Genomic DNA, 144179 nt, shown 5'->3' with positions numbered 1-144179 from the left:
AAAATGGTTCTCCAGAGTTATATCTAAGATTTGTGAAAGTTTGAAGGTCTGGCGGTGCCTTGCTCTGAGGGTGAAATATATACTACGGAATAAAGAAAGGATTACATCATCCACAAGAATACATATCCTTGAGGATCCCTTTATCCTGTGAGTAGTGGAGGATCCCTTTATCGTATGAGCAGTGGAGCATCCATTTATCATGTGAGCAGGGGAGGATCCCTTTATCATTTGACTGGGGGAGGATCCCTTTATCCTGTGAGCAGGGGAGGATACCTTTAATTTTTTTTAGCAGGGGAGGATCCCTTTACCGTGTGAGCAGGGGAGGATCCCTTTATTTTTTGAGCAGGGGAGGATCTCTTTATCCTGTTAGCAGTGGAGTATCCCTTTACTGTGTTAGCAGTGGAGGATTTCTTTATCCTGTTAGCAGGGGGGTTCCTTTTTTGTGTGAGCAGGGGAGGATCCCTTTTCTGTGTGAGCATGGGAGGATCCCTTTATCATGTGATCAGGGGAGGATCCCTTTTCTGTGTGAGCAGGGGAGGATTTCTTTATCCTGTTAGCAGGGGGGTTCCTTTTTTGTGTGAGCAGGGGAGGATCCCTTTTCTGTGTGAGCATAGGAGGATCCCTTTATCATGTAATCAGGGGAGGATCCCTTTTCTGTGTGAGCAGGGGATGATTTTTTTTATCCTGTTAGCAGGGGAGGGTTCCTTTTTCATGTGAACATGGGAGGACCCCTTTATCCTGTGAGCAGGGGAGGATCCCTTTAACTGGTTAGCGGGAGAGGATCCCTTTATCATGTAAAATGGGGAGGATCATTTTATCCTGTATGCAGGGGAGAACCCCTTTATCCTGTGAGCAGGGGAAGACCCATTTATTGTGTGAGACCTTTACCATATTACTAGGAGAGAATTTCTATATCCTGTTAGCAGGGGAGGATCCTTTTATAATGGGAGGGTCCTTTCATCGTGTGAGCAGAGGAGGACCCCTTTATCCTTTGAGCAGGGGAGGATCCCTTTATCATGTGATCAGGGGAGGATACCTTTACCATGTTACCAGGAGAGGATTTCTATATCCTGTTAGCAGGGGAGGACCCCTTTATCGTGGGAGGGTCCTTTCATCGTGTGAGCAGAGGAGGAGGATCACTTTATTTTGTGAGCAGCGGAGGACCACTATATCCATTGATCGGGGGAGGATCCCTTTATCGTGTAAGCAGAGAGGATCCCTTTATCATGTGATATGGGGAGGATCCATTTATCCTGTGAGCAGGGGAGGGCCCCTTTATCATGTGAGCAGGAGAGGATCTGTTTATCGTGTGATATGGGAAGTAACCCTTTATCCTGTGTGCAGGGGAGGACCCCTTTATCATGTTAGCAGGGAAAGACCCCTTTATTGTGTGAGATGGGGAGGATCCCTTTATCTTGTGAGCAGTGGAGGATCCCTTTATTGTATGAGCAGTGGAGCATCCACTTATCCTGTGAGCAGGGGAGGATCCCTTTATCATGTGATCAGGGGAGGATCCCTTCATCCTGTGTGCAGGGGAGGACACCTTTATCATGTGAGATGGGGAGCATCCTTTTACCCTGTGAGTAGGGGAGGACCCCTTTATCGTGTGAGCAGGGGAGGATGCCTTTTTAAAGTGAGATGGGGAGGATCCCTTTATCATGTAAGCAGGGGAGGATCCCTTTATCCTGTGAGCAGGGGAGGACCCCATTTATCCTGTGAGCATGGGAGGAACCTTTTTTTAATTTGAGATGGGGAGGATCCCTTTCTCCTGTGAGCAGGGGGAGACCCCTTTATCTTGTGAGCAGGGGATGATCCTTGGGTCCAGTCTGCAAGGGAGGTTCCTTGTAAGTCTAGGTGGTTCCCTGTTTTCTAGGCAGGGATGGTACCACACGCATTGAGAACAGGTAAGTTTCCCTTGAAATCTCATTTCTTCTGCACAGACAGTTGGTTCATTTATGTTGTTGGTTCTTATGAGAAGCAAATTCAAGATGGCTGAGGTGAGGCTGAGGTGAAAGTGCATGGTCTTAATATCCAGATCTTGTAACGTGGCCTGAACGTTCTGACTTTCTAACATCAGTGTCTGTTCCCAAACAGCAGAGCTGAAAGCAGAGCAGGACCTCACACCCTGTAGTAGGACAAAGACGCCTGGTGCACCAGGATAGAGGCTCAGCCACCTCCCGACAGGGAACAACTCAACACAATCCAATGGCACCAGGACTACAGGAATTCTTCCACATTTTTATTTCAAAGCGAAATGCAAATGCAACATTTCAGGGAATAAAATCCCCTTTGTCAAGAATCATTTTATTCCCCGAAACGTTGCATTTGCTTTCCGCTTTGAAATAAAAATTTGGAAGAATTCCTGTAGTCCTGTCTGCCATCAGATTGTGTTGAGTTGTAACCAAACAGCAGAGACCTTCTTACACCTGCACCCGGGCACCACTTAGTCACTTCTAGCAGTGTTCATTTCTGCACCAGATCTTCTCTCTAGTTCCCCATTCAGGAGTCAGAACTAGCAGTGCAGAGAAGAGAACTAGAGAATGAGGAATGAATGGATATTGGGAAGTTGTATCAGGAGTCAGAGGCAGCAGTGCAGAGAAAAGGACAGACACAATGACAGTTACACAGAACTATAAACCCAGTGAGAATGAGGAATGAATGGATATTGGGAAGTTGTATCAGGAGTCAGAAGCAGCAGTGCAGAGAAAGGGACAGACACAATGACAGTTACACAGAACTATAAACCCAGTGAGAATGAGGAATGAATGGATATTGGGAAGTTGTATCAGGAGTCAGAAGCAGCAGTGCAGAGAAAGGGACAGACACAATGACAGTTACGTAGAACTATAAACCCAGTGAGAATGAGGAATGAATGGATATTGGGAAGTTGTATCAGGAGTCAGAAGCAGCAGTGCAGAGAAGAAGAGAATGGGGAATGAATGGATATTGGGAAGTTGTATCAGGAGTCAGAAGCAGCAGTGCAGAGAAAGGGACAGACACAATGACAGTTACACAGAACTATAAACCCAGTGAGAATGAGGAATGAATGGATATTGGGAAGTTGTATCAGGAGTCAGAAGCAGCAGTGCAGAGAAGAAGAGAATGGGGAATGAATGGATATTGGGAAGTTGTATCAGGAGTCAGAGGCAGCAGTGCAGAGAAGAGAAAGGGACAGACACAATGACAGTTACACAGAACTATAAACCCAGTGAGAATGAGGAATGAATGGATATTGGGAAGTTGTATCAGGAGTCAGAAGCAGCAGTGCAGAGAAGAGAAAGGGACAGACACAATGACAGTTACACAGAACTATAAACCCAGTGAGAATGAGGAATGAATGGATATTGGGAAGTTGTATCAGGAGTCAGAAGCAGCAGTGCAGAGAAAGGGACAGACACAATGACAGTTACACAGAACTATAAACCCAGTGAGAATGAGGAATGAATGGATATTGGGAAGTTGTATCAGGAGTCAGAAGCAGCAGTGCAGAGAAAGGGACAGACACAATGACAGTTACACAGAACTATAAACCCAGTGAGAATGAGGAATGAATGGATATTGGGAAGTTGTATCAGGAGTCAGAAGCAGCAGTGCAGAGAAGAGAAAGGGACAGACACAATGACAGTTACACAGAACTATAAACCCAGTGAGAATGAGGAATGAATGGATATTGGGAAGTTGTATCAGGAGTCAGAAGCAGCAGTGCAGAGAAGAGAAAGGGACAGACACAATGACAGTTACACAGAACTATAAACCCAGTGAGAATGGGGAATGAATGGATATTGGGAAGTTGTATCAGGAGTCAGAAGCAGCAGTGCAGAGAAGAAGAGAATGGGGAATGAATGGATATTGGGAAGTTGCAGAGAATGAAGGGGAAATTCATAATAAATGAATAAATGTTGTGACAGTTTCCCATCATGCAATGAGAGGCTAAGAATCAATTTAACCCTTGCTGTGCTGGAGTATAATGTGAGTGAGGCATTGTGGGCACTTTCCAGCTTTAACCCCTGAATGGATGTGGGAGTGTGTGACTGTACAATTATACACAGACAGACAGACAATGATACAACGTGACTGGCAGGAGGGAGACGCCCACTGGCACATGGGGAGAAATATTTCCAGTTTGGGGGGGCCGGGGGGTGAGTTCCCATTAGACTTATAAGGAAATCTCTGGATCCTTTGGAAAACCAGACGGACTGAGCCAAATATCTGCCAGACATTCCCTCTCCCCACCCCCATGCAGAGATTGTGCCTCTCCCGCTAGAGTGTCAGCTTCGGGGTACAAACACTTCTCATAGGCTGCTGCTCTGTACTGCTGGTGCCCTGATAGGGGTGGGGTGTAGGGATTCTACCCCATAGTTTCACCCCAATATACACCACCCCCCAGCATCAAGGGCCAATAAATACCAGGGTAATGCCTCTTATTTATACCCCAGTGCCTCTTATTTTTACCCCAGTGCCTCTTTTTTATACCCCAGTGCCTCTTATTTCTGCCCCAGTGCCTCTTATTTATACCCCAGTGCCTCTTATTTATACCCCAGTGCCTCTTATTTATACCCCAGTGCCTCTTATTTATACCCCAGTGCCTCTTATTTCTGCCCCAGTGCCTCTTATTTCTGCCCCAGTGCCTCTTATTTATACCCCAGTGCCTCTTATTTCTGCCCCAGTGCCTCTTATTTCTGCCCCAGAGCCTCTTATTTATACCCCAGTGCCTCTTATTTCTGCCCCAGTGCCTCTTATTTCTGCCCCAGTGCCTCTTATTTCTGCCCCAGAGCCTCTTATTTATACCCCAGTGCCTCTTATTTCTGCCCCAGTGCCTCTTATTTCTGCCCCAGTGCCTCTTATTTATACCCCAGTGCCTCTTATTTCTGCCCCAGTGCCTCTTATTTCTGCCCCAGTGCCTCTTATTTCTGCCCCAGTGCCTCCAGTCTGTGCCCCACCCTATCCCAGTGAATGTCCCATACAGGGGTGGCTCCTTACAAGGACTGGGGAAGATTTCGCACATTCCAGACATTGTGAAAGTTGAGCCCCCCCCCCATTAACCCAGAGGGAGGGGCTAACGCTGAGTGTGTGAAAGTGTGTGACTACAACTCCCAGCATCCCATGTTACAAACAGTAGGACACGGAATGCGCTGAAACTACTGGTAAATCCCAATAATAAAGGAGGAGAACGTTTATTCCTCTTTGTGCTTCTCCTTCATTTATTATTGTGATTTAGGGACTCAGGGAAGTTGTTGGCTCCGAGTAATTGAACTGGAAACAGAACATTTGTCTCCAGCTGCACAAACACCAACAAGCCTTCACTTTACTCAAACGACTGGACCCCTTCCGCTCTATTACTGGACTACACTTCCCAGCATTCCCTGCCCTACTGATCTCATGGAGGAACACTCACAATAGAACTATGCGTGTCTAATGCCAGGCCTAGATTGTCAGCTCCCAGGGCAAACTGCAGGAAACTCTATGTACTGTCTGGTTCTATAGAGTGAGTCTGATAAATGTGGGAGGAGGGCTGTTAGGGGGGTAGATGGGAGGAGGGTTGTTAGGGGTAGGGGGGGTAGATGGGAGGAGTTCTGTTAGGGGGGTAGATGGGAGGAGGGTTGTTAGGGGTAGGGGGTAGATGGGAGGAGGGCTGTTAGGGGGGTAGATGGGAGGAGGGCTGTTAGGGGTAGGGGGGTAGATGGGAGGAGGGCTGTTAGGGGGGTAGATGGGAGGAGGGTTGTTAGGGGGGTAGATGGGAGGAGGGTTGTTAGGGGTAGGGGGGTAGATGGGAGGAGGGTTGTTAGGGGTAGGGGGGTAGATGGGAGGAGGGTTGTTAGGGGGGTAGATGGGAGGAGGGTTGTTAGGGGGGTAGATGGGAGGAGGGTTGTTAGGGGTAGGGGGGTAGATGGGAGGAGGGTTGTTAGGGGGGTAGATGGGAGGAGGGCTGTTAGGGGGGTAGATGGGAGGAGGGTTGTTAGGGGTAGGGGGGTAGATGGGAGGAGAGCTGCTAGGGGTAGATGGGAGGAGTTCTGTTAGGGGTAGGGGGGTAGATGGGAGGAGAGCTGTTAGGGGTAGGGGGCAGATGGGAGGAGTTCTGTTAGGGGTAGGGGGGTAGATGGGAGGAGGGCTGTTAGGGGGTAGATGGGAGGAGGGTTGTTAGGGGTAGGGGGTAGATGGGAGGAGGGCTGTTAGGGGTAGGAAGAATCTCAAGTTGGTTCCCAACTACAATGGTCTCAGACAAAAACCACAGGACTTACATGGACTTACATGGAGAGACTGGGAATGTAATATTTATATTTGGGGGGAGGGGTGAGCTCATGGGCAGAATGATTGGGATATATTGTAGCAAGGGGGGGGGGGTCTGTACTTCCCCCACAACGTCTGCCTCCAGCACTTACACTAAGGGGTTAACGTGGGGGGTATATATAAATATATTCACATACTGCTGGGACCTCATAGGAAAAAAGTCAATGATCTCAGCTACAAAGTCACGTCAGTAATTCAATAAACCCCCAGCCCCCCTCCCACATGACTTAAAGGGAAACTTCATTCAAAGCTGCTCTTTACATTTATAGTAATGTCTGTGTCCAACCCTTCCTCTGCTTTGTCTCACTGCTCATAGCTTAACCCAGGAATAAATCATGTAAATAAACTCTATATAAAGACTTATATGGGCAGAGACTTTCTCTTTGGCTGGAGAATTTACAGAAGGGAGGGGGGATATGATGAAATATTCAGCTAAATAATAGACTTTATGGTTCAGGAGCAGGAATATTACACGGCCGCAGCATTAGGCTGGAGACAAGTAAAGGCTTCTTTAGGGAAAGATACAAGGAACTGCCTCCCAGCAGGGGTGGTGAGACTAATACAGTACAGCAGTGATGTCCAACTGGCACCCCCCTTGTGTGGCCCTACATTACAATCTGTCACTGTACATTATACTGTATATATTAGAGAGGTCCTGATAGGTTCCCTGACTCCTACCCTGCTCTACCTGTAGCTATTCTACCCTACCTGTGTGTGTCCTACTCTGCCTGTGTGTCCTACTCTGCCTGTGAGTGTCCTACTCTGCCCGTGAGTGTCCTACTCTGCCTGTGTGTCCTACTCTGCCCGTGAGTGTCCTACTCTGCCCGTGAGTGTCCTACTCTGCCTGTGTGTCCTACTCTGCCTGTGTGTGTCCTACTCTGCCCGTGAGTGTCCTACTCTGCCTGTGTGTCCTACTCTGCCTGTGTGTCCTACTCTGCCTTTGAGTGTCCTACTCTACCTGTGTGTGTCCTACTCTGCCTGTGTGTGTCCTATTCTGCCTGTGTGTCCTACTCTGCCTGTGTGTGTCCTACTCTGCCCGTGTGTGTCCTACTCTGCCCGTGAGTGTCATACTCTGCCTGTGTGTGTCATACTCTGCCCGTGTGTGTCCTACTCTGCCCGTCAGTGTCCGACTATGCCTGTGTGTGTCCTACTCTGCCTGTGAGTGTCCTACTAGGCCTGTGTGTGTCCTACTCTGCCTGTGTGTCCTACTCTGCCCGTCAGTGTCCTACTCTGCCTGTGAGTGTCCTACTAGGCCTGTGTGTGTCCTACTCTGCCTGTGTGTCCTACTCTGCCCGTCAGTGTCCAACACTGTCTATGTGTGTCCTACTCTGCCTGTGAGTGTCCTACTCTGCCTGTGAGTGTCCTACTCTGCCTGTGAGTGTCCTACTCTGCCTTTGAGTGTCCTACTCTGCCTTTGAGTGTCCTACTCTGCCTTTGAGTGTCCTACTATGCCTGTGTGTGTCCTACTCTGCCCATGTATGTCCTACTCTGCCCGTCAGTGTCCGACTATGCCTGTGTGTGTCCTACTCTGCCTGTGTGTGTCCTACTCTGTCTATAAGTGTCCTACTATGCCTGTGTGTGTCCTACTCTGCCTGTGAGTGTCCTACTCTGCCTGTGAGTGTTCTTCTATGCCTGTGAATCTCCTACTCTGCCTGAGTGTCCTACTCTGCCCGTGTGTGTCCTACTCTGCCCGTGTGTGTCCTACTCTGCCCGTGTGTGTCCTACTCTGCCCGTGTGTGTCCTACTCTGCCTGTGTGTGTCCTACTCTGCCTGTGTGTGTCCTACTCTGCCCGTGTGTGTCCTACTCTGCCTGTGAGTGTCCTTCTATGCCTGTGAGTGTCCTACTCTGCCTTTGAATGTCCTACTCTGCCTGTGAGTGTCCTACTATGCCTGTGAGTGTCCTACTCTGCTTGTGAGTGTCCTACTCTGCCTGTGTGTCCTACTCTGCCTGTGTGTCCTACTCTGCCTGTGTGTGTCCTACTCTGCCTGTGAGTGTCCTACTCTGCCCGTGTGTGTCCTACTCTGCCTTTGAATGTCCTACTCTGCCTGTGAGTGTCCTACTCTGCCTGTGAGTGTCCTACTCTGCCTGTGTGTCCTACTCTGCCTGTGTATGTCCTACTCTGCCTGTGTATGTCCTACTCTGCCTGTGTATGTCCTACTCTGCCTGTGTGTGTCCTACTCTGCCTGTGAGTGTCCTACTATGCCTGTGTGTGTCCTACTCTGCCTGTGTGTGTCCTACTCTGCCTGTGAGTGTCCTACTCTGCCTGTGAGTGTCCTACTCTGCCTGTGAGTGTCCTACTCTGCCTGTGAGTGTCCTACTCTGCCTTTGAGTGTCCTACTCTGCCTGTGTGTCCTACTCTGCCTGTGTGTGTCCTACTCTGCCTGTGTGTGTCCTACTCTGCCTGTGAGTGTCCTACTCTGCCTGTGAGTGTCCTACTCTGCCTGTGTGTGTCCTACTCTGCCTGTGTGTGTCCTACTCTGCCTGTGTGTGTCCTACTCTGCCTGTGAGTGTCCTACTCTGTCTGTGTGTGTCCTACTCTGCCTGTGAGTGTCCTACTCTGCCTGTGTGTGTCCTACTCTGCCTGTGTGTGTCCTACTCTGCTTGTGTGTGTCCTACTCTGTCTATGAGTGCCCTACTATGCCTGTGTGTGTCCTACTCTGCCTGTGAGTGTCCTACTCTGCCTGTGAGTGTCCTACTATGCCTGTGAGTGCCCTACTCTTTATGTGAATGTCCTACTTTACCTGTGTGTGTCCTACTATGCCTGTGTGTGTCCTACTCTGTGTGTGTGTCCTACTCTGTGTGTGAGTCTCCTACTCTGCCTGTGAGTGTCTTACTCTTTATGTGAATGTCCTACTCTGCCTGTGTGTGAGCTGGGGCCACTGTGTCATAGGGTCATTAAACATATATTGCTGAGTCATCAGTGTTATGAAATGATGGGGTCACTTACAATATATTGCTGGGGCTACTGTGTTATGGGGGTTCCCATCTTCTATGGGTGGTTTGGGTGGTTTGTTTGTGTAATTTTTTTTCAGCTTTGGGGTTACCATTAAAACATATTCCCTTACATTCAAGCTTTGTAGAATGTGATGAGAAGTGAATATGTCATGTTTTGCTTTGTGTCAAAATTCCCTGAATTGCATTGGAGTCAATGGGAAGAGCAATTTCACACGCATGTTTTGCTCACTATACTGCTACACACGTGTGCTACATTGTTAGAGGACTCAGTCTTTTCAAAAGAAAAAATTGCTCCTATTTTGCCAGTTTCTTAAAAACATCTGTGATTTTTTTTACATTATCTCTGGTCGACTGGTAATGGTATCTACTACTACTACTCTATATTGCTGTTTAACCAAATACCAGCTATAGTATATATTACTAAGACTTTACTAACACAGGCTCAACTAATATAAATCTGAACACATAATATCTGGGTGCTTTTATCCCACATTAAAATAAACAATATATTTATATGTAAATGTCAGGAATCAGAAATACTAGGTAATGTAATGTTACATGAGATTGAGAATAAGAAATTTAAAGAAGAAAAATCTGTAATAAAACGTATCCAATGAGAACTATACAGGGGTCTGACTATGTCAATTAGACCAGGGGTCCCCAACTGCCGGGCCGCGGACACTCCCGTACTGGGGCGCCGACCCCAGTGCGCAAAAACGCGGCAAGCCGAATTGGATGCTGGGCACCCCGAATTTGACCCCACCCCCGGTCTTGCCACCTGTCCCTGGTCCAAAAGGTTGGGGACCCCTGAGTTAGAGAAAAGAAGAAAAAATGTAAAAAAAATTCTAATTACTAATTCGTTAAATAAACCAAATCAATCACCTTAAAATGAATTCATTAATCATTTTTAATCAAAATGATTTAATAACCAATAAATATCGAATCCCTTTATGTTATTTGATTCATGAATAATTTTAAAAAAAGCGCTCAGGGCTTATAAATAATGAAATTATAACTCCAATAAACAATCAATTCCTTGGTATTAATGACCCAAGTTGAATCTCTTGAATCGATGTGAACTTAATACTTTCAGTAACACTCAAGATTAAAAACGTATTATTATTTAAAAAGAAAGTGCAACGTGCTTTTGAAACAAGAGGGAATTGATCTATTCAACAAATTCTCTCATATATGTAAAGTGCCAATATGCTTGTGATTAATTAGTTCTAAAAATGGATAATTAGCTGGTGGTAAGAATTAATAAATGTAATGAATTAATGCTCCGAAATAAACTGATCACATACAATTAATTGATAAAAACTCTGTACTCACGTACTTACCGTGACTTACAAGCTGTAGTCTCATCTCTCTTCTTCCTTTCACTCTCTTCACTCTAATATCTCAGCCATCTCATGTCCTAATGTGGCTACTACTATAGTCCTCTCACCACTGCCCTAAATGAGCTGCTCCTATAAAAACTAAACGTTCTAGACCCAAACCACTTCAACCGTGACATACTGCTCATACACAAGCTCCAAAGACATTCACGTGCACTTGAGCGTCGCTGGTGCAAATCCCGTTCAGAATGAGACTTTTGGAGCTACAAATCTGCCCTGCGCTCCTATAACACCAGCCTCTTCCAAGCCAAACAAACTTACTTTACTTCACTCATTAACTCCCTTTCTAAAAAAACAGCACAACTTTTCTCCACCTTTAACCCTCTCCTTACAGTCTCAAAACTGTTGTTCTGACCTTACCACCTGCCCACTTGAACGTATTCCTTCAAAACTTCTCCGCAATACCAATCCTTGTCTAATCAAAGCCTTAACTCACCTATTTAATCTTTCCCTCTCAACCGGACTGTTTCCTTCTCAACTAAAACATGCTCTTGTCACCCCCATTCTGAAAAAACCCTCTCTTGATCCCTCCAATCTTGACAACCTCCGACCTATCTCTATCACTGAAATGGTTCTCTTTCCTCCAACTAACACCAGTAACACCCCGGAAGTATCCATCATAGTTACCAATTCCACTATCACCCCCTCTCCCCAGGCCCGGTGCCTTGGGGTTATCCTAGATTCTGCCCTGTCATTCACTCCTCATATCCAGTCACTTATTAAATCATGTCACTTCCACCTAAGGAACATATCCAAAATACCATCATTTATCACCCAAGATGCTACCAAAATTCTTATTCACTCTCTCATCATATCACGTCTAGACTACTGTAACTCTCTTTTAATTAGCCTCCCCCACCAGAGACTGTCAGCTCTCCAGTCCATAATGAACACTGCTGCGAGGCTCATACACCTCAGCAACCGCTCCTCCTCTGCCTCGCCATTCTGTCAATCCCTGCACTGGCTTCCGTTACCTTTCAGAATCAAATTCAAATTAATGACCCTGACTTTCAAAGCACTTCATAACTCTGCCCCACCCTACATCTCTGAACTCATCTCTATATACTCACCCACTCGCTTACTACTCTCCTCTACTGACCTGCTCCTCAACTCTTCTCTCATTACCTCCTCACATGCTCACATTCAAGACTTTGCAAGGGCTGCACCCCTCCTCTGGAACTCTCTCCCACGGTCTGTCCCACTTTCTCCCAACCTTTCTGCTTTCAAGAAATCTCTGAAAACGCACTTCTTTCGAGAAGCCTCCCCTCACTCTGCTTAACTACCAAACACAACACCACATACAGCACCACATTTCTCACCCACTTAATTCCATCTTGCCACTCCCACACCTTGTGTATTACTCCCTTCCCTTTAGAGTGTAAGCTCTTTTGCATGGGGCCTTCTTCACCTTCTGTACCAGTATTGATTGTGATGTATGTAACTCCATATGTTCTATGTATATAATTCATGTGATGTGGTTGTATAATCACATTTACTTTACAGTGCTACGCAATATGTTGGCGCTATATAAATACATGTTAATAATAATAATAAAAGGAAAATTAGAAGGTGGAGCTGTCCCAAAGAAATCTATCCCTCTAACTGATGGACACCACAAAGAGAAAGATGTCAAAGTATCCCGGACTGTGGTCACAATGATTACCTTGTTCTATCTCAATGGAAGAGCGACATTACCTACAAGACCACAAATCTGAGTACATTAAGGAGGGCTTAGAAAAGAAGAGAGAAGATATTGAATTCAATGGCGTTCAGAGTTCCACAATGATTAATGTAATTTCCCAAGGACCCCCCGCTAATTAGGGAACGCGATTCAGTAAAGCTCTCAATGCTAAGTAATTCTAAAAAAATATGCCGTCAGCAGTCTTGCGAGAATTTGATTATTTCCTCATTTGCGTCTGCCAGAGGGAGAATTTTAATGTCGCTCCTCAAGCGGTCACGCTGAAGTCTCGCGAGAGTTTGGACATAGTCACAATTGCTGCTTTCTATATATTAATGCTGTATCTTAATCTTACTTACATATGCTCAGAGGAACTATTAAATGCCTTTAAAATATCTTCTTTCGCTCAGAGTAAAATGCCTAGTATCACCGTTATGTTGACTATGCGGGTTATTATAAAATTACATTTTTATTAAACCTGAATAAAAGATTTTTGTTATTAAATTAAATAAAAGATTTTATACTTACCGTAAAAAAAGGATTTTCCGGTAAGTATAAAATCTCCTGTCAGTGCAGATGTCTGGGGACGTCCAAAAGCTGTCCCTTAATTTGGGTGGGTAGGGTGACCCTTACAGTATTTTGTTTGCCACCTTTTGCCTCTGCAGCTTGTAAAACTTTGCGGCCAAAAACATGTAACTGGTAAAACTTGATGAAAGTGTAACGTGAAGACCATGTGGCTACAAATTTGTTGTGGTGTAGCCAAGTTCTGAAGTAGCCAAGTTCTGAAGTGCCCAGGAATAAGTTTGTGCCCTTGTAGAATGAGCGCTGACTCAAAGGGCTTTTGTCTTTTGCTGAAAATCTAGGCTTGATTAATTGTCTGTACAAGTCATCTTGCAATAGTTCGTTTGGACACGGCAAGACCTTTATGTGATGGAGCATAGGAGACTAGTAGTCCATCAGATCAGTAGTCCATCAGAACGCCTGAAAGGCTCTGTTTCTTGTATATCTTGATTGTCCTGACTACATCAAGGGTGTTTAGTTGCTTTTCCTTGTCCTTAGTTGGATCTGGGTAAAAAGAAGGAAGTATGATTTCTTGGTTGATGTGGAATTTTATGACTACTTTCTGTAAAAATCCGGGCATTGTTCGTAGAACCACCTTGTCCTTGTGGATTATCAGCCTCGATTCTTTATGAGAGACTGCCGCTATCTTAGACACCCTTTTTGCTGAAGCATTTGCAATGAAGAAGGTGACTTTCCAAGTCAACCATTTAAGGTCACAGGAGTGAAGTGCTTCAAAGGGCGCTTTTTGTAGTACCGACAGTACCAACGTTAGGTCCCAAGACAGTATTGGATTCCGAAAGGGGGGCCTGATTCGTAATGTGCCTTGTAGAAACTGTTGAATATCAGGATGTTTTGCCCATATGTAATGGAATAGCACTGAGAGGGCAGAAATTTGAGCTTTTAGGGTACTGGGTGCCAGTCCTTTTTCAAACCCTGTAGAGAGGAATTTGGTTACAACTTGCGCTGTGTTGCCCTGTGAGTTTTCTGGAGGCACCACTGTAGGAATGTTCGCCAGACTTTGTAGTAAGCCCTAGATGTAAATGGTTTCCTTGCCTGATAACTGCTGATGAAAAGCCCTTCTGGGCCCACAATTGGGTCTCAAATTCCAAGCCGTTAAACAAAGCATGGCCAAGTTGGGGTGTCGAGCTGGGCCCTGGAGTAGCAAATCCCATCGCTGTGGTAGTCTCCTTGGTCTGGAGATGGACATGCTTACAAGATCTGTGTACCAAAGTCTGTTGGGCCAATCAGGAGCAATGAGTAGTCACTTTTTCTTGTTTGATTTTGCCAATCCTGGGAAGTATTGGCAGTGGAGGGAACACATAGACTGTTTTGAAGTTACAGGGAATTACTAGAGCGTTTATGAATGTTGCCTTTGGATCTCTGGGTCTGGATCTCTGGTTCTGGAGCAGTAACATGGAACTTTAAAAATTGTGCTTGGACGCTAACAGGTCTACGTCTGGTGTTCCCCATCTGGTGGTAATCTGGGCAAACACCTCTGGGTGAAGGCCCCATTCTCCCTGGTCTATTGTCTGCTGGGTGAGGAAGTCTGCCTCCCAGATCAAGACTCCTGGGATATACACTGCCACAATTGCTGGAGCATGTAATTCTGCCCATGTCAAAATCTTGGACAGTTCCTGCATGGCCATTATGCTGCGAGTGCCTCCTTGCTTGTTCACATAAGCCACTGCTGTGGAGTTGTCTGACTGCATTCTGATTCTGAATGTTGGACCAGCCTTGAAGGGCTAACACTATGGCTCGAAGTTCTAATACATTGATTGGTAAGCGAGACTCCTGTTGAGTCCACTGCCCCTGCAAGTTGTGGGTGCGATACACTGTCCCCCACCAGAACAAGCTGGCGTCCGTTGTCACAATCTCCAAAGTTCGTGGAGCCTAACTTCTGCCCGAAGTAACGTGCGCCCAAATTGTCCACCACAAGAGACTGAGTTTGGTTTGAAATGATATTGGAATGATCTGCTGAAGATTCTGGTGATCTTTGTTCCAGCCTTGGAGAAAACACGCATTGTCTCAAGTGAAATCTGGCATAGGGGATCGCTTCTATTGCCACTACCATGAACCCTAGCAACTGGAGACAGTCTGCTGCTGTTACTCTGGTTTTGTCTAGGACCCGTCTCGTGCTGGAGATGATGGTGTCGATCTTTTCCCCTGTTAGTTGTACTATCTGTTAGTTGGAATCAAATATCAGTCCTAGAAATGTTATTCTCTGATTGGGTAGAAGCAAACTTTTGCAGTGATTTATCAGCCACCCATGTTGTGTTAGTACCTTTAGAGTTATCGCTGTATCTGTGGTTGCTTGGTTGCATGAGGTAGCCTTGAGAAGGAGGTCGTCTAGATATGGTAACACATGGATTCCCATGATTTTCAAGTGGCCTGCTATTGGTGCTAAACATTTTGTGAACACTCTTGGAGCAGTGCAAAGTCCAAGGGAAGGGCTGGTCCTTTACTGCTACCTGGATGTATTGGGACATGGAGATAAGCATTCTGCCGGTCAAATGAGGTCATAAAGCAGTTGGGTTCCATGAAGGCTATTGCTGACTTGATTGACTCCATCGTGAATGATTTTGAATGAACCTGTTTAGTTGTTTTAAGTTGAGAACAGGTCTGAATGTGCCCTCTTTTTTGTGACCATGAAGAGATTGGACTAAAAACCTTTGTACTTGTATTGCTCTGGCACGATGACTCCTGTTTGCCACAGGGAGGTCACTGCTTGTTGTAAGGCCTGTTGTTTGTGTGGTGGAACCACCGATTGTACAAATCGTCTTGGTGGGGTTGAAGTGAAATTTATTTTGTAGCCGTTTTGAATGAGGAACAGACTGACGCTGGGACTGAGCAACAGAATATTCCAATGGCTAATCAACTATGTCTGAAATCCACTTCTATGCCTCCTGTGCAGAATAAATCAGTAAGTACCATTGCTAACAATGTGAGGTGAGATGTCAATAACTATGCTAGACAGAAACATAGATATCCTGGAAATATACAACATAAAGAAATCTTATCAATACAGGAGATTGCCAAAGATAAAACTCAAATTGTAAAACCTGCAGATAAGGGTGGCGGTATAGTCATATTGGACTACTCTACATATAGAATGGAAGCACTTGGCCAGTTGGGTGATTCACATGTTATGAGAAATTACCTACAGATCCCACATTAGCCTATTTAAAGGCCATATTATTGATAAGAAAACGAGTGATTTTCTGATTATGAATAATCCCCGTCGTCCATGTCTATACTTGTTTCCCAAGATCCATAAGTTGCTAGTCAACCCACCTGGAAGACCCATTATCTCGGCTTCTATTTGCCAACCACTTGCACAATATGCAGATTTTTTAAATAAACAGTAAATAGTCTCATAATAGATTTACATAAAGAATCAGATATTTCTGGTGACTCTGGACATTAGCAGCCTTCATACCAATATTCCCCATGAATTGGGAAAATTAACTATTCATCGTTTGTTGATGGAGAAATATGGGGATCAAGCGATTGCTCCATTTCTCGATAAGTTAATTTGTTTCATTTAGGACCAGAACTACTTCAGTTTGGAAAATACCTTTTCCAGACAAATGCAAGGGACAGCCATGGCAAGTAATGTGGCACCGTCGTAAGATAAGCACATATATCAATCTGAATTTTGGCAGTACATTGTATGCTATTTTAGATATATCGATGATTTGTTCCTTGTTTGGCAGGGTGATGAAACTACCCTCAACGCCTTTTTGAATGACTTGAATGCCGTTCCAGCTACAATTCGTTTCACTGCGGCCTGGAGTCGATTCTTCGTGGCTTTCCTGGACATATTGGTTCACTTTGAAACAGGTAATGTATTACGAGCATTTACCGTAAACCTACAGATGGTAATAGGATATTGCATGGCAGAAGTATTCACCCTAAGGCTTTACCCTTTTCTCAATTGACCAGGGTCAGACCAATTACATCTGACCCCGTAGAGTTAAACGATTCGTTACAATCCATGGGCAACGGGTTGAGAGAACGAGGATATTCTGAGGATACTGATCAGGTGCAATTGATAAGGTAAATGCCAATCCAGAGATACAGGAAACTAAGACTGAAAGAAAAGGTTTTTGTTTCAAAATATACATCGGCCAGTGGTTTTATTAAATCTACTATGCAGAGACATTGGCACCATCTGCAGGCTGATGTACTTATAGGTACAGAATTTGTTAATCCCACTATGTTTGCAAATAAACGTGGACAAAAATTGAAAGACTTTTTGGTGAAAGCGAATAACAAATCACACTATACTACCCCACATTTTCTGTCCAATCCCCAACCAGGGAATTATCGCTGTTACAATTGTTCTATATGTAACATCATGATACAAGGTGGTTCTTTTCTGATCCACATACACTTATAATATTAAATCCAGAATAACATGCCAACCCACCCATGTTGCATACACCATTATTTGCCCATGTGGTTTGTATTATACAGGGAAAACCATCCGAAAGTTAAAGGACAGATTTCTCAAACACAGGAGTGTGATTAGAATTGGTAAAGAGACAACCCCCCTGGTATTACATTGTAAACTTAAACACAATGTTTCCCCTGGTGCATCGTGGGTATAGATCAAATAACTCGTCCCATGGGGGTATTGATAAAAATAATCTGCTACTCAGAAGAGAGGCACAATGGATATTTCGGCAATATATACGGTGGTCCTTGGAGGATTTAATGATATGTTGAATCTTTCCGGTTTTCTCCAGACTAGATGATTTCTTCTTACATAAAGCCATATCTTTTGCTCAGTCCTTGTATAACTCATTGGGCTCCTCTTCTATTACAAGGACCATAGGGGTAAATTTATCAAAGAGTGAAGTTCCGCCACTAGAGTGAAATTCCGCAGCTCTCCATTCATTTCTATGGGATTTTGAAAGGCGTATTTATCAATGGGTGAACTGAAAGTTAACCCATTGATAAATACGCCTATAAAAATCCCATAGAAATGAATGGAGAGCTGCGGAATTTCACTCTAGTGGCGGAACTTCACTCTTTGATAAATTGCAAAAAAATTACTTTTTATTCCCTTTTGATGTCCCTTCTTCTTTAGGGATTAAATTATCCAATTGTTGTATCCGGTTTTGGATGCAGATATTATGTATATTATGCTAGTGAGGCTATACCATATATAAACTGAAATGTATCAGATTATGCCTCTGGTCTATTGCGCAGAAATACTGATATTCTCATGGTGATATATATATTAATGGCCGGATAATAGGATGAGAAATATATGTTGGCATAGACTTGTGCAGCTGGATGTGGACACGGGGAGAATGTGTTGAAACATTGCGTTCCATTTGGAGGCAACTTGTGGTTGTTGGAACGTATATGTGTTCCAAATCAGAGACAGACTTCCTGTACCCATAACACACATGGTAGTAGGAAGTGATGTCAGACGCCTAAGCTCCTGGTAGGAACGGACTCACTAGCACATAATGTTACAGGTATAAAACCCATACGGACATTACAATCTTTTTGCCTTGTTTTGTTCTTTTGTATGAGTTTGTCCCTGATGAAGACCTTAATGGTCGAAACGTGTAAAAGGGCCTATATTTATGGGGCCTTTATGTTTTGTATTATTTATTTGATGGAATACATTTATTTATTCAATGTGTGCAGTCCTCACCTTTGGAACGTTGTAATAGCCAACTCTCGGTGACAGCGGTTTCCCAATGGGAGAGGAACTTGGTAAGTTGACCTCCCACGGTGGTACTTGAGGTGTGTTTGGGGTAGTCATGCTGAGGTAGGTTTTGAGGTGGTAGGCTTCCTCTGTCTATTGGACTGCTGTCACTGTAGCCTGTTGCGCCCCCTGGTCTGTACTGCAGGTATGACAATTTTGTGCCCAAAAGGAACAATAGTGGGCCACATTTGTCTGCCAGTACCTGGTGGAAGGAAGGTGCGGTTTCCACCTGTGACTTCCTTAATAATTTGTTTGAGGTCCGGCCAAAACAGTGATTCCCCTGTGTATCTCAGTCCTATTAGTTTATTCTAAGACGCTGTATCCCCTGACCAGTGACGTAGCCAGAGGGCTCTCCTGGCTACTATTGAGTTTGCTGTTGATTTGGCTGTGAGGCGGATAATTTCCAAGAACGAATCTACTATAAAGGAGAGAGTCGTATTTAATCTGTTGATATCCACTGCCAAATCTCAAGCTGATGTAGGTGGCTGTTGGTTAATCTGCTGCACCCAGTGTTTTACAGTTCTGGCCAATCCTGGCCAGCTATTGCTGCCGCTGGTATTAAGATTGCTGTGGACGCCTCTTCCATTGGCAATGTAGTTTGTGTAGAGAGCCTGGCAATGGCCGAGTCCACCTTGGGTGGTTTGTCCCATAGCTTACGTTGCTCTTCAGGAATTGGGTAAGTGTCACAGAAGCGCTTATATAAGATAAATCACTGGTCTGGTTGTAGCCACTCTGTGTTGACAGTTTGTGTAACGGAAGTGAACTTAGGGAAAACCTGTGTGCGTTTTTGTTGAACCCCCAAAACCTTGTCAGCTTTAGAAACAGTAATAGCTTCATCTTTATATCTTATGTGTCCATCATCTCCTTCAGTAGCTTTTTTGAGATGTCTGGTTTAGCGAAGGTGGTTTGTTCTGCATGTGAGTCACTTTCATCTGATTCTTTATCATTTGAAACTTGTGGAACTGAATCCTGGAGTGAAATTAGCTCCATGTTGGATGATGGACCTTCCTCCTCATCTGATAAATCAGTAGGGGACTCACGTGCTTTTCTTTTAGTAGCTTTTGGTTGAGTAGGGGGTCTGAAATGAGGTCCATACCCACTCTAAAAAATCTCCCAATTGAGGTGGAATTTGTGGCGATTGATGTGGAACCGCTCCTTTGGAAGGAGTATGGATAGCAGTCTGGGGCTGAAGTTGCTCCGTACTTTGATTGTCTACAAGCCCTGGATTTGAGTCCATTATGGTATTGTGTGGGGCTTAACAAGGGTGGTTCATTATTCTTACAACCTGAGCAGTATAAGGTTTCAGATTTCTAACTAGAAGGAATGCTTGTCTCAGTTCTTTAACTGACCTTTTGGTAGACTTGACTGTCTGAATATCCCCTGTTAAGTCTCTTAAAGAATCTGACCTTTCCATTGTAACGGTATAACAGGATTTTTGATACTCACCGTTAAATCTGTTTCTCTGTAGTCGATAAGGGGGACACAGGGACAGATGGGGTTAAGCTCAACCCTCTAGGAGGCAGGACACTTAGAATAAAAAAAGAAAAAGGGGCGTGCCAATACCATGGCTTAACCCAACCTAGAACTAAACCATTCAGTTAGTAACAAAGAGACTGCAAGTAATAAGCAAACAATGCAGAACTGGTAAACAGGAAAACTTTTCACTTGAGGACCAACCGGTCCAACTCGCTGAAGGGCGGGAAGCCCTGTGTCCCCCTTATCGACTACAGAGAAACAGATTTAACGGTGAGTATCAAAAATCCTGTTTTCTCTGTCGTCTCAAGGGGGACACAGGGACAGATGGGGACTTAACAAAGCAGCCCCAACAAAAGAAACAGGGTGGGAGCGAGATAAAGACACCTCACTGTACCACCGAATGCAGTACCTTCCGGCCAAAGGCAGCTTCGGCTGAGGAAAAGGTATCGAGACAATAGAATTTTGTAAATGTGTGTACGGAAGACCAGGTGGCCGCTCTGCAGATCTGGTCCAAAGAAGCTGAATTCCGCCATGCCCAGGAGGCAGCCACCGACCTTGTTGAGTGAGCCCGAAGACCTGCCGGGGGAGTACGACCCTTGGAAACGTAGGCCTTCTCAACGGTCTCTCTGATCCATCGGGCAATGGACACCTTAGACGCCGCCAATCCCCTTCGAGTCCCCGAGTGCAGAATAAACAGGGACTGCGAACGCCGGAAAGACTTGGACCTTTCCAGATACCAACGGAGGGCTCTGACGACATCCAAGGCGTGAAGCCTGCGTTCCTTGACATTTTTGGGATTCGGACACAGGGATGGTACGACGATCTCCTGATTGATGTGGAAAGAAGTCACCACTTTGGGGAGAAACGACGGGACAGTGCGCAGGACAGCCTTGTCCTTGTGAAGAACAAGGAAGGCCGGATCACATGACAAGGCGCCGAGTTCCGAAACCCTCCTGGCAGAGGAGATTGCCACAAGGAAAACAACCTTCCGAGTAAGCCAGTCCTCTGAGACCGTTCCAAGCGGTTCGAAGGGAGGATCCAGAAGGGCGTCCAGGACAAGGTTGAGGTCCCAACCAGGAGTCGGAGAACGGAAAGGAGGAGCAACGTGAGCCACCCCTTGGAGGAAGGTATGGACCGCGTCATCCATGGCCAGACGGGATTGGAGTAAGACAGACAGTGCCGAAACCTGCACTTTTAAGGAGCTGAGTTTCAGGCCCAGCTGCAGACCCCGTTGGAGAAAGGATAAAACTCGAGGGATGACACAGTCCATGAAGGAAGAATCCGCTGAGGGGACAGAGGTCTCCCTGCACCAGGTCCAATAGTTCCGCCAAACCCTGTGGTAGGCCTTCGAAGACGTGGATTTGCGGGACTTCAACATGGTGGCGATGACATCTTCTGCTATCCCCTGTCGTCTCCAGATGGCTGCCTCAATAGCCATCCCGTCAAAGCGAAAAGGCCCGGGTTGTGATGGACGATGGGACCCTGAAGTAGTAGGTCGGGTCTCGGAGAGAGACGCAGAGGCCGGGCTACGGACATCTCCTGAAGATCCGAGAACCAAGTGCGCCGGGGCCAGAAGGGGGCTATGACGATGGCCGTGATGTGAGACTGCCGCATCTTCTTCAGCACCCGAGGTAGCATGGGGAGAGGAGGGAAGACATAGGCGAGGTCGAATCGCCAGGTCTGAGTCATGGCGTCTATTCCCACTGCCAGAGGATCGCGGGAGCGGGCGAAGAAGGCGGGTACTTTGCGGTTGACTCTGGACGCCATCAAGTCGATCTCCGGTAGACCCCAGTGGTCCACGATTTCCGCGAACGTGTCCGGGTGAAGCTCCCATTCTCCCGGTTCCAGAAGGTGTCGACTGAGGAAGTCGGCGCTGGTGTTGTCCACTCCCGGGATGTGAATGGCGGAAAGTTTTACCGAGCTGGCTTCCGCCCAGTGCAGTATCTGTTGAACCTCCGCCAAGGCGGCCTTGCTGCGGGTCCCGCCTTGCCTGTTGATGTATGCGACGGTGGTGGAGTTGTCGCTTTGCACCCGTACGGCCCGGGACTGAAGATGGGGCGACCAGTGTCGGAGAGACAGTTTCACCGCTCTTAGCTCCAGAACGTTGATGGAGAGTTTGGACTCCTCGGGGGCCCATAGCCCTTGTGCTGAGCGATTGTCCCACGTTGCGCCCCAGCCCTGGAGACTGGCATCCGTAGTTATCACTAACCAGTCTGGGGTCGCCCAGGACTGACCCTCGGACAGGTTGGTCGGCGCGAGCCACCAAAGAAGAGACTCCCTCGTCGAGTTGAGAAGGGAGATTCTCTGCGATAACGGACCTCCCTTCCAGGCGGCCAGAATGTTGGCTTGAAGCGGGCGAAGATGCAGTTGTGCAAAGGGGACCGCCTCGATCGATGAAACCATGAGACCGAGAACCTTCATAAGGAGATGTATGGAGGGTTTGGGGGTCTGAAGTAAGGATTGCACTCGAGTTCTGATCTTCTCCTGTTTGTCCGGAGGGAGACTCACTCTTTCTGAGCGAGTGTTGAACTCGAGTCCCAGAAAAATCATCCTGTGACAGGGAAGCAAGTTGGACTTCTTCCAATTGATGGTCCAGCCGAAGTCCTGAAGTAAGGCAATGGCTTTCTGAAGATCCCGTTCGCTCTTGTCTTTCGTCCTGGCCTTCAGGAGCAGATCGTCCAAGTAAGGCGTCACGGAGATGCCCTGGAGTCGCAGGGCTGCCGCGGTCACCGCCATGAGTTTGGTGAAGACCCTGGGGGCTGAAGACAGGCCGAAGGGAAGAGCCACAAACTGATAGTGCCGATTTTTGAAGGCAAACCTCAGATACTGGTGGTGAGGAGGCCAGATCGGTACGTGGAGATAGGCGTCTTTGATGTCCAGGGACATCAGCCACTGATCTCGTTCCATCCCCCGGATGACGGATCGAAGGGTTTCCATCTTGAACTTGACAGACCTGATGAATTTGTTGAGAAATTTGAGGTCCAGTACCGGCCTGAAGGAGCCGTCGCGTTTGGGGACCAGGAACAAATTGGAGTAGAACCCTGAGAATGTCTCCGGAGGAGGTACTGGAGTGATGACGCCACTCCGTTCCATCTGGTGGACACAATCTAGAAAGGCCATGGCCTTGGTCGCACTGGTGGGAACTCTGGACATGAGAAATTTTCGAGGAGGGAGAGAAGAGAAGTCCAGATGATAACCTTCCGATACGATTTCGTTCACCCAGGCGTCTGAAGAGTGCCGGAGCCAGACCTCCCGGAATTGCAGTAGTCTGCCCCCGAAGGACTGCTGCGATCCCGGAGGGGGTGCCCCGTCAGCCCGAGGCGGATTTATCGGCAGAAGACTTGTTGTGGAACTTGTTGGATTTCCAAGCCGGACGTCCTTTGTCAGCTGGTTTGGAGCGAAAATTGGAACGCCCGGAGGGACTGTATCTTCTGGAGAATCGGGTAGGTTGACCCCGAAAAAATCTGCTACGGCGAGGCGGAGCAGAAGACTTGTTCTTAGACTGTGGGAGAAAGGTGCTCTTACCCCCGGTGGCCTGAGAGATAATTTTCTCGAGCTCCTCACCAAACAGTCGTTGACCCTTGAACGGAAGAGAAGTGAGGGACTTCTTGGAGCTAGTGTCGGCGGCCCAATTTTTTAGCCATAGAGTTCGACGTGCCGCCACAGCAAGGGCCGAAGTGCGAGCGGTAATTTGAGCCGTGTCCAGGGTAGCGTCGGACAGGTAGGCTGAGGCTTCAGCTAGAGAACGTACGGATTCTATAAGGTCGACCCTGGGAACGCCATCCTGCAGATCGGAAAAAATAGATTCTGCCCATGCTTGGATGGCTCTGGCCACCCAGGCCGAAGCTAGCACGGGACGAAGGGTAGAACCCGCGGAAGAGTAGACAGCCTTGAGGAACCCCTCGAGACGTCTGTCGGACGGATCCTTAAAGGCCGCCGCATCGGTAACGGGTAGTGTCGTGGACTTCGAAAGTCTGGAGACCGGGGCGTCCACAGTTGGAGGCAAGGACCACCTGTCCACCAGATCCCTAGAGAAGGGATAGGATTTCGAAAATTTCCGAGTAGCCTGAAATTTACGTTCTGGAAAGTTCCATTCCTCCTGAACAATGCTTAGAAGTTGTTCATGAGAGGGGAAACAGAGGGAAGACTTATGTTGCCTCTTAAACAAGCTGGATGATTGAGATTGAGATTCCGTGGAAGGGGTAACCTTGAGAATCTCGGTAACCCCTTGAATAATGCGATCGACGTCATGTTGAACGTCACGGCCCGCGGACTCCTCGTTGACCTCCTCTGCGTCCGAAGAGAACTCGGAAGGGGGCAATTCACCGTCGGAGTGAGAGGATTCCCCTCCAGAGGCGGAATCCTCGGACGGAGTATGGGTACTAATGTGGCCCTTGGACTTCTCCGATCTTTTGCGTTTGCCGCTGGATTTATGGTCCAGCTTGGCCAAGGCTTTACCTAGAGTATCAGCAATGGATGGGAGATTCTGTAAGGAAGCTAAGGACTGAGAAAGTTGAAGCGCCCAAAGGGGGCTGGAGGCTCAGTAGAGGGTCCGGGGGAGGGGTCTGGGACAGAGACCTCAGGAGTGGGGGTCCCCCCCGGAGTCCCCGTGCTGTCACCAGGATCAGGGTTGTCTACCTGAGTAGGATCAGAAGACACCCCCTTTTTGCAAGACCTGCAGAGGGGCTCACCTTGACCTCCTTTTATTTTAGCCTGGCAGTTTTTGCAGGTGAAATATGTAATTTGTGCTGCTGCTTTTGCTGGTGCTCTCCCCCCTGCCCTAGGGAAAAGTCCCCCTGACTTACCCTCTGCCATTATAGCGGTGTCTGAGTTACCTGCTGAATGGTAGTAATGGTACTGTTTGGGGCTGTAATGCGCTGAACCCTGGCAATGGAAGGGTTAATTGCGCACGGCTGTAATGCGCTGTACCCTGGAAATGGAAGGGTTAACTTGCGCGCGTCCAGTGGGGAGATCTCCTCCTCTGACCTGTGGCCCCCTGCAGTTACGAGCCCTCAGAAGTGCGCCGGCGTGGTGAGCAGTCGGCGCGAAGGAGAAGGAAGGAAGAGGGAGTTAGGAGCCGCCTCCTGAGAAAGCGCGCCTAACCATGCGTTCCACCTGGAGCGCAAAACAAAATGGCGCTGGAACGCATGGCGCGTCCCTTCCTCCTCCGCATCGCAGCGGCGGCGAAGAAGAGAGAGAAGGACCTAGAGCGCAAGGGGGGGAAGCCCCCGTATCGCGCACGGCAGTAATGCGCTAGTAGCAGTGAGGCAAGGGGCGAGACCGGCGGGCAGGACTGATTTCCAAGCCTGCGCTGTATTTGCAGCCGTAGTAGGTGATGGAAGGGGAGGGAGAGCCAGCAGAGGTTAAACCACTGAGAAGGGGTTATACTCACAATTTTGCCGCACCGGTTAGACCCTCTGCTCTCCCATAACGGAATGCAGGCATGTCTTGCCAGGATTGTCAGTATAGCTAATGCTAGAAGTGACTCCGGTGGGCATCCCTCGTAGGAGGCACATCACAAAGGATACAGGTAGCCCTGCTCCGGATGAAAAACCTCATTTGCCAGTATTCTGACAAAATACTTCATTGAAGAATTTTTGTCCATCCTCCTTGGAAGCAGGACACTTAAAAACTGAATGGTTTAGTTCTAGGTTGGGTTAAGCCATGGTATTGGCACGCCCCTTTTTCTTTTTTTATTCTAAGTGTCCTGCCTCCTAGAGGGTTGAGCTTAACCCCATCTGTCCCTGTGTCCCCCTTGAGACGACAGAGAAAGAAGCAATTTACCCAGACACCCTGAGCGCTGTACGTCGTCGCTTCCTTCTAGTTATTAGAGAAGTGAGTTGCAAGTTTGCGCTCTTTTCTTTACAACCCACAAACTTTCTGCACTTGCAGCTTGCTCCGTGACTAGTTCAAAAAATGGCTCGGCTGATAGCGGTAAACACTCTGCAATGCGCTCTATGCGTTGGGTGCAAGTTAGGCGCTCACCTTGTGCACTTACTTACTGACAGCTCTCAGGCTGCTCCGCACAGAAGTCTGATTGGTCTGTCTGGAAGGTGAGGTGGCACAGCCTACCTTACTCCAGAACTTTAGTGCAATTAGTCTTGGGCTTGTAGGTAGTACCGTATACCTTGGCCTTTGTGTAGTGCGATCATATCGATGTTGGGCTAGTAGGTAGTACCGTATACCCTTGTGTAGTGCGATCATATCGATGTTGGGCTAGTAGGTAGTACCGTATACCCTTGTGTAGCCGGCTCCAGTGTTGCTTACACAATCTCGTGTGCTGTTGCACTAGTTTCTATAAGCCAACAAAGAGGGAACCTTGAATAATGCAGGGAGACACTGCCACAAGCCTCCATCATCTGTTGTAGAAAATATAACCTAAGAATACAATTTAACAAAAAAAAAAAATGAATGTATGGATTTCTTCTCCTTCACTTCCGAGGCAGGAGAAAGAACTGGGGAACAGAGGTGGAGCCTATATAACCAGGGGGAGGGGCCAAGAGAGCAATTCTTCTGTCCCGCCTCCAGAGGTGAATCTGGACATAAGCCACACGTCTGCACTGGAGGGCCGACTAGAGAAAAGGCTTTAGTTCCTCACTTTATCTTTTTGTTCAACCGCTGAATTAAAGCTGAAAGTCTGCAGTTCAACTGCATCCGAGTTGTTTCATTTAACATTCATTGTGATCATGTACAGAACCAACATTAGAGAAAAGTTGTCTCTGTCCAAAGATTTATGTGCCTGACTGTAGAAGTGTTTCTCAAGCAAACACACCCCTTTTACCAGTGCAACACTGGGTTGTATTTTTTTTTACTTTAAAACACTTTAATTTTTTGATGTTACTGTTCCCTTAACAGCGCGGGATGTAGGGTAATGGTTACAATAAAATACCAACCTCCCTACATTGTTGCCCTTTTCCTCCCACCATTGGTATCAGCCATCATTTTTACTGGCATACTGCCCACCACTCTCTGCTGTACAGGGAGACCCCAACACTTACACACAACCCCAGTTACTAGGGTTCCCTAAATACATACAATAGTCTGGTACTTTGTACCCCCTACTGAAATGATAAGGATATTAGAAGTCACTGAGGGGTTGTTCTGTGACCATATAAAGGCACAAGGCTGCAGGCTGAGTTATACAGGGAACTCTGAGTATCACTCATGTATTATAAGGGATAATGTACCCCCTACTGTAAATGATAAGGATATTAGAAGTCACTGAGGGGTTGTTCTGTGACCATATAAAGGCACAAGGCTGCAGGCTGAGTTATACAGGAAACTCTGAGTATCATTCATGTATTATAAGGGATAATGTACCCCCTACTGTAAATGATAAGGATATTAGAAGTCACTGAGGGGTTGTTCTGTGACCATATAAAGGCACAAGGCTGCAGGCTGAGTTATACAGGGAACTCTGAGTATCACTCATGTATTATAAGGGATAATGTACCCCCTACTGTAAATAATAAGGATATTAGAAGTCACTGAGGGGTTGTTCTGTGACCATATAAAGGCACAAGGCTGCAAGTTGAGTTATACAGGGAACTCTGAGTATCACTCATGTATTATAAGGGATAATGTACCCCCTACTGTAAATGATAAGGATATTAGAAGTCACTGAGGGGTTGTTCTGTGACCATATAAAGGCACAAGGCTGCAGGCTGAGTTATACAGGGAACTCTGAGTATCACTCATGTATTATAAGGGATAATGTACCCCCTACTGTAAATGATAAGGATATTAGAAGTCACTGAGGGGTTGTTCTGTGACCATATAAAGGCACAAGTCTGCAGGCTGAGTTATACAGGGAACTCTGAGTATCACTCATGTATTATAAGGGATCATGTACCCCCTACTGTAAATGATAAGGATATTAGAAGTCACTGAGGGATTGTTCTGTGACCATATAAAGACACAAGGCTGCAGGCTGAGTTATACAGGGAACTCTGAGTATCACTCATGTATTATAAGGGATAATGTACCCCCTACTGTAAATGATAAGGATATTAGAAGTCACTGAGGGGTTGTTCTGTGACCATATAAAGACACAAGGCTGCAGGCTGAGTTATACAGGGAACTCTGAGTATCACTCATGTATTATAAGGGATAATGTACCCCCTACTGTAAATGATAAGGATATTAGAAGTCACTGAGGGATTGTTCTGTGACCATATAAAGGCACAAGGCTGCAGGCTGAGTTATACAGGGAACTCTGAGTACCACTCATGTATTATAAGGGATAATGTACCCCCTACTGTAAATGATAAGGATATTAGAAGTCACTGAGGGGTTGTTCTGTGACCATATAAAGACACAAGGCTGCAGGCTGAGTTATACAGGGAACTCTGAGTATCACTCATGTATTATAAGGGATAATGTACCCCCTACTGTAAATGATAAGGATATTAGAAGTCACTGAGGGATTGTTCTGTGACCATATAAAGGCACAAGGCTGCAGGCTGAGTTATACAGGGAACTCTGAGTATCACTCATGTAATATAAGGGATAATGTACCCCCTACTGTAAATGATAAGGATATTAGAAGTCACTGAGGGGTTGTTCTGTGACCATATAAAGACACAAGGCTGCAGGCTGAGTTATACAGGGAACTCTGAGTATCACTCATGTATTATAAGGGATAATGTACCCCCTACTGTAAATGATAAGGATATTAGAAGTCACTGAGGGGTTGTTCTGTGACCATATAAAGACACAAGGCTGAGTTATGTCAGCATAGTTATTCCCCTGTTCAGCAGGAACAGTCCCTAAGTTTGCTCATAGTCTGTACAGAGATTTCGAGGCTTCACTGGAATGTTGGAGAGAAGCAGGTGAGTGGGAGATCAGCAGGTTTGGAAGGAAGGGACACACACACACACACACACACATGAAGTTTAGATATTTATTGAGTGTAATACTTGTGGTAAAGCCACACATGTGGGCGGGCGCAGGAGGCACCTAAATACAGCTAAAAATCCAAATATTATGCAACATAAAAATAGAGAATTTCCCATAGAAATGTGAGGCTTGTTACTCATTTATACACTTACTGGAAGGTGCAGCCACACAGTAACACAATGATTGCACATATTCAGGCACTTTGCAGCACAGGAACCCCCACATGCAAGTGCAGGGGTACACAAATGCCATCCCAGGGCTGCATGGAAAGAAGCATAAGGCAAATGCAGCAGGGACAGGCAATAAGGCATTGGGGCAGCATGAGATTAATAAGAGGTAACAAGGAGGGCAATAGGACACCAGTAGCAGCAATAGGAATAAGGCACAGACAGAATTGGACCATTAGCCACTGGATCCTCTGGGCTGAGAGAACCGTTCATGTAACAGGAATGAAGTGCAACACCAACCTCTCCCAGCAGGAGGCGCTAGGGTGCCAGGAGGCTGCTGATTGGCTTTAGGAATAGTCAGCTGGGGGCGTGGCAGGGGCAGGGTGAGTGGCAGTTGCCCTCAGTGAGAATCCTCGCGCAGCTCCGATGGAAGGAACTTGTATTGCTGTTGCCTGATCATAGCCAGCTTCTTCCTCGCCTCCTCCAGCTCCCGCTCCTTCCTCAGCATCTCCTCCTGGGCCGCGATAATCTGCACAGGGCAACAAATGGTCAGGACTCCCCTATTTACCCAAACCCTCCCCCAGTGGCTACAGTACAGGATCCCAGCAGGATATGCCCCCTTACCAGGTAATTGGGTAACTAATCAGTAGACAAATATAAGGTTATGGGACTGGGTTTTATTCTTCAGCATGGGGACCCAGGAGAAGACAGGGTAACCAAGTGCAATGGGACACCAATGGGCAGGATGGTTCCTAAGAGGTTCCTCCCACTTCCCACAATTCCTTGCTGCTCCTCACCTGAGCGATTCCTCCAACCATCTTCTCCTTCACTACCACCGTCTCATCGTGGTCCTGGAAAGCAGCGGCTTTTTTGGCAGCCTTCACCAAGTTGTCTGAGGCTCGCTTTACTGCATTGCCGGCAACCTGCCAAGAGACGAGCCAGGTGTAGAGCTTTTTCTCCTATGCATCAAATGAGGGCTGCTCCTACCCACAATCCCTTGGGGGGCTCACTAACCCAGTTCAGAGACATTCCAATTGCACACGTGAGCACGGACACACAAAAATCACATGCAATCCATAACCAGTAACACAACTTCCGCAATCCCTTGGCCTGGGGGTCCCCCAAAAGTAGAACTCACCTGCAGGCGTCTCATGGCTTCAGAATCGTGATCAGCTTTCACTTTACAGGCCACCAGGAGCTGCGCTGTGGATGCCGCCACCTGTTTGGCTGATGAAATGAGTTTCTCCTCACTGGCGTGTCCTTGTACCGCTGAGTTGGCTGCTTCACACAGATTGCTGGTTGCTGCGGCCACCATACGAGCCTGCGGGTAGCCCCAGGGGGGGCAGAGATTAACTCACAGGAGTCAAACACAGAGTCTTCCCTAATTCTACATAAACACAAGTGCCCAGCATGTGTCCTTATCCCCCACTCTAATCTGCTCTATACCTGACTGGCACAGAGCTCACAGTGCCCACCCTACACCTCCCATTAATATCTGTAACCCTGTCACTAGAATTATTTACATGTGCTACTCACACCAACTATGTTTATTCATGAGATGCCAGTCTTACATAAATACAGACGTAAATATTACCCATTACACACGGTTATACGCTGCACTTACAGCTGATATCAGTCCTTGGGACCACTGCCCATCATCATCGGCATTGGCTGGAATAGCACCAACCTACAAAGGCAAGAGACAAAGAGACTTATCTCCATATAATGTGCCCAGGAACAAATTATAGGAAACAGTTGGGGTGCAAGAAGATTGAAGAGGAATGAGTGGTAGGGAAGAGTTGAGGTGGAAGGGTATGGGACAATCAAGAGTTAGGGTGGGAGGGGACTGGACCTTCAGACAGAGGAGGAATGAGTGGTAGGAAACAGTTGGGGTGGGAGGGGACTGGACCTTACAGACAAAGGAGTGAGTTGTAGGAAAGATTTGGGGTGGGAGAGGACTGGACCTTCAGACAAAGGAGGAACAAGTGGTAGGGAAGAGTTGGAGTGAGAGGGAATTGGACCTTCAGACAAAGAAGGAACAAGTGGTAGGGAAGAGCTTGGATGGGATGGTATTGGACCATCAAGAGTTGGGGTGGGAGTGGACTGGACAAGTGGTAGGGAAGAGTTTGGATGGGATGGTATTGGACCATCAAGAGTTGGGGTGGGAGGGGACTGGACCTTCAGACAAAGGAGGAACGAGTGGTAGGGAAGTGTTGGGGTGGAAGGTATTGGACCATCAAGAGTTTGGGTGGGAGGGGACTGGACCTTCAGACAAAGGAGGAACGAGTGGTAGGGAAGAGTTGGGTTGGGATTGGACCTTCAGACAAAGAAGGGACGAGTGGTAGGGAAGAGTTGGGGTGGGAGGGAGCTGAACCATTAGATAAGGAGGAGAGTGTGGTAGAAAATAATTTGAACCTTCAGACTGAAACAGGGTGGGTAGTAGGTAAGGCTGGAAAGAGTGGAAGCTCTTTGGGCAAGAAAAAGAGTAAAGAACAACATATCAGTGGATCGGTACCTTTCCCTGTGCCACCAGCTCTCTCTGGGCAGCAGATGCGGCTTTTACAAGAGCGCTGGTAGCGGCCGCAATGGATTTTGCTGCCTCCAAGATCTGCTCCTCAAAATTCAAGCTTTCGTCTGCCTGCTATAGAAGGAAAGAGGGGTTAGCGCTTATTTATTATATATAAAAATTATTATTTAGTATCAGTTCTGGGTGGCACAGATAACCCCTGCAGTGCTGCTCAGTACTAAACTGATGGACTGAAGAACATCCATGGAATGTTCTGGTACTTTGTCCTTTTAGAGCATAATAATATAAACCCATTAACCAGCTCATGGCATGTCCTTAAACTCTGTAACGGGCCCGAAGGCGCAGTAATAGTGTAGACCAAAGAGGAGACCAAACCAAGTTCGAGGTACAAGAGGGTTTATCAAAAGAATCGTCAAGGTACAGGCAAATAGATCAGACCAGGCAGCAGACAACAGGAATCGTAATAACAGGCAAGAGTCGGTACACAAGAATCAAAAGCAGTATATCACACCCAGGAACAGACGAACAGGAACCTATAGTTGGGCAAGGACTGGAAGGGGAGAGAGGTTTAAGTAGTCTCTGAGTTTGGCGCCAAAGTTGACGCACTGGCGTCAGACGCTGACGCGCTTGCGTCAGACGCAGACGCCAGCGTCCACACGCTGACGTCCTGACGCCGGCGCCCATTCCGACGCCGGCGTCCATTCCGTCGCCGGCGGCCAATCCGGGAGCAGGAAGACGATGACACCATGGAGCTGCGCCCATCAGGAACCATGCGGTGAGGCAGGGGGTCGCCATCTTGGACGCCATCTTTGGAAGGTGAGTTAGAATCCATTACAGTACCCCCCTCCTTAGGGGGGGCCTCAGGACCACCGAGACTAGGAGAAGAAGGGAAAAGTCTATGGAACTTACGGACCAAGGCAGGCGCATGGACGTCCAAGTTCCTCACCCAGGAGCACTCCTCCGGACCGAACCCTTTCCACTCAATGAGATACTGAAGAGTACCCCTGGAAAAACGGGAGTCCAAAATCCTCTTGACTTCGAATTCCTGGTGACCATCAACCAGGACAGGAGCTGGGGAAGAAGAAGAAGGACAAGACACAGCAGGCTTAAGTAACGAGACATGAAAGACATTTGGAATCCGCATCTCCGGAGGAAGTTGAAGGCGGACCGCCACAGGGTTGATGACTTCGACGACAGGATAAGGGCCGATGAACTTAGGACCAAGTTTGGGAGTGGGAATTTTCAGACGAATATTACGAGTAGAAAGAAAAACTTTGTCACCAGGAGAATATGGAGGGGCAGGAACTCTTCTCTTATCGGCAAACCTCTTCTGAGCCAGGGAACTCTTCTCCAAATTAGTGGCAGTGGCCTCCCAGATAGCCAACATGTGAGCAGCTTGGTCGTTGGCCGCAGGAACGTTGGTAAGAAGAAGATCTTGAGGAAAGGCCAACGGATTCCGACCATAACACAGAAAGAAGGGAGACTTTAGGGAAGAGGAATGCAGCGCATTATTGTGAGCGAACTCAGCCCAAGGAAGAAGATCCGACCAATCGTCCTGGCACAGAGACACATGACAGCGCAGAAACTGCTCCAAAGCCTGGTTGACCCGTTCAGCCAGCACCATTGGATTGTGGGTGGTAAGCAAAGGAAAATTGGAGAGAAATATTAAGGGCCTTGCATAGCGACCTCCAGAACTTGGATATAAATTGAGAACCCCGATCAGAAACAATCTCAGCAGGAAACCATGGAGGCGAAAAATATGTTTAATAAAAAGTTCAGAAAGTTCAGAGGCAGAAGGCAATTTCCGAAGTGGAGTAAAATGGGCCATCTTACTAAATCTGTCGATCACCACCCAGATCACAGTGTGGCCGGAGGATAAGGGCAGATCGACAATGAAATCCATTGCCACATGAGTCCAAGGGGCGAGAAGGGATGGGCAACGGCAGGAGAAGACCCTTGGGAGAAGAATGACTAGCTTTAGAGACAGCACAGGTAGCACAGGAAGAAATAAAATCTTTCACGTCCTTTCTCATCGATGGCCACCACACCAAGCGTGACAGGAGTTCAGTGGTCTTCTCAATCCCCGGGTGACCAGCTTGTTTGGAATTGTGAGTTTGAGATAGGATGGCCTGGCGACACTCAGGTGGAACAAAAGCAACCCCCAAGGGAATGTTATCAGGAGCAGAGGCCTGGGCAGAAAGAAGTTCAGAAGCCAAGGAGGGAAACAAGGCAGCAACAATCTTGGAAGGAGGCACTATAGGTTCGGGATCTTCAGAATAAGAAATCTCGGGAACAAAACTCCCTGGACAGCGCATCAGCCTTTCTATTTCTTGAGCCAGGACGAAAGGTGATGATAAAATTAAAACGGAGAAAAATAAAGACCATCTGGCTTGACGAGGATTTAAACGTTTCAGGGACTGGATAAAATTCAAGGTTCTTGTGGTCTGTAAAGATGGTCACAGGAATAGAAGATCCCTCAAGTAGATGCCTCCACTCCTCCAGGGCCAATTTGACCGCGAGCAGTTCACGATTCCCAACGTCATAATTCTGCTCGGGAGAAGAGAATTTTTTGGAGAAGAATGCACATGATGTAACTTCCCATCCGAAGAAGACCTTTGAGATAAAACGGCTCCAGCTCCCACATCAGAGGCGGTCCACTTCAAGGAAAAGGGCAGAAGAGGTTCGGGGTGTCTCAGAATTGGTGCAGAAGAAAAGGCCTCTTTCAATGTTTCAAAGGCTTCCACGGCTAGAGGGGCCAGTGCTGAGGTTTGCCCCCTTTGCGGATAAGAGCAAGAATAGGAGAAATCTTGGAGGAAAAGCCTTTAATGAACTGCCTATAATAATTGGCAAAGCCAATAAACCTTTGAATAGCCTTGACGGCTGGTGGGTAGAGGCCAATTAAGAATTGCAGTAACCTTGGCTGGATCCATCTTGAACCCCTGTTGTGAGATTATATACCCAAGGAAAGGGATGGAAGGCACCTCGAAAGAACACTTCTCCAACTTGGCGAAGAGATTATTCTTTCTAAGACGAAGAAGAACTTCCTTCACCTGACAACGGTGTTCCTGAAGATCTTTGGAGAAAATGAGGATATCATCCAGGTAAACGACTACACATTGCCCCAACAAATCTCTGAAAACGTCATTTACAAACTCCTGGAAGACCGCAGGGGCATTACATAGACCAAATGGCATTACAAAGGTACTCATAATGCCCGTCACGAGTATTGAAAGCGGTCTTCCATTCATCGCCCTCTCGGATCCGAATGAGGTTGTAGGCGCCCCGAAGATCAAGTTTGGTGAAGAGATTAGCGCCTCTCAACTGATCGAAAAGTTCAGAGATTAAGGGGAGAGGGTAACGGTTTTTGATAGTGATTTTATTCAGCCCTCTATAGTCGATGCAGGGCCGCAGACTGCCATCCTTTTTTTCGACAAAGAAAAAACCTGCTCCAGCAGGAGACGAAGAGGGACGAATGAACCCTCTCTGAAGATTCTCCTGAATGTAGGTTTTCATGGCTGCTGTTTCGGAAGGAGACAGAGGATAGGTGCGGCCACGAGGAGGCATGGATCCAGGCAGGAGTTCAACTGGGCAGTCGTAGGGTCGATGGGGAGGAAGAGTCTCAGCGGAGCCCTTATTGAAGACATCCGAAAAGGATTGATATACAACTGGAAGAGAGGGCTTAGAAGACACAGAGGAAACTTTGACAATGGGCACAGCAGGTAACAGTTCTGTTGGCAATGTGGACTCCAACGGGCAACTTGGTGAAGAAGACCAATCAATGACTGGGTTATGGGTGCATAACCATGGAAGACCCAGAACAATAGGAGTAGAAGGGCAATCAATAAGAAGAAAGGACAGTCTCTCCAAATGTAGGGTGCCCACTTTGAGTGAAAGTTCCGAGGTGGTCTGTGAAATGATGGCAGAAGACAGAGGACGATCATCAATTGCCAGAGCTCGCAGAGGAATAGCCAGAGGAAGAAGAGGAACAGCATGTCGGCTGGCAAAAGTCTTGTCCATGAAATTCCCCGGCAGCACCAGAATCTACGAAGGCTTGAACCGGGATCCTCCGGAGCCAAACTGGATCTGTGCCGGAAGTAGGAACGATGACCAGACGGTCGGGGAGAAGGACAAACTCCACCCAGGTAAGTCTCCCCAAACTTACCGAGGTATTGGCGTTTTCCAGGCTTTACAGGACACTCGAGGATGGAGTGAGCTTTGCCCCCGCAGTAGAGACATAATCCCGCCGCCTTTCTCCGGTACTTCTTCCTGTTCGGAAAGACGGGCCCGTCCAATCTGCATCGATTCCTCAGCAGATGTAGGAGAGGAAGAAGCAGAAAGCCGCAGGAGGTGGAGAGGGCGAGAAGTAAGCAGATGTTGAGCAGGGGTCTCTGGAAGCGGGGGGCCAGGATAGGCTGGAAACGAGGGTTCCTCTTAGAATGCTCACGGTCTAGCTCGACCTGGAACTCCCTCTGGCGAGTATCGACCTTCACGGCCAAGGCGACCAACTCTTCCCAACGGGGAGGAATTTCCCGGGATACGAGGTCGTTCTTTATTCTTATAGCCAGGCCGTTGTAGAAGGCAGCATGATAACCATCATTGTTCCACGACGTCTCCGCTACCAGGGTGCGAAACTCAATGGCATATTTCGGAACCGAGCGGGAGCCTTGCTGGAGCTGGAACAACCGAGCCGAAGAAGCTATGGCTCGTCCAGGAGCATCAAACACTGTCCGGAACTCATGGAGAAAGGTACAGGCATTATCGATCAGAGGATCCTTCTTTTCCCAAAAGGGTGATGCCCATTCTAGGGCCTTTCCCTGCAGACGAGAGATAACATAACCCACTTTGGCTCGCTCCGAGACAAACTGACCTGGCAGCAGGGCAAACTGGATCTCACATTGGATAATGAACCCTCTGCAAGCGTCAGGATCACCACTGTAGAGAGGAGGTGCGGGGATGCGAGGCTCGGAGACTTGGAGCGGGGTTGCAGGTACAGCGACTGGTGCCACGGGAGTCAAGGTAGACACTTTCTCCAGGACTGCGCCAATGGCCTGACCAAAGTGAAACTGGAGTACTTCATAAGAGTCAATTCGGGAGGCCAAAGCTCGAATGGTTTCACCAACATCAGGCGAAGCATGAGTCTTCCTCCAAAGGGTCCATGGCCCAACTATACTGTAACGGGCCCCGAAGGCGCAGTAATAGTGTAGACGCAAAGAGGAGACCAAACCAAGTTCGAGGTACAAAGAGGGTTTATCAAAAGAATCGTCAAGGTACAGGCAAATAGATCAGACCAGGCAGCAGAACAACAGGAATCGAATAACAGGCAAGAGTCGGTACACAAGAATCAAAAGCAGTATATCACACCCAGGAACAGACGAACAGGAACCTATAGTTGGGCAAGGACTGGAAGGGGAGAGAGGTTTAAGTAGTCTCTGAGTTTGGCGCCAAAGTTGACGCACTGGCGTCAGACGCTGACGCGCTTGCGTCAGACGCAGACGCCAGTGTCCCCACGCTGACGTCCTGACGCCGGCGCCCATTCTGACGCCGGCGTCCAATCCGGGAGCAGGAAGACGATGACACCATGGAGCTGCGCCCATCAGGAACCATGCGGTGAGGCAGGGGGTCGCCATCTTGGACGCCATCTTTGGAAGGTGAGTTAGAATCCATTACAAACTCACAGTCACTTATTTCAATAGTGGCCTTTTGTTTCAGTAATGAAGGAGGGGGTGCTTCCTCAAGAGAAAGAGCAATCATCATCAACTGAACCCAAAGGGGGTGATCTAAAAGCTGATCCTCCCAGGAGCAAATTAGTTATAAACAACTAGGGATGCACTGAATTCAGGATTTGGCATTTTTCAGCAGGATTTGGCCGAATCCTTCTGCCCGGCAGAACCGAATCCGAACCCTAATTTGCATATGCAAATTAGGATTGGGGAGGGAAATCTCGTAACTTTTTGTCACACTAACAAGGAAGTAAAAAAACATTTCCCCTTCCCACCCTTAATTTACATATGCAAATTAGGGTTCGGATTCGGTTTTTGGACGAATCTTTAGTGAAGGATTCGGGGGTTCGAACAAATCCAAAATAGTGGATTCGGTGCATCCCTATAAACAACGACCGTCAGGAGTGATTTCTCCCATGACCACTCCCTGGACCCTCTATTCCAGCAGACTCCTCTACTGTCCAAGATGGTTATCATGCATTGTAACATAGAAAAGGATTTACCCTAAAAGAACGCAGGGGGCATTCTCTAGAGCAGTGATCCCCAACCAGTAGCTCATGAGTAACAAGTTGCTCTCCAACCCCTTGGATGTTGCTCTCAGTGGCCTCAAAGCAGGTGCCTAGTTTGGAATTCCAGGCTTGGAGGCAAGTTGCATGAAAACCAGGTGCACTGCTATATAGAGTCTCCTGCAGTCTGCCAGTCCACATAGGGGCCACCAAATAGCCAATCACAGCCCTTATTTGGCACCCCAGGAATTTTTTACATGCCTGTGTTGCTCTCCAATTATTTTTATTTTTGAATGTGGCTTATGGGTAAAAAAGGTTGGGGACCTCTGCTCTAGAGGATCCCCCTGAGCTCTGAGGGAAGGTTTCAGCAACAAGATAAAAGAGAGCCCAAAATTAGAGGGAAAGAATTAGCTGTGCAAATAAAGGAGAAAATAAGAAAAGAGACAGTGGAGTTGGGCTGTGAGTAGTCAGTGGGAATAGTCCCTCTGAGAGAGAAGAGCAGATCAGTAAGAAGGAAACTGGTGGTATCTCTGTGTGACCTTGGGTAGCTCTCTAGTTTTGGAATTTCAGCAGCTAACTGGTTTCTAGGGTCCAAAATACCCTACCATACACTAGCAACAAGACAGTGATGTGTATGCAAGAGGCTTGAATAAAAAGACAAAACCATAAATACAAAGTAACTAAAATTGCAGCCTCAGACAGCAATAGGTTTTTGGCTGCTGAGACCAAAAAACAAAAAATTAATCAATTAAAAACTTGAATTGAAAGCTAGGCCATTCAATAACATAGAAAAGGTCACTGAACTGGGGTAAACAGCCCCTTTAAAGGAAACCGTGGATCCATGCTTTAGTCTGGTGTGTGTCTGTGTGATCTCCGAAGATAATTTGGTATAGAGGCCTACCATTGCTTGGTATGAACGTTCCCCTAGCCTGCTACCTTCTGAATGATCAGCGAGCTTCATTTGGCACACACTGCTTCTTAGCTTATATTGGACTGCAATGTCTCATGAGCTTCGTTTGGAATGGATGGACTGCTAGACTGCTTTGGATTGTGGGTTCTCCTAGCTAGTATGGATGGCCTTTCCTAGCTTGTGCCAGTATGAATGGGCTCCTAGCTTGTTTCAGTATGGATGGGCTTTCCTAGCTTGCTTCAGTATGAATGGGCTCCTAGCTTGCTTCAGTATGAATGGGCTCCTAGCTTGCTTCAGTATGGATGGGCTCCTAGCTTGCGCCAGTATGAATGGGATCCTAGCTTGTTTCAGTATGAATGGGCTCCTAGCTTGCTTCAGTATGAATGGGCTTTCCTAGCTTGCTTCAGTATGAATGGGCTCCTAGCTTGCTTCAGTATGGATGGGCTCCTAGCTTGCGCCAGTATGAATGGAATCCTAGCTTGTTTCAGTATGAATGGGCTCCTAGCTTGCGCCAGTATGAATGGGCTCCTAGCTTGCTTCAGTATGGATGGCCGTATAGTTTGCTTTACAATGAATGGTCATGTGGTTACACAAATAGATTTTTAACACTGAATGGATATAATGTGACACTAGAATAAAAAAAAATGGTGTCTCAGCATGATGTGTATGGTTGGAGAGGCACTGTCCACTCCTCCTGTAAGGCCTCCAAGCTTGGCATATAATAGAAGATAAAGTAGGTGTGAGTATCTAATGTGATGACTGTTCATGCCTTTGGTATCCTTGGCTCACACCTGTTCATCCCCTGATGTAGTGACATGTCCCAAATAAAGGGGTTTAAAGCATGCCTATTTCTACACTCTTGGCTACATCAACTAATTGTTGTAATGAATTCAACACTATCCTGAGTATCCAGCCTGATTATCCCACTATGCTGCCTGAATGGCCAAATAACGTGCTCCTATTTAGTGAGTGAATTCCTGCCCCGTCCCATTACTGTCACTGCTGATCTCTTGGTCTTACCCTTGGCCAGTCTCATGGATTTCATGCCTGAATATCTACTTCACTATTACGTTGAATAGCCTATTAAAGAGACTGTTACATTAACTTTTAGTATGATGTAGACATTAATATCCTAAGTCAATTTGCAATTGGTCTTTTATATTGTTAGCTTTTTGTTCAGCAGCTCTCCAGTTTGGTATTTAAGCAGATATCAAGTTGTTAGGGTTTTATTTACCCCAGCAACCAGGCAGTAGTTTCAACAAGTGATGGGAATATGAATAGGGGTGTCAAAAGATAAATAATAAAAAGTAACCATAGCAATAAAATTGTAGCCTCAAAGAGCCATAGTTAGAAGAGGAGCAAGAGGAAGGCAAATAATTTAAAAATTATGAACCTAAATACCAATTGTAAAGTTGCTAAGAATAGGCCACTCTATGCACTGCACTTCATTCCTGTTTTGGTGTAAAGCATTAAACACACGCTCATCCCTGGTACATAGGCTCCCCACAGCCAGTGCTACAGCTCTGATTAATCGTAATCCTGACAGTAGCATTTGGGGGAGTCCAGGACTTTGGCCTCCTGTTTGTTACCTTTGGTTTGGCGCGCGGCTTCAGCTGCTCCAGTTTTTTTGCTGCTGCTTCAATTGCAGCCGCTGCTCCCAACAACTCATTCTCTGCAATCACAGTGGGGTCTTCTGGATCAACCCATTCTGTGCCTGTAAGGAACAACACAAGGGATACAACTCTATACCTGAGACACTCCTCATCCAGCTGGGGCAACAGTAGTAACAATGGAGCAGACTTTACTCATACATCTCCGAACATGGCACCCCATTCATCTCAGTGAGAGAAAGGGTGTGAATGTAAGTTTCTTCACTGCTTTATCTACTGCTCATTCACAAACCTTCATTCTCCCACCAGTTACACCTCCACTGCACCAGAACTATCAAGTCTCCCCTCAATGTTTAAAATAACAGCATTTAGGGGTGAGTGGGGAGAGAGGTGGATTGCTGGCCGTGTGTTGCTGTTACAGTACAGAGTAAGTGGGTAGAGAGTAAGTGCTGGCTGTAAGAGTGCAAGGGGTGGGTTAGAGGGCAATTTGCTAGAGTGCAGTAGAAGAGAGGGGCATTACCTTTCATGGCCTCGGCAGCCTGGATGAGTTCAGTCACTGAGCCTGCAACCTGCTTGGAGTATGCGGCCAACTGCTGCTTTAGCTCTGGGCTGGGCTTCTGCAGGATCTGTAGGAAACACACACTCAGTACTGGGGTAAGGGGGTGACAGTAGCAACAGTGTGTGTGTGTGTCTGTGTGCAGTGTGTGTGTGTCTGTGTGCAATGGGTGTGTGTGCAATGTGTGTGTGTGTGCAATGTGTGTGTGTGTGCAATGTGTGCGTGTGTGCAATGTGTGCGTGTGCGTGGAGAGCAGGTGATGAGGTTGTGTAATGCAGGGTGGGGATAGTAGGGTAACAAAAATGCAGGAAACATAAGGATGGGATTACAAGGAATGGAGGAAGAGGAAATTATTGGAAAGAAAACACATACATATGGAAACCGCCTGCGAAAGCTAAACATGCCTATTCCCTGCAAGAAGCTGTGTAGAAGATCTGATCTAACAATCAGGTGCAGTACAGACAGTCTGCTCATACATAGGATTAAAATGCACAGTATGGCCAGGGTATAGACCAAATAAGAGAGCCCATATATGAACTGCTTGGTGAGCAGCTGCACAGCGCCAATAATGACGGGCCACACAGACTGACAGTGAGTTACTCAGAGAAATGAGACGGGAGAGAGATGCAGGAGGGAAAGGCTTGAGTGCAGGACACTTACCAGAAGCACGTGCTCCAATAACTGTAGGTAGCCAATGGCACACTCCTTTCCAAAGCGTGTGGCTCGCATTCGCACATCAGCATGGACTTCAGGGTGATACACGGCCTCCTGTAACAGACAATCATATTCTTCTGACTATTCAGATACTCTGTTACATACTCCATAGGTAGGGTGGCAGATAGACACAGTAAAAGCCAACTTCTTATTTATTCCTTATAAAACACCAGGCCATGCTAAACATAGGGGCAACTGGCCCGTCACTAACCTTGCATGATCTCAGCATGTCGGCAATAGCCCGTCGGCTCAGGTTAGCCGTGGCAATCACATCCTCCTGGCGGCAAGAGTTTCCTGCAGCCACAGCTTTAGCCGTCGCCATGGTGATACCTTTAGTCATTCGGATAAAATCTTCTGGGGTGGAAGTGTGGGGAGGCGGCTCAGGAGAAGAAAAGACCTGCACAGAAACCAGGGAAAGGTTTAAACAATCATTACAGAGGTGCTTTGGCCTATACATTCTATTTTATAGTATTCTTCATGGTATTTGAGCCTGAAAAATATAAGGTATATGTCCCCTTTAACCAGCTGTGTGGGGCTGATAAAGGATTGTAATTTCTCAGTGCACACTCCCAGGCACTATCACTCACTCACATATCTCATAGGGAAATGCATGGGCTGCTCAGTGCACACTCAGAGAATGGAGCACACCCACAGGCAATGCTTTGTACATGAGAGGGCGGCAATCAGACTAACCCAAGACAGGCGGCAGCAGCTCAGGGTCCAGTAAATGACAGACTGCCAGTGTAGTCCAGCTAAGCTGCCCCTGAGCCCCAATTGTACAGTCACTATTTCAGTGGCCTTAGTCACTATTTCAGTGGGTCTGTCACTATTTCAGTGGGTCTGTCACTATTTCAGTGGGCCTAAGTCACTATTTCAGTGGGCCTCAGTCACTATTTCAGTGGGCCTCAGTCACTCAGTCACTATTTCAGTGGGCCTAAGTCACTATTTCAGTGGGCCTCAGTCACTATTTCAGTGGCCTCAGTCACTATTTCAGTGGCCTCAGTCACTATTTCAGTGGCCTCAGTCACTATTTCAGTGGGTCTCAGTCACTATTTCAGTGGGTCTCAGTCACTATTTCAGTGGCCTCAGTCACTATTTCAGTGGCCTCAGTCACTATTTCAGTGGCCTCAGTCACTATTTCAGTGGCCTCAGTCACTATTTCAGTGGCCTCAGTCACTATTTCAGTGGCCTCAGTCACTATTTCAGTGGGTCTGTCACTATTTCAGTGGGTCTGTCACTATTTCAGTGGGTCTGTCACTATTTCAGTGGGTCTGTCACTATTTCAGTGGGTCTGTCACTATTTCAGTGGGTCTCAGTCACTATTTCAGTGGGTCTGTCACTATTTCAGTGGGTCTGTCACTATTTCAGTGGGTCTGTCACTATTTCAGTGGGTCTCAGTCACTATTTCAGTGGGTCTCAGTCACTATTTCAGTGGGTCTCAGTCACTATTTCAGTGGGTCTCAGTCACTATTTCAGTGGGTCTGTCACTATTTCAGTGGGTCTCAGTCACTATTTCAGTGGGTCTCAGTCACTATTTCAGTGGGTCTCAGTCACTATTTCAGTGGGTCTCAGTCACTATTTCAGTGGGTCTCAGTCACTATTTCAGTGGGTCTCAGTCACTATTTCAGTGGGTCTCAGTCACTATTTCAGTGGGTCTCAGTCACTATTTCAGTGGGTCTCAGTCACTATTTCAGTGGGTCTGTCACTATTTCAGTGGGTCTGTCACTATTTCAGTGGCCTCAGTCACTATTTCAGTGGGTCTCAGTCACTATTTCAGTGGCCTCAGTCACTATTTCAGTGGCCTCAGTCACTATTTCAGTGGCCTCAGTCACTATTTCAGTAGGTCTCCCTGCTAGACTCACCGCCAGCTCCTGACGAATGTGCTCTATTGTGGCCTCCAGTGCACGAGTTCCCTTTGTAGCTTCATCTTCCACCGCTTTCACCGTCTTCAAAAGTGATGTCACATTCGTTACCATGACCTGGGGGAAGTCAAAACAGTTTAATTTTTTCTACTTTCTACTTTCCCTCCTACAATAAACTGCTTATGACATATACCGATCTCTCCTCATCCTCACTAACAGCACCCACAAATCTGGCGTCTCTGGTCCCCACAAAATGTCTTTTGTTCATTGACTACATGCACAAGCATCTTGTCTCCTGTCAGCAATGTGGCTTCTGCTCATATCATCATCATCATTTCTATTGCTCTCCTGTCAAATTGGCTTCTCAATACTTTAAGCCTGGATTTCTCTCTCACCACATACTGACTTGTCTCCTTCTGCAAGATGGCATCTGTCCTGTAGGTATCAGTCACCATGCAAGCTCCTCATCACTGCTGACTCTACACAATGGCTTCTGCTCTTGTAACACACAACTACTTTGTCATTATTGCCCAACACCTCTGTTACTCAATATACAGTGTCCATGCTTTCTACTGCAGCCTAATGGACACCCCATAAGTGGCTTAAAGTGGGACTGAAAGAAGCATTCAGATCAAGGCAATGCAGAGCACAGCTAAATTATATTCATAGATAAAACCTCTAGCTCTCATCTCCCTCTAACCTATTCACTTGTTCTTCCCCAGAGAGGTTCTCAGTAGTCCCTAATTGTAGCACCTGTGTGCAGAAGAACTCTCCCTTCACACTCTATATCACATGGACAGGCCTCTCCCACCTCACAAATCTTGTCCGTACCTTGGCCGAGTTCTTCAGCTGATAGACAGATGGGTCGTCACTAGACTTGCCGGCCGCTGACTTGGTGGCGCTGATGAGATCACCCAAAGCCTTAGCCACATCTTTAACGGCATTGATCAGCACAACCTGGGGAGCAACACAGGTCTATGAAGATGGAATGACCAGTGACAAGTGTAACAAGCACAGAATAAGGCTAAGGAAATAGGGATGGCTGAACTGCTCATGCTGGTATTCGCACTGCCCAATGGAATTAAAGGAAAACTATACCCCTCAAACAATATAGGTCTCAATAAAAAGATATTGCATGAAACAGCTCATGTGTAAAACTCTGCTTCATGTATATAAACCATTTTTTCATAATATACTTTTTAAGTAGTATGTGCCATTGGGTAATCATAAACAGAAAACTGCCATTTTAAAAAATAAGGGCCGCCCCCTGGGATCGTAGTAGAACAAACTATATTTGTTAGGTCATATGAGCCAATTGACAGAGTTCTGTCTTTTGCTTCCACACTTATTCCTGTTACAGTTAGAGCTGCAGTATTTCTGGTCAGGTGATCTCTTCCTGTTACAGTTAGAGCTGCAGTATTTCTGGTCAGGTGATCTCTTCCTGTTACAGTTAGAGCTGCAGTATTTCTGGTCAGGTGATCTCTTCCTGTTACAGTTAGAGCTGCAGTATTTCTGGTCAGTTGATCTCTTCCTGTTACAGTTAGAGCTGCAGTATTTCTGGTCAGGTGATCTCTTCCTGTTACAGTTAGAGCTGCAGTATTTCTGGTCAGGTGATCTCTTCCTGTTACAGTTAGAGCTGCAGTATTTCTGGTCAGGTGATCTCTTCCTGTTACAGTTAGAGCTGCAGTATTTCTGGTCAGGTGATCTCTTCCTGTTACAGTTACAGCTGCAGTATTTCTGGTCAGGTGATCTCTTCCTGTTACAGTTAGAGCTGCAGTATTTCTGGTCAGGTGATCTCTTCCTGTTACAGTTGCAGTATTTCTGGTCAGGTGATCTCTTCCTGTTACAGTTAGAGCTGCAGTATTTCTGGTACAGTTAGAGCTGCAGTATTTATGGTCAGGTGATCTCTTCCTGTTACAGTTAGAGCTGCAGTATTTCTGGTCAGGTGATCTCTTCCTGTTACAGTTAGAGCTGCAGTATTTATGGTCAGGTGATCTCTTCCTGTTACAGTTAGAGCTGCAGTATTTATGGTCAGGCGATCTCTTCCTGTTACAGTTAAAGCTGCAGTATTTATGGTCTGGTGATCTCTGAGGAAGCACACAGACCATTACAAAATGGTGGTTCGAGGCAAGAGATGTAGGCAATATTTACTTAGATATATAATCAAGTTTGGCAAGATTCTTTAATATGCCACTTAATTTGATATAAACTGTTGATTACGTATTCATTTTGGGGGTATAGTTTTCCTTTAAGAGTCAGACCCAAACACACAGATGCTACAACTGCCAGTGCACAACTTTCTAAGGTAGACGTGTGCCACCTAGAAGGGATAAGTGGGCAATTCGTGGTGCCAGAGATGTGGGAAGATTATGTGGTTACACACTTGCCTTCTCAATATATGTAAGGTCACTCTCACCATAAAGTGCAGCTTGTCACTGCTGAAAGAACCAATACTGTATAATCCCCATTACCTGGGTTTCTGGATCCTCTGCTCCCAGGCTGGCAGCTCCCAGTTTCACGGTTTCAGCGAGACGAGTGATTGTTGTTACAGACGACTGAGCTGCCTGAGCCAGTTTCTCCTGACTGGACGTTGCATTCTGCACAAGCACTTTGGTGTCCTCCACCAGAGCCTTTGCTGTCTTTAGGATCCCCTCCCTGTAACAGAGACAAACTGTCATCCCAACTGGAACAGTACAACATACACAGTGCAACAACACTTTCAAATCTTCAGGCCCAAAAAAGAACAAAACACACGTTTCAGCAAAGAATCATTTCAACAACCGTACACACAGCAGCAAATAATGTGCAAAACCAACACTTTCAAGTTTTTTTTCCAGTATATCACCAGAGTACATAGTAAATAGACATATTATTCTATTGTACTTATATTTTGTGCAATAGGACATTAAAACTACTCGCCTATTTACACTACTGCCCTACTCCTCACTGTGAGACAATATATAATACTATTTTGACTGACTTGGCCATTCAACAATATTCCACTTCTTTGCTTTAATAAACTCCTGGGTTGCTTTGGCTCTATGTTTTGGCTCATTATGAGACGCCTCCCAATCAATGTGAGTGCATTTAGCTGGATTTGAGCAGACAGTGTCTCTGAAGAGCTCACAATTCATTCTTGTGCTTCTGTGTCACATGATGGATAAACGCTAGTGTCCCAGTGCCACTGGCAGCCAATCACGCCCAAGCCATCACACTGCCTCCCAAATGTTTTATATACAACTGTGCTATGCTTTGGATCATCAGCTCTTCCACACCATCTCCAGACTTTTTTCTTGCCATCATTCTGCTAGAGGCTCATCTTGGTTTCATCTGTCCAAGAATGTTTTTACAGAACTGTGCTGCCTTTTTTAGATGTTTATTTTAGCAAAGTCCAATGTAGCCTTTGTATTGTTGATGCTTATGAGTGGCTTGTACCTTGCAGTGCACCCTCTGTATCTACTTTCATACAGTCTTCTCTTTAGGGTAGACTTGGCTATGGAGACTCTACCTCCTGGAGACTGTTCTTCACTTGTTTGGCTCTTGTGAAGGGCTTTCTCTTCACCATGGAAATGATTCTGAGATCATCCACCACTTTTGTCTTCCGTGGATGTCCAGGTCTTTTTGAGTTGCTGAGTTCACCAGTGATTTTTCTTTCTCACGATGAACCAAACTGTCGATTTTGCCTCTCCTAATATTGGAGCCAATTCTCGGATGGGTTTTTTCTGCTTTTGCAGCTTAAGGACGACTTGTTTCACCTGCATGGAGAGCTCCTTTGTCCGCATGTTGTCTGTTCCACATACACCCCCCCCCCTCAAATCAACTCCAGGACTTTTATCTGCTTCATTGTTAATGACATAACAAAGGAATTACCCCCACCTGCCCATGAAATAGCCTTTGACTCAATTGTACAATTACTTGTGAGCCCCTGAATTGAAGTGATTGTGTTAAAAAAAGGTTTTAGTTCCTCACATTTTTATGCAATCTTTTTGTTCAACCCACTGAATTAAAGCTGTAAATACTATTTGGTCCCCTCTATACAGCCCTGGGATATTTATTACTGCTGCCCTACTCCTCACTGGGAGACAATATATAATATTATTTGGTCCCCTCTATACACCCCTAGGATTTATGTACAGCTCACAGTCTATAAAAAAGCCCTGCTGTAATCTACAGATGAATTTCCTCCCTCCCAGTTAGAGCCCCGTGTGTTGTACCGGTGATCAGCAAAGGTCTCTGCATTCTCCCGGTTGAGGGTTCCGGCAGTGGCAAACATGATGGTGGTGTCCAGATCAGCAATGATTCCAGATACAGCACTGGCTGCAGTGATACAAGCCTGTGTGCCCCGGTTGCCAGCCTGAAGAGCTGCAAGCACATGAGACACCTGAAGCCAGAGAGACAGAAAGGGAAAAATCTAAAGTGACTACAAGGCCCCAAGGATTGAGAGATGTGATTCACTGAATGATGACGTGTCATTTTACCTTTTCTGAAACACGCCTTGCACTCTCAATCAGCTCTTTCTTTGTGTAACTATCATTGGGACTGCACTGAAGGGCTCCTGCCTTGGTTACAAGCAGTGAGCAGTTGTGTCCGAGTTCTTGTACTCGCTGCTTTATGTGTGAGCCAATCTGTGGGGAGGAACCATATACATGAGAGAGGAGACACTGGAAGTGCTGCTAATGAGAGGAGAAACACTGGAAGTGCTGCCAATATGAGGAGAAAGGAGGAGAGAACTAGATGGATCAATAGGAATCACACCGAATGGCAATCTTCATGGCAATCTCACCTCCTCATTCTCAGCTGTCATGGCTGCCGGTTTGGCTTCATGGGCAAGTTGGCTATATTCATTGGTTAGTTGGTTGGCCAGAGTTCCCAGTTCATCAGGGTTTGTTGTGGACTTTGTAACCTGGAGAAAGGAATATATTTTATTTTCCTGGACAGAGACCATGGAGGAAAAGCAAGTCAGCAGCATGTAAGGAAGCAGAGTGTCATGACTGTTCATGTTACAACAGTGAGTAGCACATACCATCTCTTGTACAGTTACTGCAATGGCCTTTGCAGTCTTCACCATAGTAGTCTGATAGTCAACAAAGGATCCCTCTGGTTCTCCTGTAGGCTCCTCGTCCAGCTGTATAGAATAAGCAAGAAGTGTCAGTTACTGGGACTAAGTGTAGACCATCCGTCAATGGAGTTAAGTGGAGTCCACATGAAAGGAACTCAAACCAACTTCACCTTATTGATGGCTTGAGTAATGGAATCGACCATCCCACCAACAGCTCCAGCTGCACTCGCAGCTTCATTAAGAGTCACAGTCAGATCTCCCACCGCTTCATGCATCATCTGAGCTGCCTCATCCAGAGCCTCCTGAGTTTGGGCAGCAACCTGAGAATAAACACAACATTTATTAGAACCAACTAATTTGCCAAGTCTTCACTTCTAGTCAGCATTAAGCTTCACTTTTTATCTCCTGTTCCATTGTATGTATATTTGCTCCCCCAAGTACTATACTTTGGGTTTCATTCATCTGTATTAGATTAGTCTCTTTGGGGGGACTGTCTGCACACAGTACTCAAAAAGCACAAATCAAGGGGAGCCTTTAAGGTAGTGTATGCATGGATGGGCCCAGTGGGGGATGTCCCGCAGGAGACCACCCTGATGATATCACAATAGGGACATTCCCCTTTTACTACAAACCTTTGGGTTCCCTCCAGCTTCCTTGGCTGTGTAAAGCATCTGCAGCGCTGACTCTGCCAGGGTCTTTGTCTGGTCCAAGAGGTTCATTTGCTGCTGGTGATTAATGGTTTTGGAGGCAGTTCCAATGGAAGCATGGGTCAGTGGTTCAAAGTACTGGGCCATCTGGGAAACCTAAAAGAGGAAAGAGATGCCTAAGATAATGTAGCTGGGGAGGGGGCTACTGTGTGGCTCTCTAAGCCCGCTTGCCATTCAGAAAGCTGCGATTACATTACCTTGTGTCCCAGCTGTGATGAATCTGCTCTAGCAGCTGCTGCCATTGGCTCAATCAGATTGCTGATCTCTTGTACAGATGTTTGCATCTGGTTGTGCAAGGCCTGGGGAAACATACAAAAATCGGATGAGCAATTCTTCCCCAATACACAGATCAAATAAACAATTCCTTCCTGCAGCCACAGAGCTGATCAGACAATGACCCCATCCATGTAAGAAAGTCCCAGAAGCTGCCAACATGATACAGACCTCTTGAGAGATTCCCTCCCGAGGAGCCAATTGCTGGCTGATGGCTTCCAAAGAGGCCTGGTCCAGATCTCGTACAGCCTGGTTGAGGAGCTCAATGGCCTGGTCACATTCTCTCTGACCTGGAGCTTTGTCCCTATGAGAGAAAGAATTTATTCACAGGGGGAACGTTGGGCTAGAAAGTACCACCCCATCCAGGGCTATTCTGGAAGAGAATCATGGGAATTGTAGACCTTGGGTTAGGTATATACCATATATACTCGAGTATAAGCCGAGGTACCTCATTTTACCAACGAAAACTGGAAAAAATTATTGACTCGAGTATAAGCCTAGGGTGAGAATTGCAGCATTAGTCATGATGTCATTAGTCGTAACTGATGCTTAGTGATGTAATTTCTGTCACTTTGTTCCTGTGCTTTTATATAGTCATGAACCTCTGGGATTTAACATATCCTTATATATTATAACAGGAGGTACATTATAGGCACACTTAATAATAAATGCTGAATTTAAAAAGGGAAGTTCCTACATTTCAATGGGGAGAGACAGTATCCACACAGAGCCCTTTTTAACTCTTTCCTCTAACCATTTGCTTCCATATCTTTCCCTTCCTCTCTCTGCACCAGTCACAGTGCCTTTAAACTGTCAGTAAGACAAAAGTTAGTTTTGCATCTGTTTTCTTTCCCGTTTCTTGCCTCTGTTTCTATCAAAGCCCACTTTCTGTCCACCTCTCCTCTCCTGAAAGTTCGCTCTCTCCCGCCCCTACTGTCACAGCCGTCTTTCTCTCCCCCCCTCCTCTCTGAATCATTTCACTCACAGCTCGATCTCTGAAAGCCGCTGACAGCTTTCTCCCTCTCTGGACTGCTGGAGTGCTGAAAAACACCTTATACTGGAGTATATACGATAAGCTAGTACCCGAGTGGCTGCTACAGAATCATGGGGAATGCTGACACCATTTCCTTCCAAACTCACCGCATGTTGGTGATCAGTTTCTTTATGGAGTCAGACACGTTGCGTGAATGCCCGGCAAGCACTGACCACTGAGGTGGATCCTTGGGGTTGGCGGCCAGAGAGCGAGCAGTCTGAATGAGCCCAGAAGAGCTTTCTAACATTAGTTTAGCTGCAGTAACTATGGGCTCCATGGCCCTAAGGCCCTGTAATGGGAACAACTCAGTCAGTAAAGGGAAAAGATGTAGAAAATCTGTGCCCCAAACCAGCCCTTGTGCCTCACTCACCTCAGGAGAGATCTGGGCAGGAACACTGGCAAACTCTGGGTTGGACGCAAATGCTGTGAGATTCTCTACTGCTTGGATGAGCGGCACAGTCGCATTACGGCACTTCACCCGATTCTCATCATTAAATGTCCCATCCAGAGCCTGAAGAAAATACAGTTAGTTGCTCTCACCAGCTTAGCCTCTATTGACCAGTCTTACCAGGCTAGATATCTTCCCTAATTCAGCTAGGCAGCCTGCTTAGTTTCACTAACCTTCGCATTTCCCTAAGTCTGCCAGTTTAGCCTGCACTCCCCTAGGTCTGCCAGTTTAGCCTCCGCTCCCCTAGCTCTGCCAGTTTAGCCTCCATTTCCCTAGGTCTGCCAGCTTGCCTCCACTCGCCTAGCTCTGGCAGTTTAGCCTCCACTTCCCTAGGGCTGCCAGTTTAGCATCCATTTCCCTAGGTCTGATAGTTTAGCCTCCGCTCCCCTAGGTCTGCCAGTTTAGCCTCCGCTCCCCTCGGTCTGCCAGTTTAGCCTCCGCTCCCCTCGGTCTGCCAGTTTAGCCTCCGCTCCCCTCGGTCTGCCAGTTTAGCCTCCGCTCCCCTCGGTCTGCCAGTTTAGCCTCCGCTCCCCTCGGTCTGCCAGTTTAGCCTCCGCTCCCCTCGGTCTGCCAGTTTAGCCTCCGCTCCCCTCGGTCGGCCAGTTTAGCCTCCATTTCCCTAGGTTTGCCAATTTAGCCTGCATTTTCCTACGTCTACCAGTTTAGCTTCAATTTCCCTCGGTCTGCCAGTTTAGCCTCTGCTCCCCTAGGTCTGACAGTTTAGCCTCCATTTCCCTAGGTCTGGCAGTTTAGCTTCCATTTCTCTAGATCTGCCAGTTTAGCCTCTATTTCCCTAGGTCTGACAGTTCAGCCTCCACTCCCCTAGGTCTGCCAGTTTAGCCTCCATTTCCCTAGGTCCGCCAGTTTAGCCTCCATTACCCTAGGTCTGCCAGTTTAGCCTCCATTTCCCTAGGTCTGACAGTTTAGCCTCCGCTCCCCTAGGTCTGCCAGTTTAGCCTCCATTTCCCTAGGTCTGATAGTTTAGCCTCCGCTCCCCTAGGTCTGACAGTTTAGCCTCCGCTCCCCTCGGTCTGCCAGTTTAGCCTCCGCTCCCCTCGGTCTGCCAGTTTAGCCTCCGCTCCCCTCGGTCTGCCAGTTTAGCCTCCGCTCCCCTCGGTCTGCCAGTTTAGCCTCCGCTCCCCTCGGTCTGCCAGTTTAGCCTCCGCTCCCCTCGGTCTGCCAGTTTAGCCTCCGCTCCCCTCGGTCTGCCAGTTTAGCCTCCATTTCCCTAGGTTTGCCAATTTAGCCTGCATTTTCCTACGTCTACCAGTTTAGCTTCAATTTCCCTCGGTCTGCCAGTTTAGCCTCTGCTCCCCTAGGTCTGACAGTTTAGCCTCCATTTCCCTAGGTCTGGCAGTTTAGCTTCCATTTCTCTAGATCTGCCAGTTTAGCCTCTATTTCCCTAGGTCTGACAGTTCAGCCTCCACTCCCCTAGGTCTGCCAGTTTAGCCTCCATTTCCCTAGGTCCGCCAGTTTAGCCTCCATTACCCTAGGTCTGCCAGTTTAGCCTCCATTTCCCTAGGTCTGACAGTTTAGCCTCCGCTCCCCTAGGTCTGCCAGTTTAGCCTCCATTTCCCTAGGTCTGCCAGTTTAGCCTCCGCTCCCCTAGGTCTGCCAGTTTAGTCTCCTCACCTTGATGGTTTTGACAAGATTAGCGGTGCTGTTAGCAACCTCCTTGGCAGACTGGACAAACTGTCTCTTGGCAACAGGATTGGAGGTATGGGTAGAGGCAACACGGCAGGCATTGCACAAAGCAGATGTATGTTTGGCCACAATAGTGGCAGCTGATAAGACCTGCAGAATCAGAAGGAACAGAATAAGAATATGAGTCAGGAGTAAGGTTCATAAAGAAGGAGTTCACTATGAATGGTCTATGGTCAATTTGGTAGGAAAGTATTGTTGCTCACCTGTGATTGGGTACAGGCAGGGTCTCCAAGGTTCTGGCACGCCATTTGAATGGCTTGATTGGCTCTAGCAAATTGTGTTGGATCTACCAGTCCCTGCATTCCAGCATGGCTGTTAGCGTCAGATACTCCAACCAGGTAGGCAGCCTGAGGGGACAGGGAGAGATCAGAAGACTTGCACCAAAGAGACAGACATATGGAGGCACGTGAGTGCAAGCTTATGTACCTGAGCAGCAGCCTCAGTCAGTCCGCAAAGAGCTTTGGAAGCAGCACCGACAGATTCACCAAACTCAGGAAGGTTACTGGTCTTGGCATTCTGGGAGATGCCGGCCATGGACTCCCCAAGTACCTGAGGGAGAAACAGAGAATGGGGAAAAATCAGGGGAAGATCAGTGAGTGAGTATAGACCAACAAGCGCAAATGAATGGGCAAGAAATAATCCTATAGGGGTAAAGGGACACCACGTCACTTATTTTTGTCTCACAAACAGTGCACTCCCACTCACCTTCCACTCCCACTCACCTTGGAGTTTTCCATGACACTGTCCAAACAGTGGAAATAAGACTGGTCATTTACTGGCTGTGTTGGATTCTGCAGCAACTCGCGCACCGTCTGAATGAACAAAATAGAGTCAATGCTGAAAATCTAATGGGCTGAAAATACAACAAATACACCCCACACACAACCCTACCATCCTGGCACCCAAAAACGACTTCTACTACACTAGCCCATAACACAAGACCCCTGGCTTTGGCTAAAGACATCAAAACCCAGCCCCCGTTGTGTTCTCTAACTGTAACGGGTTGTGTAAACCCCTGCCCCAAATCACCATATCTATAGCTGGGTTGTTTATCATCATTGTGCCCCCCTTGAATCTATAGCTCCCTCTTCTATTACAGTCCCACCCTCTTTCCCTAAAGCTACATCTGTCACAATCCCTTCTGTTATGAAATGTATTTATACTCCTGCCACCAATCCAACCCCACACCCTCTAACACCCAGTATTAGTCTCAATTACTAGTACTGACATTAATAGAGCACCTCAAGCCTATTTCCCATGATTCCCAGAAATGAGATATATGGGCCCCATTCACTGTCCCAGTGTCAGAAATTGTCCGAATGGCTTCAGGATAGTGACCTCAAGTTCCCGCAGGGCGTTGTCGCACTCCTTCTGCCCGGGTGCCTGCTGGGTGCACACGGTGATCAGCTGGTTGATACTGTCGGTTACAGCCCTGAGAAGAGTAAACACAGTGGCCATGATGCACTGCCAGGGGGCAAGTAGAAAAGCCCTTAGAAGCTCAAATACGTCAGATACAAAACAAAGAAATATTTGGGATTAAAAGAAAAATGTGCACAGAGCAAGTCCCTTTCCTGGTGAAAAAAAAAAAAATGAAATGAGAGTTCTGACAGCCAGGGATACAACTGGGGGGTATGGAAGGGACACTTGTCCTACATAAACTAACCTCTGTTTTTCACACTATGTTGCCAAATAAATATTTTGTTTTCCATTATGTATGGCGATACCAAACCTGGTATCTAGTGGAAATTCCACCATCTCCCAATTCACTGTAATTTTTGTGTTGTAGTAATGCTCCCAGTACAGCAATTGATACAATGATGTGACCTCCCCTATACACTCACATTACATTTACTCTCCATTACTTGGGTGCACTCACCTTGCTGCAGCTGCCAGTTGATTCTTGAGATTGGGAGCAGCTGGATCAGCAGAAAGAGCTTTAGCAGCCAGTAGCAGTTTACTAGAGGACAGAGAGATGCTCTTCAGATTAGAAACAACCTGCGCTTGGTCCTCTTTGTTCTGGATAAGAATAGGAAATAGGGAAAGGAGAGTCACAATAATAGGAGAGGCACGAGCAGAGGGATTCAGTTCTGGGTATTTATCCCACCTGAGACTGTCCTGCCATTTCAACTCCAGCTTGAAGAAACTCGTTGAAGTCCTGACTATATTTGCCAGAAGCCTTTGCCAATTCCTGTGGGGTAGTTCGTGAGGCCTGTACAAGTTCATTTGCAGACTGGTTAAGCCCAGCAGCTGCTTGATTCAGCTGGCTCTGAGCTTCCTGGAAGTTCTTTGTACCTGAAGGAAACTGACAAACGCGAGAGAGAAAGAGAGGTGAAAATCAACGTGGGTGAGATACATGTGTGTTTAATACTAGGAGGAAATTAGTTCCTAATAGTTATGGAAAGGGTGTAATTAGTCTTTAGGAAAAGAAAAAAAGTTGGGGGGAAAAAAGAGTTGGGAAAGGAGTAAGTAGTCGTTAAGAGTGATGGGGAGGGAGTAATAGCTTTCAGGAGTAATGGAAAGGGAGTAAGAACATGGCATTGGAGGGGAGTAAGTAGTTCCTAGAAATGACAAGAAGGGAGTAAGTAGTCTCTACAAGTGTTGGAAAAGGAGTGCAAGTAAGTAAGTGTAAGGAAAGGAAACGGAGGGCAAGTAATTAGTCAATACAAATTATGGGAGGGGATTATGGAAGGGGAGTAAGTTGTTTTTAAAAGTGACGAAAATGGGAAGGGAGTAAGTAGTACCCACAAGTAATGGGATGGGAGTAAGTAGTCCCTACAAGTGATGGCAAGGGAGTAAATTGTTAAGGGAGTAAGTACTCCCTACAAGTTATGGGAAGAAAGTAATTAAATATTAGGAGTGATGAGAAGAGGAAGAGAGTAAGTAGTCCCTACGATGGGAAGGGAGTAAATCGTTATTGGAAGTGATGGGAAGATGTAAGTAGTGCCTAGGAGTGATGGATAGGGAAACAATTAGTCCCCAAGAATGAAAGGACTTACTGAACTTGCTAGTAGTATCTTGCTGGCTTCTCCTATGCTCTTAATAGCAGCATCAACATCTCTCTGTCCAGGCAGGCAGTTTACACAGCGGCTTAGTGCCTGGGACACGGCTTTTGCAACCTGTATGAAGTGACAAAGTTAACAGAGGCCACATAACCTTTAAAAGCCACAAGCATTTTAAGCAAAGCTCAGTAGGCCAATTCTACCCATATTCAGCTCCATTTTTTTACTGCCCACTTTGTCTTATTGCTCCTTCCTCTCCCCTATTATCGCCCCTAACTACATCAAAACATTTTTTATTTTGCACAACCTATCCACCCTGTTGACCCCTATAATATAGGTAGTAAGCACCCCTGTGATGTCTTGTTTATCAGATCTGTGTTTATGGCTGGTTTACAATGACCCATAATGAGCTCCATTGAATTATTTTCAAAGGGAAAGAAACCTCTTGTACCACTTTCTCTTCCCCTCATTCACTTGCCTAGTCTCTCAGTACCAGTGATACACACCTGAACGAGTCTTTGCTGGCCCTCGGGATCAGTTGGTTTGCCCACTGCTCTCTTTGCTTCCTCAATTAAGTTCCCTGCTTTATCCATAACATCCTCAGCGCACTCCAACATGGCGTTCTGCACCGCAGGATCAGTTGAATTTGCAGCTACTCCCCGACTGGCCTGCGCCAGTGACCTCAGCGCCTGGGCAACATCCCGAGCTGCACGACCTAGAACAGAAAGGAGAGAAGTAGAAAAGAGGGGGCAACTACTGAATGATATGAGGGGTGGAGGCTTTGGCAATGAATGGGCAATCTCTGAAGAGACCCCAGAAGTGAAGTCAATATTTTTTGGAAAAGAAAAATGTAAGAAGGTCAGGAGTAAATATAAATTGGGTCACTGTGCCAGACTAATTTCTGGATAATTATAGCAGACAGAGATACAGGAGGGGTAGAGTGAAGGTCAGACTAGTGAGGGATAGGGGTACTTTGTGTACATGTCAGGAATGTTTTCTAGATGGGAATAGAAAGGAGTAAGTAATTATAGCCCAGGATCTTTCCTAAAGCAGTGGGGCAGTGGGATGACAGAGGAAAAAAAAGGAGCAGGATTAAAGGAGTGGAAGGGTTTAGGATTGATACTGCATGGTTGCAGGGATTGTTACTACCTGTGTAGTTCTCATTCCCATGGACAATTTCACCCAGTAACTGAGCAATGGAAGAGCTCACGGCCTTTGTGCTGCTTCCTAAATCTTGAGCGCATTGCTCCATCTAAGAGAGACAATTGCACCAGAGCTTTAGAGTAGGGAACTCATTGTGTGCCAATAACACTATCCCAGTAGCCACGAACCCCACAAATACAGCAACTATGTGGGGCACAAACTCACAGTCTCTCCTGGTAGTGGCTGCAGTTTGCCTTCTCTTGCAGCTGCCCGAGCCTCCTGAAGATCTTGTTCCAAGGATCGAACCACATTTAGAGCAGAGTCAATTTCAAGTGGCCCACAAGCTTCATGTGCCTAAAACGGAAGGAAAACCAACACAAACACTGAGTACCTCAGAGCACCTAGAACCCAGCTAAAATACTGGGAAACCAAACAGAAACACTCGGTTTTTCATAGTACATAGAACCCAGCTAAAACACTGGGAAACCAAGCACAAACATTGAGTTCCCTAGAGCCCAACTAAAAAAGAAGCCAATGTGGGGCAAACTAGCTTCTGTTACTTGGTACGGTGTCAGCAACACAAGCAGAGATACAGCAATTGGGGCACATACCTTAATACCCCTTCCAATGCGCCAATAACATACAATCCTGCATACTCACTGTGCCAAAATCATCACACAGAACAGGTAACAGACCAGACATATCAAGCAAATGATTAAACAAATGTACCTTCTGTGCAGCAGTACGCAGTTCTGCCAGAGCCGATGCCAGGTTTTTGGTGCACTGGCCGAGTTGCATTGCAGAAGCCGGATCAGAAACTGTTGGTACAGCAGATTTTCCAGCTGTGACCAGTTTTGCACCAGGCTAAAGGTACATGGATACAATCAGTTAATGCACTATCCATATATGCACCAATATTTGTAACTATTGTACAGTATTAGAACTATTTCACAATGTGGAGGGATCTCTTATGGCTGTCAATGTGCAACAGAACTGACCTGCAGGAAGTTTTGGCTGGCGCTGATGAGAGACAGCTGAGCACTGGGACTGTCAGGTTGAGACTGACTCCCTCTCACTCCCTGCACCAACATTGGGATCTGCTCGGCCACGACCTGCATTAAGGAAAGAAATGTGCACAAGCTGGACAGTGTGTTTTCATGTCTACAAAGACTGCAGTTTATACAAAAAAAGGGAAAGGGGAATGTGCTGGACTAAAGTCAGGGCTTTAGTGTCAGACAGATTGTGTTGGAGCCATGGGAGCTTGCCGGCCTTAGACTAACAGATCTGCTTCTATTCACATGGCATAAAGAAGATGGCATAAATACACCATTGCTGCGCTAGCGTGTGTGTCAGTATGGGAACAATATTCATAGCAAGCGGAGCAATAAAGAGAAATAAAGAGCCAAGTTCTCACCTTACAGCTCTGAACCAATTGTTGCTGGGCAGCCGGGTTCTTGTTGCTGGAGGCTGCATTCTGTGCAGCAGCAATTGTCTGTGTAGCGGAGGCTGCTGCTTGTTTGGCGGCTTGCTGAAGGAGGTAACAGAGAAATAACCCTCACCTTCTGTTTGTTCTACTGATTTATACTGTTACCCCTCTCTTTAACATTTAATCACTGACAGCAGACCAATTGCTTTTCCACACCAAGCTCACATTTCCACTTACCTCCAGTTTGTGAACCAGTTTCTTTTTAATTGCATTCTGTGCTGCTGCATTAGTTGCCATTCTCAGACCTTCTGCTGCCTCCCTCAGCTTCTGCTGCTGCTCCTCACTGTCAGGATGCGCGGCTGCCCCCTACAGTAAGGGCACACCCATTAGACACATAACATGTTGTACCCCCTACAGTAAGGACACACCCATTAGACACATGTTGTACACCCTACAGTAAGGACACACCCATTAGACACATAACATGTTGTACCCCCTACAGTAAGGGCACACCCATTAGACACATAACATGTTGTACCCCCTACAGTAAGGACACACCCATTAGACACATAACATGTTGTACCCCCTACAGTAAGGACACACCCATTAGACACATAACATGTTGTACCCCCTACAGTAAGGACACACCCATTAGACACATAACATGTTGTACCCCCTACAGTAAGGACACACCCATTAGACACATAACATGTTGTACCCCCTACAGTAAGGACACACCCATTAGACACATAACATGTTGTACCCCCTACAGTAAGGACACACCCATTAGACACATAACATGTTGTACCCCCTACAGTAAGGACACACCCATTAGACACATAACATGTTGTACCCCCTACAGTAAGGGCACACCCATTAGACACATAACATGTTGTACCCCCTACAGTAAGGGCACACCCATTAGACACATAACATGTTGTACCCCCTACAGTAAGGACACACCCATTAGACACATGTTGTACCGCCTACAGTAAGGGCACACCCATTAGACACATAACATGTTGTACCCCCTACAGTAAGGGCACACCTATTAGACACATAACATGTTGTACCCCCTACAGTAAGGACACACCCATTAGACACAACATGTTGTACCCCCTACAGTAAGGACACACCCATTAGACACATAACATGTTGTACCCCCTACAGTAAGGGCACACCCATTAGACACATGTTGTACCCCCTACAGTAAGGACACACCATTAGACACATGTTGTACCCCCTACAGTAAGGGCACACCCATTAGACACATAACATGTTGTACCCCCTACAGTAAGGGCACACCCATTAGACACATAACATGTTGTACCCCCTACAGTAAGGGCACACCCATTAGACACATGTTGTACCCCCTACAGTAAGGGCACACCCCATTAGACACATAACATGTTGTACCCCCTACAGTAAGGGCACACCTATTAGACACATAACATGTTGTACCCCCTACAGTAAGGACACACCCATTAGACACATAACATGTTGTACCCCCTACAGTAAGGACACACCCATTAGACACAACATGTTGTACCCCCTACAGTAAGGACACACCCATTAGACACATAACATGTTGTACCCCCTACAGTAAGGACACACCCATTAGACACAAAACATGTTGTACCCCCTACAGTAAGGGCACACCCATTAGACACATGTTGTACCCTCTACAGTAAGGACACACCCATTAGACACATAACATGTTGTACCCCCTACAGTAAGGACACACCCATTAGACACAACATTTACCCCCTACAGTAAGGGCACACCCATTAGACACATGTTGTACCCCCTACAGTAAGGGCACACCCTTTAGACACAACATGTTGTACCTCCCTACAGTAAGGACACACCCATTAGACACATAACATGTTGTACCCCCTACAGTAAGGACACACCCATTAGACATATAACATGTTGTACCCCCTACAGTAAGGACACACCCATTAGACATAACATGTTGTACCCCCTACAGTAAGGACACACCCATTAGACACATAACATGTTGTACCCCCTACAGTAAGGACACACCCATTAGACACATGTTGTACCCCCTACAGTAAGGGCACACCCATTAGACATAACATGTTGTACCCCCTACAGTAAGGACACACCCATTAGACACATAACATGTTGTACCCCCTACAGTAAGGACACACCCATTAGACACATGTTGTACCCCCTACAGTAAGGGCACACCCATTAGACACATAACATGTTGTACCCCCTACAGTAAGGGCACACCTATTAGACACATAACATGTTGTACCCCCTACAGTAAGGACACACCCATTAGACACATAACATGTTGTACCCCCTACAGTAAGGACACACCCATTAGACACAACATGTTGTAACCCCTACAGTAAGGACACACCCATTAGACACATAACATGTTGTACCCCCTACAGTAAGGACACACCCATTAGACACAAAACATGTTGTACCCCCTACAGTAAGGGCACACCCATTAGACACATGTTGTACCCTCTACAGTAAGGACACACCCATTAGACACATAACATGTTGTACCCCCTACAGTAAGGACACACCCATTAGACACAACATTTACCCCCTACAGTAAGGGCACACCCATTAGACACATGTTGTACCCCCTACAGTAAGGGCACACCCTTTAGACACAACATGTTGTACCTCCCTACAGTAAGGACACACCCATTAGACACATAACATGTTGTACCCCCTACAGTAAGGACACACCCATTAGACATATAACATGTTGTACCCCCTACAGTAAGGACACACCCATTAGACATAACATGTTGTACCCCCTACAGTAAGGACACACCCATTAGACACATAACATGTTGTACCCCCTACAGTAAGGGCACACCCATTAGACACATGTTGTACCCCCTACAGTAAGGGCACACCCTTTAGACACAACATGTTGTACCTCCCTACAGTAAGGACACACCCATTAGACACAACATGTTGTACCCCCCTACAGTAAGGACACACCCATTAGACACAACATTTACCCCCTACAGTAAGGACACACCCATTAGACATAACATGTTGTACCCCCTACAGTAAGGGCACACCCATTAGACACATAACATTTACCCCCTACAGTAAGGACACACCCATTAGACATAACATGTTGTACCCCCTACAGTAAGGACACACCCATTAGACACAACATGTTGTACCCCCTACAGTAAGGACATAACATGTTGTACCCCCTACAGTAAGGACACACCCATTAGACACATAACATGTTGTAGCCACGACTTCACTGATCATTGTAGTCCAGCAAAACTCAGGTGCCCTGTGGATCATCCATTACCCACCTTGGCAGCCTCCACCATTCTCGCTGTAGCATCTGCTAAGAGTTTGGCAGCACAGAGCAGCTTACGGGAGTTCTCAAGATCACTCTCACGCTCTGCATCCGCCTTAATGGCCCCCACGAGGTCTGAAGTAGCCTGTGCCAGAATGCGGGCCTGTCGGACCATCTCCCCTGAAGGGAAGGAATGACAGGGTACAGGGATAAGGTACTGCAGGAGTGTGGCCCAAAATATTATCCCAACCTCTCCATGGCTGATAAATACCATGTGACTAGCACACCATGCATGCTCACACTAACCAGCATCTCCCATAGAGCTGAAGATATTCTCGGTCACATTGAGGATGGTGTCGGTTGCCTGGTCATACCGGCCAGTGGACGGGCCTCCGCTAGCGTGCTTCTTAATATGCTGCAGCAGGTTATTTAGGGCTTGCGTTACACCTGAAGCTGCCACTCCCACTGATTTCAGGAGCTCAGGGTCTTCAACTGCTGCCTCCGAAGCTTCCACACAACCTTCAACTGACTTAGCAACCTGCTTACCGGCCTCCAGAAGCTGCTCCTGACACACTGGGGAGCTAATAGTAGGGGCCACCACCTAGGGAAAGAGGAGACTCCATATTAGTCTGGAATCCAGATGCATCATATAGCTCAGATGCACCATATACCACAGATGCATCATATAGCTCAGATGCACCATATACCACAGATGCATCGTATAGCTCAGATGCAAGAACAATGCTGGTATCACTAGGGGAAAAGCACAGAAAAGCTTTGCCCAACTACAAGAACTAACAGCCTATTGGTCTATATGCTGTGCTTTTATAGATCTATATGTTGCACTTATATAGGTCAGTGCTTGGACTACACTCACAGCACCTTGTTTTGTCTCAATCTTTCCGGCTCTTTAGAATGTGATGCTTGGGTGTAAAGTTGTCTGGATGGATGATAACCAGGACAAATAGCTTGGCCAATCAGTGAGCCAGGCTGGACAACTGTGCTGAATGTGAGGTGGTTCTGTTGTGGAGCTGTGCTAGAGTAAAGACATCACTTTGCTGATTTCCCTACCCAATGACAGGCAAAGTAAGCAGATACATAGTACTAGCAGACTGGAGGTGTTTCTGGTTACCAGCTGAAAGGTTTTTTTTTAACCAGTTGCTGTACAGTATATGTGCAACCCCCAGCATTCCTTGGGATAAAAGTGTAATATGGTCTTATAATAAGACTAGTTCTATGTGGATATACTGTATGGTACTACCTGTATGTGCCCCGTACCTTGGTGCATGCGACCAGCTGAGATGTGGACAGGGCACATTGTGTGGCAGCAGCGATGACTTGGGTTTGCTGGGCACCATCATCTGTCCGCTCAGCCACATTCTTGGCTTTTAGTACGAGAGCAGCAGCTGCACTTGCCACGGCTTTAGCCAACTGTACCAACATATCCTGCAGAGACAGAAGCAGAGAGAGGTCACGTGGGGTACAGTGATGGTCAAAGGCCAATGCACTTCTCATGATGACCCAAACCCACTTGTAAGGGTTATTTCCGGCACAGAACTAATGCACATGCAGAATCAGTCAATCAAAATGGATAGTTGGAATCAGCACTGGAGCCAAAAGTTAAGTCCCTACTGGAAACCTGGAGAGGGCAACAGGATCCTGAAGCAGTATGATTATTAGCCATTTCCACCAGATTGGGTCCTAGATAAAAGCTTGATTGTAATTAGTCCCAATCACCAGGTCAGTAGCACTCACCAAGCCATCGGATCAGAAAGTATTATTACATCACAAATCCTAAATCAGCCCAACAGGAAAAGCCCAAAATCATTCTTGAAGCAAAGAATTAAACCATCCACCAATGAGGAGACCACCCTGATTATACGGCAGCAGAGAGAATGAGCCCAGAGGCTCCTGTTACCGTTTTCTGCTCAGCTAAAGGTGTAACACCACGAGTAGCTCTGGCTGCAGCAATCTGTGAGAAGCCACAAGAACTAAGCGTTACTGGACTGACATTACCAGCGCACACCTACATGTACCCCAGCCACAGCAGTTACCTGGGAGAGGAGCTGTAACACACCCGAAAAAATGGTTACCTCGGAGAGGAGCTGTAACACACCTGAAATAATGGTTACATGGGAGAGGAGCTGTAACACACCTAAAATAAAGGTTATCTGGGAGAGGAGCTGTAACACACCTGAAATAATGGTTACCTGGGAGAGAGGAGGAGCTGTAACACACCTGAAATAACTGTTAATTTTGAGAGGGGAGGAGCTGTAAAAGGAAGCTTTAAAATAGAATAAGGCTAGCTAATAGAGGCAGACGGCTGAGAGGGTCTTAAGAAAGGAGCAGGGGGAGATGCCGATATAATGTACAATCAAGGAAGGCTAAAGGAGCTACTTCTGTGGAAAGGGAGCGCCAGTGATGTTTAAATTCTATATACAAGGCTCTAAACCAGAATTTATTCTGAATTTATTCAGTAACTAGGGAAGGTGTGATACAGAGCCCTTGCTTGTGGGTATGGGGGTACAAACGCAGCCAATACTGGAAGGACACACATCGCTAAATAGCTATGAACATGGGTGAACAAAGTGTCTATAGATATTGGGGTACAGAGTTTACCTGAAACTGTGAGTCAGTGTCACATTCTCCAATCTGTTTAAGTAATTCTCCACTTGTCATCCCTACATTGCCGGCGGCTTGCATGAGGACCTGGCGCGGCTGCAAAAGAAAATCAAATATGTTACATATATGAACTACTATATTGACAGATCCAATCTCAATATGAGCATCCAGACCTTCTGTGCAAGAAACTGAACGGACATCGTCCTGCCAGTATTCATGAATCTGCATAACAATAGCCTGAACCTCTCAACAAACAAAACTAGTAATCCCATTTGTGCCTACAATATCCCATCTGTACCTATGAACTCACCAACAATTTCCCATCTGTAACTATGAACTCAAACCAACAACAAATCATCCATGCCATAATCTTCTCTAACAACAAATTATCAAAACCCCTCATATCCCCTAACACACCATACATACTCATCATCTCTCCTACCAAATCATCCATTACCATCATCTCTCCTAACAAACCAACCATACTCATCATCTCTCTTACCATATCATCCATACTCATCATCTCTCCTACCAAATCACCTATTACCATCATCTCTCCTAACAAACCGTCCATGCTCATTATCTCCCCTAACAAACCACCCATACTCATCATCTCCCCTAACAAACCAACCATATTCATCTCCCCTAACAAACCAACCATATTTGTCATCTCCCCTAACAAACCAACCATACTCATCATCTCCCCTAACAAACCAAACATACTCATCAGCTCCCCTAACAAGCAAACCATATTCATCATCTCCCCTAACAAACAAACCATACTCATCATCTCCGGTAACAAACCAAACATACTCATCAACTCCCCTAACAAGCGAACCATATTCATCATCTCCCCTAACAAAACAACCATACTCATCATCTCCCCTAACAAACCAACCATACTCATCATCTCCCCTAACAAACCAAACATACTCATCAGCTCCCCTAACAAGCAAACCATATTCATCATCTCCCCTAACAAACAAAGCATACTCATCATCTCCGGTAAAAAACCAAACATATCCATCATCTCCCCTAACAAACCAACCATACTCATCATCTCCCCTAACAAACCAAACATACTCATCAGCTCCCCTAACAAGCAAACCATATTCATCATCTCCCCTAACAAACCAACCATACTCATCATCTCCCCTAACAAACCAACCATACTTATCATCTCCCCTAACAAACCAAACATACTCATCAGCTCCCCTAACAAGCAAACCATATTCATCATCTCCCCTAACAAACCAACCATACTCATCATCTCCGGTAACAAACCAAACATACTCATCAACTCCCCTAACAAGCAAACCATATTCATCATCTCCCCTAGCAAGCGAACCATACTCATCATCTCCCCTAACAAACCAAACATACTCATCATCTCCCCTAACAAACCAACCATACTTATCATCTCCCCTAACAAACCAAACATACTCATCAGCTCCCCTAACAAGCAAACCATATTCATCATCTCCCCTAACAAACAAACCATACTCATCATCTCCGGTAACAAACCAAACATACTCATCAACTCCCCTAACAAGCGAACCATATTCATCATCTCCCCTAGCAAGCGAACCATACTCATCATCTCCCCTAACAAACCAAACATACTCATCAGCTCCCCTAACAAACCAAACATACTCATCAGCTCCCCTAACAAGCAAACCATATTCATCATCTCCCCTAACAAACCAACCATACTCATCATCTCCCCTAACAAACCAACCATACTTATCATCTCCCCTAACAAACCAAACATACTCATCAGCTCCCCTAACAAGCAAACCATATTCATCATCTCCCCTAACAAACAAACCATACTCATCATCTCCGGTAACAAACCAAACATACTCATCAACTCCCCTAACAAGCGAACCATACTCATCATCTCCCCTAACAAACCAACCATACAAATCATATCCCCTAACAAACCAACCATACTAATCATCTCACCTAACAAATCTTCCACTACCATCATCTCAGCTAAAAAAAAACTCTATACTCATCATCTCCCCTAACACATCACCCATACTCATCATCTGCTAACAAACCATCCATACCATCATCTATCCTAACAAAAAAAAATCCGATAATCTCTCCTAATACCAGTCGCACCCATCATTCCCGTTAACAACAAACCGTCTATATCCATTATCTCCCCTAACAATAAACCATTCATACCGATCATTCCCCTAACAACAAACCATCAATACCCATCATCTCTCCTAAAAATATTCCATCCATACCTTTCTCAACTAACAATATTCCATCCATACTTATCTCAACTAACAATATTCCATCCATACTTATCTCAACTAACAATATTCCATCCATACCTATCTCAACTAACAATATTCCATCCATACTTATCTCAACTAACAATATTTCATCCATACTTATCTCCCTTAACAATATTCCATCCATACTTATCTCCCTTAACAATATTCCATCCATACTTATCTCAACTAACAATATTCCATCCATACTTATCTCAACTAACAATATTCCATCCATACTTATCTCAACTAACAATATTCCATCCATACTTATCTCCCTTAACAATATTCCATCCATACTTATCTCAACTAACAATATTCCATCCATACTTATCTCAACTAACAATATTCCATCCATACTTAGCTCAACTAACAATATTCCATCCATACTTATCTCAACTAACAATATTCCATCCATACTTATCTCAACTAATTTCCATCCAATTACTTAGCTCAACTAACAATATTCCATCCATACTTATCTCACTAACAAATTCCATCCATACTATCTCTTCCTAAACAATATTCCATCCATACTTATCTCAACTAAAATATTCCATCCATACTTATCGCCTTAACAATATTCCATCCATCTTATCTCAACTCAACAACAATATTCCATCCATACTTATCTCCCCTAACAATAATTCATCCATAACTTATTCTCAACTAACAATATTCCATCCATACTTATCTGCCTTAACAATACCATCCATACTTATCTCAACTAACAATATCTCCATCCATACTTATTAACACAATATATCATCCATTACTTAATCTCATCCTACTCCAAACTAATTTCCCATCCATACTTACAGTGGTGTGAAAAACTATTTGCCCCCTTCCTGATTTCTTATTCCTTTGCATGTTTGTCACACAAAATGTTTCTGATCATCAAACACATTTAACTATTAGTCAAAGATAACACAAGTAAACACAAAATGCAGTTTTAAATGAGGGTTTTTAATATTTAGGGAGAAAAAGAAATCCAAACCTGTGTGAAAAAGTAATTGCCCCCCTGAACCTAATAACTGGTTGGGCCACCCCTTAAGCAGCAATAACTGCAATCAAGCGTTTGCGATAACTTGCAACGAGTCTTTTAACAGCGCTCTGTAGGAATTTTGGGCCCACTCATCTTTGCAGAATTGTTGCAATTCAGCTTTATTTTGAGGGGTTTTCTAGCATGAACCACCTTTTTAAGGTCATTGCCACAAACATCTCAATAGGATTCAGGTCAGTCTTTGACTAGGCCACTCAAAGTCTTCATTTTGTTTTTCTTCAGCCATTCAGAGGTGGATTTGCTGGTGTGTTTGGGTCATTGTTCCTGCTGCAGCACCCAAGATCGCTTCAGCTTGAGGTTGACGAACAGATGGCCGACATTCTCCTTCAGGATTTTTTGGTAGACAGTAGAATTCATGGTTCCATCTATCACAGCAAGTCTTCCAGGGTCCTGAAGCAGCAAAACAAGCCCAGACCATCACACTACCACCACCATATTTTACTGTTGGTATGATGTTCTTTTTTCTGAAATGCTGTGTTACTTTTACGCCAGATGTAACGGGACGCGCACCTTCCAAAAAGTTCAACTTTTGTCTCGTCGGTCCACAAGGTATTTTCCCAAAAGTCTTGGCAATCATTGAGATTGTTTTTTAGCAAAATTGAGACGAGCCTAAATGTTCTTTTTGCTTAAAAAGTGGTTTGCGCCTTGGAAATGTGCCATGCAGGCCGTTTTTGCCCAGTCTCTTTCTTATGGTGGAGTCGTGAACACTGACCTTAATTGAGGCAAGTGAGGCCTGCAGTTCTTTAGATGTTTGTCCTGGGGTCTTTGTGTGGCCTCTTGGATGAGTTGTCTCTGCGCCTCTTGGGGTCATTTTGGTCGGCCGGGCCACTCCTGGCGAAGGTTCACCACTGTTCCATGTTTTTGCCATTTGTGGATAATGGCTCTCACTGTGGTTCGCTGGAGTCCCAAAGCTTTAGAAATGGCTTTATAACCTTTGAAATTGAACTCAGGTGTGATAAACCACAGTTAAGTTATTTTTTAACAAGGGGGGCAATCACTTTTTCACACAGGCCCATGTAGATTTGGAGTTATTTTTCTCCCTTAATAATGTAAACCTTCATTTAAAAACTGCATTTTGTGTTCAATTATGTAATCTTTGACTAATAGTTAACGGTTTTTGATGAGCAGAAACATTTAAGTGTGACAAACATGCAAAAGAATAAGAAATCAGGAAGGGGGCAAATAGTTTTTCACACCACTGTATCTCTCCTAACAATATCCCATCCGTACTTATCTCAACTAACAATATTCCATCCATACTTATCTCAACTAACAATATCCCATCCATACTTATCTCAACTAACAAGATTCCATCCATACTTATCTCAACTAATGATATTCCATCCATACTTATCTCTCCTAACAATATTCTATCCATACTTATCTCAACTAACAATATTCCATCCATACTTATCTCAACTAACAATATTCCATCCATACTTATCTCAACTAACAATATTCTATCCATACTTATCTCAACTAACAATATTCCATCCATACTTATCTCAACTAACAAGATTCCATCCATACTTATCTCTTCTAACAATATTCCATCCATACTTATCTCAACTAACAATATTCCATCCATACTTATCTCAACTAACAAGATTCCATCCATACTTATCTCTCCTAACAATATTCTATCCATACCCATCATCTCAACTAACAATATTCCATCCATACTAATCTCCTAACAGTATTCTGTCCATACTTATGATCTCTCCTAACAATATTCCATCCATACTTATCATCTCAACTAACAATATTCCATCCTCCAACTAACAATCTTCCATACTGCCCTAACATTATCCCGTCCAGGTAGTCTTCATGCCATGGGTACCTCGGTGCTTGCTGGCTGGGCAGTCTTTAGCAGGTCAGACACTGCCCCTGCCAAGTTTTTAGCTGCATGCAGGAGCTGCCGCCCGTTTCCACCCTCGTCTTCCATGAGAGCTGCCAGAAGTTTGACTCCCCGGGACATCTCAGTCAGATTAGAAGAGATGGTAGTGACGGCACAGCCCACCGCTGTGTAATCAGTGTCTGCAGGATTACCTGTAAAATATATATATATATAAGTGGTGAGCACAACTTTCCCGTTAACTTACACCTTATCAGTTATTATTTAGTTATCATTTTCTTAGTCCTGGGTGCTCCCCTCACATTTCTCCCTCCCCTATATTCCCATGCAGCCCTCCACTGCCATTACCATGATAACTGCCACCTGTCTCTAGAACTTCTTACCATTTGGTCCCACTAAATGCCCTTCCCACTACTAGATCAGTTGTGTTCACTTACCTGCAGTCAGGTTTACAACAGATGCAGTGCCTGCAGTGATGGCATCAACCTGAGAGTGTATCTCATGTTTGGAATTATCCATTTTGTTTTTCCGCCAAGCTTTGGATGCCTACATATAACAGAGGGAAAAGTTAGTGGGTGAGCACAAACAGAACAGATAATTGAGAATATCAGAACTGACAGTAACCCAGATAGCAATGACAAGAAACCAAGGGCAATAGTGATATAATGTGTGTGCTAGGACAGACACACAGAAATAAGTATAATCCCACCAGCACATGACTGGACTAATGGAACAGATGCACTAGCACAATCAGGCACAGAAAGAGAACAGAAATTCGTACTAGATCTTACATCTAACAGGCAGAACATATACCACAATGATGATTGCCAAAGACTACAGCAGCCGATATCTGGGCTCAGAGGAGAGGAACGGTGGCCACAGATGTTATTGTATGAAACCAATGGTCGTAGGAAAGAGTGTTATATCTACGGCCACCTTAATAGAAACCAGTAATGAAGGGTCAGGGAACGTAGACATGCAGAAGAGACATGTAGAAAAGACAAGAACGTGACCCAGAACAGACCATAAAATTGTTTGATCAGAGGCAGAAAAAGTCTTTTAGTTTAGAGACTAGACAAGTTGATAGTCTGTAAGCTGTAGTGGTTAGGTGGTTACCTCTATAAGTGTGCGAGGCAAAGAGCTATGAGTTAGAGCCTGAATCCAGCACTGATAGGGTTACGTCAGTTTGTTTTGGCGACATGAGGGCAACAGCACACAAGGCATTGGAGCAACTTGAACCTTGACTGGGGAGACTTGCTACATTATTTCACTGGGGCATGTAGTCAGGACCAGCAGTGCAGTGGACAGAGATTTTGCTTTCAACAGCAATCACATTTAGAAACAACTGTAACATTTCTAAACCATTCAATGAAATGGAGAATTACTTGGCAGTGAACTTGCTTTCATAAGCTAGAATACCACAGGCCTCTGCCACCATCACTGGTGTGTTTAATTATGATTATAATTAGCCAGGGGAGGTGCCCTTTATACTCAACTTTTGCTTATGCTCCACAACCACTTAAAGAGATACTGACATCAGAAAATAATCTTTTTTATTATCAATCATAACATTGTCTTTGAATGTTATTTATAATTTTGCCATAAAACTATTTGCCTGATGCTTTTACATTACCTTTCTTACAACCTCGTTCTTCTATGAGGGGGCTGCCATATTTGTGCAGCAGGAGTCCGTTAGCATTAGAAACTCTAACTGACAGGTTAAAAAGGGACAGTCAGGTTTAGGAACATCAAGTAACAATTACTTACAAATAGGTAACTTTTGTCGTAGATTAATATTTTGAAAAGAAAATTTTTAGTGTCAGTATCACTTGAAGACTATTCTCATTGTAGGCTTCTGAAAATCCCGTTAACCCTTTAATTGGCACCAACTAGAGATTCTACAGCGCAGACATGAACTTGCCACTTGACAGCTAATTGAAGATTAAGAGTCCAGCATTTAGGGGGTTAATAGAAACCACAGGGGCAGCAATACTCACTGCATCATCTCCTAGAGGTGGTAATGAGTCAAAGTCATCGAGTGTGGCCTGGGCAGCATTAATAGCCTGCATGCTGGAGTTAATGGTGCCAGTCAGTGCCTGCTGGGCCGAGGTCTGTGGGGAGAGAAGAGATTGTGAGGGGCACACACAGCAACTAGATTGCCATCGGGGAGGGAAACCATTCAGAGGTTACAGGCAGGTTGAATGGAGGGAAACCATTATAAGAGGTAACATTGACTTACCAGGGGTGGCATGTGGCCCAAGTGCATTTGGCCACTGGTAATGTGTTGCTGTGCCTGTGGCATGGAGCCCACCTGGAAGTTCTCGGGGCCACTGGCTCCTGAGCGCATTATGGCAGGAAGGGCCACAGAGCCGTGCTCCACTTTCCCAACTTGGTTAAACTGTTGTTGAAGAAGAGTGGATCTGCCAAGAAAAGTGTCACAGATGATTTGCTATGAGCACACAAGGCTAATAAGCAGTATATTTATATATATATATAAACCCTTAGGTTCTCATAGCAAAGGAGATACTGCAGGGTTGCCCTGAAGCTTCTTACTTTTTAGGGGACACAGAATCCTCCAACATGGTCGACTCCTCATCTCCCTCCAGTCCAAAGTGATCTTTGCTCTTTTTCTACAGAACACAAAACAAAAAGTGGGTTCATGTACAGCGAGGCACTTCCTCTGGCTCTCTATATCATCGGCCTGCCTAGTTAATGCTTTCAATTCCAAAAGATGATCTTTAGTGTTGGAGAGTTACAGAGCAATACTGCAGCAGGTAGGTTACCTTTTTCAGAATAATATCGATGTAACCAGCAATGAGCTGAGCAATTTGCTCCCCTTCTGTTGTTTGCACAGAGTAATATCCATCCTGATAGTCACCAAAGTCCTATGGAATAAAAAAGACAATGTGAGAGGGTGTAACACATAAATGATAACTGCACTGACTAGCCGGGACTCACTGGTCACACACAACTGGCTGGCCAGGAGACTCACTGGTCACACACAACTGACTAGCCGGGGACTCACTGGTCACACACAACTGGCCAGGGGACTTACTGGTCACACACAACTGGCTGGCCAGGAGATTTACTGGTCACACACAACTGGCTGGCCAGGAGACTCACTGGTCACACACAACTGACTAGCCGGGGACTCACTGGTCACACACAACTGGCCAGGGGACTTACTGGTCACACGCAACTGGCTGGCCAGGAAATTTACTGGGCACACACAACTGGCCGGCCAGGAGATTTACTGGTCACACACAACTGGCCAGGGGACTTACTGGTCACACACAACTGGCTGGCCAGGAGACTTACTGGTCATATACAACTGGCTGGCCAGGAGGCTCACTGGTCACACACAACTGGCCAGGGGACTTACTGGTCACACTATTTATAAGTTCATTTTTCTATAATTTTTTTCTATTTAAAGAGGAGATAATGAGTGTATGAGTAATTCATGGAGAAATGCAGGTAAATACCATGTAAGTGTGAGTATAAAGTAGAGATTGCTACCAGAGTAAAGCTCTTGGGGGAGGCGGCCCAGCGCTTGATATTAGTCAGGTTCCACTCCTGAATAACTTCCTTGGTCTTTTCATCCACTCGCATGACACACTCTTTAGTGATCCCCAGGAGGCGCGGAACCAGTTTATTCTTCCCCTTCATTTTCTCCTGTGAGGAGAGAAAGTTACAGAGAATGAGAGAGTGGAAGTGGAGACGTGATTATTAAAAGCATTGACTGTATAAAGGGGTAACATCCTCCACAGAACTACAGTATCAGTATAGAGAGACTCAGAGAATAGGATAAGGGAAGAGACAGGCTGAACAATATAAAGAAAGGAGAAGAGACAATGGATCAGCACCAGCAGTGCCTCTCACCTTAACTAAGAAAAAGGAAACTCCGTAAGTTTTCAGGGAGCGAGCGAGTTTCACATAACGAGCCTTTGCTTCTATCTCACTCATATTCCCACACTGTTTGTGAGCCTAAAAGAAAATAATTGTATAATAAATTAATTACAAACGGTGTTATGTACTTACTGGATCTCCACAGCACTCTAACCCCCAGTCTGTAGTACTCAGTGTGTATCTAACCCCCAGTCTGTAGCACTCAGTGTGTATCTAACCCCCAGTCTGTAGTACTCAGTGTGTATCTAACCCCCAGTCTGTAGTACTCCGTGTGTATCTAACCCCCAGTCTGTAGTACTCAGTGTGTATCTAACCCCCAGTCTGTAGTACTCAGTGTGTATCTAACCCCCAGTCTGTAGTACTCAGTGTGTATCTAACCCCCAGTCTGTAGTACTCAGTGTGTATCTAACCCCCAGTCTGTAGTACTCAGTGTGTATCTAACCCCCAGTCTGTAGCACTCAGTGTGTATCTAACCCCCAGTCTGTAGCACTCAGTGTGTATCTAACCCCCAGTCTGTAGCACTCAGTGTGTATCTAACCCCCAGTCTGTAGTACTCAGTGTGTATCTAACCCCCAGTCTGTAGCACTTAGTTTGTATCTAACCCCAAATCTGTAGCACTCAGTGTGTATCTAACCACAAGTCTGCAGCACTTAGCGTGTATCTAACATACATATATACATATATGCACAGGGAACATACAAGGAAAATCTTGCGCTCGCCCTTCTGTTTGATGTATTCTTTGGGGAGAAAGTCTTTCAGCCTGCAGAGAGGGTGGAGAGAGTAGAAAAGAATAAATATGAGTAGGGTAATATAAAAGTCAGAAACAGAGTCAACATGATGAAAAAATGCATGTATTACTAAATGTCAAACAACAACATACAATATGAGTGTCACACTACCTAGCAGTCCCTTTCATGTGAGTACAGCCTGATGTCCTCCTTTGTGGCTATGATTCCAGCTACAGTGAAACCTTCATTTTACATGCCCTTAATTTAAAGGGGTCATTCACAGACTTTTTTTTTTTTAACTGCTTTACATTTTTTTCAACTGTTTTTCTAAAATTGAAGTCTAAATGTTCCTCTCTCTGGTGTGGGAGTGTGAGTGGGGCAGCTCAGTGACCAGGTGCAGGTTCCAATTGGTTGATCCATTTCTCAGTAGGATCCATGGGGAACTACTATTGTATGAATTCTAATAGTTGCCTTTAATGAAACTCAGGGTTTCTGCTCAGCAGGGACAAACACATGGTCAGTTACAGGGGTTGTTTAACTTTAAACTAACTTTTGATGTAGACGTAGAAAGTGGTATTTTTATATAATTTGCATCTAGTTTTAATATATTAATATTAGTGGTTAAGTTATTTAGCTATTTAATTAGAATACAAATTAAAGCCTAAATACAGTGTATAATTTCTGTCCAGGCAGACCCAAGCAAGACAGACAAAGAGACAGAAGAGAGTCATTATTATAATCTGTTCACTCACTCTAAAAATCCCGGCTTGTGCTTTACTTCATTGTGTGGTCCAAACTGCACCTGGCACTGGTACCCGGCAAACTCACAGGCTTTATCAAATGACACAGGGTGGGAGCCATTCAAAATGTCATCTCGGGCCTAGGGAACAAACCAAACTTAGTAACAAATAAGTAAATAGTCCAACTGGGATAATGGAACAGAGTGAGACTGCCTCATATTTACTGCAGAATGAAGTACAACATATGGGGAAAAATAAGTCTGAGCTCTTTGGGTAGATAGGGGAAGGGACAGACTAGATGGGACAGACATAAGACAGTACTGGGGGAATAAGTCTGGGTTCTTTAGGTAGATAGGGGAAGGGACAGACATAAGACAGTACTGGGGGAGGAATAAGTCCGAGTTCTTTGGGTACATAGGGGAAGGGACAGACATAAGACAGTACTGGGGAGGAATAAGTGTGAGTTCTTTAGGTAGATAGGGGAAGGGACAGACTAGATGGGACAGACATAAGACAGTACTGGAGGAATAAGTGTGAGTTCTTTAGGTAGATAGGGGAAGGGACAGACTAGATGGGACAGACATAAGACAGTACTGGGGGAGGAATAAGTGTGAGTTCTTTAGGTAGATAGGGGAAGGGACAGACTAGATGGGACAGACATAAGACAGTACTGGGGGAGGAATAAGTGTGAGTTCTTTAGGTAGATGGGGGAAGGGACAGACTAGATGGGACAGACATAAGACAGTACTGGAGGAATAAGTGTGAGTTCTTTAGGTAGATAGGGGAAGGGACAGACTAGATGGGACAGACATAAGACAGTACTGGGGAGGAATAAGTGTGAGTTCTTTAGGTAGATAGGGGAAGGGACAGACTAGATGGGACAGACATAAGACAGTACTGGGAGGGATGGCTTGAGTGTATAACACAAATAACACTGTCACATAACAAATAAATGTAAGTGATATGTGACAGTGAATGCAGTAGTGATCATTACCTGCACATAGAGCAAATTCAGTTGGACCGGATCTCTGGAATCCACATTTTGGTCAGAGTAGAAAAACTTTCTCCTCAATAGAAGGGTCTCATTCTCATCCACTCCCTGCTCACGTAACGTGCGCCCAGGGTCCAGCCAGTTCACTGTGGGAGAGGAGAATAATTCAGTAAGAATATACCAGAGGCTGGGGTGCAGAGGAACCCTCCCAAGTAATTGTGATACCAATGTATTGGCCACTGTGATACTCACATTCATCATCCGTGTGCAGCTTCTGTTTTAGTTTCTCCATTTTCTTATCATCTCGGAGCAGAGTCTTGTCCCGTTTCAGTGTTCCCGTAACCTCTTCTTTCTTCTCCTCCATTATCTCACGGACTAACGAGTACTCGTCATAATTGGTTATTCCTATAGAGAAGGGCAGGTTTCATACACTTTCTATATGAGTGGAAGATGCTTGGATACTAGGTGGTCTGTCAGAATCACAGCTGGAGCAAATATACAAGTAACCATATATATGCATGTCCCCTCTGTTACTAAAAGACACATTAGGTATAGCATAAAGGTTGCACTGCCCCCTCATTACGGGCACTGCCGCTTTAACCTAGTGCTTTATTCCCTATTTCCCACACATGCAGGCTGCCTATGGCACAGATCATCTCACCAATACGAGCACAGATGGTCATCAGAAGGTCACTCATGGTCTTGGAGTCGTCCACCATAACAGTTTTGACTGTTCCATCCAACATGCGGATCTTGAGTGGTCGCTGCTTCTTTCTGTATTCCAGAGTATCCTGTGGTAGAGAGGAGAGACACAAGCAATCAGGAGCGGGACAGGGATGAAGGGGTGGTTACGGGGGGCTAAGAATCTCTCTCACCCCATTACGAAGCATGTAATAGTCCAGCGCTTTCCCAGCCTCAAGCCAGATGCCTTTCTTGGGGTCCTCATCAGACAAGAAGAGGCCAAAATCATTGGCTGAAAAGTAAGAACATGGAGTAGTCAAAGTGTTGCAGAGGGGGTGGCAAATGTAACCAAACAGAATACACACAGTGATGAAAAGCAAGGAGCATTCAGTTAAAAAAAATGAAGCAGGAATGGATGGGACCCTTACTATCAGAGGGGGGGTCAGCTGGTTGATGAAAACAAAATAAAAGCGCAGATTCTGAACTCATATTTTTCGTCTGTCTACACAAATGAGGAACCAGTAAGTGAAGGTTTCCTTCTTAACAGTCCCAATTCTAGTAATACAACTAATGATGCATGGTTCACACATGAAGAAATTCAAAAGAGACTAGAACATGTTAAGATTAACAAAGGTCTGGGGCCAGATGGTATTCATCCCAGGGTAATTAGCGAGCTTAGCTCTGTGATTGCCAAACTTCTTTACTTAATTTTTCAGGATTCATTGAGATCTGGCATAGTGCAGAGAGACTGGCGAATTGCTAATGTGGTGCCTCTATTCAAAAAAGGATCCCGTTCTCAGCCTCAAAACTATAGGCCAGTTAGTCTGACATCAGTGGTAGGAAAGCTTTTTGAAGGGTTATTAAAGGATAAGATACTGGACTTTATAGCAAATCATAATACTATGAGTGTGTGCCAGCATGGTTTTATGCATAATAGATCTTACCAGACTAACTTAATTTATTTTTATGAGAATGTAAGTAGAGACCTCAATTCTGGGATGGCAGTGGATGTGATTTACTTAGACTTTGCTAAAGCATTTGATACAGTGTCACACAGAAGGTTACTGGTTAAATGAAGGAATGTTGGCCTGGAACATAGTATTTGTACCTGGATAGAGAACTGGCTAAAAGATAGACTACAAAGAGTGGTGGTAAATGGAACATTTTCTAATTGGACCAGTGTTGTTAGTGGAGTACCGCAGGGCTCTGTACTAGGTCCCTTGCTTTTCAACTTGTTTATTAATGACCTGGAGGTGGCCATTGAAAGGACTGTTTCTATTTTTGCAGATGATACTAAATTAGCCAATCAATTATGTGCTCTCAAGGTCTAAGTAACATTACTACAGTAACACATCCAATCAATTCTGTGCGCCCAAGGTCTAAGTAACATTACTACAGTAACACATCCAATCAATTCTGTGCTCTCACGGTCTAAGTAACATTACTACAGTAACACATCCAATCAATTCTGTGCTCTCACGGTCTAAGTAACATTACTACAGTAACTCATCCAATCAATGATGTGCTCTCAAGAGCCAAATAACATTACTACAGTAACACATCCAATCAATTCTGTGCTCTCAAGGTCTAAGTAACATTACTACAGTAACTCATCCAATCAATTATGTGCTCTCAAGGTCTAAGTAACATTACTACAGTAACACATCCAATCAATTCTGTGCTCTCAAGGTCTAAGTAACATTACTACAGTAACACATCCAATCAATTATGTGCTCTCAAGGTCTAAGTAACATTACTACAGTAACTCATCCAATCAATGATGTGCTCTCAAGGGCCAAATAACATTACTACAGTAACACATCCAATCAATTCTGTGCTCTCAAGGTATAAGTAACATTACTACAGTAACACATCCAATCAATTATGTGCTCTCAAGGGCCAAATAACATTACTACAGTAACTCATCCAATCAATTCTGTGCTCTCAAGGGCCAAGTAACATTACTACAGTAACTCATCCAATCAATTATGTGTTCTCAAGGGCCAAGTAACATTACTACAGCAACTCATCCAACCAATTATGTGTTCTCAAGGTCTAAGTAACATTACTACAGTAACTCATCCAATCAATGATGTGCTCTCAAGTTGCAAGTAACATTACTACAGTAACACACCCAATCAATTCTGTGCTATCAAGGTTCAAGTAACATTACTACAGTAAAACACCCAATCAATTCTGTGCTATCAAGGTTCAAGTAACATTACTACAGTAAAACACCCAATCAATTCTGTGCTCTCAAGGTCCAAGTAACATTACTACAGTAACACATCCAATCAATTATGTGCTCTCAAGGGCCAAATAACATTACTACAGTAACTCATCCAATCAATTCTGTGCTCTCAAGGGCCAAGTAAGATTACTACAGTAACTCATCCAATCAATTATGTGTTCTCAAGGGCCAAGTATCATTACTACAGTAACTCATCCAACCAATTATGTGTTCTCAAGGTCTAAGTAACATTACTACAGTAACTCATCCAATCAATTATGTGCTCTCAAGTTGCAAGTAACATTACTACAGTAACACACCCAATCAATTCTGTGCTATCAAGGTTCAAGTAACATTACTACAGTAAAACACCCAATCAATTCTGTGCTATCAAGGTTCAAGTAACATTACTACAGTAACACACCCAATCAATTCTGTGCTATCAAGGTTCAAGTAACATTACTACAGTAAAACACCCAATCAATTCTGTGCTCTCAAGGTGAAAGTTACATTACTACAGTAACATATCCAATCAATTCTGTGCTATCAAGGTTCAAGTAACATTACTACAGTAAAACACCCAATCAATTATGTGCTCTCAAGTTGCAAGTAACATTACTACAGTAACACACCCAATCAATTCTGTGCTATCAAGGTTCAAGTAACATTACTACAGTAAAACACCCAATCAATTCTGTGCTCTCAAGGTGAAAGTTACATTACTACAGTAATGCATGCAATCAATTGGATGTGTTGGAGAACTTTTTTTGCCAACCACTACACATTTTTGAAGTTGCTTTAGGAGTGCAATGTTTTATACTATTAAAGTAGTTTTAAACTGTCCTTGCACAATGCAGTTTTTATTGTTTCAGTAAGGTTGGGAGTGCGAGAGAGCGATTCGGCTTTTAACCCTTTGTGTGTCTGTGTATTGTTGTATAAGTCTGCTATTCAGTTAAACGTCTGTGAGTATAACTGCTACCATAAATATAACGAAGGCTACATTTGGGTTTCTGTCCAATCCTACCTAATGAACGTCTATTATTTTATACTACACTGAATGTTATCACTAAAGTGGTAGATTAATACAGAGTGGGCATTTTGTGAACTGAATTCCACTTATTCTACTTGAATTGATTTGCTGCACAATACACTGTGGTGTTATACAGACTAGATAAAAAACTACACTATATTCTTTTTTCCCCTTTTGCTCTGGTTTGGGCTGTTGGCAGCGACAGATAACTAAATAATGGGGCCATAATGAAAATAAAATGTTTTATACCATGTGTGACCCACCCCTGAGCCCACTCCTATTAAAATCAAAGCTCACAATCTGCAAAAACTGTACCAATCCCCCTGTAGGCCAAACCCCTTTCCAGTATGTTGGTCCCCTACTGCCAAAGGGCCCCACAAAGGATCCCAATGTACTCCTAGTGACACTATACATAAATCTATACACAAATGGATACATAAATTGATACACAAATCTATGCACAAATGGATACATAAATCGACACACAAATCTATAGACAAATCAATACATAAATCTATACACAAATGGATACATAAAGCAATACATAAATCTAAAGACAAATATATACATAAATCGACGCACAAATGGATACATAAAGCGATACATAAATCTATACACAAATCTATACACAAAACAGAGGGCTACTCACGTTGGCCAATCTGTGCCTCAGGGACCTTCTCGCGGATGATTCGGCAGGCATCGTATATCATGGTGGACGGCTCAAACTGCATGGTCTTCACCACATTTCCGATGCTGATCTTTAGCGACAGGGCCACCATGTCTGCAGGGAGGGGGACGTCTAATCTACAGGGAAAAACCTGCAACACAACAAAGAACTTTTAATTACATGTTTAATTACACTTGCCCAAAGAAACGAAACGGATAAACAAGTCACATGATGTGCACAAAAGAACAGCAGCGCCCCAATCTGATCTGTGCTGCACATAAGGTACTAACTGGAGCTGCTCACAGGGTCCTCTATAGACTATAGTAGGGTTTATATATCCTGAAATGTATCTGTGATACCAACCATATACACATACATACATTTCCCTTAGATTCCATTATTCAAATAACCAAATTTAAATTTTTAACATTTTTTCCTTTTTCTCTGTAGTAATATTATTATTAATAATAATAATAATAATAATAAAAACAGCATATTGTACTTTATTCTACCTAAGATATAATTAATCACTATTGGAGGGAAACCAATCCTATTGTTTTATTTAATGGTTAAATGGTTTGTAGCACACAAAATATTATGATCTAAATTACAGAAAGATCCCTTATCCGGAACCCCATGTCCTGAACATTCTGGATAACAAGTCCCACGCATGATAGCAACTTATGTACCTGATGTACATACTCATGTATGAGTGTGTGCGCATGAAGACTATAAAGCGTTTTGCTGTAAGCCATCGGGCTACACTGGAGAGCCAATAGCAGCGAGTGCTAGCCCTATGAGGAGCCCTGTGCCACTGATTGGCTCATCATTGTGTTGGCTCACTGGCACAGACTACCGACAAACCTCTTTCATTCTTGACAACTAATGGAGAGAAAACGCATGCCCGGCACTTATACACTGAGGGTGAGCACAGGGAAGGCCCCAGGGATGTTGCAGAACTATACAAGGTGCACAGGGTTGTACCAGGAAACCGAGCTCCCATCTATTTGCGTCAATACAAATATAAGCGAATGGAATGTTCTATGAGGACAATAATCTGTGCCTTGACACAGAGAATGAATAAATGCTATGAGACCTAGGGTTCATACCATGCCAGTTTAAAGGGGATGTTCACCTTCCAAACTTTTTTCAGTTCAGTTGTTTTCAGATTGTTCCCCAGAAATAAAGACTTTTTTTCAATTACTTTCCATGATTAATTTTTTACTGTTTTTCCAAATTCTAAGTGTAAAGTTGAATGTTTGTGTCTCTGGTGTTTGAGTCTGACAGCTCAGTAATTCAGGTGCAGATTCTGTTACAATTTTACAACATTTAGGGGCACATTTATCTAGGGTCGAATATCAACGGTTAATTAACCCTCGATATTCGACCGTCGAAGTAAAATCCTTTGACTTGGAATATCGAAGTCGAAGGATTTTGCGATATTCCTACGATCGAACGATCGAAGCAATAATCATTCGATCGAACGATTCGAAGGATTTTAATCCATCGATTGAAGGATATTCCTTCGATCAGGAAATTGTTAGGAAGTCTATGGGGACCTTCCCTATAGGCTAACATTGGCCTCGGTAGGTTTTAGGTGGCGAAGTAGGGTGTCGAAGAATTTTTTTTAAAGAGACAGTACTTCGACTATCGAATGGTCGGATAGTCGAACGATTTTTAGTTCAAAACGTTCGATTCGAAGGTCGAAGTAGCCCATTCGATGGTCGAAGTAGCCATATTCGACCATTCGAAATTCAAACTTTTTTTCCTCTATTCCTTCACTCAAACTAAGTAAATGGGCCCCTTAGTTGATCCATTTCTCAGCAGCATCTCTGGAATATTAGTAACTATTGTATCAAGTCTAACAGCTGCCTGTAATGAAACCCAGAGATTCTGTTCAGCAGGGACAAACATAACAAATGGTTCAACTTACATGTATCAATTTAGAACAGTTTACAGGGTCGGCGACCTCCCCCTCCCAGAGCTGCTTTAGAAGGATGAAAAATGACACTTTACACTTCAATATTAGAAAAACGGTGACACATAGAAAATAGAAAGTCATTGGAAAAAGTCTTTTTTTCTGGTGCCCTATCTGAAACCAACTGGTTGGTTAGGATCATGGGAGTTTATATACGGGGGCCACACAATTTGGCTATTGGAGGGGCCAAACAGCAGGTTACACAGTGCTGACTGGGAGCCGGGAGACTGTAGCCCTATCAGAATGTGAGGAAAGTCTGGCCACATGTTTGTACATACTGATCTGATGAGCTGACACTGGGCTGGGGTGGGAGAACTTCCAGATCCCTCTCATATGTCCTTATTTGGACACAAGTGTCAGGGATAGATCAACTGCTGCTCTACACTGCTCTGCTGCACCCGGAGCATTCCAGTAGCATTCACTTGTATTCATAAATATTCCATTACTATACAGTCCGACCATACAGTACAGTGCTGAGTATGGGAAATAACTATATATTATATAGCACAGTGCTGAGTATGGGCAATAACTATATATTATATAGCACAGTGCTGAGTATGGGAAATAACTATATACTATATAGCACAGTGCTGAGTATGAGGGGGGAAGCTAAAAGACACAGGGGAACAGACTATATAGCACAGTGCTGAGTATGAGGGGGGAAGCTAAAAGACACAGGGGAACAGACTATATAGCACAGTGCTGAGTATGAGGGGGAAGCTAAAAGACACAGGGAACAGACTATATAGCACAGTGCTGTGTATGAGGGGGAAGCTAAAAGACACAGGGGAACAGATTATATAGCACAGTGCTGAGTATGAGGAGTAACTATATACTATATAGCACAGTGCTGAGTATGAGGAATAACTATATACTATATACTGAGTATGAGGAGGGGGGAAGCTAAAAGACACAGGGGAACAGACTATATAGCACAGTGCTGAGTATGAGGGGGAAGCTAAAAGACACAGGGGAACAGATTATATAGCACAGTGCTGAGTATGAGGGGGAAGCTAAAAGACACAGGGGAACAGACTATATAGCACAGTGCTGAGTATGAGGGGGAGGTTAAAAGACACAGGGGAACAGACTATATAGCACAGTGCTGAGTATGAGGGGGGAAGCTAAAAGACACAGTGGAACAGACTATATAGCACAGTGCTGAGTATGAGGGGGAAGCTAAAAGACACAGTGGAACAGACTATATAGCACAGTGCTGTGTATGAGGGGGAAGCTAAAAGACACAGGGGAACAGATTATATAGCACAGTGCTGAGTATGAGGAGTAACTATATACTATATAGCACAGTGCTGAGTATGAGGAATAACTATATACTATATAGCACAGTGCTGAGTATGAGGAGGGGGGAAGCTAAAAGACACAGGGGAACAGACTATATAGCACAGTGCTGAGTATGAGGGGGAAGCTAAAAGACACAGGGGAACAGACTATATAGCACAGTGCTGAGTATGAGGGGGGGGAACTAAAAGACACAGGGGAACAGACTATATAGCACAGTGCTGAGTATGAGGGGGGGAAGCTAAAAGACACAGGGGAACAGACTATATAGCACAGTGCTGAGTATGGGGGGGGAAGCTAAAAGACACAGGGGAACAGACTATATAGCACAGTGCTGAGTATGAGGGGGAAGCTAAAAGACACAGGGGAACAAATTATATAGCACAGTGCTGAGTATGAGGAGGGGAAGCTAAAAGACACAGGGGAACAGACTATATAGCACAGTGCTGAGTATGAGGGGGGGAAGCTAAAAGACACAGGGGAACAGACTATATAGCACAGTGCTGAGTATGAGGAGGGGAAGCTAAAAGACACAGGGGAACAGACTATATAGCACAGTGCCGAGTATGAGGGGGGGAAGCTAAAAGACACAGGGGAACAGACTATATAGCACAGTGCTGAGTATGGAGGGGGGGGGAAGCTAAAAGACACAGGGGAACAGACTATATAGCACAGTGCTGAGTATGAGGGGGAAGCTAAAAGACACAGGGGAACAGACTATATAGCACAGTGCTGAGTATGAGGGGGAAGCTAAAAGACACAGGGGAACAGACTATATAGCACAGTGCCGAGTATGAGGGGGGGAAGCTAAAAGACACAGGGGAACAGACTATATAGCACAGTGCCGAGTATGAGGGGGGGGGGAAGCTAAAAGACACAGGGGAACAGACTATATAGCACAGTGCCGAGTATGAGGGGGAAGCTAAAATACACAGGGGAACAGACTATATAGCACAGTGCTGAGTATGAGGGGGGGAAGCTAAAATACACAGGGGAACAGACTATATAGCACCGTGCTGAGTATGAGGGGGAAGCTAAAAGACACAGGGGAACAGACTATATAGCACAGTGCCGAGTATGAGGGGGGGAAGCTAAAATACACAGGGGAACAGACTATATAGCACAGTGCTGAGTATGAGGGGGGGGGGAAGCTAAAAGACACAGGGGAACGGACTATATAGCACAGTGCCGAGTATGAGGGGGGAAGCTAAAAGACACAGGGGAACAGACTATATAGCACAGTGCTGAGTATGAGGGGGGAAGCTAAAAGACACAGGGGAACAGACTATATAGCACAGTGCTGAGTATGAAGGGGAAGCTAAGAGACACAGGGGAACAGACTATATAGCACAGTGCCGAGTATGAGGGGGAAGCTAAGAGACACAGGGGAACAGACTATATAGCACAGTGCTGAGTATGAGGGGGGAAGCTAAAAGACAAAGGGGAAAAGACTATATAGCACAGTGCTGAGTATGAGGAATAACTATATACTATATAGCACAGTGCTGAGTATGAGGAATAACTATATACTATATAGCACAGTGCTGAGTATGAGGAATAACTACAAACTATATACTATATAGCACAGTGCTGAGTATGAGGAATAACTACATACTATATAGTACAGTGCTGAGTATGAGGGGGGGGAAGCTAAAAGACACAGGGGAACAGACTATATAGCACAGTGCTGAGTATGAGGGGGAAGCTAAAAGACACAGGGGAACAGATTATATAGCACAGTGCTGAGTATGAGGAATAACTATATACTATATAGCACAGTGCTGAGTATGAGGAATAACTATATACTATATAGCACAGTGCTGAGTATGAGGAATAACTATATACTATATAGCACAGTGCTGAGTATGAGGAATAACTACATACTATATAACACAGTGCTGAGTATGAGGAATAACTACATACTATATAGTACAGTGCGGAGTATGAGGAGGGGGGAAGCTAAAAGACACAGGGGAACAGACCAGGGTGAATGTTACAGGATGTGGTTGAGAGAAAGAAGAATTTTTAGCTTTAGAGGAAGGGGGGCTGAGACTTTGGGCTCCGTTACCTAAAAAGGAACAAATCTAAAGAGACTGAAGTGACAGAATCTGTAGCAAACACAAGGGCCCGCTATATATTTACAGTGTGGAAAGAGATAACCAGAGGAACGGGGCCCAATGCAGAGCATGGAGATAGAGCTGGGTGCAGAGGAGCGGGGCCAATGCAGAGCATGGAGATAGAGCTGGGTGCAGAGGAGCTGGGCCAATGCAGAGCATGGAGATAGAGCTGAGTGCAGAGGAACGGGGCCAATGCAGAGCATGGAGATAGAGCTGGGTGCAGAGGAGCGGGGCCAATGCAGAGCATGGAGATAGAGCTGGGTGCAGAGGAGCTGGGCCAATGCAGAGCATGGAGATAGAGCTGAGTGCAGAGGAACGGGGCCAATGCAGAGCATGGAGATAGAGCTGGGTGCAGAGGGAGCGGGGCCAATGCAGAGCATGGAGATAGAGCTGGGTGCAGAGGAGCTGGGCCAATGCAGAGCATGGAGATAGAGCTGAGTGCAGAGGAACGGGGCCAATGCAGAGCATGGAGATAGAGCTGGGTGCAGAGGAGCTGGGCCAATGCAGAGCATGGAGATAGAGCTGGGTGGCAGAGGAGCTGGGCCAATGCGAGCATGGCAAGACGAGTGCAGAGGAACGGGGCCAATGCAGAGCATGGAGATAGAGCTCGGTGCAGAGGAGCTGGGCCAATGCAGAGCATGGAGATAGAGCTGGGTGCAGAGGAGCTGGGCCAATGCAGAGCATGGAGATAGAGCTGGGCCAATGCAGAGCATGGAGATAGAGCTGGGTGCAGAGGAGTTGGGCTACTGCAGAGCATGGAGATAGAGCTGGGTGCAGGGGAGCGGGGCCACTGCAGAGCATGGAGATAGAGCTGGGTGCAGAGTGTGAGAGAGTGTGTGTGTGTGAATGAGTGTGTGTGTGTGTGTGAATGAGTGTGTGTGTGTGAATGAGTGTGTGTGTGTGTGTGAATGAGTGTGTGTGTGTGAGTGAATGAGTGTGTGTGTGTGAGTGTATGAGTGTGTGTGTGTGAGTGTATGAGTGTGTGTGTGTGAGTGTATGAGTGTGTGTGTGTGAGTGTATGAGTGTGTGTGAGTGAGTGCATGAGTGTGTGTGAGTGTATGAGTGTGTGTGAGTGTATGAGTGTGTGTGAGTGTATGAGTGTGTGTGAGTGTATGAGTGTGTGTGAGTGTATGAGTGTGTGTGAGTGTATGAGTGTGAGTGAGTGTATGAGTGTGAGTGAGTGTATGAGTGTGTGTGTGAGTGTATGTGAGTGTATGAGTGTGTGTGAGTGTATGTGTGTGAGTGAGTGTATGAGTGTGTGTGAGTGTATGAGTGTGTGTGAGTGTATGAGTGTGTGAGTGTATGAGTGTGTGTGAGTGTATGAGTGTGTGTGAGTGTATGAGTGTGTGTGAGTGTATGTGTGTGAGTGAGTGTATGAGTGTGTGTGAGTGTATGAGTGTGTGTGAGTGTATGAGTGTGTGTGAGTGTATGAGTGTGTGTGTGAGTGTATGAGTGTGTGTGAGTGTATGAGTGTGTGTCTTGAGACACTATTTTGTGATAGTCTGTGTGCTGCCTAAGAGATCACCTGACCAGAAATACTACCGCTCTAACAGGAAGAGATCAGCTGAGCAGAAATACTGTAGCTCTGACTGTAACAGGAAGAGATCAGCTGAGCAGAAATACTGTAGCTCTGACTGTAACAGGAAGAGATCAGCTGAGCAGAAATACTGTAGCTCTGACTGTAACAGGAAGAGATCAGCTGAGCAGAAATACTGTAGCTCTGACTGTAACAGGAAGAGATCACCTGACTGCTGTGTGTTACATACTGTATACAACATGAACACTTGTGCGTGTGAAGCAAAAGAGATGAACACAGAGGAGTAGCGCATCCTGAGATGTGGGAAAGAAGAGGTTATAGCAGAGGAAGTAAAGAAACAGATGAGGAAACAGGAAGTGTGAGCACATTTCATTTACAGGAGAGAAAAGAGAAAATAAACAGGAGCTGCAGGGTTAACTCTGGAAAGTTTTAGCTAGAACTTGTACCACCCCCCCATCACATGGCACAGCGCTGCTTATTGGGGGACAAATGCCACTAACACTATGATAGATACCACTGTATCACACCTCTACAGTCAGGACAGGTTTGAATTGTCCCCGTCCCCCCCCGTACAACTTCTCATAAGGGGTTAATGTAAATCCGCATTAAACCCCTTTGGAACATGTCATTTCCTTAAAATCCCATTACCCAAAGCCATAATTATATTGTATTGTGTCTGTGTTCTGCTGCCCGGCAACAACAATAACATCCCAACTGTCCCACAAATAGATTTCATTTATATACTCACAACCATCACCTGTAAATATACAGCACTCGCTGCATACATGTGATTCACACACAGCCAGTCACGTTTCACTCATGTACACTAACTGACCCCCTAAACACAGCGCATTTCTCTCACGTACAGTAACCGACCCCCAAAACACATCGCATTTCTCTCACGTACAGTAACCGACCCCCTAAACACATCGCATTTCTCTCACGTACAGTAACCGACCCCTAAACACATCGGATTTCTCTCACGTACAGTAACCGACCCTAAACAAGCGCATTTCTCTCATCAGCACTACAGTAACATGACCCTAAACCAGCCCATATCTCTCACAGTTAACAAAAATAAACGCCACACCTAAAACAACGGCCGCATTTCTGTCACTACAGTAGCCCCTAAACACAGCCACATTTTCTCACGTACAGTAACACGACCCCTAAACACGGCGCAATTCTCTCCACGTAAAACATAACTAAACCCCTAAACTCATCGCTTTCTTCTCATGTAACTAACTGACCCCTAAAAACAGCGCATCTTCTCTCACGTACAGAGTCAGTACGACCCTAAAAACACATCGCATTTCTCTCACGTACAGTAACCGAACCCCTAAACACATCGGATTCTTCACGTACAGTAACCGACCCTAAAACACATCGCATTTCTTCTCACGTAAAGTAACACTGACCCTAAAACACATCGCATTTCTCTTCACGTACAGTAACATGACCCCCAAACACAGCCCATTTTCCTCAGCTACCAGTAAACCGACCCCCTAAACACAGCGCATCTCTCACGTACAGTAACTTACCCCCTAAAACTCAATCGCTTTCTCTCATGTACACTAAACTGACCCTAAAACCACAGCGCATTTCTCTTCACGCTAAGTTACCCGACCCGCCTAAACACAGCACATTCTTCTGCGTAAAGAAAACCCCCCCAAAAACAGCGCATTTCTCTCATGTAACAGAACGACCACTAAAACACGGCGCATTTCTTCACTTAAAGTAACCGACCCCTTAAAACGGTGCATTTCTCTCACTACATAACTGACCCCTAACCACGTCGCAATTTCTCTCACTAACAGTATCGACCCCTCTAAACACGGAACATTTATCTTCACGTAATACAGTAACCGCCCTAAACACAAGCGCATTGCTCTCATGTACAGGAACGACCCCTTAAACACCGCGCATTTTCTCTCTTAGCGTACAGAAACCGCCCCCCAAAACACAGCGCATTTCTCTCAGGTACAGTAACCGACCACCTAAACACGGCGCATTTCTCTCACGTACAGTAACCGACCCCCTAAAAACGGCGCATTTCTCTCACGTACACTAACTGACCCCTAAACACAGCGCATTTCTCTCACGTACACTACACGTACAGGAACCGACCCCAAAAAATGGCACATTTCTCTCACATAAGTAACCGACCCCCTAAACAGGCGCATTTCTCTCACGTTACGTACCGACCCCTAAAAAGGCGCATTCTCTCACGTACAGAACCGATCCCCCTAAACACGGCGCATTTCTCTCACGTACAGTAACCGACCCCCTAAAAACGGCGATTTCTCTCAGGCTACAGACCGGACCCTAAACACGGTATGCATTCTCTCCAGGTACTCAGATAACCAACCCCCATAAACCACTGAGCATTTCTTCTCATGATACAGAAGTAACCGACCCACTAAACACGGCGCTTTCTATCATGTACAGCTAACAGACCCCCCAAAACAATGCATTTTCTCTTCACGTTACAGTAACCGACACCCTAAACCACAGCACCATTTACTCTCACGTTTACAGCTTAACCGACCACAAACCGGAGCATTTCTCACGCTACAGTAAACCAACCCCCTAAAACACAGCGAATTTCTCTTTACGTACAGTAAACGCACCCCCTAACAAGCGCATTTCTCGCACGAACAATAAACCGACCCGTAAACACCATCGGCATATTACTCGCACGTACAGTAACCGACCCACTAAACAGCGCATTTCTCTTACGTACAGTAACCAACCCCCTATACACGTCGCATTTCTCTCAAGGAAACTAACTGACCCCTAAACACAGAGCATTTCTCTCACGTACAGTAATCGACCCCTAAACACAGCGCATTTCTCTCATGTACAGTAACCGACCCCTAAAACACATGCATCGCTCACGTAACTAACGACCCCTAAAACACAGCGCATTTTCTCTCAGCACAGTACGACCCTAAAAAACACAGCGGATTTCTCTCAAGTACAGTAACGACCCCTAAACACAAGCACATTTCTCTCACTACAAGTAACGACCCCTAAACACAGCGCATTTCTCTGACCATACAGTACCGACCCCCTAAAACACATCGCAATTTCTCTCACGTCAGTTAACGGACCCCAAAAACAGACATTTCTCTCCGTTTACACTACACTGACCCTTAAACACAGCGCTTTCTCTCATGTACAGTTAACGAACCCACCTAAACACGTCGCATTTCACTCACGTTAAAGTAACCCGACCCTAAACACGCGCAATTCTCTCACGTTAACATAACGACCCCCCTAAACAAGACACATTTCCTCGACGAACAGAATCGACCCTAAACACGGAACATTTCTCTCACGTACAGTAACCTACCCCTAAACACGGCGCATTTCTCTCATGTACAGTAACTCACCCCGTAAACACGGCGCATTTCTCTCGCGTACAGAAACCGCCCCCCAAAACACAGCGCATTTCTCTCATGTACAGTAACCGACCACCTAAACACGGCGCATTTCTCTCACGTACAGTAACCAACCCCCCTAAACACGGCGCATTTCTCTCACGTACAGTAACCGACCCCCTAAAAACGGCGCATTTTCTCTCACGTTACACTAACTGACCCCTAAACACAGCGACATTTTTCCTCACCGTACACTAAAACAGACCCCTAATACAGCGCATTTTCTCATGTACAGTAACCGACCCCCATAAAACACATGCATTATCTCTCACCGTACACTAATTGACCCCTAAACAACAGCGCATTTCTTTCACGTACGTAACCGACCCCCTAAATACACAGGCATTCTCTCACATACAGTACCCGACCCCCTAAACACATCGAAATTCTTTCCACCGTACAGTACACGGACCCCTAAACAAACATCGCAATTTTCTTCTCGCGTGAATAACGGACCCCTAAAACACAGCGCATTTCTCTCAGCGCTACACTAACAGAACCCCTAAACACAGCGCATTTCTCTATGCTTAAGTAACCGACCCCCATAAACACATCGCATTTCACTCACAGATAAGTACATCCGACCCTAAACACATCGCATTTTTCACGGTACATTAACGCCCCTTAAAACCACCAGCGCATTTCTCCTACAGTACAGTAAAACCGACCCCCTAAACCGCGACCTATTCTTCTCCGTCACACTAACTTGACCCCTAACACAGCGCATTAATCCTACGTGTACAGTGACGACCCCTAAACACACAAGCGCATTTCTTCTCACATACATAGCCGACCCCCTAAACCACATCGCTTTCTCAACGTTACAGTACCCGACCCCCTAAACACATCGCATTTCTCTACGTACAGTAACGACCCCCTAAAACACAGCAACATTTCTCTCACGTACACTAACTGACCCCTAACAAGTTGCATTTCTCTCAACGTACCAGTAAAACCAACCCCTAACCACATCGCATTTCACTCACGTTACAGTACCGACCCATAAACACATCGCATTTCACATCACCGTACAGTAAACCAGACCCACCAATAAAACAACATCGCCATTTCGTCTCATGATTACAGTAACCGACCCCCCCTAAACACGACGCATTTCTACTCACGATACAGTATAAACCGACCAAAAGTACACACAGGCGCATTCGCTCATGATACAGTAACCGACCCCTAAAAAACGGCGATTTCTCTCACGTCCCAACTAACTGACCCCTAAACACAGCGCATTTTCTCTCACGCATTACCACTACCGACCCCCTAAACACCAGCGGCATTTTCTCATCATGTACAGTAACCGACACCCTAAAACACATCGCATTACTCTCACGTAACTAACGACCCCTAAACAAGCGCATTTCTCTCACGTAAGTATACCGACCCCCTAACACAGCGCATTTTCTTCTCACATACAGTACCGAACCCCCTAACACATCGCATTTCTCTCACGCTACATACCGGAGAACCCCCTAAACACATCACATTTCTCTCAGCGTACAGAACCGAACCCCTAAACACAGCGCATTTCTCTCAGCGTACACTAACTGACCCCTAAAACACAGGCATTTCTCTCATGTACAGTAACCACCCCTAACACATCGCATTTCACCACGTAAAGTAATCCGACCCCTTAAAACACACGCATTTCTCTTCACGTACAGTAACCGGCCCCCCCTAAAACACGCGCATTATCTCTCACGTACAAGATAACCGACCCCCTAAACACAGCGGCATGTTCTCTCACGTACACAAACTGACCCCTAAACACAGCGCATTTTCTCACGTTACAGTAACCGCCCCTAAAAACACAGCGCATTTCTCTTTCAATACAGTCATGACGACCCCCTAAACACATCGCATTTCTCACGAAGTACCCGAACCCTAAACACATCGCATTTCTCTACGTACAGTAAACCGACCCACTAAAACACATGATATCTCTCACGTACAGTAACCGACCCCCCTAAACACAGCACGGATTATCTCACGATACACTAAACTGGACCCCTAAACACATTGCATTTCCTCACGTACCAGTAACCAACCCCTTAAACACATCGCATTTCACTCACGCTACAGATAACCGACCCTAAACACATCGCATGTCACTCACGTACAGTAACCGACCCCCCTAACACATCGCATTCTTCATGTTACAGTAACCGCCCCCTAAACACGGTGCATTTCCTCTCAACGTACATGTAACGAACCAACTACACACGGCGCATTTCGGCTAATGTACCAGAACCGACCCCCTAAAACACGGCGCATTTCTCTCACATACAGTAACCGAACCCCCTAAACACGGCCGCATTCTTCTACGAACAGTAACCGACCCCCCTAGAAAAACACAATCGCATTTCACTCACGTACAGTAACCGGACCCCCTAACACGGCGCCGATTTCTCTCATGTACAGTAACGACCCCCACTACACACGGCGCATTTTCCACGTATAAGTAACCGACAACTACACACGGCGCATTATAGCTATGATACAGTAACCGACCCCTAAACACGGCGCATTTCTCTCACATACAGTAACCGACCTAAAACACGGCGCATTTCTTCTGACGAAACAGTAACCGACCCCTAAACACGGCCCATTCTCTCAGTACAAGTAACCGACCCCTAAACACATCGCATTTCTCTCATGATACAGTAACTGACCCCCTAAACACAGCGCTTTCTCGCACGTACAGTAAGCTAACCCCTAAACACGGGCCGCATTTAATCTCACGTAACAGTAACGACCCACTTAAACACGGCCGCATCTCTCATCATACAGTAACCAGACCACCTAAACACGTCGCATTTCTCTCACGAAGTAACCAACCCCTATACACGTCGCATATTCTATTCAAGGAAATAATGACCCTAAACACAGAAGCATTTCTCTACGACAGTAACCGACCCCATACAACACAGCGGCATTTTCTCATGTAAGTAATGCACCCCCCTAAACACAACGCATTCCTCTCACGTACACAACGGACCCCTAACACAGCGCCATCCTCACGTACAGTAACCGACCCAACACAGCGCAATTTCTCCATGTTACAGTAACCGACCCCCTTAAAACAGCGCATTTCTCTCACGAAACAGTAACCGACCCCCTAAACAAACGAACAGCCGCATCTTGAATTACAGTACCCCGACCCCTTAAACACATTCGCATCGTCTCACGTCACAGTAACCCGGGAACCCCTAAAACCCCCATAGCAAAAAACCATTTTTCTTTTTTTCACGTTACAACCTTTAAAAAAACAAAAAAAAAACTGGGGGGGGGGGGAAAAAAAACCCCCATAAAACAGCCATTTCTTCAATGGTAAGTAACCAGAACCCCTAAAACACATCGATTTCACTCAGTTAAAGTACGACCCCTAAACACATCGCATATTCTCTCACGTAGTAACGGGCCCCCTAAAACACAGCGCATTCTCTCACGTACAGAACCGACCCCCTAAACACATGAGGCAATCTCATACTCACGTACAGAACCCGACCCCCTAAACACGGTACATTTCTATTCATGTACAGTAAACGACACCCCAAACACGGTTTTCACTCATGTCACTAGTAACTGACCCCTAAAAAACAGCGCATTTTCACGTTTTACAGTAAACCGACCCCCCTAAACACGGCGCATCTCTCAGTTACCAGTAACTTACCCCCTTAAACGTTTCACTCATGTACAGTAACTGACCCCCTAACACGGCGACATTTCCTGGACAGAAAACTGACCCATAAAAACAACGTTCACTTATGTACAGATAACTTACCCCCTAAACACGCGCATTTCTCTCACGCTACAGTAACCGACCCCCTAAAACATGGAGGATTTCTCTACGTACAGTAAACGCGACCCCCTAAAACACGGCGCATTTCTCTCACGTACAGTAACCGACCCCAAAAAACGGCGCATTTCTCTCACATACAGTAACCGACCCCCTAAACACGGCGCATTTCTCTCACGTACAGTAACCGACCCCCTAACATGGAGGATTTCTCTCACGTACAGTAACCGACCCCCTAAACACGGCGCATTTCTCTCACGTACAGTAACCGACCCCAAAAAACGGCGCATTTCTCTCACATAAGTAACCGACCCCCTAAACACGGCGCATTTCTCTCAGGTACAGTAACCGACCCCTAAAAACGGCGCATTTCTCTCACGTACAGTAACCGACCCCCTAAACACGGAGCATTTCTCACGTACAGTAACCAACCCCCTAAACACGGAGCATTTCTCTCATGTACAGTAACCAACCCCCTTAACACAGCGCATTTCTCTCACGTACATTAAACGACCCCCTAAACACAGCGCATTTCTCTCACGAACAATAACCGACCCCGTAAACACAGCGCATTTCTCGCACATACAGTAACCGATCCACTAAACACGGTGCATTTCTCTCACGTACAGTAACCAACCCCCTATACACGTCACATTTCTCTCACGTACACTAACTGACCCCTAAACACAGAGCATTTCTCTCACGCACAGTAACCGACCAACTAAATACAGCGCATTTCTCTCATGTACAGTAACTGACCCCCTAAACACATCGCATTTCTCTCATGTACAGTAACCGACCCCCTAAACACATCGCATTTCTCTCACGTACACTAACTGACCCCTAAACACATCGCATTTCTCTCACGTACACTAACTGACCCCTAAACACATCGCATTTCTCTCACGTACAGTAACCGACCCCTAAACACAGCGCATTTCTCTCACGTACAGTAACCGACCCCTAAACACAGCGCATTTCTCTCATGTACAGTAACCGACCCCCTAAACACAGCGCATTTTCTCTCACGTACAGTACCCGACCCCCTAAACACTGAGCATTTCTCAAGGTCAAGGTGAATATTAACTACAAAAGTAATTCTCTGCATTGCCCCCATGAGATCTGATCCTAACCAGTAATATTAAGTACCTGCAGGGAACACACAGTAATAGTGAGTACCTGCAGGGGAATCAGAACACACGCAGTAACAGCGGAGTACCTGCACAGCGAACACCAAAGAACAGCGACAGTCCAATACCTGCAGGAACACAACAGTAAACAGCGCCGAGTACCTGCAGGAACACACATTAACGCGAAAAGTACCTGCCAGCGAACAAATACAACAAGTAACAGCGAGTACCTGCAGGGAACACACAGTAACAGTAAGTACCTGCAGGGAACACACAGTAATAGTGAGTTCCTACAGGTAACATACAGTAATAGTGAGTACCTACAGGTAACATACAGTAATAGTGAGTACCTGCAGGAAAAGTGAGGGGCCACAGAGCATTAAGCCCACAGTTACAGACAATTAAGAGAAAGTCATGGGCCACAGAGAGAGAAATCTCAGAGAAACTTCCAGAGTAAGGGCCAAACACAAGTGACAGAAAGTAAGAAAGAAAAAAACTGGCAAAGAGTTCAGGGCCACAGTTGCATGAATCGGGGGGTCAACAGAAGAGAGAAATGAGGAGCTTCTATAGTACACACAGTTGTATAAAAGTGAGAGTTCTATATTAGTCACACACAGTTGTATAAAACGTGCAGGGAGTCTATATAGTCACACACAGTTGTATAAAAGTGGCGTTTCAGTCCACCACACAGTTTATAAAAGTTGAGTAGTTCTTATAGTCACACACAGTTGTAAAAAGTTGAGGATTCAGTACACACCAGAATTGTATAAAAAGTGGGGAGTTCTAGTCACACACAGTTGTATAAAAGTGGGGCGAGTTTAGTACACACAGTTGTTATAAAAGTGAGGAGTTCTATATAGTCACACCAATTGTATAAAAATGTGAGGAGTTCTATATAGTCACACCACAGTTGTATTAAAAGTGAGGAGTTCTATATAGTCACACAAGTTGTTATAAAGTGGGGAGTTCTAATTAGTCACACACAGTTGTATAAAAGTGGGTGCTGAGTTGCTATATAGTCACACACAGTTGTATAAAAGTGAGGAGTTTCTAGTCACAACGTGTATAAAAGTGGGAGTTCTATTATAGTCAGGGAGTTCTATATAGTCACACACAGTTGTATAAAAGTGAGGAGTTCTAGTCACACACAGTTGTATAAAAGTGGGGAGTTCTATATAGTCACACACAGTTGTATAAAAGTGAGGAGTTCTATATAGTCACACACAGTTGTATAAAAGTGAGGAGTTCTATATAGTCACACACAGTTGTATAAAAGTGAGGAGTTCTATATAGTCACACACAGTTGTATAAAAGTGAGGAGTTCTATATAGTCACACACAGTTGTATAAAAGTGAGGAGTTCTATATAGTCACACACAGTTGTATAAAAGTGAGGAGTTCTATATAGTCACACACAGTTGTATAAAAGTGAGGAGTTCTAGTCACACACAGTTGTATAAAAGTGAGGAGTTCTATATAGTCACACACAGTTGTATAAAAGTGAGGAGTTCTATATAGTCACACACAGTTGTATAAAAGTGAGGAGTTCTAGTCACACACAGTTGTATAAAAGTGGGGAGTTCTAGTCACACACAGTTGTATAAAAGTGGGGAGTTCTAGTCACACACAGTTGTATAAAAGTGAGGAGTTCTATATAGTCACACACAGTTGTATAAAAGTGAGGAGTTCTATATAGTCACACACAGTTGTATAAAAGTGAGGAGTTCTAGTCACACACAGTTGTATAAAAGTGGGGAGTTCTATATAGTCACACACAGTTGTATAAAAGTGGGGGAGTTCTATATAGTCACACACAGTTGTATAAAAGTGGGGAGTTCTATATAGTCACACACAGTTGTATAAAAGTGAGGAGTTCTATATAGTCACACACAGTTGTATAAAAGTGAGAAGTTCTAGTCACACACAGTTGTATAAAAGTGGGGAGTTCTATATAGTCACACACAGTTGTATAAAAGTGGGGAGTTCTATATAGTCACACACAGTTGTATAAAAGTGGGGAGTTCTATATAGTCACACACAGTTGTATAAAAGTGAGGAGTTCTATATAGTCACACACAGTTGTATAAAAGTGAGGAGTTCTATATAGTCACACACAGTTGTATAAAAGTGAGGAGTTCTATATAGTCACACACAGTTGTATAAAAGTGAGGAGTTCTATATAGTCACACACAGTTGTATAAAAGTGAGGAGTTCTATATAGTCACACACAGTTGTATAAAAGTGAGAAGTTCTAGTCACACACAGTTGTATAAAAGTGGGAGTTCTATATAGTCACACACAGTTGTATAAAAGTGGGGAGTTCTATATAGTCACACACAGTTGTATAAAAGTGGGGAGTTCTATATAGTCACACACAGTTGTATAAAAGTGAGGAGTTCTATATAGTCACACACAGTTGTATAAAAGTGAGAAGTTCTAGTCACACACAGTTGTATAAAAGTGGGGAGTTCTATATAGTCACACACAGTTGTATAAAAGTGGGGAGTTCTATATAGTCACACACAGTTGTATAAAAGTGGGGAGTTCTATATAGTCACACACAGTTGTATAAAAGTGAGGAGTTCTATATAGTCACACACAGTTGTATAAAAGTGAGGAGTTCTATATAGTCACACACAGTTGTATAAAAGTGGGGTGTTCTAGTCACACACAGTTGTATAAAAGTGGGGAGTTCTATATAGTCACACACAGTTGTATAAAAGTGAGAAGTTCTAGTCACACACAGTTGTATAAAAGTGGGGAGTTCTATATAGTCACACACAGTTGTATAAAAGTGGGGAGTTCTATATAGTCACACACAGTTGTATAAAAGTGAGGAGTTCTATATAGTCACACACCGTTGTATAAAAGTGAGGAGTTCTATATAGTCACACACAGTTGTATAAAAGTGGGGAGTTCTATATAGTCACACACAGTTGTATAAAAGTGAGGAGTTCTAGTCACACACAGTTGTATAAAAGTGGGGAGTTCTATATAGTCACACACAGTTGTATAAAAGTGGGGAGGTCTATATAGTCACACACAGTTGTATAAAAGTGAGGAGTTCTATATAGTCACACACAGTTGTATAAAAGTGAGGAGTTCTAGTCACACACAGTTGTATAAAAGTGAGGAGTTCTATATAGTCACACACAGTTGTATAAAAGTGAGGAGTTCTATATAGTCACACACAGTTGTATAAAAGTGAGGAGTTCTATATAGTCACACACAGTTGTATAAAAGTGAGGAGTTCTAGTCACACACAGTTGTATAAAAGTGGGGATTCTATATAGTCATACACAGTTGTATAAAAGTGAGGAGTTCTATATAGTCACACACAGTTGTATAAAAGTGAGGAGTTCTATATAGTCCACACAGTTGTATAAAAAGTGAGGAGTTCTATATAGTCACACACAGTTTGTATAAAAGTGAGGAGTTCTATATAGTCACACACAGTTGTATAAAAGTGGGGTGTTCTAGTCACACACAGTTGTATAAAAGTGGGGAGTTCTATATAGTCACACACAGTTGTAAAAAAATGAGAAGTTCTAGTCACACACAGTTGTATAAAAGTGGGGAGTTCTTATATAGTCACACACAGTTGTATAAAAGTGGGGAGTTCTATATAGTCACACACAGTTGTATAAAAGTGAGGAGTTCTATATAGTCACACACCGTTGTATAAAAGTGAGGAGTTCTATATAGTCACACACAGTTGTATAAAAGTGGGAGTTCTATATAGTCACACACAGTTGTATAAAAGTGAGGAGTTCTAGTCACACACAGTTGTATAAAAGTGGGAGTTCTATATAGTCACACACAGTTGTATAAAAGTGAGGAGTTCTATATAGTCACACACAGTTGTATAAAAGTGAGGAGTTCTAGTCACACACAGTTGTATAAAAGTGAGGAGTTCTATATAGTCACACACAGTTGTATAAAAGTGAGGAGTTCTTATAGTCACACACAGTTGTATAAAAGTGAGGAGTTCTATATAGTCACACACAGTTGTATAAAAGTGAGGAGTTCTATATAGTCACACACAGTTGTATAAAAGTGAGGAGTTCTATATAGTCACACACAGTTGTATAAAAGTGAGGAGTCTATGTCACACACAGTTGTATAAAAGTGAGGAGTTCTATATAGTCACACACAGTTGTATAAAAGTGAGGAGTTCTATATAGTCACACACAGTTGTATAAAAGTGAGGAGTTCTATATAGTCACACACAGTTGTATAAAAGTGAGGAGTTCTATATAGTCACACACAGTTGTATAAAAGTGAGGGAGTTCTAGTCACACACAGTTGTATAAAAGTGAGGAGTTCTATATAGTCACACACAGTTGGTATAAAAGTGAGGAGTTCTATATAGTCACCATACAGTTGTATAAAAGTGAGGAGTTCTATATAGTCACACACAGTTGTATAAAAGTGGGGAGTTCTAGTCACACACAGTTGTATAAAAGTGAGGAGTTCTATATAGTCACACACAGTTGTATAAAAGTGAGGAGTTCTATATAGTCACACACAGTTTATAAAAGTGAGGAGTTCTATATAGTCACACACAGTTGTATAAAAGTGAGGAGTTCTATATAGTCACATACAGTTGTATAAAAGTGAGGAGTTCTATATAGTCACACACAGTTGTATAAAAGTGGGGAGTTCTAGTCACACACAGTTGTATAAAAGTGAGGAGTTCTATATAGTCACACACAGTTGTATAAAAGTGAGGAGTTCTATATAGTCACACACCGTTGTATAAAAGTGAGGAGTTCTATATAGTCACACACAGTTGTATAAAAGTGGGGTGTTCTAGTCACACACAGTTGTATAAAAGTGGGGAGTTCTATATAGTCACACACAGTTGTATAAAAGTGAGAAGTTCTAGTCACACACAGTTGTATAAAAGTGGGGAGTTCTATATAGTCACACACAGTTGTATAAAAGTGGGGAGTTCTATATAGTCACACACAGTTGTATAAAAGTGAGGAGTTCTATATAGTCACACACAGTTGTATAAAATTGAGGAGTTCTATATAGTCACACACCGTTGTATAAAAGTGAGGAGTTCTATATAGTCACACACAGTTGTATAAAAGTGAGGAGTTCTATATAGTCACACACAGTTGTATAAAAAGTGAGGAGTTCTAGTCACACACAGTTGTATAAAAGTGAGGAGTTCTATATAGTCACACACAGTTGTATAAAGTGAGGAGTTCTATATAGTCACACACAGTTGTATAAAAGTGAGGAGTTCTAGTCACACACAGTTGTATAAAAGTGAGGAGTTCTATATAGTCACACAAGTTGTATAAAAGTGAGGAGTTCTATATAGTCACACACAGTTGTATAAAAGTGAGGAGTTCTATATAGTCACACACAGTTGTATAAAAGTGAGGAGTTCTAGTCACACACAGTTGTATAAAAGTGAGGAGTTCTATTAGCACACACAGTTGTATAAAAGTGAGGAGTTCTATATAGTCACACACAGTTGTATAAAAGTGAGGAGTTCTATATAGTCCACACACAGTTGTATAAAAGTGGGGAGTTCTATATAGTCACACACAGTTGTATAAAAGTGAGGAGTTCTATATAGTCACACACAGTTGTATAAAGTTGTGAGTTCTATATAGTCACACACAGTTGTATAAAAGTGGGAGTTCTATATAGTCACACACAGTTGTATAAAAGTGAGGAGTTCGATTATAGTCACACACAGTTGTATAAAAGTGAGGATTCTATATAGTCACACACAGTTGTATAAAAGTGAGGAGTTCTATATAGTCACACACAGTTGTATAAAAGTGAGGAGTTCTATATAGTCACACACAGTTGTATAAAAGTGAGGAGTTCTATATAGTCACACACAGTGTATAAAAGTGAGGAGTTCTATATAGTCACACACAGTTGTATAAAAGTTGTGAGTTCTATATAGTCACACACAGTTGTATAAAAGTGGGGAGTTCTATATAGTCACACACAGTTGTATAAAAGTTGTGAGTTCTATATAGTCACAGCAAGTTGTATAAAAGTGGGGAGTTCTATATAGTCACACACAGTTGTATAAAAGTGAGGAGTTCTATATAGTCACACACAGTTGTATAAAAGTGAGGAGTTCTATATAGTCACACACAGTTGTATAAAGTGAGGAGTTCTATATAGTCCACACACAGTTGTATAAAAGTGAGGAGTTCTATATAGTCACACACAGTTGTATAAAAGTGAGGAGTTCTATATAGTCACACACAGTTGTATAAAAAGTGAGGAGTTCTATATAGTCACACACAGTTGTATAAAAGTGAGGAGTTCTATATAGTCACACACAGTTGTATAAAGTGAGGAGTTCTAGTCACACACAGTTGTATAAAAGTGAGGAGTTCTATATAGTCACACACAGTTGTATAAAAGTGAGGAGTTCTATATAGTCACACACAGTTGTATAAAGTGAGGAGTTCTATATAGTCACACACAGTTGTATAAAAGTGGGGAGTTCTATATAGTCACACACAGTTGTATAAAAGTGAGGAGTTCTATATAGTCCACACACAGTTGTATAAAAGTGGGGGAGTTCTATATAGTCACACACAGTTGTATAAAAGTGAGGAGTTCTAGTCACACACAGTTGTATAAAGTGAGGAGTTCTATATAGTCACACACAGTTGTATAAAAGTGAGGAGTTCTATATAGTCACACACAGTTGTATAAAAGTGGAGTTCTAGTCACACACAGTTGTATAAAAGTGAGGAGTTCTATTAGTACACAACAGTTGTATAAAAGTGAGGAGTTTCTATATAGTCACACACAGTTGTATAAAAGTGAGGAGTTCTATATAGTCACACACAGTTGTATAAAAGTGAGGAGTTCTATTATAGTCACACACAGTTGTATAAAAGTGAGGAGTTCTAGTCACACACAGTTGTATAAAAGTGAGGAGTTCTATATAGTCACACACAGTTGTATAAAAAGTGGGGAGTTCTATATAGTCCACACACAGTTGTATAAAAGTTGAGGAGTTCTAGTCACACACAGTTGTATAAAAGTGAGGAGTTCTATATAGTCACACACAGTTGTATAAAAGTGAGGAGTTCTATATAGTCACACACAGTTGTATAAAAGTGGGAGTTCTATATAGTCACACCACAGTATGTATAAAAGTGAGGAGTTCTAAGTCACACACCGTTGTATAAAAGTGAGGAGTTCTATATAGTCACACACAGTTGTATAAAAAGTGGGGAGTTCTATATAGTCACACACAGTTGTATAAAGTGAGGAGTTCTAGTCACACACAGTTGTATAAAAGTGGGGAGTTCTATATAGTCATACACAGTTGTATAAAAGTGAGGAGTTTCTATATAGTCACACACAGTTGTATAAAAGTGAGGAGTTCTATATAGTCCACAACCGTTGTATAAAAGTGAGGAGTTCTATATAGTCACACACAGTTGTATAAAAAGTGAGGAGTTCTATATAGTCACACACAGTTGTATAAAAGTGGGGTGTTCTAGTCACACACAGTTGTATAAAAGTGGGGAGTTCTATATAGTCACACACAGTTGTAAAAAATGAGAAGTTCTAGTCACACACAGTTGTATAAAGTGGGGAGTTCTATATAGTCACAACACAGTTGTATAAAAGTGGGGAGTTCTATATAGTCACACACAGTTGTATAAAAGTGAGGAGTTCTATATAGTCACACACCGTTGTATAAAAGTGAGGAGTTCTATATAGTCACACACAGTTGTATAAAAGTGAGGAGTTCTATATAGTCACACCACAGTTTGTATAAAAGTGGGGTGTTCTAGTCACACACAGTTGTATAAAAGTGGGGAGTTCTATATAGTCACACACAGTTGTATAAAAGTGAGGAGTTCTATATAGTCACACACAGTTGTATAAAAGTGGGGGAGTTCTAGTCACACACAGTTGTATAAAAGTGAGGAGTTCTATATAGTCACACACAGTTGTATAAAAGTGGGGAGTTCTAGTCACACACAGTTGTATAAAAGTGAGGAGTTCTATATAGTCACACACGTTGTATAAAAGTGAGGAGTTCTATATAGTCACACACCGTTGTATAAAAGTGAGGAGTTCTATATAGTCACACACAGTTGTATAAAAGTGGGGTGTTCTAGTCACACACAGTTGTATAAAAGTGGGGAGTTCTATATAGTCACACCACAGTTGTATAAAAGTGAGAAGTTCTAGTCACACACAGTTGTATAAAAGTGGGGAGTTCTATATAGTCCACACACAGTTGTATAAAAGTGGGGAGTTCTATATAGTCCACACACAGTTGTATAAAAGTGAGGAGTTCTATATAGTCACACACAGTTGTATAAAATTGAGGAGTTCTATATAGTCACACACCGTTGTATAAAAGTGAGGAGTTCTATATAGTCACACACCAGTTGTATAAAAGTGAGGAGTTCTATATAGTCACACACAGTTGTATAAAAGTGAGGAGTTCTAGTCACACACAGTTGTATAAAAGTGAGGAGTTCTATATAGTCACACACAGTTGTATAAAAGTGAGGAGTTCTATATAGTCACACACAGTTGTATAAAAGTGAGGAGTTCTATATAGTCACACACAGTTGTATAAAAGTGAGGAGTTCTAGTCACACACAGTTGTATAAAAGTGAGGAGTTCTATATAGTCACACACAGTTGTATAAAAGTGAGGAGTTCTATATAGTCACACACAGTTGTATAAAAGTGAGGAGTTCTATATAGTCACACACAGTTGTATAAAAGTGGGGAGTTCTATATAGTCACACACAGTTGTATAAAAGTGAGGAGTTCTATATAGTCACACACAGTTGTATAAAAGTTGTGAGTTCTATATAGTCACACACAGTTGTATAAAAGTGGGGAGTTCTATATAGTCACACACAGTTGTATAAAAGTGAGGAGTTCTATATAGTCACACACAGTTGTATAAAAGTGAGGAGTTCTATATAGTCACACACCAGTTGTATAAAAGTGAGGAGTTCTATATAGTCACACACAGTTGTATAAAAGTGAGGAGTTCTATATAGTCACACACAGTTGTATAAAAGTGGGGAGTTCTATATAGTCACACACAGTTGTATAAAAGTGGGGAGTTCTATATAGTCACACACAGTTGTATAAAAGTTGTGAGTTCTATATAGTCACACACAGTTGTATAAAAGTGGGGAGTTCTATATAGTCACACACAGTTGTATAAAAGTGAGGAGTTCTATATAGTCACACACAGTTGTATAAAAGTGAGGAGTTCTATATAGTCACACACAGTTGTATAAAAGTGAGGAGTTCTATATAGTCACACACAGTTGTATAAAAGTGAGGAGTTCTATATAGTCACACACAGTTGTATAAAAGTGAGGAGTTCTATATAGTCACACACAGTTGTATAAAAGTGAGGAGTTCTATATAGTCACACACAGTTGTATAAAAGTGAGGAGTTCTATATAGTCACACACAGTTGTATAAAAGTGAGGAGTTCTATATAGTCACACACAGTTGTATAAAAGTGAGGAGTTCTATATAGTCACACACAGTTGTATAAAGTTGAGGAGTTCTAGTCACACACAGTTTGTATAAAAGTGAGGAGTTCTATATAGTCACACACAGTTGTATAAAAGTGAGGAGTTCTATATAGTCACACACAGTTGTATAAAAGTGAGGAGTTCTATATAGTCACACACAGTTGTATAAAAGTGGGGAGTTCTATATAGTCACACACAGTTGTATAAAAGTGAGGATTCTATATAGTCACACACAGTTGTATAAAAGTGGGGGAGTTCTATATAGTCACACACAGTTGTATAAAGTGAGGAGTTCTAGTCACACACAGTTGTATAAAAGTGAGGAGTTCTATATAGTCACACACAGTTGTATAAAGTGAGGAGTTCTATATAGTCACACACAGTTGTATAAAAGTGAGGAGTTCTAGTCACACACAGTTGTATAAAAGTGAGGAGTTCTATATAGTCACACACAGTTGTATAAAAAGTGAGGAGTTCTATATAGTCACACACAGTTGTATAAAAGTGAGGAGTTCTATATAGTCACACACAGTTGTATAAAAGTGGGGAGTTCTATATAGTCACACACAGTTGTATAAAAGTGAGGAGTTCTAGTCACAACACAGTTGTATAAAGTGAGGAGTTCTATATAGTCACACACAGTTGTATAAAAGTGGGGAGTTCTATATAGTCACACACAGTTGTATAAAAGTGAGGAGTTCTAGTCACACACAGTTGTATAAAAGTGAGGAGTTCTATATAGTCACACACAGTTGTATAAAAGTGAGGAGTTCTATATAGTCACACACAGTTGTATAAAAGTGGGGAGTTCTATATAGTCACACACAGTTGTATAAAAGTGAGGAGTTCTAGTCACACACCGTTGTATAAAAGTGAGGAGTTCTATATAGTCACACACAGTTGTATAAAAGTGAGGAGTTCTATATAGTCACACACAGTTGTATAAAAGTGGGGAGTTCTAGTCACACACAGTTGTATAAAAGTGAGGAGTTCTATATAGTCACACACAGTTGTATAAAAGTGAGGAGTTCTATATAGTCACACACCGTTGTATAAAAGTGAGGAGTTCTATATAGTCACACACAGTTGTATAAAAGTGGGGTGTTCTAGTCACACACAGTTGTATAAAAGTGGGGAGTTCTATATAGTCACACACAGTTGTATAAAAGTGAGAAGAAGTTCTAGTCACACACAGTTGTATAAAAGTGGGGAGTTCTATATAGTCACACACAGTTGTATAAAAGTGGGGAGTTCTATATAGTCACACCACAGTTGTATAAAAGTGAGGAGTTCTATATAGTCACACACAGTTGTATAAAATTGAGGAGTTCTATATAGTCACACACCGTTGCTATAAAAGTGAGGAGTTCTATATAGTCACACACAGTTGTATAAAAGTGAGGAGTTCTATATAGTCACACACAGTTGTATAAAAGTGAGGAGTTTCTAGTCACACACAGTTGTATAAAAGTGAGGAGTTCTATATAGTCACACACAGTTGTATAAAAGTGAGGAGTTCTAGTCACACACAGTTGTATAAAAGTGAGGAGTTCTTATATAGTCACACACAGTTGTATAAAAGTGAGGAGTTCTATATAGTCACCACACAGTTTGTATAAAAGTGAGGAGTTCTATATAGTCACACACAGTTGTATAAAAGTTGAGGGAGTTCTAGTCACACACAGTTGTATAAAGTGAGGAGTTCTATATAGTCACACACAGTTGTATAAAAGTGAGGAGTTTCTATATAGTCACACACAGTTGTATAAAGTGAGTGAGTTCTATATAGTCACACACAGTTGTATAAAAGTGGGGAGTTCTATATAGTCACACACAGTTGTATAAAAGTGAGGAGTTCTATATAGTCACACACAGTTGTATAAAAGTTGTGAGTTCTATATAGTCACACACAGTTGTATAAAAGTGGGGAGTTTCTATATAGTCACACACAGTTGATAAAGGGGTTAGTCCACACACAGTTGTATAAAAGTGAGGAGTTCTAAGTCACACACAGTTGTATAAAAGTGAGGAGTTCTATATAGTCACACACAGTTGTATAAAAGTGGGGAGTTCTATATAGTCACACACAGTTGTATAAAAGTGGGGAGTTCTATATAGTCACACACAGTTGTATAAAAGTTGTGAGTTCTATATAGTCACACACAGTTGTAATAAAAGTGGGGAGTTCTATATAGTCACACACAGTTGTATAAAAGTGAGGAGTTCTATATAGTCACACACAGTTGTATAAAAGTGAGGAGTTCTATATAGTCACACACAGTTGTATAAAAGTGGGGAGTTCTATATAGTCACACACAGTTGTATAAAAGTGGGGAGTTTCTATATAGTCACACACAGTTGTATAAAGTTGTGAGTTCTATATAGTCACACACAGTTGTATAAAAGTGGGGAGTTCTATATAGTCACACACAGTTGTATAAAAGTGAGGAGTTCTATATAGTCACACACAGTTGTATAAAAGTGAGGAGTTCTATATAGTCCACACACAGTTGTATAAAGTGAGGAGTTCTATATAGTCACACACAGTTGTATAAAAGTGAGGAGTTCTTATATAGTCCACACACAGTTGTATAAAAGTGAGGAAGTTCTATATAGTCACACACAGTTGTATAAAAGTGAGGAGTTCTATATAGTCACACACAGTTGTATAAAAGTGAGGAGTTCTATATAGTCACACACAGTTGTATAAAAGTGAGGAGTTCTAGTCACACACAGTTGTATAAAAGTGAGGAGTTCTATATAGGTCACACACAGTTGTATAAAAGTGAGGAGTTCTATATAGTCACACACAGTGTATAAAAGTGAGGAGTTCTATATAGTCACACACAGTTGTATAAAAGTGGGGGAGTTCTATATAGTCACACACAGTTGTATAAAAGTGAGGAGTTCTATATAGTCACACACAGTTGTATAAAAGTGGGGATTCTATATAGTCACACACAGTTGTATAAAAGTGAGGAGTTCTAGTCACACACAGTTGTATAAAAGTGAGGAGTTCTATATAGTCACACACCAGTTGTATAAAGTGAGGAGTTCTATATAGTCACACACAGTTGTATAAAAGTGAGGAGTTCTAGTCACACACAGTTGTATAAAAGTGAGGAGTTCTATATAGTCACACACAGTTGTATAAAAGTGAGGAGTTCCTATATAGTCACACACAGTTGTATAAAAGTGAGGAGTTCTATATAGTCACACACAGTTGTATAAAAGTGAGGAGTTCTATATAGTCACACACAGTTGTATAAAAGTGAGGAGTTCTTAGTCACACACAGTTGTATAAAAGTGAGGAGTTCTATATTAGTCACACACAGTTGTATAAAAGTGGGGAGTTCTATATAGTCACACACAGTTGTATAAAAGTGAGGAGTTCTAGGTCAACACAGTTGTATAAAAGTGAGGAGTTCTATATAGTCACACACAGTTGTATAAAAGTGAGGAGTTCTATATAGTCACACACAGTTGTATAAAAGTGGGGAGTTCTATATAGTCACACACAGTTGTATAAAAGTGAGGAGTTCTAGTCACACACCGTTGTATAAAAGTGAGGAAGTTCTATATAGTCACACACAGTTGTATAAAAGTGGGGAGTTCTATATAGTCACACACAGTTGTATAAAAGTGAGGAGTTCTAGTCACACACAGTTGTATAAAAGTGAGGAGTTCTATATAGTCACACACAGTTGTATAAAAGTGAGGAGTTCTATATAGTCACACACAGTTGTATAAAAGTGAGGAGTTCTAGTCACACACAGTTGTATAAAAGTGAGGAGTTCTATATAGTCACACACAGTTGTATAAAAGTGAGGAGTTCTATATAGTCACACACAATTGTATAAAAGTGAGGAGTTCTATATAGTCACACAGTTGTATAAAAGTGAGGAGTTCTATATAGTCACACACAGTTGTATAAAAGTGAGGAGTTCTATATAGTCACACACAGTTGTATAAAAGTGAGGAGTTCTATATAGTCACACACAGTTGTATAAAAGTGAGGAGTTCTATATAGTCCACACACAGTTGTATAAAAGTGAGGAGTTCTATATAGTCACACACAGTTGTATAAAAGTGAGGAGTTCTATATAGTCACACACAGTTGTATAAAAGTGAGGAGTTCTATATAGTCACACACAGTTGTATAAAAGTGAGGAGTTCTATATAGTCACACACAGTTGTATAAAAGTGAGGAGTTCTATATAGTCACACACAGTTGTATAAAAGTGGGGAGTTCTATATAGTCACACACAGTTGTATAAAAGTGAGGAGTTCTAGTCACACACCGTTGTATAAAAGTGAGGAGTTCTATATAGTCACACACAGTTGTATAAAAGTGGGAGTTCTATATAGTCACACACAGTTGTATAAAAGTGAGGAGTTCTATATAGTCACACACAGTTGTATAAAAGTGAGGAGTTCTAGTCACACACAGTTGTATAAAAGTGAGGAGTTCTATATAGTCACACACAGTTGTATAAAAGTGAGGAGTTCTAGTCACACACAGTTGTATAAAAGTGAGGAGTTCTATATAGTCACACACAGTTGTATAAAAGTGAGGAGTTCTATATAGTCACACACAGTTGTATAAAAGTGAGGATCTATATAGTCACACAGTTGTATAAAAGTGAGGAGTTCTATATAGTCACACACAGTTGTATAAAAGTGAGGAGTTCTATATAGTCACACACAGTTGTATAAAAGTGAGGAGTTCTATATAGTCACACACAGTTGTATAAAAGTGAGGAGTTCTAGTCACACACAGTTGTATAAAAGTGAGGAGTTCTATATAGTCACACACAGTTGTATAAAAGTGAGGAGTTCTATATAGTCACACACAGTTGTATAAAAGTGAGGAGTTCTATATAGTCACACAGTTGTATAAAAGTGAGGAGTTCTATCATAGTCACACACAGTTGTATAAAAGTGAGGAGTTCTATATAGTCACACACAGTTGTATAAAAGTGAGGAGTTCTATATAGTCACACACAGTTGTATAAAAGTGAGGAGTTCTATATAGTCACACAGTTGTATAAAAGTGAGGAGTTCTATATAGTCACACCACAGTTGTATAAAAGTGGGGAGTTCTATATAGTCACACACAGTTGTATAAAAGTGAGGAGTTCTAGTCCACACACAGTTGTATAAAAGTGGGGAGTTCTAGTCACACACAGTTGTATAAAAGTGGGGAGTTCTATATAGTCACACACAGTTGTATAAAAGTGAGGAGTTCTATATATGTCACACACAGTTGTATAAAAGTGAGGAGTTCTATATAGTCACACACAGTTGTATAAAAGTGAGGAGTTCTATATAGTCACACACAGTTGTATAAAAGTGAGGAGTTCTATATAGTCACACACAGTTGTATAAAAGTGAGGAAGTTCTATATAGTCACACACAGTTGTATAAAAGTGAGGAGTTCTAGTCACACACAGTTGTATAAAAGTGGGGAGTTCTATATAGTCACACACAGTTGTATAAAAGTGGGGAGTTCTAGTCACACACAGTTGTATAAAAGTGAGGAGTTCTATATAGTCACACACCGTTGTATAAAAGTGAGGAGTTCTATATAGTCACACACAGTTGTATAAAAGTGAGGAGTTCTATATAGTCACACACAGTTGTATAAAAGTGGGGAGTTCTAGTCACACACAGTTGTATAAAAGTGAGGAGTTCTATATAGTCACACACAGTTGTATAAAAGTGAGGAGTTCTATATAGTCACACACAGTTGTATTAAAAAGTGAGGAGTTCTATATAGTCACACACAGTTGTATAAAAGTGAGGAGTTCTAGTCACACACAGTTGTATAAAGTGAGGAGTTCTATATAGTCACACAACAGTTGTATAAAAGTGGGGAGTTCTATATAGTCACACACAGTTGTATAAAAGTGAGGAGTTCTATATGTCACACACAGTTGTATAAAAGTGAGGAGTTCTAGTCACACACAGTTGTATAAAAGTGAGGAGTTCTATATAGTCACACACAGTTGTATAAAAGTGGGGAGTTCTATTATAGTCACACACAGTTGTATAAAGTGAGGAGTTCTAGTCACACACAGTTGTATAAAAGTGAGGAGTTCTATATAGTCACACACAGTTGTATAAAAGTGGGGAGTTCTATATAGTCACACACAGTTGTATAAAAGTGAGGAGTTCTAGTCACACACAGTTGTATAAAAGTGAGGAGTTCTATATAGTCACACACAGTTGTATAAAAGTGAGGAGTTCTAGTCACACACAGTTGTATAAAAGTGAGGAGTTCTATATAGTCACCACACAGTTGTATAAAAGTGAGGAGTTCTATATAGTCACACACAGTTGTATAAAAGTGAGGAGTTCTATATAGTCACACACAGTTGTATAAAAGTGAGGAGTTCTATATAGTCACACACAGTTGTATAAAAGTGAGTAGTTCTATATAGTCACACACAGTTGTATAAAAGTGAGGAGTTCTATATAGTCACCACACAGTTGTATAAAAGTGGGGAGTTCTATATAGTCACACACAGTTGTATAAAAGTGAGGAGTTCTAGTCACACACAGTTGTATAAAAGTGAGGAGTTCTATTATAGTCACACACAGTTGTATAAAAGTGAGGAGTATCTATATAGTCACACACAGTTGTATAAAAGTGGGAGTTCTAGTCACACACAGTTGGTATAAAAGTGAGGGAGTTCTAGTCACACACAGTTGTATAAAGTGAGGGAGTTCTATATAGTCACACACAGTGTATAAAAGTGAGGAGTTCTATATAGTCACACACAGTTGTATAAAAGTGAGGAGTTCTATATAGTCACACACAGTTGTATAAAGTGAGGAGTTCTATATAGTCACACACAGTTGTATAAAAGTGAGGGAGTTCTATTATAGTCACACACAGTTGTATAAAAGTGAGGAGTTCTATATAGTCACACACAGTTGTATAAAAGTGAGGAGTTCTAGTCACACACAGTTGTATAAAGTGAGGAGTTCTAGTCACACACAGTTGTATAAAAGTGAGGAGTTCTATATAGTCACACACAGTTGTATAAAAGTGAGGAGTTCTATATAGTCACACACAGTTGTATAAAAGTGAGGAGTTCTATATAGTCACACACAGTTGTATAAAAGTGAGGAGTTCTAGTCACACACAGTTGTATAAAAGTGGGGAGTTCTAGTCACACACAGTTGTATAAAAGTGGGGAGTTCTAGTCACACACAGTTGTATAAAAGTGAGGAGTTCTATATAGTCACACACAGTTGTATAAAAGTGGGGGAGTTCTATATAGTCACACACAGTTGTATAAAAGTGAGGAGTTCTATATAGTCACACACAGTTGTATAAAAGTGGGGAGTTCTAGTCACACACAGTTGTATAAAAGTGAGGAGTTCTATATAGTCACACACAGTTGTATAAAAGTGAGGAGTTCTATATAGTCACACACAGTTGTATAAAAGTGAGGAGTTCTATATAGTCACACACAGTTGTATAAAAGTGAGGAGTTCTATATAGTCACACACAGTTGTATAAAAGTGAGGAGTTCTATATAGTCACACACAGTTGTATAAAAGTGGGGAGTTCTATATAGTCACACACAGTTGTATAAAAGTGAGGAGTTCTATATAGTCACACACAGTTGTATAAAGTGAGGAGTTCTATATAGTCACACACAGTTGTATAAAAGTGAGGAGTTCTATATAGTCACACACAGTTGTATAAAGTGAGGAGTTCTATATAGTCACACACAGTTGTATAAAAGTGAGGAGTTCTATATAGTCACACACAGTTGTATAAAAGTGAGGAGTTCTATATAGTCACACACAGTTGTATAAAAGTGAGAGTTCTATATAGTCACACACAGTTGTATAAAAGTGAGGAGTTCTATATAGTCACACACAGTTGTATAAAAGTGAGGAGTTCTATATAGTCACACACAGTTGTATAAAAGTGAGGAGTTCTATATAGTCACACACAGTTGTATAAAAGTGAGGAGTTCTATATAGTCACACACAGTTGTATAAAAGTGAGGAGTTCTATATAGTCACACACAGTTGTATAAAAGTGAGGAGTTCTATATAGTCACACACAGTTGTATAAAAGTGGGGAGTTCTATATAGTCACACACAGTTGTATAAAAGTGAGGAGTTCTATATAGTCACACACAGTTGTATAAAAGTGAGGAGTTCTATATAGTCACACACAGTTGTATAAAAGTGAGGAGTTCTATATAGTCACACACAGTTGTATAAAAGTGAGGAGTTCTATATAGTCACACACAGTTGTATAAAAGTGAGGAGTTCTATATAGTCACACACAGTTGTATAAAAGTTGTGAGTTCTATATAGTCACACACAGTTGTATAAAAGTGGGGAGTTCTATATAGTCACACACAGTTGTATAAAAGTTGTGAGTTCTATATAGTCACACACAGTTGTATAAAAGTGGGGAGTTCTATATAGTCACACACAGTTGTATAAAAGTGAGGAGTTCTATATAGTCACACACAGTTGTATAAAAGTGAGGAGTTCTAGTCACACACAGTTGTATAAAAGTGGGGAGTTCTATATAGTCACACACAGTTGTATAAAAGTGAGGAGTTCTATATAGTCACACACAGTTGTATAAAAGTGAGGAGTTCTATATAGTCACACACAGTTGTATAAAAGTGAGGAGTTCTATATAGTCACACACAGTTGTATAAAAGTGAGGAGTTCTATATAGTCACACACAGTTGTATAAAAGTGGGGAGTTCTAGTCACACACAGTTGTATAAAAGTGAGGAGTTCTATATAGTCACACACAGTTGTATAAAAGTGAGGAGTTCTATATAGTCACACACAGTTGTATAAAAGTGAGGAGTTCTATATAGTCACACACAGTTGTATAAAAGTGAGGAGTTCTATATAGTCACACACAGTTGTATAAAAGTGAGGAGTTCTATATAGTCACACAGTTGTATAAAAGTGAGGAGTTCTATATAGTCACACACAGTTGTATAAAAGTGAGGAGTTCTATATAGTCACACACAGTTGTATAAAAGTGAGGAGTTCTATATAGTCACACACAGTTGTATAAAAGTGGGGAGTTCTAGTCACACACAGTTGTATAAAAGTGAGGAGTTCTATATAGTCACACACAGTTGTATAAAAGTGAGGAGTTCTATATAGTCACACACAGTTGTATAAAAGTGAGGAGTTCTATATAGTCACACACAGTTGTATAAAAGTGAGGAGTTCTATATAGTCACACAGTTGTATAAAAGTGAGGAGTTCTAGTCACACACAGTTGTATAAAAGTGGGGAGTTCTATATAGTCACACACAGTTGTATAAAAGTGAGGAGTTCTAGTCACACACAGTTGTATAAAAGTGAGGAGTTCTATATAGTCACACACAGTTGTATAAAAGTGAGGAGTTTCTATATAGTCACACACAGTTGTATAAAAGTGAGGAGTTCTATATAGTCACCACACAGTTGTATAAAAGTGAGGAGTTCTATATAGTCACACACAGTTGTATAAAAGTGGGGAGTTTCTAGTCACACACAGTTGTATAAAAGTGAGGAGTTCTAGTCACACACAGTTGTATAAAAGTGAGGAGTTCTAGTCACACACAGTTGTATAAAAGTGAGGAGTTCTATATAGTCACACACAGTTGTATAAAAGTGAGGAGTTCTATATAGTCACACACAGTTGTATAAAAGTGAGGAGTTCTATATAGTCACACACAGTTGTATAAAAGTGAGGAGTTCTATATAGTCACACACAGTTTGTATAAAAGTGAGGAGTTCTATATAGTCACACACAGTTGTATAAAAGTGAGGAGTTCTATATAGTCACACACAGTTGTATAAAAGTGAGGAGTTCTATATAGTCACACACAGTTGTATAAAAGTGAGGAGTTCTATATAGTCACACACAGTTGTATAAAAGTTGTGAGTTCTATATAGTCACACACAGTTGTATAAAAGTGGGAGTTCTATATAGTCACACCACAGTTGTATAAAAGTTGTGAGTTCTATATAGTCACACACAGTTGTATAAAAGTGGGAGTTCTATATAGTCACACACAGTTGTATAAAAGTGAGGAGTTCTATATAGTCACACACAGTTGTATAAAAGTGAGGAGTTCTATATAGTCACACACAGTTGTATAAAAGTGAGGAGTTCTATATAGTCACACACAGTTGTATAAAAGTGAGGAGTTCTATATAGTCACACACAGTTGTATAAAAGTGAGGAGTTCTATATAGTCACACACAGTTGTATAAAAGTGAAGGAGTTCTATATAGTCACACACAGTTGTATAAAAGTGAGGAGTTTCTATATAGTCACACACAGTTGTATAAAAGTGAGGAGTTCTAGTCACACACAGTTGTATAAAAGTGAGGAGTTCTATATAGTCACACACAGTTGTATAAAAGTGAGGAGTTCTATATAGTCACACACAGTTGTATAAAAGTGAGGAGTTCTATATAGTCACACACAGTTGTATAAAAGTGGGGAGTTCTATATAGTCACACACAGTTGTATAAAAGTGAGGAGTTCTATATAGTCACACACAGTTGTATAAAGTGGGGAGTTCTATATAGTCACACACAGTTGTATAAAAGTGAGGAGTTCTAGTCACACACAGTTGTATAAAAGTGAGGAGTTCTATATAGTCACACACAGTTGTATAAAAGTGAGGAGTTCTATATAGTCACACACAGTTGTATAAAAGTGAGGAGTTCTAGTCACACACAGTTGTATAAAAGTGAGGAGTTCTATATAGTCACACACAGTTGTATAAAAGTGAGGAGTTCTATATAGTCACACACAGTTGTATAAAAGTGAGGAGTTCTATATAGTCACACACAGTTGTATAAAAGTGAGGAGTTCTATATAGTCACACACAGTTGTATAAAAGTGAGGAGTTCTAGTCACACACAGTTGTATAAAGTGAGGAGTTCTATATAGTCACACACAGTTGTATAAAAGTGGGGAGTTCTATATAGTCACACACAGTTGTATAAAAGTGAGGAGTTCTAGTCACACACAGTTGTATAAAAGTGAGGAGTTCTATATAGTCACACACAGTTGTATAAAAGTGAGGAGTTCTATATAGTCACACACAGTTGTATAAAAGTGGGGAGTTCTATATAGTCACACACAGTTGTATAAAAGTGAGGAGTTCTAGTCACACACCGTTGTATAAAAGTGAGGAGTTCTATATAGTCACACACAGTTGTATAAAAGTGGGGAGTTCTATATAGTCACACACAGTTGTATAAAAGTGAGGAGTTCTAGTCACACACAGTTGTATAAAAGTGGGGAGTTCTATATAGTCATACACAGTTGTATAAAAGTGAGGAGTTCTATATAGTCACACACAGTTGTATAAAAAGTGAGGAGTTTCTATATAGTCACACCACCGTTGTATAAAAGTGAGGAGTTCTATATAGTCACACACAGTTGTATAAAAGTGAGGAGTTCTATATAGTCACACACAGTTGTATAAAAGTGGGGTGTTCTAGTCACACACAGTTGTATAAAAGTGGGGAGTTCTATATAGTCACACACAGTTGTAAAAAAATGAGAAGTTCTAGTCACACACAGTTGTATAAAAGTGGGGAGTTCTATATAGTCACACACAGTTGTATAAAAGTGGGGAGTTCTATATAGTCACACACAGTTGTATAAAAGTGAGGAGTTCTATATAGTCACACACCGTTGTATAAAAGTGAGGAGTTCTATATAGTCACACACAGTTGTATAAAAGTGAGGAGTTCTATATAGTCACACACAGTTGTATAAAAGTGGGGTGTTCTAGTCACACACAGTTGTATAAAAGTGGGGAGTTCTATATAGTCACACACAGTTGTATAAAAGTGAGGAGTTCTATATAGTCACACACAGTTGTATAAAAGTGGGGAGTTCTAGTCACACACAGTTGTATAAAAGTGAGGAGTTCTATATAGTCACACACAGTTGTATAAAAGTGGGGAGTTCTAGTCACACACAGTTGTATAAAAGTGAGGAGTTCTATATAGTCACACACAGTTGTATAAAAGTGAGGAGTTCTATATAGTCACACACCGTTGTATAAAAGTGAGGAGTTCTATATAGTCACACACAGTTGTATAAAAGTGGGGTGTTCTAGTCACACACAGTTGTATAAAAGTGGGGAGTTCTATATAGTCACACACAGTTGTATAAAAGTGAGAAGTTCTAGTCACACACAGTTGTATAAAAGTGGGGAGTTCTATATAGTCACACACAGTTGTATAAAAGTGGGGAGTTCTATATAGTCACACACAGTTGTATAAAAGTGAGGAGTTCTATATAGTCACACACAGTTGTATAAAATTGAGGAGTTCTATATAGTCACACACCGTTGTATAAAAGTGAGGAGTTCTATATAGTCACACACAGTTGTATAAAAGTGAGGAGTTCTATATAGTCACACACAGTTGTATAAAAGTGAGGAGTTCTAGTCACACACAGTTGTATAAAAGTGAGGAGTTCTATATAGTCACACACAGTTGTATAAAAGTGAGGAGTTCTATATAGTCACACACAGTTGTATAAAAGTGAGGAGTTCTATATAGTCACACACAGTTGTATAAAAGTGAGGAGTTCTAGTCACACACAGTTGTATAAAAGTGAGGAGTTCTATATAGTCACACACAGTTGTATAAAAGTGAGGAGTTCTATATAGTCACACACAGTTGTATAAAAGTGAGGAGTTCTATATAGTCACACACAGTTGTATAAAAGTGGGGAGTTCTATATAGTCACACACAGTTGTATAAAAGTGAGGAGTTCTATATAGTCACACACAGTTGTATAAAGTTGTGAGTTCTATATAGTCACACACAGTTGTATAAAAGTGGGGAGTTCTATATAGTCACACACAGTTGTATAAAAGTGAGGAGTTCTATATAGTCACACACAGTTGTATAAAAGTGAGGAGTTCTATATAGTCACACACAGTTGTATAAAAGTGAGGAGTTCTATATAGTCACACACAGTTGTATAAAAGTGAGGAGTTCTATATAGTCACACACAGTTGTATAAAAGTGAGGAGTTCTATATAGTCACACACAGTTGTATAAAAGTGAGGAGTTCTATATAGTCACACACAGTTGTATAAAAGTTGTGAGTTCTATATAGTCACACACAGTTGTATAAAAGTGGGGAGTTCTATATAGTCACACACAGTTGTATAAAAGTTGTGAGTTCTATATAGTCACACACAGTTGTATAAAAGTGGGGAGTTCTATATAGTCACACACAGTTGTATAAAGTGAGGAGTTCTATATAGTCACACACAGTTGTATAAAAGTGAGGAGTTCTATATAGTCACACACAGTTGTATAAAAGTGAGGAGTTCTATATAGTCACACACAGTTGTATAAAAGTGAGGAGTTCTATATAGTCACACACAGTTGTATAAAAGTGAGGAGTTCTATATAGTCACACACAGTTGTATAAAAGTGAGGAGTTCTATATAGTCACACACAGTTGTATAAAAGTGAGGAGTTCTATATAGTCACACACAGTTGTATAAAAGTGAGGGAGTTCTAGTCACACACAGTTGTATAAAAGTGAGGAGTTCTATATAGTCACACACAGTTGTATAAAAGTGAGGAGTTCTATATAGTCACACACAGTTGTATAAAAGTGAGGAGTTCTATATAGTCACACACAGTTGTATAAAAGTGGGGAGTTCTATATAGTCACACACAGTTGTATAAAAGTGAGGAGTTCTATATAGTCACACACAGTTGTATAAAAGTGGGGAGTTCTATATAGTCACACACAGTTGTATAAAAGTGAGGAGTTCTAGTCACACACAGTTGTATAAAAGTGAGGAGTTCTATATAGTCACACACAGTTGTATAAAAGTGAGGAGTTCTATATAGTCACACACAGTTGTATAAAAGTGAGGAGTTCTAGTCACACACAGTTGTATAAAAGTGAGGAGTTCTATATAGTCACACACAGTTGTATAAAAGTGAGGAGTTCTATATAGTCACACACAGTTGTATAAAAGTGAGGAGTTCTATATAGTCACACACAGTTGTATAAAAGTGAGGAGTTCTATATAGTCACACACAGTTGTATAAAAGTGAGGAGTTCTAGTCACACACAGTTGTATAAAAGTGAGGAGTTTCTATATAGTCACACACAGTTGTATAAAAGTGGGGAGTTCTATATAGTCACACACAGTTGTATAAAAGTGAGGAGTTCTAGTCACACACAGTTGTATAAAAGTGAGGAGTTCTATATAGTCACACACAGTTGTATAAAAGTGAGGAGTTCTATATAGTCACACACAGTTGTATAAAAGTGGGGAGTTCTATATAGTCACACACAGTTGTATAAAAGTGAGGAGTTCTAGTCACACACCGTTGTATAAAAGTGAGGAGTTCTATATAGTCACACACAGTTGTATAAAAGTGGGGAGTTCTATATAGTCACACACAGTTGTATAAAAGTGAGGAGTTCTAGTCACACACAGTTGTATAAAAGTGAGGAGTTCTATATAGTCACACACAGTTGTATAAAAGTGAGGAGTTCTATATAGTCACACACAGTTGTATAAAAGTGAGGAGTTCTAGTCACACACAGTTGTATAAAAGTGAGGAGTTCTATATAGTCACACACAGTTGTATAAAAGTGAGGAGTTCTATATAGTCACACACAATTGTATAAAAGTGAGGAGTTCTATATAGTCACACAGTTGTATAAAAGTGAGGAGTTCTATATAGTCACACACAGTTGTATAAAAGTGAGGAGTTCTATATAGTCACACACAGTTGTATAAAAGTGAGGAGTTCTATATAGTCACACACAGTTGTATAAAAGTGAGGAGTTCTATATAGTCACACACAGTTGTATAAAAGTGAGGAGTTCTATATAGTCACACACAGTTGTATAAAAGTGAGGAGTTCTATATAGTCACACACAGTTGTATAAAAGTGAGGAGTTCTATATAGTCACACACAGTTGTATAAAAGTGAGGAGTTCTATATAGTCACACACAGTTGTATAAAAGTGAGGAGTTCTATATAGTCACACACAGTTGTATAAAAGTGGGGAGTTCTATATAGTCACACACAGTTGTATAAAAGTGAGGAGTTCTAGTCACACACCGTTGTATAAAAGTGAGGAGTTCTATATAGTCACACACAGTTGTATAAAAGTGGGGAGTTCTATATAGTCACACACAGTTGTATAAAAGTGAGGAGTTCTATATAGTCACACACAGTTGTATAAAAGTGAGGAGTTCTAGTCACACACAGTTGTATAAAAGTGAGGAGTTCTATATAGTCACACACAGTTGTATAAAAGTGAGGAGTTCTAGTCACACACAGTTGTATAAAAGTGAGGAGTTCTATATAGTCACACACAGTTGTATAAAAGTGAGGAGTTCTATATAGTCACACACAGTTGTATAAAAGTGAGGAGTTCTATATAGTCACACAGTTGTATAAAAGTGAGGAGTTCTATATAGTCACACACAGTTGTATAAAAGTGAGGAGTTCTATATAGTCACACACAGTTGTATAAAAGTGAGGAGTTCTATATAGTCACACACAGTTGTATAAAAGTGAGGAGTTCTAGTCACACACAGTTGTATAAAAGTGAGGAGTTCTATATAGTCACACACAGTTGTATAAAGTGAGGAGTTCTATATAGTCACACACAGTTGTATAAAAGTGAGGAGTTCTATATAGTCACACAGTTGTATAAAAGTGAGGAGTTCTATATAGTCACACACAGTTGTATAAAAGTGAGGAGTTCTATATAGTCACACACAGTTGTATAAAAGTGAGGAGTTCTATATAGTCACACACAGTTGTATAAAAGTGAGGAGTTCTATATAGTCACACAGTTGTATAAAAGTGAGGAGTTCTATATAGTCACACACAGTTGTATAAAAGTGGGGAGTTCTATATAGTCACACACAGTTGTATAAAAGTGAGGAGTTCTAGTCACACACAGTTGTATAAAAGTGGGGAGTTCTAGTCACACACAGTTGTATAAAAGTGGGGAGTTCTATATAGTCACACACAGTTGTATAAAAGTGAGGAGTTCTATATAGTCACACACAGTTGTATAAAAGTGAGGAGTTTCTATATAGTCACACACAGTTGTATAAAAGTGAGGAGTTCTATATAGTCACACACAGTTGTATAAAAGTGAGGAGTTCTATATAGTCACACACAGTTGTATAAAAGTGAGGAGTTCTATATAGTCACACACAGTTGTATAAAAGTGAGGAGTTCTAGTCACACACAGTTGTATAAAAGTGGGGAGTTCTATATAGTCACACACAGTTGTATAAAAGTGGGGAGTTCTAGTCACACACAGTTGTATAAAAGTGAGGAGTTCTATATAGTCACACACCGTTGTATAAAAGTGAGGAGTTCTATATAGTCACACACAGTTGTATAAAAGTGAGGAGTTCTATATAGTCACACACAGTTGTATAAAAGTGGGGAGTTCTAGTCACACACAGTTGTATAAAAGTGAGGAGTTCTATATAGTCACACACAGTTGTATAAAAGTGAGGAGTTCTATATAGTCACACACAGTTGTATAAAAGTGAGGAGTTCTATATAGTCACACACAGTTGTATAAAAGTGAGGAGTTCTAGTCACACACAGTTGTATAAAAGTGAGGAGTTCTATATAGTCACACACAGTTGTATAAAAGTGGGGAGTTCTATATAGTCACACACAGTTGTATAAAAGTGAGGAGTTCTATATAGTCACACACAGTTGTATAAAAGTGAGGAGTTCTAGTCACACACAGTTGTATAAAAGTGAGGAGTTCTATATAGTCACACACAGTTGTATAAAAGTGGGGAGTTCTATATAGTCACACACAGTTGTATAAAAGTGAGGAGTTCTAGTCACACACAGTTGTATAAAAGTGAGGAGTTCTATATAGTCACACACAGTTGTATAAAAGTGGGGAGTTCTATATAGTCACACACAGTTGTATAAAAGTGAGGAGTTCTAGTCACACACAGTTGTATAAAAGTGAGGAGTTCTATATAGTCACACACAGTTGTATAAAAGTGAGGAGTTCTAGTCACACACAGTTGTATAAAAGTGAGGAGTTCTATATAGTCACACACAGTTGTATAAAAGTGAGGAGTTCTATATAGTCACACACAGTTGTATAAAAGTGAGGAGTTCTATATAGTCACACACAGTTGTATAAAAGTGAGGAGTTCTATATAGTCACACACAGTTGTATAAAAGTGAGTAGTTCTATATAGTCACACACAGTTGTATAAAAGTGAGGAGTTCTATATAGTCACACACAGTTGTATAAAAGTGGGGAGTTCTATATAGTCACACACAGTTGTATAAAAGTGAGGAGTTCTAGTCACACACAGTTGTATAAAAGTGAGGAGTTCTATATAGTCACACACAGTTGTATAAAAGTGAGGAGTTCTATATAGTCACACACAGTTGTATAAAAGTGGGGAGTTCTAGTCACACACAGTTGTATAAAAGTGAGGAGTTCTAGTCACACACAGTTGTATAAAAGTGAGGAGTTCTATATAGTCACACACAGTTGTATAAAAGTGAGGAGTTCTATATAGTCACACACAGTTGTATAAAAGTGAGGAGTTCTATATAGTCACACACAGTTGTATAAAAGTGAGGAGTTCTATATAGTCACACACAGTTGTATAAAAGTGAGGAGTTCTATATAGTCACACACAGTTGTATAAAAGTGAGGAGTTCTATATAGTCACACACAGTTGTATAAAAGTGAGGAGTTCTAGTCACACACAGTTGTATAAAAGTGAGGAGTTCTAGTCACACACAGTTGTATAAAAGTGAGGAGTTCTATATAGTCACACACAGTTGTATAAAAGTGAGGAGTTCTATATAGTCACACACAGTTGTATAAAAGTGAGGAGTTCTATATAGTCACACACAGTTGTATAAAAGTGAGGAGTTCTAGTCACACACAGTTGTATAAAAGTGGGGAGTTCTAGTCACACACAGTTGTATAAAAGTGGGGAGTTCTAGTCACACACAGTTGTATAAAAGTGAGGAGTTCTATATAGTCACACACAGTTGTATAAAAGTGGGGAGTTCTATATAGTCACACACAGTTGTATAAAAGTGAGGAGTTCTATATAGTCACACACAGTTGTATAAAAGTGGGAGTTCTAGTCACACACAGTTGTTATAAAAGTGAGGAGTTCTATATAGTCACACCACAGTTGTATAAAAGTGAGGAGTTCTATATAGTCACACACAGTTGTATAAAAGTGAGGAGTTCTAGTCACACACAGTTGTATAAAAGTGAGGAGTTCTAGTCACACACAGTTGTATAAAAGTGAGGAGTTCTATATAGTCACACACAGTTGTATAAAAGTGAGGAGTTCTATATAGTCACACAACAGTTGTATAAAAGTGAGGAGTTCTATATAGTCACACACAGTTGTATAAAAGTGAGGAGTTCTATATAGTCACACACAGTTGTATAAAAGTGGGGAGTTCTAAGTCACACACAGTTGTATAAAGTGAGGAGTTCTAGTCACACACAGTTTGTATAAAAGTGAGGAGTTCTAGTCACACACAGTTGTATAAAAGTGAGGAGTTCTATATAGTCACACACAGTTGTATAAAAGTGAGGAGTTCTATATAGTCACACACAGTTGTATAAAAGTGAGGAGTTCTATATAGTCACACACAGTTGTATAAAAGTGAGGAGTTCTATATAGTCACACACAGTTGTATAAAAGTGAGGAGTTCTATATAGTCACACACAGTTGTATAAAAGTGAGGAGTTCTATATAGTCACACACAGTTGTATAAAAGTGGGGAGTTCTATATAGTCACACACAGTTGTATAAAAGTGGAGGAGTTCTATATAGTCACACACAGTTGTATAAAAGTGAGGAGTTCTATATAGTCACCACACAGTTGTATAAAAGTGAGGAGTTCTATATAGTCACACACAGTTGTATAAAAGTGAGGAGTTCTATATAGTCACACACAGTTGTATAAAAGTGAGGAGTTCTATATAGTCACACACAGTTGTATAAAAGTGAGGAGTTCTATATAGTCACACACAGTTGTATAAAAGTGAGGAGTTCTATATAGTCACACACAGTTGTATAAAAGTGAGGAGTTCTATATAGTCACACACAGTTGTATAAAAGTGGGAGTTCTATATAGTCACACACAGTTGTATAAAAGTGAGGAGTTCTATATAGTCACACACAGTTGTATAAAAGTGAGGAGTTCTATATAGTCACACACAGTTGTATAAAAGTGAGGAGTTCTATATAGTCACACACAGTTGTATAAAAGTGAGGAGTTCTATATAGTCACACACAGTTGTATAAAAGTGAGGAGTTCTATATAGTCACACACAGTTGTATAAAAGTTGTGAGTTCTATATAGTCACACACAGTTGTATAAAAGTGGGGAGTTCTATATAGTCACACACAGTTGTATAAAAGTTGTGAGTTCTATATAGTCACACACAGTTGTATAAAAGTGGGGAGTTCTATATAGTCACACAACAGTTGTATAAAAGTGAGGAGTTCTATATAGTCACACACAGTTGTATAAAAGTGAGGAGTTCTATATAGTCACACACAGTTGTATAAAAGTGGGGAGTTCTATATAGTCACACACAGTTGTATAAAAGTGAGGAGTTTCTATATAGTCACACACAGTTGTATAAAAGTGAGGAGTTCTATATAGTCACACACAGTTGTATAAAAGTGAGGAGTTCTATATAGTCACACACAGTTGTATAAAAGTGAGGAGTTCTATATAGTCACACACAGTTGTATAAAAGTGAGGAGTTCTATATAGTCACACAGTTGTATAAAAGTGAGGAGTTCTAGTCACACACAGTTGTATAAAAGTGGGGAGTTCTATAAATTAAAGGGGGTTCTAGCACACACAGTTTGTATAAAAGTGAGGAGTTCTTAGTCACACACAGTTGTATAAAAGTGAGGAGTTCTATATAGTCACACACAGTTGTATAAAAGTGAGGAGTTCTATATAGTCACACACAGTTGTATAAAAGTGAGGAGTTCTATATAGTCACACACAGTTGTATAAAAGTGAGGAGTTCTATATAGTCACACACAGTTGTATAAAAGTGAGGAGTTCTATATAGTCACACACAGTTGTATAAAGTGAGGAGTTCTATATAGTCACACACAGTTGTATAAAAGTGAGGAGTTCTATATAGTCAACACAGTTGTATAAAAGTGAGGAGTTCTATATAGTCACACACAGTTGTATAAAAGTGAGGAGTTCTATATAGTCACACACAGTTGTATAAAAGTGAGGAGTTCTAGTCACACACAGTTGTATAAAAGTGAGGAGTTCTAGTCACACACAGTTGTATAAAAGTGAGGAGTTCTATATAGTCACACACAGTTGTATAAAGTGGGAGTTCTATATAGTCACACACAGTTGTATAAAAGTGAGGAGTTCTATATAGTCACACACAGTTGTATAAAGTGGGGAGTTCTAGTCACACACAGTTGTATAAAAGTGAGGAGTTCTATATAGTCACACACAGTTGTATAAAAGTGAGGAGTTCTATATAGTCACACACAGTTGTATAAAAGTGAGGAGTTCTATATAGTCACACACAGTTGTATAAAAGTGGGGAGTTCTAGTCACACACAGTTGTATAAAAGTGAGGAGTTCTATATAGTCACACACAGTTGTATAAAAGTGGGGAGTTCTAGTCACACACAGTTGGGGTCCCAGTGACAGACACTTTGGTGTAAAACACTCACCGCTCCGTCAGCCCCAGGCTTAGACTTTCCTCAGACTGTCCGGCCCCGCCCGGGTCCTCCTAACTCTATGGTACATTCCAGGTCACAGATTTGTTCCTCCGGCCGCTGGTGGCGCTCTTACATCTCAGCATGAGTTTAATAGTGTGCGTAACGAGCTCTGCTTACCGCTCTACCCACATTTTCCGTCTCTATTGTGCTCGTGGCAGGCGACGCTCTGTCAGTTAGACCAGAACTCTATGGCACATTCCTCTCGCTCGTTTCCTGTTCCCTCGGGCTATGAGTTCTGTGTGAGAAATAACTAAATGTCTATTTGTCGTGTCTTTAGCTCTGTAACGAGTCTGTCTCGTCTGTATGTGAGAATCTCTGTGTCTTTGTCTCTCCTCACATGTAATTAATTGTGTGTGACACAAACTCACAGTCTGTTTATCCTGTAAAGGGGAACTTCACCTTCCAAACTCTATTCAGATTGTTCCGCATAAACAGAGACTTGTTTTCTTAATTACTATCCATCTTTTTTACTGTTTTCCCCAAAATTGAAGCTTAATGTTTTAATAGTATTTCAGTGTCTCCTCAGTGATCCAATAGGATCTGAACTGTTACAGTTTGTTACATTTACTTACACACTCACATAGTAATATAGTAACACAGTAATATAGTAATATAGTAATACAGTAACATAGTAATATAGTAATACAATAACATAGTAATACAGTAACATAGTAATACAGTCTCTGTACTACTGGTGAATAAAGCATCCGACCCTTCCTTGTACCTATCTAATGTATCAGCCTGTACCACTGATTCACTTCCCAGCTCTCCCTGTAACACCCCTTTCCCTCCTCTAATCTCATTGGCTCCCTCCTGTCTGCTGGGAGGAGCTACTGGTGAATAAAGCATCCGACCCTTCCTTGTACCTATCTAATGTATCAGCCTGTACCACTGATTCACTTCCCAGCTCTCCCTGTAACACCCCTTTCCCTCCTCTAATCTCATTGGCTCCCTCCTGTCTGCTGGGAGGAGCTACTGGTGAATAAAGCATCCGACCCTTCCTTATACCTATCTAATGTATCAGCCTGTACCCCTGATTCACTTCCCAGCTCTCCCTGTAACACCCCTTTCCCTCCTCTAATCTCATTGGCTCCCTCCTGTCTGCTGGGAGGAGCTACTGGTGAATAAAGCATCCGACCCTTCCTTGTACCTATCTAATGTATCAGCCTGTACCCCTGATTCACTTCCCAGCTCTCCCTGTAACACCCCTTTCCCTCCTCTAATCTCATTGGCTCCCTCCTGTCTGCTGGGAGGAGCTACTGGTGAATAAAGCATCCGACCCTTCCTTGTACCTATCTAATGTATCAGCCTGTACCCCTGATTCACTTCCCAACTCTCCCTGTAACACCCCTTTCCCTCCTCTAATCTCATTGGCTCCCTCCTGTCTGCTGGGAGGAGCTACTGGTGAATAAAGTATCCGACCCTTCCTTGTACCTATCTAATGTATCAGCCTGTACCCCTGATTCACTTCCCAGCTCTCCCTGTAACACCCCTTTCCCTCCTCTAATCTCATTGGCTCCCTCCTGTCTGCTGGGAGGAGCTACTGGTGAATAAAGCATCCGACCCTTCCTTGTACCTATCTAATGTATCAGCCTGTACCACTGATTCACTTCCCAGCTCTCCCTGTAACACCCCTTTCCCTCCTCTAATCTCATTGGCTCCCTCCTGTCTGCTGGGAGGAGCTACTGGTGAATAAAGCATCCGACCCTTCCTTATACCTATCTAATGTATCAGCCTGTACCCCTGATTCACTTCCCAGCTCTCCCTGTAACACCCCTTTCCCTCCTCTAATCTCATTGGCTCCCTCCTGTCTGCTGGGAGGAGCTACTGGTGAATAAAGCATCCGACCATTCCTTGTACCTATCTAATGTATCAGCCTGTACCCCTGATTCACTTCCCAGCTTTCCCTGTAACACCCCTTTCCCTCCTCTAATCTCATTGGCTACCTCCTGTCTGCTGGGAGGAGCTACTGGTGAATAAAGCATCCGACCCTTCCTTGTACCTATCTAATGTATCAGCCTGTACCCCTGATTCACTTCCCAGCTCTCCCTGTAACACCCCTTTCCCTCCTCTAATCTCATTGGCTCCCTCCTGTCTGCTGGGAGGAGCTACTGGTGAATAAAGCATCCGACCCTTCCTTGTACCTATCTAATGTATCAGCCTGTACCACTGATTCACTTCCCAGCTCTCCCTGTAACACCCCTTTCCCTCCTCTAATCTCATTGGTTCCCTCCTGTCTGCTGGAAGGAGCTACTAGTGAATAAAGCATCCGACCCTTCCTTGTACCTATCTAATGTATCAGCCTGTACCCCTGATTCACTGCCCAGCTCTCCCTGTAACACCCCTTTCCTTCCTCTAATCTTATTGGCTCCCTCCTGTCTGCTGGGAGGAGCTACTGGTGAATAAAGCATCCGACCCTTCCTTGTACCTATCTAATGTATCAGCCTGTACCACTGATTCAGGGAGACAATTCCACATCTTCACAGCTCTCACTGTAACAAACCCCTTCCCAATATTTAGGCGGAACCTCTTTTCTTCTAATCGGAATGGGTGACCTTGTGTCAGCTGGAAAGAGCTACTGGTAAATAAATCATTAGAGAGATTATTATATGATCCCCTTATATATTTATACATAGTTATCATATCTCCCCTTAAGCGCCTCTTCTCCAGAGTGAACATCCCCAATTTGGCCAGTCTTTCCTCATAGCTAAGATTTTCCCTTTACCAGCTTAGTTGCCCTTCTCTGTCCCCTCTCTAATACAATAATGTCCTGTTTGAGTGATGGAGACCAAAACTGTAGGGCATATTCTAGATGGGGCCTTACCAGTGCTCTATACAGTGGGACCCCCTCCTCCCGTGACTCTCTGCCCCATTTAATACAAGTCAAGACCTTATTTGCCCTTGATGCTGCTGACTGGCATTACTTGCTACAGACAAGTTTATTATCTACAAGGACTCCAAGCTCCGTCTCCATTATGGATTTGCCTAGTGCAGTCCCATTAAGGGTATAAGTGGATATTGTTACATCCCAGGTGCAGGACTTTACATTTATCAACATTGAATCTCATTTGCCACTTAGTTGCCCAGATTGCCAGTTAGTCAAGATCCTGTTGCAAGTGCCACATCCTGGATGGAATTAATTGGGCTGATAGTTTTGTCTCATCTGCAAACACTGATACATTACTTACAACACCCTCCCCTAAGTCATTAATGAACAAGTTAAATAAAAGTGGACCCAATACTGAGCCCTGGGGGACCCCACTAAGAACCTTACTCCAAGTAGAGAATGTCCCATTAACAACCACCCTCTGTACCCGATCCTGTAGCCAGTTTCCTATCCACGTGCAAACGACTTCATTAAGCCCAACAGACCTTAGTTTAGAAAGCAGTCGTTTGTGGGGCACAGTATCAAACGTTTTGGCAAAATCCAAATAGATCTACTGCCCCCCACTGTCCAGAATCTTACTTACCTCATCATAAAAAGCAATCAAATTAGTCTGACATGACCTATCCTTCATAAAGCCATGCTGATTGCTGCTCATAATGTCATTCAATTGGACAACACTTTGAATGTTATCCCTTAACAAGCCTTCAAATAATTTGCCCACCACAGATGTCAAGCTTACTGGCCTATAATTGCCAGGCTGAGATCGTAATCCCTTTTTAAATATTGGAATAACATCAGCTTTTCTCCAATCCATAGGCACCATACCAGATGAAAGTGAATCTGAGAAAATCAGAAATAAGGGCTGGTCTAAAACTGAACTAAGCTCTCTTAGAACCCGGGGTGTATGCCATCAGGCCCTGGAGCCTTGTTTACATTAATTTGTATTAAAGCTTTATGAATCATATCCTGAGTCAGCCACTGACTAGATTGAGCTGAGCCATTAGTGCAGCTATAAAGTGAGCCTGGGAACTCACACTCCTCTATTGTATACACTGAAGAAAAGAACTGATATAACACATTTGCCTTTTCTGTATCTGTTACAACCAGACTGGTACCATTATTTAATGGAGCAACACTCTCAACCTACATCTTTTTACTATTAATAGATTTAAAAAAAAAATTTTAGGGTTAGTTTTCACCTCCATCGCAATTAACTCTTCATTTCCTTTCTTTGCTGATTGCGGATTTACAACATTTATTACAGTGTTTATATTCATTAAATGCAGCTTCTGTCCCTACAGATTTGTAGTTATTAAATGCCTTTCTCTTCTTTCCTATTAACTTCTTTACTTCTGTATTAAGCCACACAGGATGATTCTTAGAGCTTCTACATTTAGTCCTTAAGGGAATAAATTGAGAACAGTAATGATTTAATATCAGTTTAAATGACAACCATTTCTGTTCTGTCCCAATCAATACTCTGAGCCCTCAAGGCACTAAAATGATCTTTTCCAAAATTCCTGGTTTTTGTTGCCCCAGTATATATTAGTTTTTTGCACCAGACATTAAATGATATAACATTATGGTCACTATTACCCAGGGGTTCAATGACTTGCACATTTGCTATAAGTTCTGGCTCATTTGAGATAAAATTGTCATGTAACAGTTTATAAACTTGTTCCCAATAACGGATCTGGCTGTACTGTTGCTCCAGTCAATACAATTATTTGATACATTTAGTTGATACAAGTAGTTGATCTATTTGTCAGTAGGATCTATGGGAAATATAAGTGTAAATAAATGTATCAATTCTAACAGCTGCCTTTAAAGGGATGGTTCACCTTTAAATTAACTTTTATTATGCTATAGAATGACCAGCTATAAGCAACTTTTCAATTGGCTTTCATTATTTATTTGTTATAGTTTTATAGTTCTTTGCCTTTTTCTTCTGACTCTTTGCAGATTTCAAATAGGCATCGCTGACCCCATCTAAAAACAAACGCTCTGTAAGGCTACAAATGTATTGTTATTGCTACTTTTTATTTCTCATCTTTCTATTCAGGCCTCTCCTATTCATATTCCAGTCTGTTATTCAAATCAATGCATGGTTGCTAGGGGAATTTGGACCCTAGTTACCTAATTGTTTAAAATGCAAATTGAAGAGCTGCTGAATAAAAAGCTAAATAAGTCAAAAACCACAAATAATAACAAATGAAAACCAATTGCAAATTGTTTCAGAATATCCCTCTCTACATCCTACTAACAGTTATCTCAAAGGTGAGGACACTCAGGGATTCTGCTCCACAGGGACAAAGATAAAAAATGTATCAACTAAATGTAGCAATTTAGATCATTTACAGAGTCGATGACCCCTCTCCCAGAGCTGCTTTATAAGGTGAATCAGAGCCGGGTCAAGTCAACCCGGCCGACTACATCGTCCCCCTCCTGATGCACATACACGTCATACATATATATGTATCTTTACCTTATATACCCCCACACTGTATCACTATAGTACGGGCAAACCCTAACCCGACCCTGACCCCCACCCACCGTGTCATTCCCAACCCAAGCTGATTAATATGCAGGGGGTTAGGGTGGCTGATTGTGTTAATGAGGGGCACAATATTTAAGGCTATACAATTAGTATAGATAGTGGTATAGTTTATATATGTGAATGTACAGACGGGGTTGGTATTAGTATATAATATATATATATGCACTGAGTTCATTTGGAGGGGTTGAACTTGATATATTGTGGTCAGTCACATGATTGTAGAGTCAGTAGCATATAGTCAGTTATAAGAAATAAAAAAAAGAATCAATGCAGGTGTTTCCATGTTTTACCTACTTACCTGCCAACAGTAGATGTATTTGTGGCGCATATACAAGCGACATTACCAATAAAATGTTATCACTAGATACTTGTGTTCATTGGGCCCCGAGCAAGGACTTGTACGAGGCTGTAAGATTTGTAGAGCAGCCGTGTATGATCACTTCTTCTGCATTTCTATATTGTTTGGGGCCACAGTGGCATCAGTTTGTTTGATTTGAGCCATTGTAGCCTCATGTTCCTGTGCCCGATGGCCCGTCTCTTATTTCTGTCCCTTGTGAGACACCCCAATGGGTCCTTTTGTGTCCCGTGATGACATGTCATCAGTTTGTCCTGGATCACACGAAATTCACTGGCCCACAGGTACTGCTAGCAGCGTAAACCCTTGCTGATTTATTCATTTATTGCTGGTTTCCCTGAGAGCAGTACCTGTGTGCCAGTGAATTTTATTTGATCCATTGCTACAAGGTGGGACGCCGATTCCTCCATTGCTGAGCACCAGGGATTAGCATAATTGAAGGTCAGGGTGTGCGAGTGCAACTTGATTACTTTCCAATCAGTTTGTCCTGGGCCATTTGCCTGTTGTGTGGGGATTGTTTCATCTCATTTTCTACCACAGGGGCCTATTTTCATTGTACATACAGTATATATAAATATATATATATTGTCACAACTTATAGATTTGTTCTCTGGTCACATTGCTTCCTAGTTTCACTCCAATTCACCTGTGTTCATTTTATCTGCGCTTGTCTCTTTAAATTCCAAAATCAGCCCATAACCCTTTGCTTTTCATCTGAGCCTATGGCTAATAAGTGGGGGACTGGCATACGGGGCCCCGCACACACTTTAAACATACAATTATGGCATGGTGTGGGTTCCTATGAAAGTCTGGCATGGTGTGGGTTCATATAAAAGCCTGGCATGGTATGGGTTCATATAAAAGCCTGGCATGGTGTGGGTTCTTGTAAAAGTCTGGCATGGTATGGGTTCATATAAAAGCCTGGCATGGTGTGGGTTCCTGTGAAAGCCTGGCGCGGTATGGGTTCTTGTAAAAGCCTGGCGCGGTGTGGGTTCTTATGAAAGCCTGGCATGGTGTGGGTTCATATAAAAGCCTGGCATGGTGTGGGTTCCTGTGAAAGCCTGGCGCGGTATGGGTTCTTGTAAAAGCCTGGCGCGGTGTGGGTTCTTATGAAAGCCTGGCATGGTGTGGGTTCTTGTAAAAGCCTGGCATGGTATGGGTTCATATAAAAGCCTGGCATGGTGTGGGTGCTTGTAAAAGTCTGGCATGGTGTGGGTTCATATAAAAGTCTGGCATGGTGTGGGTTCTTATGAAAGTCTGGCACTTTCCTCCCCCGAAGTGCTAGCTTCACAAAGGCATACCTTCGGCAACTTTCCAACCTCTATTTATTTAAGTTTTGTGCGCTGCATAAAGATGTCCTTCCTGAAAACACAAATTGCATTTTTTTGGTAATGGCCAGTGTTTTACCTCATGCGCAGCCTCACCACAATTCTTACACAGCTTGAGCCGTCCGCATCCGATGTATGTCTTTACTTCCTACATCTTTCATAGAATTCCGGCATGCCACTGAAAAACACATCAAGGTTATAAGCACCCAGCTGAAAACGAGCCGGGGGATAGACACCTTTCTCAAAGGTTGCCTTAAACCGCTATTTGGAAGTCCAAAGTCCCAGTTCATAGGATCTTACCAACAAAAGTCAGTTTCTTACAGTACCTTCGTAAGACGCACTCCACCTCCTTTACCAACACAAAAGGTGAACAGGTTTTCACCACTTAGAAAACGTCTTCCTGTTTGAAGTGGGGAAAGACTTTGAAGCCCTCCAGTCAAACATCATTCGGATTCTCTGCCAAGATCTTCATGAAGCTCAGCTACAAGACTTCGCCATCAAAGGTGATGTTGTAAATCCCTCTCTAATCCTGAAGTGATCTCGTGCTTCTTCACTCTCCTGAACTCTCCGAGGATCACGTTCACTACGTAAGCCAGTCTTCCGTCCATGTTCAGAAAGTCCACTGCAATCACCCGAACCGAATGCTTCCCTCGGGCATAGGCAGGCACAGCACCTTCCTCAAACTCCATCTCCGACACTCCCAGTTTCCCCCTCAGGTTTGGGTTTCCGCAGAGTAGGGGATCACCTCCCATTACCTACAGAATGACCTCTCCCCTATAGCAGCAATGGGTTTAAGACACTTTTTCAAGTGCCGATGCCCAAAGGCTGAGGGGGGTGTCTGCAGGCACCTAGAGGTTCAGACCATCACATGATCTTGGCCAATAGATGGAGAAGCGATTAGGGTACAGTCTGTTCCCAGCCGCATGTGTCACATTCCTCTACTGCACACACTATTTTTAAAGGAGAAGGAAAGGTTAAAACTAGTAAGCTTTCTCCTTTAACATGTATGTATAGAGCGCCAACATATTGCACAGCGTTTTACTATGCTAAAAAAAAAAAGTTTCACTCACTTTGAGTTTTTTACTTATTGGTTAAGACTCTGTGTGATGTAATGCATTTTAATTGGCCGACACCCCTTTAAAAGGATTGTACCAAGATGAGACCAACAGTAAGTGAGTAAGTGTGCATTTAGGCATGAAACGCATTAGGCTTATGTATGTCCTAACAAAGTCTTTTTAACTTAATACTTGGTCTACTGCTTTACTAGCAATGGGTCTCACCCCATTTTGAATCATGGATACTAAAAACCAGTTGTACTGCCATACAGTCTCCTGTAGCTGCCAGTCCTCATAGGGGCTACCACTAGCCAATCACAGCCTGAATTTTGCTCCCCCAGGAACATTACAACTTTTATTTACATTGAAATATGGCTCACGGGTAGAAAAGGTTGGAGATCACTGACAAACCAAGAGTAATTGGAGAAGTAATTGGACAAGATGGACATTGTAAGAGTTTGAGATCTTCACATGAGCAAAGCAGTTCCAAACACTGGAGGGAAAACTGAGAAGAAATCAGCAATATCAGTTTGTTTTTTCATTATTTTATAGATTTGTAGTTAGAAATTCATATTTTACATGCATCATACGTAGACCTAAACTTCATTTAGGGGCAGATTTATTAAGGGTCGAATAGTAAATTAGAGTTTTTAGATTTTTTGTTTTGGTGTCAAAATTCACACATTCAAATTTGAATCCTCCAATTCGAATGTCATTTTGAAGGTGAGATTTATCATAACTTCATGGAAATGGTTCTGATTCGAATAATCACGAGTCAATGGCAGAGGTCCGGCGTGGGGCCATTTGAAGATGTTAATAGGCTTCCTGACATTCAAGCTTTTTTCGGAGGAAAATTCAAATAAAATTTCATTTGAATCGAAAACGAATAAAATGTTCACGTCGTTCTCATTCAGTCGAATTTCAGATGGTTTCATTTTTTCATAAATAACCTCCCAGTAGAATTGTGAGTAAATTTGTGAGTATTAGAGTAAAAATAAATCACATCAATTCGACCTTTAATAAATAACCCCCTTAAAGTGAGTATTACCCCTGTTCTTCATATTTATTATTTCTCAGTACCTAGTGATGTGGGGGAGATCTAGTGCAGTCCATTTCCAGGTTTTAACATTATTGCATTTGATCAAAATTGTCAACTTATTTTAGACTTTTTTGAAAAGAAAAGAAAATGTATCTGCAGACTGTATAATATTACTAACAACAACTTGCCTTATTTATTACTGTTATTATTTATTACCCACACGCAGTAAATGTCATGAGTTGAGATGACAGGAATGATTATATGGGGTGTTTTTAGGATTCATATTGAGGATGTTTTATCTTGGGAGAGAAGATGATCATCATTTTAATCTTGGAGGCAATTTAGTGTATTGGGCTAAACTGGCTTTGTATTGACACAATTTGTTTTTGGCACATTGTGAAGTTTCCTAAATCTTCAGCTTTCTTGTTTATATGAACTATAGTAGTGTTTCTGAAGCAAATACACCAGTTTTACCAGTGCAGGGCAACACTACATTATATTTTCATTACTTTAAAACACTTTTATTTTTTGACGTTACTGTTCCTTTAATGTAGGCCATATGGTTTCCTTTATCTATCCTGACAAAGATGGTTTGGAGGCTTTAAAGGAGAACTAAACCCTAAAAAGAAATATGGCTAGAAATGACCTTCATTGTATCCCTGAGAGAAGCGTGTGGCTGGACAAGGATTCTCATAATCAGTGTCGGACTGGCCCACAGGGAAACCAGAAAAACTCCTGGTCGGCCCAGGCCTCAGTCTTGCTTCTAACCATTTGTCCTATTTCATGCTCATTCCCTTTTTCTTTATGGGAAAAAATGCTTAATAATGGAAGAATAGAGTAAGTAAATATAATAAAGAGGTTGAGTGAGGAGAGGAAGAATAATAGTTTGGAATGTGGGTCCATGGTCTATGGTTTTGTGGTGGGCCCCTGACATCCCAGTCCAACACATAATGGTCTCATTGAGCTTGAATATCTTCTCTGGAGGTAGATAAACCTTTACTTCAGATGAATTGATCTCCAACCCAAGAAACGGTTTTCTCCTGGGATTTCCCCCAGTTTATAATCCATCTGAGGTGTTGAAGCAGGAGGATTACCCAGTTCAAATGTTTCTGTAGCAAAGAGGCTGAGATTGCTGTGACAAACCAATTGTCTACATAAGGAATTACAGTCATTCCTGTTTGCTGAAAACTGCTTCTGTGGCCACAAGGTGAGCAACCCTGGGGCCTATGGAGTCTATGGGAGATGGTGATTCTGTAATTTGGAGCTTTCTGGAAAACAGGTTTCTGGATAATGGGTCCCATACCCTTACTTGTTTTTTGTTCATTCATTTAAACTATGAATATGTAAAATCAGTGAAATATTTTATATATATTGGCGGGACACAAAAATGATGTAAAAAGAAGGAAAACTTCAGGGGATGTTAAATTGTGGTTTCAGTGTTATAAAACAAATTACAATAATCTTCAATATTAAGGCACAAATATGTGCATAAACAATGTCTTGGCATTCAGGATCTATTTTAATGTTTTTAATTGATTTCTATACAGTAGAACCCCCAATTTTATGTTTTTCAGGGGACCAGAAAAAAACGGTGTAAAATCCAGGAAAATATAAAATCAGGGAAATGTATTTTACATAATATATAGGTGGGAGCACAAAACAACAATGTAAAATGAGGGAACACTTAGGGGCAAATTTACTTAAGGTCGAATTAATTAACCCTCAATATTTGACTGTCGAAGTTAAATCCTTCGACATCAAAGTCGAAGGATTTACTGCATTTCGTTCGATCGAATAAAAAATTGTTCGATTCCAAGGATTTTAATCCATCGATCGAACGATTTTTCTTCGACCAAAAAATACTTAGGAAGCCTATGGGGACCTTCCCTATAGGCTAACATTGACTTCGGTAGCTTTTAGGTGGCGAACTAGGGGGTCGAAGTTTTTTCTTAAAGAGACAGTACTTCGACTATCGAATAGTCGAACGATTTTTCGTTAGAATCGTTTATTTCGAAGGTCGAAGTAGCCTAGTTGATGGTCGCAGTAGCCAAAAATACATTCGAAATTTGAAGATTTTTTTCTTCTATTCCTTCACTCGAACTAAGTAAATGGGCCCCTTTAAATCAGGGGATGTAAAATTGAGGTTCCACTGTATAAACTATTTGTTTTTCTTATTTCTAGGGATACCGAACCGAATGCATATGCAAATTAGGGGTGGGAAGGGAAAAAAAATTTAGTTTCTTGTTTTGTGACAAATTCATGCGATTTCCCTCCCCACCCCTAATTTGCATATGATTCAGTTTGGCCAGGCAGAAGTATTCGGGCGAATCCAAATCCTGCTGAAAAAGGCAGAATCCTGGCCGTATCCCGAACTGAATCCTGGATTCGGTGCATCCCTACTTATTTCATATTTGAAACCATTTCCATAGACTTGAAGTGTGTTTGTCTATATCTATCTATATCTATCTATATCTCAGTCCAATGAGTATCCACACCCCAAGGCCAAAATATGTGGGGTGCATGATTAAAATATGTATATATCGACGAACTCCCATGTATAAATAATTCACTTTTTTATTCTATCATAGTCCAAGGTTTCGGTCCTCGTTGGGACCTTCTTCAAGGATGATCTAATACAATTTCAACAAACTTTAAATACCATTGTCCATTTGAATTGACCAATCAGTGCACAGTGTCTGAATTAATCAATGAAGTGATCATTTGGTGAGCAGCTTTATCCATAGGACGTATAAAGCTAAAATTTCAATACAGCTGACATTATGCGAGTATCATAAATATTATAATTTAGTGAATAAAACAATCTGAAAAAAAGTGTAAAACACAGTAAATGAACCGGTGATTTAATTCTGTGTATAATTCATTAACATCCACAAGATGTCACCCGTGTACCTCTCAAGCTCGTGTTACTGTGTCCTTTTTATAATCCATTTGTTACAAGGCTTCCGAGAACAGAGAAAAGGAAACAAATTATTTATAATTATTATTTAAGCCAAATAACTCAAATTAAGCATTCATGCCTTTAGGCGTAACGCAGTTTAATTCGTTAATCCAAAAGGCTTCCCTTCGTAGGAGCATTTTTTCCATATTCCCACCTCTCGGATGTGCCCGTATGTGTTCAATGGACATGTATGTAAAGGAAGAGGCATCATGTTTGGCTTCAGCCCAGTGTTGGCCTATGTCCTGTTTGTGATCCCCTTTATTTATTTAGTTTTTTTTAAAAAATTTTATTTAATGAAAATGCAGTAAAGTGAACATGATGGAGGTAAACAATAATAAATTAACAAAAAGAATCCACGGGGCATTTGAGTATGTAGACTTCCATCGTCTTCTCACAAGTCATACGTTGCCTCATATTTTAACTGTTTGTGGGTGTGTGAACTGTTTCCCCAAAATGAGTGTGTCGCACATTCTACATCTACACTGTACATTCAGACACACCAGGACGTACAGCAGAAGTAGTCATGTCGCTTTCCTTTCTTTCACATTTTTTGAGTGTCAGAAAGTAAATTTTGGCTTTTTGCTCCGTTTGTTATACAAATGCTCATCTGTGTGAATTACATCCCAGAGCTTCAAAATTATTGTTTCACTTCTGTACTTTTTGAGTTGTACTGACTCACATAATAAATGTCATCTCTCCACAATTTCTTGCTTTTTCTAATGTTCTCTTGTGTCAACACTAAGGGGCAGATTTATCAAGGGTCGAATTTGAAAAACTGATTTCAAAAAGACCAACCGAAGTCGAAGTTTTTTTGGGGTCGAAAAGGTCCGTATTCTGTATTAGTGGCTGCTGATTGGCCAAAGCTTACCTGCAGAGGTAAAGACGCTAAAACTAGGAAGTTATAAATAGAGGAGCACGCCTGGCGCGCGTCTCCAGCCTCTTCTCAGTCTAATGGCGACGTCTCACACCGGCTGGAGGAGCTTGAAGAGAAGAAATTCAGCGTGTGTTGAGCAGGTGCCAGGAGGACCATCAGAGGAGACAATATATCTGAAGAGGAACGACCAGTGATTGAAAGAAAGGCTACAATGAAACGGAGCCAAGGCAAGATAGGAAACAAAAAGAGCTCAGTGAAAGTGAAAGCTGCTAAGAGAACTGCCTCAAGCAAAGTGAGTGAGACTCAGCTGCCGTCATTATCACCTGTACAATATGCTTTACCTCAAAGCCCACAGTTAATGGCAGGTGTTAGAGTCCTGTGCAGGTCCATTTTTTGGAACCCGTGCCAGACCTGTACCCATAACCTGCAATCCACAACCCGCATTCTTACCCGCTTGGACCTGCTACCGAACCCGCAAGTACCTTATACACAACCTGGACACGTTGAGCATTAAAAATCAGGAGTGTGGTCATTGTAAACTGGAAGTGACATCATCATCGGAAGTAGACATGATCAGAAAAAAAGGATTAAAAATCACTATTGAGAAGACCTGCGACCCAACCCGCGATAGAGCCGCTGACCAGCGTCTATACCCACACCCGGAACTTCTACCTGCAACCCGGAGGTTTTTGCGGGTAACCCGTGGGGACCTGACCCGCTGCAGGACTTGACAATACAGGACTTCTTTCTCCACAAGATTTGTCTCCTCAGGTTACTCATTATCAGACGGGGCAGCCAACAGCTGGTCCATCTCATCAGGCAGTGCCACACACAAGCAAATATCAGAGGAGATGCAGCTTTGCTGACTTTTATTTGGCAAAACACAAATCTTCCGCCCACGGGTTATATTGAGGATAACATTCGCTTCACATAAGCATTAACTGTCCTAATTCACACCTTCACTGGTGTTAACTTTAACTCACGGTTTCCTTAGCCCTCACTGGCTTTTGGGTGGACCACAAATCCCAGAATCCTCTCTGGGCCACACTTGTCTCCTGGGAGGGGTTTCTCTTTTCCTCTCCAGTCCTTTAGAACTCTCTCTCTCTAACACAGGTCAGCAGGGAATCACTCTCCTTCCCAGCTACACACAGGCTCCTTCCTTAACTCAAGAAGGTCCTCACATGGTCCCACACCCTCATCCAGCTCCAGGAGATCTCCAGGGGAAGAAGCCCTGAGGTGTTGCTCCCCACCTCCTTTTAACTACATCTCACCTGTAGCTTAATTACTTAACTGCCTCTAGCTTGGCAGCTGAACCCCCTTACTGAATCAAGGAATGGAAGCCCACCCTGCTCTCTTCCATTCACTCCAGGGACCCACTATCCAGCTTTTCCTAAGCCACAATAGAATTAACAGCATTACTTGCTGCAGCCACACAGACTTTTCCCTGGAGTTTATATTTCACCAGCCTAATGCTGCTAAAATACACCCAATATTCACCCACATATCCTACAGCTACATCTTTTGGCTTTTCACTTTGATGGAGCATTTTATTATAATAAAAGGTGCTTACCCATGGGGTGTAGCATTTCTTCTCACTATTTTCAACTCTTTTCATCGTTTCTGGTGGCAAATCTACTAAAGGGCGAAGTGACGAACACGGGTGAAAATCGCCAGAGTGATGTAATTTCGGTACTTCACCAATTTACTAATGGTCACGGCGTAATTTCACTAGGGAATGTCAGGGAGCCGGGAGCTCCCTCCAGGGAGGTAGTCAGGATCGAGGAGGAAGCCCTCTTGAGGGAGCAAGTTTGCGGTGTCCAAAGGGTTAATCCAAAGAGTTTGTCAGCTTGAAAAAGGACCAGGCGGTCCGAAACGTTGCTGTGCCCAATGAATAATTTGAAATAAAGGCTTTTTATGCTATATGGGAGTGCTGCTATCTATTTTGGAAATTAATCCAAAGAGTAGTCAGGATCCAGGCAAGAGTTCAGGGGCAGGCAGATAACAGCAAAGTCCAGGCAGGGGTCAAGATAATAATCAGGAACAAGATTTAGCAATATCAGCTCACAGGAAACCCAGGATACACTTAGGGAATGTTTCCTATACTTGGGCGCCATTCTGGCGTCTAGATAGCGTTTTTACTTTGAATTTGGCGCCATTGTGACGTCATTGGCGTCCTTGCGCCGACTTCAGCGCGCTGACATCATCGCGCCGGCGCCGCTACCCACGTGGCGGCCATGGGCGCCACCATTTTGGGAGCGACGCCGGCAGGGGAGGACGCGCCGCCCGGAGCTACAGGACCTGCTCCAGGCGGCGATCGTGACAGGGAAAGAGATAGATTCTAGTGGTACTTCACTCCCTAACGCCTGACGAATAACTACACAAATTCACTAAGATGTGGATTTATTTATCTCTTGCGCCAGACTTGCCTTCACCACCTCAGACCAAGTGCAATACAGTAGATAGAAGTTCCTCCAAAAATAGTTCAACTTTTTTTTAAGTCCCAAAAAACACTGGCGACTTTCCATTTTTCAGGGTGATAGGCTGCAAAAGATCGTACATTTTTTTCTGGGGTACCCGGCTTCCCCCCTACATTTCCTAACATACGGCACATAAACTATACACTGGGCTCATGTGTAGGGCAATATAATAACTCTATTTTATTAAGGTTTCATGGGCTTGTGTAATGTAATGTATTTGCTGCAACATATACGTCCATTCAACTTTAACTTCCCACCGTATGCAAATCAGGCAACGCTAGTGCAACTTCTCTTTGCTTGACGCAGTAATGATTGCGCAACTTGGCGCCTTGAATGCAACTATGGGTTTTAGTAAATTAGCGTTGCCCTGGCGAATCTACGCCTGGTGAAATGTTGCGCTGTGAGCAAAGCCGTTGCTTACGAATTTTTGGAGGTTAGTAAATTCGCCCCCTGGAGTAGACAGTTACATTTACAACAGGTTCAATTTTATGAAACATTATTTTGATGATTCCTTAATTATCGGCCCTGAGGGAACATCCACTTAAAAACATTTATGTTCTAAGCAGATAAATTCAAATCACTAAAGATAAAACAGTTTTTCCTACAAATGTCATTCAATTTTAGCGAAATAGATTCTATTGCAAGTGAATTTAGGTTTAGGTTACTGGAAGACCAATTAATTAAATATTTATTTGGTACAGCTCTTATAGCAAAAAAGGTCAAATCAAACCAGCTTTGATCTCTCATTGGGCATCTCACATTGGCTCCATTCCCATTGGTAGAGTCTTTAATAGAAGGTTAATTACATTATCAGCAGGTATCACTAATCCCACTTGTCATATAAGAATAACTAACGAGGGAAAGGAAGATTTACTCATTTGGCAGCAGTTCCCCGAATATTTTAATGGTACAACTTGCTGCCAAAGTCAGTTCATAGAAAACGAAGCTGTGCAACTAATTTGAATGCTAATTGGACGGTTGGGATTTGGCCCCTTGATGGAGTCAGGAAGGAAATAGAACTAATCTGCTGTTACTTGATTTATTCCCATTATTTGCTGCTTTGGATTTATATAAATTAGCAAATAAAAGACTTCAATTGAATTGTGACCATTTACGAGTGGTTCAGGTAATTAATAATTAGTGATGGGCAAATAAATTCCCCTGGCATGAATTCACTGCGAATTTCCGTGCTTTGCCGTCGACGAATAAATTCGCAAATCTCCAGCGTAAATTTGCGGGCATCAAAATTTTGGACACACGTCTGAAAAGTCGCTCGTGTAAAAATCATCGCGCATCAACATTATTCAGACAACCATTGACTTCAACACCAGCGTCAGCTCCGACGCAGACGCCAATTTCCAATTTTCATGATTTTTTTATGAAAATGTCCATTTCACAATTTTTTCGTGAAACTTTCCAATTTCATGCGTATTTTTTCGCCATTTCACGAGTTTTGCGGGAAATGGGAGAAATTTGCCCATCGCTATAAATAATATGTCAGCAAAGTCAAAGCCTGAATTAACTTAGACAAATTGTCCTTAGAGCATTGAGATTTAATATTTGGATAAAAACTAAGCACATTCCGGGATACTCTAATGTCACTAGTGATGGACGAATTTCTACTGTTTTGCTTTGGCAAAAAATTTGCAAATTTCCCAAAAAATTTGCGAAAAATCATGAAATTGGAAAGTTTCGCAGACGCTGGCGTTAAAGTCAATGGGTGTCCGAATAGTGTTGACGCTCACCGATTTTGATTGACTTTTCAGACGCGCATGCAAAAATTTTGACGCCCACAAATTTTCGCAGGAGATTCGCGAATGTATTTGCCGGTGGCGAAACGTGGAGATTTGCTGCGAATTTGTGCCAGGTGAAGTTATTGGCCCATCAGTAGTCATTGGCGATGCTATATCTTGTCTGCAGCAGCTTCAGCGCCAATATTTCCCAAATTATCTTTGGAAAGTAACATTGACAAATTGAGGTGTTTGTTATAGAGCTCAGTTAGTCCAAAGACTTGATCATTTTATTTGAGAAGCTGGAGAGATTCTTTACATTCACTGTCCCAGTTCCACAGAAAAGATATTCTATTCTATTCTATATTCCATTTGTTAGATCTTTATGAGGCTCACTATTCACTATCTTCACAAACACATTTGCTGCAATTTCATTTTCCTACGGATGTTGAATAAAAGTGATTTCACTAAAGCACCAGCCTTAAAGCAAACTTTAAAGGGAATGGCAAAAGAAAGAACAGTTAATGAGATTTGTTATTTATTTTGAGTTTTTTCTTAGTATTCCGAGTGAATTGGTGTCCAGCTCAGAAACAAAATCAGGGGAATGTTCTTTGATCACTTGAGAATTCTATTAATTCCCTTTCCTTCAATGTCTTTATATCATTTCTTGGCAGCCAGTGTTTCTTTCATCTGCACGGCTGAAAATTAAGTGAAATTAAGGAAATATTCATTTCTAGGAATTTTTTAGCATTTTCTGCATATTTATCAAGGGTCG

The 144179-nt window shown here is 43.0% G+C and overlaps 1 protein-coding gene across 2 annotated transcripts; it reads right to left on the bottom strand.

Annotated features, from left to right (window-relative positions):
* Positions 1-28969: 28969 nt before the first annotated feature.
* LOC733283 (talin-1) lies at positions 28970-126241 on the bottom strand. 2 transcript variants are annotated; one of them, XM_041570960.1, is made up of 58 exons: positions 126096-126241; positions 80443-80611; positions 76728-76825; positions 76514-76643; positions 76105-76257; positions 75856-75998; positions 74874-75001; positions 74093-74153; positions 73367-73471; positions 73004-73159; positions 72271-72372; positions 72041-72117; positions 71727-71907; positions 71485-71598; positions 69925-70033; positions 69473-69681; positions 64279-64377; positions 63578-63631; positions 62938-63105; positions 61966-62260; positions 61673-61839; positions 58581-58709; positions 58332-58445; positions 57916-58029; positions 57647-57781; positions 57143-57271; positions 56924-57026; positions 56281-56489; positions 55772-55891; positions 54880-55077; positions 54652-54791; positions 54114-54207; positions 53498-53587; positions 53202-53324; positions 52979-53122; positions 52704-52865; positions 50994-51134; positions 50731-50912; positions 49762-49894; positions 49515-49616; positions 49243-49413; positions 48781-48930; positions 48575-48676; positions 48335-48454; positions 48030-48176; positions 47766-47932; positions 46023-46206; positions 44383-44508; positions 43552-43668; positions 41901-42086; positions 41636-41743; positions 40940-41045; positions 40399-40523; positions 31662-31787; positions 30771-30833; positions 30285-30467; positions 29944-30069; positions 28970-29675 (listed from the first exon to the last, which is right to left on the bottom strand). In XM_041570960.1, the coding sequence occupies exons 2-58, from the start codon at positions 80570-80572 to the stop codon at positions 29547-29549; spliced, it is 7677 nt and encodes a 2558-aa protein (XP_041426894.1). In that variant the 5' UTR covers positions 80573-80611; positions 126096-126241; the 3' UTR covers positions 28970-29546. The 2 variants fall into 2 exon arrangements, with proteins under 2 accessions (XP_041426894.1, XP_041426896.1); XM_041570962.1 differs by lacking the exon at positions 63578-63631.
* Between the last annotated feature and the right edge of the window lie 17938 nt (positions 126242-144179).

The sequence above is a fragment of the Xenopus laevis genome, chromosome 1L, assembly GCF_017654675.1.
Source record: "Xenopus laevis strain J_2021 chromosome 1L, Xenopus_laevis_v10.1, whole genome shotgun sequence".
Taxonomy (NCBI): domain Eukaryota; kingdom Metazoa; phylum Chordata; class Amphibia; order Anura; family Pipidae; genus Xenopus; species Xenopus laevis.
The sequence above is the reverse complement of the archived record's forward strand: the minus strand, read 5'-3'. Positions and strand labels throughout refer to the sequence as shown.

What these genes read in the sequence shown, in the direction of transcription:
- LOC733283 (XM_041570960.1), bottom strand. Translation starts at nt 80,572, where the DNA reads ATGGTGGCCCTGTCGCTAAAGATCAGCATCGGAAATGTGGTGAAGACC. An exon ending in GCGAGCGCAAGATTTTCCTT is followed by an intron (nt 73,472 to 74,092) that starts GTATGTTCCCTG and finishes ATTTTCTTTTAG; the next exon opens with GCTCACAAACAGTGTGGGAA. An exon ending in AGCTGGTGGCACAGGGAAAG is followed by an intron (nt 30,834 to 31,661) that starts GTACCGATCCAC and finishes TTGCCTTTGTAG; the next exon opens with GTTGGTGCTATTCCAGCCAA.